At 36.5% G+C, this 144,179-nt stretch overlaps 5 protein-coding genes and 1 pseudogene across 7 annotated transcripts; 1 reads left to right on the forward strand and 5 right to left on the reverse strand.

Moving 5' to 3' along the window:
• Window positions 1-2,905: 2,905 nt before the first annotated feature.
• On the reverse strand, window positions 2,906-3,974 carry LOC129365478 (cytochrome P450 1B1-like; annotated as a pseudogene).
• A 536-nt stretch (window positions 3,975-4,510) lies between these two features.
• LOC129365479 (cytochrome P450 1B1-like) lies at window positions 4,511-7,837 on the reverse strand. Its single transcript, XM_055038699.1, has one exon. The coding sequence runs from the start codon at window positions 7,673-7,675 to the stop codon at window positions 6,098-6,100; it is 1,578 nt and encodes a 525-aa protein (XP_054894674.1). The 5' UTR covers window positions 7,676-7,837; the 3' UTR covers window positions 4,511-6,097.
• Window positions 7,838-29,021: 21,184 nt separating this feature from the next.
• On the reverse strand, window positions 29,022-51,245 carry LOC129365368 (mucin-2-like). The gene is given in 82 exon segments (XM_055038535.1): window positions 29,022-29,235; window positions 29,323-29,603; window positions 29,686-29,776; window positions 29,864-30,129; window positions 30,217-30,338; window positions 30,420-30,520; window positions 31,043-31,094; window positions 31,178-31,288; window positions 31,390-31,518; window positions 31,600-31,756; window positions 31,888-32,045; window positions 32,113-32,166; window positions 34,609-34,722; window positions 34,986-35,099; window positions 35,184-35,294; window positions 35,391-35,498; window positions 35,763-35,876; window positions 35,957-36,049; window positions 36,134-36,238; window positions 36,318-36,422; window positions 36,508-36,624; window positions 36,707-36,823; window positions 36,908-37,018; window positions 37,104-37,217; window positions 37,296-37,406; window positions 37,491-37,595; window positions 37,673-37,777; window positions 37,863-37,979; window positions 38,262-38,375; window positions 38,454-38,564; window positions 38,649-38,753; window positions 38,833-38,937; window positions 39,023-39,139; window positions 39,224-39,334; window positions 39,420-39,533; window positions 39,612-39,722; window positions 39,807-39,911; window positions 39,991-40,095; window positions 40,180-40,296; window positions 40,577-40,690; window positions 40,769-40,879; window positions 40,964-41,068; window positions 41,148-41,252; window positions 41,338-41,454; window positions 41,536-41,652; window positions 41,737-41,847; window positions 41,933-42,046; window positions 42,125-42,235; window positions 42,319-42,423; window positions 42,501-42,605; window positions 42,691-42,807; window positions 42,892-43,001; window positions 43,083-43,200; window positions 43,279-43,389; window positions 43,474-43,578; window positions 43,658-43,762; window positions 43,847-43,960; window positions 44,041-44,154; window positions 44,237-44,350; window positions 44,434-44,544; window positions 44,630-44,743; window positions 44,822-44,932; window positions 45,017-45,121; window positions 45,201-45,305; window positions 45,390-45,506; window positions 45,589-45,699; window positions 45,785-45,896; window positions 45,970-46,085; window positions 46,170-46,274; window positions 46,354-46,458; window positions 46,543-46,656; window positions 46,751-46,864; window positions 46,955-47,062; window positions 47,262-47,358; window positions 47,737-47,867; window positions 48,933-49,024; window positions 49,115-49,174; window positions 49,946-49,981; window positions 50,125-50,292; window positions 50,691-50,753; window positions 50,854-50,934; window positions 51,049-51,245. Coding segments are annotated over 82 exon segments (9,216 nt in total). The 5' UTR covers window positions 51,149-51,245; the 3' UTR covers window positions 29,022-29,116.
• Window positions 51,246-53,722: 2,477 nt separating this feature from the next.
• Window positions 53,723-64,297, reverse strand: LOC129365643 (uncharacterized). Its single transcript, XM_055038978.1, has 29 exons — window positions 64,102-64,297; window positions 63,947-64,027; window positions 63,746-63,814; window positions 63,485-63,655; window positions 63,340-63,375; window positions 63,191-63,262; window positions 62,941-63,091; window positions 62,654-62,816; window positions 62,431-62,562; window positions 62,233-62,343; window positions 62,089-62,128; window positions 61,190-61,290; window positions 61,003-61,100; window positions 60,700-60,847; window positions 60,484-60,615; window positions 60,197-60,298; window positions 59,986-60,034; window positions 58,923-59,008; window positions 58,741-58,832; window positions 58,457-58,613; window positions 58,244-58,369; window positions 58,044-58,154; window positions 57,902-57,950; window positions 56,854-56,954; window positions 56,261-56,379; window positions 55,909-56,174; window positions 55,746-55,836; window positions 55,386-55,663; window positions 53,723-55,305 (listed from the first exon to the last, which is right to left on the reverse strand). Exons 1-29 carry the CDS (start codon window positions 64,199-64,201, stop codon window positions 55,190-55,192), a joined length of 3,348 nt encoding a protein of 1,115 aa, XP_054894953.1. The 5' UTR covers window positions 64,202-64,297; the 3' UTR covers window positions 53,723-55,189.
• Window positions 64,298-68,628: 4,331 nt separating this feature from the next.
• On the reverse strand, window positions 68,629-73,029 carry LOC129365346 (adhesion G-protein coupled receptor G2-like). The gene is made up of 17 exons (XM_055038509.1): window positions 72,861-73,029; window positions 72,702-72,779; window positions 72,530-72,598; window positions 72,277-72,444; window positions 72,119-72,154; window positions 71,970-72,044; window positions 71,744-71,879; window positions 71,476-71,632; window positions 71,271-71,399; window positions 71,084-71,194; window positions 70,951-70,999; window positions 70,432-70,532; window positions 70,196-70,344; window positions 69,846-70,111; window positions 69,659-69,749; window positions 69,293-69,576; window positions 68,629-69,205 (listed from the first exon to the last, which is right to left on the reverse strand). The coding sequence occupies exons 1-17, from the start codon at window positions 72,958-72,960 to the stop codon at window positions 69,087-69,089; spliced, it is 2,118 nt and encodes a 705-aa protein (XP_054894484.1). The 5' UTR covers window positions 72,961-73,029; the 3' UTR covers window positions 68,629-69,086.
• Window positions 73,030-94,384: 21,355 nt separating this feature from the next.
• Window positions 94,385-107,258, forward strand: LOC129365561 (bcl-2-modifying factor-like). 3 transcript variants are annotated; one of them, XM_055038831.1, is made up of 4 exons: window positions 94,385-94,524; window positions 96,779-96,976; window positions 97,499-97,692; window positions 102,887-107,258. In XM_055038831.1, the coding sequence occupies exons 2-4, from the start codon at window positions 96,805-96,807 to the stop codon at window positions 103,001-103,003; spliced, it is 483 nt and encodes a 160-aa protein (XP_054894806.1). In that variant the 5' UTR covers window positions 94,385-94,524; window positions 96,779-96,804; the 3' UTR covers window positions 103,004-107,258. The 3 variants fall into 3 exon arrangements, with proteins under 3 accessions (XP_054894806.1, XP_054894808.1, XP_054894807.1); XM_055038833.1 differs by having other exon boundaries at window positions 97,529-97,692; XM_055038832.1 differs by lacking the exon at window positions 102,887-107,258 and adding an exon at window positions 98,252-98,523.
• The last annotated feature ends 36,921 nt before the right edge of the window (window positions 107,259-144,179 follow it).

Below are 144,179 nucleotides of genomic sequence, written 5' to 3' on the forward strand. Positions count from 1 at the left end.
TACATATTTTAGAAGGATTTGACAGGGCATAATTTTAAAGTTGAAATGAAATGACAAAGGGTTTTCAAAGATTTTTTTTAGAATATTCTTCATTGTATTGCATTTTTATTCATTCCTTCACTCTGATGTCCCTGAAACGGATTGTTCTGGCCTTCAGAAGTCACCTAATCAGTACACGGAGTTAATCTCAAATAATTTAAGATAATTACAGTAGTGAGAAGACCTAAAGAAAATATATTGGTAGAAAATATTAATAAAGCCTGACCCCCAAAAATAACTTCATAAAAACTAAGGAAAACCTCTGAATATCTTAAAAAGCATTGTTTAGTCATCATCAAAAATGGAAGGGTTTTTGCCCAGCTGCAAACCCATCAGGACATGGCCGTCCGCCTAACATACCACTGCAACACTAAAACACTAAAACATGGTGTTTGCAGCATCATGCCAGGAAGATACTTTTTTCACGATAGTCGAGGAGAAGATGGATGGAGAAAAATGCAATGGGATCCTGAAAGAAAACCTGTAAGCCTTCACTGAGAGCTACAGTGGAAAGGTTTAGATGAGTTAGAATAGCCCAGTCAAAGATCAAATTTCTGTTCGATCAAAACTTTGTGGAAAAATTTAGAAATTTTGGAAAGAGAGGGCACAGAATAGATTCAAGTGGGCTGAAAGCAAGAACAATTCAGATTTTATTAATAAAATATATATATATATATATATATATATATATATATATATATATTATATATATATATATATATAAATTATGCTTCCTAATCCTTCCACTAACAATTATTCCCTTTTAAATAAAATCCAAAGTGTAGGGTTTCTTTTCCAAGGCACTGTTGACTCAACCAGTGCTTAAACAGGCGCGTACGTGCAAAATGTGAATATGTTCAGAGCCGAAAAATTGTTGGACAGCCACTTTTTTGTTTTCCTTTCAGTAGTAAAACTCCTCAGGTCAAGCAGTGTAAGTGAGTTGGGGGTAAAATGGGGGTCTTTTAGTTGGAGACATTTCATGGACTTTTTGGGAAGCATTTCTGGAAACAGGGGAGGTCAGGAAGCTCAACCCATCCTCTAGGGTCTGTGCGTCAGAGCCAGTAAAAGTACTGAATGTCTTCACTCTGCTCAGTTTTAAGCCAAGTAAATGTTAAGACTTGCAGCATTGCTCCTGTGAGAATACAACACAGGTATACCCAAGCTACTCATAGCAGGAATGGTCCCCCAGGAAATGGAGTAGGAGGATTTACACTTTATAACACTTTAACCATAGCTTTGCACGTTCCATGCACATGTAAAACCTTCCCATTTTGGGTGCCTAATATGTATTTATTAGCTGTGCTTGTAGAACACCATGGTTCAGGTTTTCTTAATAAAGGAACAAATAAGATTAAACAAATAAGTTAAGGTGATCCAGCTTATTTGAATGCCAGATAATGAACCTTTTAGCTGCTGTGATGTTTGTAGTGGACGGCTATTTAAACAGAAAGTATTTATTATTTACATAAGAAATAAATGCAGGATGTGGTACACCACCAGTGATATTCTAGTGTGAACCATAGCTTTGCACGTTCCATGCACATGTAAAACCTTCCCATTTTGGGTGCCTAATATAACGTAAACTGACGTGAAAATAAAAAATAAAAATGTGTCAGCAGTTTAAGTGACCAATATTTTAGAAATGCTTTGTACCATTTTACTTTTACATAGGGTAGTAACTTTGACCAGAAATGCTGAGCCTATGTTTCACACAGGAATACTATTTTCCACTTCCATTCCTCATGTGAAATATAAATAGCTTTCCTAGAAAAGAAAACTCTCCAAAACAAATAGGATGATGCTTTAAAGGCTCATAAAGAAACTTTTGCATAAACTGCTACCATTGTTTCTATATTAGAGTTGTTTTGAAATGGTAAAAGTCCACTTTGTTCTTGACCCCTCTCAGTCCATCGGCTTCAGCCTCTGGCACCAACTAACCTTTATTTACATTAAATGACTATAGCAAGAAAGTTATCTGTAGCAGTGATTATATTAACTTCTTATAATCTTTTAACCAAACCACACTTCAAAAACCCTGAGCATCTCTTTAGAATCCTGTTTTAGGTGACCAAAACTATAAATCTAGATGATTTATGTCTAAATAAATGGCAGAAAAAAGCTATTCAGGCTAGAAAGATTGCCTTTCATTCAGTTTTTAATCTTAATTTTGCAGAAAATGAGGTTCACTTCCTGACCAGTCAGAACAGACAATGTTAATTAAAAAAGCTCAAATTAAGAATATTGAAAATACATATGTATTTGTGGGTTTTAATAAACACAATAGTCACTGTGCTAGTAAAAAGGTTTATTAGAATTTTCACTGAAATGTGGACCAAATTTTGTAAAAAGGAAAATTAAGAAATTTGCAGAATTGTTGATTTTTACTGCGCTCTTTACATACGATAATTTACTTCAGACTGTTTCTAGAGAAAAAAGGTGGATACATGTTCTACAAGAAGAGAGAATGCATTCTTTCTCTGAGGGATTGCAAGAACAAAACAGAAATGTTTCTACTTTTGAAACTCTGGTTTGCTGAAGAGGAAGAGACATGTCGGTACTTCCAACAAGTTCTGCACTCCAGTTCTGATGAAGTCTGAAATGTCCTGGCCAACAAAAACTTTGGTCTTGTTCTTCCTACCTTTCATAAAAGAATAAAGTCCTTTGTTCTTCCAGTATTCTTTAAAGGCCCAAGACATAAAAAAATTCAAACTATTTACATTGTTAGATTTATTGAAGGAAAAAAAAAGAAAGTAACTGAGTACACAGAGTTTATTTGTTTAAAAACAATTACAAAAACATATTAAATTAGTCACTGCTGCTGAAAAAAGATGATAATGAACAATGAATCATGTTTATCACAGCACATTTAAGTTTTCTCACTCTATTTTGTGGGTTTTATTACAAATATTTAATAGCTCAAATGACCAGTTATTTGTTCAATATGAATTGTTAAAATGGAAGAGTTGAAGAATGCACTAACTAGAGGCTTTTTCGCAAGTTACATAAATTAAATTGGGAAAACATGAGATTTTAGACATTTTCTCATAGATGAAGACATCCAGGTAAGGCATGTGTACTCTGTCCTCAACAGATGGCAGTCTGCCTCATCCCATCACCTGATCAATGATCTCAGGGAGTTTGGTATGAATGTCAGGGTGCTTAGCCAGCAAGAGAACAATCTAGTCGAGGGCGGTAGAGACAAGGTCCATCCCTGCGCCAATCAAATCTGCTAACGTTGCCCTCATGTAGCCTTTGGTGAGCTCTGTGTCGCCATTAAACTCATCAATGACTTCTATAATGGCATCACTCATGTCCCTTATGTGCTGTGGATCAAAGGTCTGTCTGTGTTCCTCCCCTTTGCTGCTGACAAAGTTGAAGAACTCTTCATTCCACCATTTAAAAGTCTTGTATGCTCTTCAGACTGGATTGGGGAAAGACTGAAGCCACGGCATGACATCAACCAAACTCCCAGCCCCCACTGTCTGCCCAAACTGATCTACGTGATGCAACAAGGATCTAAACTCCATGTCATCAAATTAGCAGCAGCTACAGTCAGCTCATGCCCAGGGATGAAATGCTTGTCCTGACTGCTGAGTTTGAGGAAAATCTCTACAAGTTCTGCAGCCTCAATTACAATTTGATGCTCAAAAGCTTTTTTGGTACGACTGTTGGAAGATGTGCATCTTCCACTGTTTGCTGTAATTAGTGAAAGTCAGACTCCTCCGCCCTGATACAGCCTGAAAGGACACAAAGTTTGGCCTCCCTGCAAACTCTGTAATGTGTTGTATCAGGGCCTCTCGGATCACGTAGGCTCTGTTCAGGACTACGATATTGCTGTAGCCCAGGCAGATCTTATACATACCTCATCCAGGGAGCAAGCTTGGTATGGGGCATCAGGCAAAAGGTCTTGGCAGTCTCCTCTTGAGTTTAAGGTTCCTGACCCAGAGACAGGCTTCCAGACGGAAAAGAAAAACAACTGAGGCGATGAGAGCAGGCTGGACGTGTCCGCTCCTGATGATGCCGTCAAACTCTGCATTATGCTTAGTAAAGTAAAAATATACTCTTTAGATTATTAAAATATATTAATTCAATAATATATCAAATTAGAATGCTACAAAAAAAAGCTCTCCAAGCAGTGCTCAAAGTTCTCCTACCATTTCTCCTCAGAAACTGGCAAAGAAGAACCAGTTTCTTAAAAAGATTGCAGTATTGCAGCTTTTGTCTTCACCTCCTTACTGGAACATTTATTCAACACTTAACACCTCACTTATATGCATCAGTTTGATGGGAGTGTTTAGGGACTCTTTCTCTTTCTGCCCACTCCTATTTTGACCTTTGCCTGCCGACCTTAGTCCCTCTTGAAGTGTTTGTAAAGCGTGAGAAAAGGAAAGCAGAGGAGGGAGTTAAATTACTCATTGTGTCACAAAATAACAAATGTAGAGCTCCAGAGTCAATAAAAATTAATATAGCATGTGATATATGAAAAATATTTATTACAAAATCGCAAGGGATAACTTTATTCTTAGTACTGAGTACAAATAAGATTTATTTAAAATGTATCATACACAATGAAAAAAGAGCAAATAACTGCACTGCAAGATTCCAACACAATTTAGTAATTATTCATGTCATTTTTATTAAATATTACAAACACAATAAATACACTGAAGTTTGTAATTATGTGACAAAATATGAAAACACTTTTGTTAAGTTTGTAATGCAAAACTTGTCCATTTGTTTTTAACAATTGATATCAGTATCTAAACTCTAAGAAAAAAGATTATTTGCTCCTTTAACTGGATAAATGAAATGTTCCTGCAGAAAAATCCCATCTCAGACTCACTTCTACAGCTTTAATTTAGATTCAGCAAAATTTAGGAAATATTTGTGACTGATTAATATGCTTGTGTGACATAAAAATGCATGTTTTATTCAAATAATCCATTAATCTCATTTATCTGAAACTTTAAACACGCTTTATTTTTTTTTTTTGTTTGTTTTATGTTGCAGTCAGGGAAACCCTTTCTTTTGCCAAGTTTCATACTGAGATGCTTTCTTCCATCCTTCCATTTAAAGTCAAATAAGTCAGGCACACCTACAATTTATAATTCACATGATTTATTTTAAATACAGCTTATTTTTTCCAATATATAAAGGCTCAGTAGGCCTCAAAAGTCAGAGCATCTACTCCAGATTGGAAGCTTCAACATGTGAGGCCGACTGGTGTTAATTTTTTACCGTGACACAGACAGAAAATGTCCATCGGGCATTACGACGTCAGATCTTGAACACAAAAGGCTTAAAGGGAGCACACTGACATCCGTGAAGCTTTGAAAAACTGAATCATAAACAAACATGGTTTTAAGAATGCCTCACAAGTGAGAGAAATGTCTTGCACATGTGTTTTGTTGTACTGGGGGAAAAAATGATGCTTGGCATAGTTGTAGCTGCAGTGCTTGTACAGTGAAAGTGTAGCTTTGATTCAGAAAGTCTGTTGTTGCTCGCGGTCCCCAGTGATGTCTCGTCCATCTCCTCGTAAAAGGAGGAGATTCCTTTCTCACATCTGATTTCTCAGACAAGCTTATTGCTCTTTTATGTTTCGCTTTTATGCTTTAAATACAGTAGATAGTGATTACATTTAAACAATTTTTGCATTAAATGTGGCAAAGTTACAATACATTTTTGCATTCAACAGTTGAGAACTGTGGGCCTTCAAGTGTTATAACATTCACAAGTATTTAATATACATCTGTACTTTAAATGTCACTTCTGCACACATATTAATGCTCCATAGATGACAAATAAGCACATATTTCTAAGATAAATCTTAAGTAGCAGAAGCAGATATTTCATTTATCTTAACAATTCTTGAATTTGTTTCATTTGCTCCAGACATCTACGAAATTACCATTTTGGTTAGGCACTAACAAGAAATCTAATACATGAATTAAATATTCTTGTTATATATCAAAACAATTTTGTGCAAGTATAATTACACTCACTAATAAATGTCACTGGTGATAAAGTGTTTAACAGTCACAGCCTCATGACATTGTTTTTATGCTGGAGAAACCACACCAATCAACTTTCCCCTGAGCTTCGCTCTCACATTAAAGTGAAGGGGCTTCAGTGTGAGGCCGTAAGCGCAGTCCATAGTAGGAGGCATGGATGAGTCGCTCTCAAAGCTGAGCTGATGCAGCAGGACTGCTGTAAACAGAAACACCTGCACTTTGGCAACTTGAGAGCCGATGCAGCGTCTCTTACCTGTTGAGAAAATCATCACGCTACTGGTTCTGTCTCTGTTGAGGGCTCCATTCTCGTCTATGAAACGCTTGGGGTCAAACACATGGGGGTCCTTCCATTTCTGGGGGTCATGGTTAACAGACCACTGATTAATGAAGACAACCGTGTCCTTGGGGATGTGGAGGCTTTCGATGGTGACATCTGCTGTAGTCGAGTGCGGGATTGTGAAGGGGACAAAGCTGGTGAAGCGCATGGTCTCATAGATGAAAGCGTCCAGGAGAGCCAGATTGCTTCTGTCCTCGACTGACGGCAGCCGGTCTTGGCCTACCACTTTGTCAATGAGCTGCTGCAGGTTAGCTTGGTAGTCTGGGTATTTGACCAGCAGCAGAAGAATCCATTGCATGACTGTTGACATAGTATCTTGACCTGCTCCAATCAGATCAGTGACAGTTGCTTCAACAAACTCCCTTTCCAACGTGCTCTCCTCTCCATGCTCAATCGCTTTAATGATGGCATCACTCATGTCCCTGGTCACCTCAGGGTTGAAGGACTCTCTGTGCTGCACTACTTTACCTCTAACATAAGAAAAAAACTCACTGTTTATGACTTTAAAAGTTTCATAGACATTTCTGACTGGATTAGGGAAGGACTGCAGCCAGGGCATGACATCTACCAAGCTACCTGCCCCAACTGTCTCCCCAAACTTGTCCACTCTGTGCAACAAGGTCCTGAACTCTTGGTCATCATGTCCATATCTCTTTCCAAAGCAAAGAGCACACATTATGTTAGCAGCAGCTACTGTAAACTCATAAGCTGGATGAAAATACTGTCCATTAGTGCTCTGATGTAAAAATGTCTGCACCAGTTCTGTGGCCTCTGCCAGCACATGCTGCTCAAAGGCTTTTTTGGTCTGACTGTTTGCAGAAGAAAACGCTCTGAGAGTCGACTGGGCAACTTTCCTGTGTGCTTTCCACTGTTTGCTGTAATTAGTGAACGTCAAGCTCCTGCCTCCAGAGATCATCTGGAAAGAAACAAAGTTTGGTCTGCCTGCAAACTCTGTGCTGTGTTGAATCAGTGCCTGATGTATCGCCTGGTCTCCGTTGAGGACCACCACGTCGCTGCAGCCCAGTCTTATCTGGTACACATTGCCGTACTTCTTGGCGAGCTTGGCCAGAGTGATGTGAGGCATCTGACCCAGCTGCATGGCGTTGCCCACCACAGGCCAGGCGAAGGGTCCTGGCAGTCTTCTCTTGAGCCTGAGGTTTCTGACCCACAGGCAGGCTTCCAGGAAGAAGAGGAAAACGAAAGAGGCAACCAGGGCAGGGTGGACCTGTCCGCTCCATTCCTTGATGATGCTGCTGCTCTTCACACCAAACTCACTGTCAATTGCCATTGTTTCAAGGTATCAGCGGTCTCTTTTCCTTTTAACAAAGTCTTTTTTTTTATGTTTGTGAAGAAAAAGCACCCTATGGATCCATATAAAGTATGAAACTACTAATCAAAGTCCAGTAAAGCTAACACCACGGTTTTTTTCCCCCTAATCAGATAGTCTGTCATAAAGATTTAAGGCTTAAGTGGCCGTTTTGCTGCTCTCCAGCTTCTTAAATGCTTTACAGTAAGTGGGCAGGGCTCGGGATAACTTTCACACTCCTCCCATTGTGGTAGCAGTGTAGACACCGCTGCAGCGCATTATCTCTCTGCTGTTGGTCGCTCTGAGAGGCGCGCAGCACGGAGCGTCGGGGGACTCTGTGAGCGAGGAGCGTGACCGACCGCCGTCAGCGCTGCACAGAGAGGGAGAAAAAAAAAACTCTCAGGGGCTGAGATGCAGTCCTGTCGGGCGAATTTATCCACGTAAACGGAGGATTAGCAGAATCTGAACATTTAAAATCCGTCTAAAATGATTGATTTCCTGGCTACAGAAGACGCAGCGGCCGTCTTTTACCACAGAATAAATACATTTCTGTCTATTTGGAAAAGGTTTGAGTCACTCTCAGGAGACTTTAGTAAGATATGTTTTATGCTTTTTCCCCCCAAAAAATAAATACACTTTAATGGATTGTAATTTAAGTTACTTTAAATATGAGGATGACAAGATGTTTCAGTCTGATATACATAGAAAGAAAATCCAGCTTTGCGTTGCAGTATATAATGGTTGTAATAATTTGCAGCAAGGTTAGAATAGAATTTTCCATACAGAAGAGAATACATTATTTGTATGTGTTTTTTTTCTAGGGAAAAAAAAAAAAAAATATATATATATATATATATATATATATATATATATATATATATATATATATTATATATATATATATATATATATATATATGCGCATTTTTTATTATTTCAAAATATATAGTTATTTTACTTTCTCCTCAGAAAATGTTTTGGGTTTAAGGCAAATAATTTCAAATTTGCCATATGTGCTCAATAGGCCACAATTCTCTTTTTTTCTCTTTATATGGGTCAGAGGCTAAAAGATTTGGGATCAACTGCAATAAATTATTGAAATGCTTTGGGTTCTCGGGGGCTGTTGGTGGTTCCCACTTATAATGGGCTTGGCCAGATCAAGGTTCATTGATACTTTGGAGTTGCACAGCAAAACTAAACTAAACTAATGCAGGAACAGAGTTTCGGGATGATTTTTTTGATTGTGTTATCACGTTTGTGGATACATTGGCCTTTGACCAGGTTTGTGATGGATATTTAAAAGTTTAATGTACTTCCAAGCTGTGTACTTTATATAAATAAATAAATGAATAAATATTTATATTGGCAACCCTATGAATGCATACACTAAATCATTTTGTATGATTTTATTTTCTCCCCAACATAATTCATATATTAAAATAATAATAATAATAATAATAATAATAATAATAATAATAATAATAATAATAATAATAATAATAATAATAATAATAATAATAATAAAACAAATTTCTTCATAATAATCCGTGCACTGTTATGGATTAACAACCTGTCCAGCATTTCTGGAGACAGTTACCAGTTACTTGGATGAATGAGGTGGGATGGATGGATAATATTCTCTTCCAGGGAACTTTCAGATATATGAATTTATATCTCTTCTTCCATTTTCCTCTTCTTCTTCCACTCAATACCCTTATCCAATTTTCCTAAGAAAAAAAATCCAGACTATGTTGACAGAACGTTTATGTAACAAATACTTCAGAGAAGACAAACCATCAATTATTGAAACTTGTATGTTGTTTTTGCCAGCAAATAAACTGTTGTTCTGCAAGAAGCTCAGCATTGCATCACTGCTCAAAATATACCTTAGGTCCCCCATTTCCAACTCTGATGAGAAAAAAAAAATCTTGCTTCACTTCAATTGTTTTTGTCATACACAAATGCATAGTTCAGATTTTTGTCAGTATGTATTTTTACTGTCCAGATCTACAAAAATCCCATCTATGCAATGACATGTTCCCTGTCGTGCAGCGAATGACAAAAATAGTTCTTGTTTTCCCACCAACTATAAGGTTTATTTTTTCAAGGAGGTAATCACCCTAATTTAAGGCAGTGAGACATTTCCGAAGTTGAAAGTTAGAATTCAGATGGGACAAAAACTTTTGATATGTGGGAAACTTTTGTAGCAGCAGATATTTACAAAGTGATGTGAAACAACTTTTGATCTTAGAATGAAAGCAAAAATGAGAGAAAAAAATAAGGGAAACCTACTGTCAAAAAATGAAAATCATCCAAACTCATACATTTATCTTTAGTCGCATTGATTCCTGCAACAGTGTCCTCACAGGTCTGCCTAACATAAAAGGACTTCCCTGTCGTTACCTCCATCCACATTCTGGTCTGTCCAGCTCTGAAAGGGATCAATGTCCTCCTAAAGGAACATTTCTAATGAAAATATCTTTGTACATTTCAAATTAGACAATTATTTTTTCAGCAAGAGTCTCATTTGCACACAAGTGGATTTTTTTCAACTATTTAAATATATTCTGAACACATTTAGTTGCATTTGACTTTATATCAGAGAAAACAATCTTTATATCAGAGAAAACAATTTTTGTTATATTACTAGACAAAATATATGTATTTGTTTTCAATTTGTGTTGCAATGTCACATAAAATTATGATAAAATGTATTGATGTTGGTGATTGTAGCATGACCAATATGACAAAGACAATGGGTTTGGAATAATAGCATGACACAATATGTGTGCAGACTAGCCCACCACTTCAGTATTTATGCAGCGCATTTATGTCACATTTACCATGTATGGCATTATTTACATAGTTTATTTGAATAGCCAAACAATATCAGAATGCTGTTATATAACCTCAACATGTCGATCCATCGTTTGCCCTCCAATATATCACTTCCTGTTCTCCTTTCAGTGAAGTATCGTGTCCGTTTTGCATTTCTTTTTTTGAGGACCAAACTACAAATCCAGTGTACTTTCCCGTGTGTAGTGCATCATTGTGGCATATCGTGTTCAAATTTCCGATCTATGCATTTCAGCACATGTCAACAATAAGGCAGTTCAAAGTGCTTTACATAATGAAAACACAAAAAAATACGTCATAAAAAACACCATATAGACACCAACCAGAAACAAAAATTATATTTTGATGAGTGCCATTATTAGATCAAATAAACTGTAAGCCACTCACATCCCCTCTGCCAAAAAAAGTTTTAAAATAATAAAAGCACAACTGAATTGCATGTCGTGTGCTTTCCTTTCTTCACAATAGCTCTGAATCTTTTCAAAGCTTCGGCCCCAGAGCTGTTTGTCTTGAGCAATGCGGTGTGGCATAGAACCAAAGCCCCTAGAATGATTTCTTGGTTAACCAGACACATAGTAATGTCTCTGAATGCACTGCCTACACTATGTCTCACTGTTCATTTCTCCCTTGTTTCTTGTTTCTGTAGCAAGCATCATCCCCACCTCTACAGACCTCACCACCAAATCCTCATCATGCACATGTGGCTACTTGCATCCCCATCATGCTAATTAGAGCCAGGTTTGTGGGAAAGGAAGGGGGTACTTGGGTGGCAAGGTGGAAGTGTGTCTGCATGCGTGTGTGTGTGTGTGCATATGGGGTTGATGTAGGGAGCGTTGTGTGTGCAGTTTGCGTGTGGTTGCCGTGTTTGCCTGTGATTACCCCCTGTAACCTGTCTGTAAAAGGTTGGCCCTGACCCTGTGTTGACTTGGGAGGGTAGGGGGCGAAGCGGGGTTGTGGGGGATGTGGGGGGATGAGAGACGAGGCCCTTATGTCATGTGCTGGCGGGTGGGCGAGCTCACTGTGTGGAGACAGGACCAATGGCAGACCAGTCTGCCCCGTCTCTGGAGCTAATCATTGTTTACTAGTCTCATTTCCACTTCTCAGTGAGCTACTGTCACGCACAGCACCAAGAGGGAGGCAGAAAGAGGGAATGGGGGGGTGGATGGAGTTTATGGACGCAAAGTAAAGCAGTGGGAAGAGGAAATAAAATCGAATCGGTTATTGGGAAATGACTGGAACTTAGAAAAAGAAGCGAAGTGGACGTTGTAGAATAAAGAAAGCAAAGGTGATCAGAACCTGAAAAATTCAGCAGCCAAGAACAATTTAGATATACCAGCTAAAACACCAACAAACAGTAACCACCGGACATAGCTAGTTAGAGACGGCGATGTTTCAGAGACAGCATTTTCTCACGCCAGACCACAGGATGAGGAAATAGAGATACTTGAAAATTATCACCATCTGAGTTGATTGATGTTCGCGTGTAAACTGCTTGAGAAAGAAAAACAACAGAGTCAGAATGAATTTCTGTACTGACATGCCAACGGAAGTCCCTGTCAGACATGCGGTTTGAGTGGTTCATGAGTAGCACACAGTACACAGAAGAATAAAATAATTTGCCCGAATGCCTCAAACATATTATCTAATTTGGGGTTGATTATTTCTTTACTCTTTCTTGTTTTTTTTGGTCATTATGGCGTGCCTTACAAGGCACTAAAAATCATGTTCAAAACGTACTTCATGCCACATGAAGTATGTGCTGGCTGTCAGATATGTTTTATATATAATATATGTATTGGGATTTTGCATGCTATATTTACAATATATTGATGGATCAGGAGAAAATAAGTAGCTTTTTTCTGTCTTTTTTTTTTTTTACCGTTTTCAAAGTCTTAATGATAACCTGGACTGAAAGTACAATTTTCTACTGCCGTCATTGAGTTCTCACATGTGGTCAAATGATCTTTAACTGAAGAAATAGAAACATTTTCTGATGGTCCCATTAGGCCTTTGCATACTGAGGTGAGTATATTTCCAGCAGTGAGAACAGAGCCTTTGCACAGTGTAGCAACAGATCAGTTAATATTAAAAGGGTAATTGTTGAGCATTCATGCAGATTTTGCTTTGATAATTATTGTAGATGTGAGAGTTTTTCAAAATTTACTACTTGCCTTTGTAATTTAATGCATCTGTCTCTTTAAGTAGCTGCTACTCTTTGCAACACTTTACGTTCAGTATATTATGACAGTGTTCCTCCATTATGCCATTTACAACCATTGTTAAGATCATTTGACTGATTTACTTTTAAAATTTCCACTGTTTTATATCATTCAATGTGTCCAAATATGGACTTGAATGAGTAATACTTGGATACTGGCTTTCTGGAACATGTTTTAAATAGCTTAGCTTTAGCAGATGACTTTCTAAGGTAATGGTTTTTATTGGATCTCATTTTGAATAGTTTTAAACACATGACTAGTGGCTGATTAAAAATTTATTGAAATTCCTTCCAAAGTGGCACATTAATTTAATTTCCGCGGTAATAATTGTCTAAACATGCCTTAATCAGAATAAATAATCTGCTGAAAGATTATTTACTTAAAATAAGTATAGTTTTAATCGGCAGTGCTCTTTATGTCATTTTTTTGGTGGTGTTTAGTTTTGCATCGTAACTCTTAAAGTAAATTCTGTAAATTAATAAAAAATGTTTAATTTGGAAATTGTATATAATCTCTTTCTTCTTTTAAAGCACTCTATGCTAAATGGATTATCTCTCCGTTCTTTTAGGGTAACCAACAGATCATTACTATATAGTGGCTCCAGAACAAGAGCACTGTAAATTGTACAGCAAAGGGATTTTATTTATAATCCATTAGACTCCGTGTGCAGGAGGGGGAGCAATGTGGTGATGAGCTTGCGTGCCATGCTGGCCTAGCGTGCACGGAGGTTGGTCACTGAACTCTGGCTTCCCTGTTGAGCAGGGACAGGGGGTGGGAGGAGGAGGTGTGAGGCTGCAGGGAGTGATTAAAATGAGACGAGGGGGAACGCACAAGTCCAAATAACTTCCATATGAGCCAGGATTTGTGAGCTTAGCAATGACAGGCTAAAGACATGGTTAAAGACATGGTTAAACATGGTTCGTTGCACATTTCCCACCTCCTTATAAGAACTGCTTTAGCATATTTATCAGCCTGCCTCAAGTGAACCCCTTTTTACGACAACATGATTAATGTTCCTCACTTGGAGGTTTTCCTGTTGCTCATTTCATGTAATTGAAGAACAAAACTCAGGGTAGTAACTTATATATATATATATATATTATATATATATATATATATATATATATATATATATATATATATAATATATATATATATATATATATATATATATATATATATATATATATATATATATATATATATATAATTTACACCACCATTAATTGGACAAAACACATATACACGTAGTTAACAATCCTCCGATGGAATGGAGTTGTTTCAAAATAACTATCAGTATCTAAAAATAGATTTTGACTGGATTAATTTGATGGAAACTGGTAGGACTTTAAAATAATAAATACTAACAGATGGAAAGGTTTTCTGAACTTCCTCTAGTTTTGCAGAAAATTCAGCAAAATGTCAACCCAATAGTTTATTTTTATTTCACAAACACCAGATACACACAACTGCTTTCATAGCTTTGCTCCACAAACAGAAGTGCAGAAAGATTTTAAAGACAATAGGATATTTTAACCTTGTTAATGTCTGGATGTCTTTCTTATACTCAATTTTTATACATTATTTCTAATGTGCAAAGATCAACTTATTGGGTAGTTGAAAATTTTTATGGTTTAAAGTCATGAATTCATATGTTCTCTGTTATCGGCACATGATGAAGATAAAGAATCAGTGTTGGATCTGAGCCTTACCAGAGTAATTCAAATATGTAATGAATTACAACAGTGTGGAGTGAAGCTGAATGTGAACAGCTCAATGAGTAGAACAGGAGTTGTCTAATAAATTGCATATTTTGCATGGTATCTTTAAAAAAAAAAAGTGTTTAGAACTGACAAAGTAAGTTTTCATTCTGAGTCTATTTGAGATGTAGTGGTTATTTTTTACATATTGTTCCAATTATTTAAATGAGTAGGATTTAGCAAAGACATGCACTAATTTGTCTGGGATTATGTACACCACTCTGATTAGTTTAGTTTTCGTCTTTTTCAAATCTTATGTAAGAACACCCACAGCCTCAACAGTTAAAGTTGAACTATATCATTATTATAGTCCAAGACAGCGACCAGCTCACTGAATGTAGTATGGACATTTCTCATTTTGTGAATTTGCAGCACTCTTCTGTGTTTGAGACTTTACTTGGGCTGCCTAATGTATTTTGAGAATCCTGAAAATGAGGCTAAGTGACATATTGTTCCACCACTTGTGCAGAGGAGATTATGCTGGGACCTGTAGGACTTGGAAACTTTTCAGGAAAGAGAAACAATTTTACGTATGCCCATCTTGTTTGCTACCATATACGGTGAAGTGAAAGTAGAACAGGATATACAAGAATGATGAAGATATTTGCAATTGAATTGAAAGTCTGAGCATGCAAAGCTTTGAGGAGTTAATTATGTGATTGTGGGTGGCCCTGTGACCACTCACCCAATTTGTACACCACAGCTCTGTGTATCTGGGGTTGTAAATGGCTGAAGTAATTACTGCCGAGCAGAAACTTCAGCGTGAGCTGTGAATTCACTTGACTTCCTTAAAATTGTGACTGCTGGCATTCCTTTTCTTTTGGGACTACTTTCACAGAAACGTTCTGTTGACATCAAGGCCTCGTCTTTGTACTTTTGGAATGTGGTTTTCATTAACATTAACAAATGCCTCAAAGCTTTAAAATGCTTCTGTTTTCAGATCAAAGGGAACCCTCATTCTTTTCATTTGTTTTCGCAAATCATTTTATAAATTGAATGTGAAGAAAAAAAAAACAAAAAACAATAACATCAATTTTTCAGAAAACTTTGAATAACGAGCCAGTAATCAAAAGTCAGCTCAAATGGTAACATTGACATTTTTCTCTTTTGTGATCTTTTCAACGCCTCGTTGAAGAAAAAGAAAAACTATTCTTTAAATAAAATAAAATAAATCCCCTACGTCTTGTCAAATTCATTAAAAAGTAACATTGCAAACATGTGTAAGAAGCAAATCTGATCAGATGAGGCCAGAACACACAGAACGCCATGTGTGGCCTGAGCACACTGTGTCCTTGGTGAAACATGGTGGTGATGGTATCATGCTGTGGCGATGTTTTTTAAGAAGGAGTGGAAGAGGAGGAAGGTAGATTCAGATAAAAAAGGGGCAATCCTGCAATAAGCCTCTTAGAACTGCTTTCAGTCTTTACTGATCAGCTTGAGCTTTTGTCTGAATTTTATGTGGTTGAAATTTGCAACCAGTGTAGAATCTTTCTTCCAGTTTGTGTTGGAACGTTATCTTAGGATAATGAATGTGCAGTAATTTTATCTTCTCACAAGATATTATTTATTTGTTGTCAAATTATTTTTGTCTTAGCCTTGTTCATCTTGGAGCTGGCTATAGCTGGACTTTTTTGTTTTGACTGATCGTATAATTCTGCTAGTGAAAGACCCACATTGTACCCTGAAGGAGGCAGATCACAATAGAGTTCTCACACTTGCAGATGTTCACCTATTAGTTTCATGAAACAGTTCTGTGTGATTCCTGCTTGTTGACTACACATACTTCTAAACCTAATCTTGCTCTTTTCAAACATATGAATCCACATTGCTTTCACTACTCTGCCCTGTTTTGGTGCCTCTCTTGCAGGCATTTGGAAATCAGTCTAGAGGTAAAGTTGACATCATTGCTACATCCTTGAAGCCTCCACACAGATTTTTTTCTTACCACTTTGTTTAACTCATGAGGAGAAATAAGGACTGACATCTGACTATTAATATTGGATAGAATGAATGCAAGTCCGAGCCAGAGAAGAGAACTGTTCACTCATTAAAAGCTAATCATGCAACATCATTTCTTACAAATTGTCTTTTAGTTTCCAGACTTTATTTCACTTTGGCATATGTGCAGGGCCCAGCTGTTTTGGGTTCAGCCTCATCCTCTCTGTCAGGCTGAACAAATGTGGAAATAACCAAGAACAATCCATCTGTTTGACAAGTCCAACATTCTCATGCATACTGGATCTTTATTTGCAAAGTAAGCAGACACAAGGATGCTTTAAGGCTGTCAATCACAGAAATAACGAGTTCTGTCTGTCTGACTGAGTGGCTTATCATCATGCTTCTCCTCAGTGTACGGTCAGCCAACAAGGAATGTCACGTTAGGAAAATGAATGTGCTGTAATTTTATCTTGGCACTGCTTGAATGCTGCTCTCAGAGGGTTTTGTCTATATAAGGTATGCTCCTTGGGGTGCTATAGCTATTTTGGGAACAAGTTAAACACAAAGTTGTAAGCCAAGCAACAAGAAGGAATGTCTAAACTGACATTATGTCCTCATCCAGTATCTATCATTTATTTTCGTCTTTTAATCCCAGATCACAAAATACTGTCAATCTCTTGCTCTAACATAGCTGTCAATGGGGTAAATGTCATATTCTTTATTAACTCACTTGATTAATTAGGTAAAGATTATGAAATGAATACTGGAGGTTGTAGCCCATCTGCAAATGTCTGTTAGTTGCATAAGAGAATAAAAAGTGGGGTGTGTATGCAAAACGTTCCAGAGTGAAAAGAGCAAGTTTACCCACAAACCCATTAACTTTACACTACAGGTTAGGTGAATAAGATATTAAGATATTTTCATTTAACATGGTAAACCTAATAAAATTATTACTTAGATGTGCTTTAAAGAATATATGATCCATGCAGATTACGTATATGCAATTAAGCATTCAGATTTTAAACTAGAGAAAATTAACAAGAATAAAGTGGCCCTTTAGTTTAGCACCAAACCAGGAGCAGCTAACTGGAAACTAACTTCATTTAATAGCCTAAGTAACTTAATTGTTTTCTTCCAGAGCCTAAGCCAGTGGTTCCCATAGTGTGGGGCGCCATAATCATCCAGTGCCATTGCCTGGGGGAGGAGGTGAGAGTTAGTGGTATAGATGAATGAAAAACAAACAAAGAAAAATAAAACAGTTACACAAAAGTGTTTCATTGTAAAGATGGTTTAGAGTGTGTTTTGTTGCAACCTTAAATGTGACATAAACTTCAATGGAGTTTATGAAAACAAAAGGTTTATGTATAGGTTTATGTCTGGCTGAACGATATGTGTGCCCAGTTGATTTATTGTTTTTTCTTTCTTTTTTGGCCTAAGCTATGCTCAGCATATGATGGCGTCCAATTCATACTGAACTAAAAATAGAGAACTAGAAAATTGATAGAAAAGTAATTTTGGGCACCGCAAAAATGGCACTCTGATTGTAGAGCCATGTTGCAGATATAAGGAACCTCCACAGTTTTCGTGGGCACATTTCCATGTCATTAAGAAATTTACTTAATTTTTGCATCAGCTGATTTAGCTGGCTGAATTTGCAAACAGATCAATCCAACAGTAAAAATGTCAAGAGCAGGGTGAATATGAGCGTTTATGGCTATCAACTGGAAATTCATTTAAATTAATTACATTTTTATTGTTGTATTTACGTTTACGTAGGACTTTTGTGTTTTATTTATTACTGGTTTCATGTCTTTTTAATACTTGACACCAAACATCATCAGAAGCTCTTAGGTTTTTAGACAGCATGAGCTGAAGATTTGGTTACACCTTACAAAGAGCATGATCATCTGTGGCGTACTGAGGTCACCAGTGTTGTGTTAATATGACCCTCTAAAAGGTGACCACCACATTCTTCCTCTTATTTTTATTTTCTCGAAAGACACGCAGGGAAACCCTCCTTTCCTTTCCCCCCCCGGTTTATTACTCCATCAGCCCTAATTGGGGCTGACGGGGTGGCTGTTGCATGACGAGACACATCTCTGGGCCCCTGCGTGAGAAGGCTGGCCTCGCTCTTGCTGAGCTTGTTTTCTTTGCGTGACCATATCCCTCCCTCTGTCACTTCTGGCACCTCTCGACAAGGCCCCCCCTGACCCCGTTCATGCCCTCGTTTGCTGGCATGTGGCTGGTTTATTTGCTTTGGCCAGCTGCCTGTGTGAAAGGCAAATTTTACTGCACTGCTAAAGAGGCGATCTTCAGATGCAGTAATGGCAAAAGTGCATGGCGGAGTTAGCTGGTGTCTTGAAGTGAAAGAATGGGGACACTTTGAATATGTGGCTGGCATAAAGTGAAGTCAAGCATGCCCAACTGTAATTGCTGCGGATCGGGATCTAAAGATGGGTCATTCAGAGTTTACTGTAGCACAAATCGCACTGGAGCAAGAGGAGCTAAAGGTGCAAGAGGATTGTGGCAGTGTTTGGAGAGGTCACTTGTTCAGACTAATGTTATTCAACAAATTCTCACATAAATGCTGACATCACCACACATTAAGTCAAATTTTTCCAATTGGGATCTGATCTGGTATACAAAAGGTAATGGGAGAAAAAGTGTCAACCGTTTTGAAAAAAATAAATAAATAAAAATAAAAAATGCTTTCACAAAACAGGGTGCAGTCTTTAGATTTTACTGGGCTGTCCAGCACATTCAAAATGTTGTCCATCGTACAGTTATCATCAGTAATGTATGAATATTATTGAAAAGGTAATTTATTTTTCAGACACTAAATTCACTATGTGAAACACAACCAATGTTTAAGTGGTTTCTTTCTGTTTCTTTTTATTTTCTACTTATAGGTAATAACAAGAAGACATTTGAGATAAGACTTTTCAGCAAGACACAGAAGCTGGTTTTAAGTCAATATTTTCCTAACAATGTAAAAACAATGCTAGGTCCATTGATAGATTGTTTAATTTATAATGCAATGTAAAATGTGTTGTTATAAGTGAAATAATCTCCAAATGGAACTAAAACTTTTTCATCAATATTAAGAAATAATTGGCCTAAAAGAAGCTCACATTTCTTGATGAAAAGTTATGTGCAAGTTAGTTTTGTATTACTTCTACAGGAAACTAGAGAAAAAAAAATGTTCAGACTTTGATTTTTGGCACTGGTGCACAGAAATAGAATACATCTTAAATTTGAAGTTTAATTTTAACTCAGAGTCCTATATCTTGAAAGAAAAGAGGGTAACTATTACCATGTGAGAAGCTAAGTCCCAAGTGAGACTGTTTAGTGCATTCACATGCAAGTCTTCTTTCCTCATGATTAGTTACCTGGATCATTTCTAACACGTGCACCAGTTTAAATCCCGGTTGCATATTGAGAAGCATCTGATTCAGCTGCAGCAGCTACAGTGACCAGCAGCAAGATGAGGCCCATAAATCAGACAGAGTGTTAGGAAAGCAGAATAACACAACCCCATATAATCAAAAGTGTGTTCCAGATTAACCTCTGACATGACTTCAGTCAGTACCTCTCCTGACATGGAATCACTTGAAGCAGTTTGGCTCTGGAAGCTGGAAGTCATGCTTTAGATCTTGTAAACAGAAACACTAGTTTCAACAGAGTTACAGAACAAAGTACCACCCCCAACCTGGATTCTGAGCATGAAGAAGTGAATTTTTCATATAATATAAAAATAATTGATTTAATATTGCTTCATGGAATAAAATGCTTCTGAGATAGAATGCAATGACAACGCAAATTTCAAAGAAGCATGTTCCGAAGATTTATTTGCTCTAAATGAACACTCATCAAGCTTTAATCCTGTGGTTTGTCCAATGCATTTTGTAAAAGAGCTGGACCGCATACGGTGACTGTACAAGCACTTTGAAACGCCACATCCTTAAGCGCCGAGATTGCCTTAAATGACAAATAAGAGACATTTAAAAAATTAGTTTTGTAGAGGACGAAAAGAAAAAAAAGAAAATAAACAAAAGTTCCGGGAAACAAACTGTTCCGGTGGTCCCTCACATTAAACTGCCACTAACTTAAATGCAAACACACAAACGCAAACAAGAGCTGATTAGGACTGGCACGAGACTGGATGCTTTCTGTGTTTGTCTTAATTCATTTATTTACAGAATATACTCTCGCCCTGGGTTGTGTGGTGAGAATCACTGTTGGATCATTACAGGGTCCAAGTTGAATAAAGACAGAGGGAATGTAATATGTTTGCGTAAAAGAATAGCTAACATGAAATGAAACCTCTGAGGGCTTAGGTTTTGACTTAAAAACATTATGGACATATTGCCAGGAGACAAAAAACATACAAATAATTCTTACATCATGAATGTATTATTTTCTGCTCATGTGAAAAATTAAAGATACTTTTTTTTACCTGGGAGAATGTTAAGAGTAATATGTATGAATAGGGTAAATTATGAAATAATATCTCAACATAGCAAAAGTCAAGAACTGTCCTATGACTTACAGTTGAGAACACTTCTTTGTTAAATGAAGAATTTAGCATTTACTTGTTTTAAACAGTGTAGCAACAGTAATGCTAAAGTAAACTTGGAAGCAAGTGGAACGTCTTAATACTGAGCCTTTCTTGCAAGTGGATCAAAAATGCGCTCATGTCACATCCTTTCAGCAAAGGTGCATATAATAGCAAACATTGTTTCCAACAAAACATCATAAACAAAGTTATATAAAGTAGACAGGCTGGATATGCAGTTCTGAACCACTGGGATTATTTGAAGCATTTTTCTGAGGTGAAGCAAGAGAGTGACAGATAAACCGCTGTGCTGTCCTGCTACGCATGCTTTTATCCCAGAAAATACTGCTGCTTGAGACAAGTATTTTGATCCATGGACAGCAAATTATGGCTGTAAGGGAAAATAGCTTAAATAACTTCTTTTTAAAGCATAGGAAAATATTTTACCATTTTGATCAGATTTCAAGCCCTAACCTTAAACCAATTCCTTCTTTGATTATTACTATTTTATGGAGTAAGAAATGACAAGAAAATGTTTTTGATAGTTACATAAAAATAGATTTGATTATAAACGACCCAAATTATTTTAAATGATTGCAAATGACAAAATGATATTTTATCAGGGCCCAGCTTCATAAATATTGCTTTTGTGCACGCTACTTACATAATAAAACAAGTGCCACGATTTTATCGTATTTCGCTTCGTCATGTCAACAAGAAAGAAACTCCTTATCATTGTGGGAAAGTCTGCATCATTTCTGTGAGGAAAATACCTCAGAATCAATGAGTGTGAATTTGAAAGGCTTGAACAGCTCAGTCAAAATAAATGCAAGCAAACAAAGTGCAGTGTGACTGAATCCAGACAGCTTTACATTCTTAGTGTGGGATCCAATTACAAGTTATGAGGTCTGTTTAAACCTCCCATCAAAAAGAAATATTTCTGGCAGCTGCTGCTTAAAACAAAAGATGATTTAATAATAAAAAATAAAAAAAATACTGGAATGCATAAATTTCAATAAATTTCAATTTGTGACAACTCTATTTATTAAGGCTCTTCTTCAAATGCTTTAGAAATCACAAATTACATTATACGCAGCTTTTTAAAAGTTTCAGTTGTGGTTTCATTTTCATAGTGTATAACAATAAACAATATGCTCTGATCTGCCTTCTGTTATTTTTTCTTTTTGTGCCTGTACAAAGAGGGAATGCTATGTTCAGAGCCTCAAGTTGGTGCCACTTCTGGGTTTAAGTGGAAGACTGAAAAGCATTTCATCTAATGCACCAAAGAATATGTTAGAAAGCTGCAAAAGTATCGGACTTGTCAACATCCCCCTCTTGGCGCCAACAGACAGCTGTCTTCTGCTGAAACACAGCAAAACTGCTTAAAGCCAAACAATCATAAGTGTGGCTGCATGTTACTAAAGATTTCAACACTGCAATGTCCAACAAATGTTTAAATAAAGAGACAACTAGCGAGATCACTTATGGTGCTGACAGCAGCTTTTACCACTGGATAGTTGTGGGGAGAAAAAAAATTGAAGGGCTAGAAGCCTGAACATTTCTTATTGTAAATTTATCTTCAAGAGTTTATCGTGATAGATTACCAACATTATCAGTGCTTCCTGACAATTAGAACCTATTAGGTAAAAGTTATTTTGACTGTGGTGTCAAGCGTGAGGTTTTGGAGAATGCTATCGCAAAATCAAGCATTTTGTCATATTACCACAAACTTGTACTTTTTGAGATTTCATGTGATAGGCTAACAGAAATGTGTAGAGAAATAATAAACTCTTTTTCACACAACAAATTTGAAAGAATAGTGTCCCTGTATAAGATAAAACCACTGTAATAATCCACTGCAATAAATTGTCATTTATTGTCATTTCATCACCAAATACTGAACTTTTTACTGCACCATCATGTTTCAGGGATGTTTTTCTTCAGCCAGAACAGAAAAGCTGTTCAGAGTAGAAGGATGGATATAACTAAAGAAAAATCCTGTGAAACAAAACTCTCAAAGCCTAAAAAACACTCAAGATTGGAATGAAAATTTACCTTCCCACAGGACTTCAACACTAAACATTTCATAAGATTTAGATTTGGAATAAATAATAAATAATTTACATATTTTAAACTGAAGTCTACTGGGAAAAGTGGTTAGAAAAGGGGTTAAAAAAGGGGGAAATGCTTATCTACTATTAGATGGTTCTTTTTTTTTTTAAACCATGCGAAAATAACTTAATTACTCATAAGCCAAAAATATGTCATTCCCCAAGACAAACTGTTAATTTATTTGTGAAAGTAGGGGGACCAAATGGATTTGCTTTAGTTCTGGAAGAAGGAAAAGACTAGCCCTTACAAAAAAATGGTAGGGGATAAAAAATAAAAAAAAAATGCTAAAAAGTTTAAAATAACAAAAAAGAATGGAAATGTGAATAAAGTTAGTTAAAATTTAGCAAGAATCAAATACAATTTTAAATTAAATGTTGAATATTTTGTGTTTAAAATTAAATTATGATTTTTTTGAGGCAGTTTAATGTTACATAGAAGCCCGTTATTGAAGGTTGCTGGTTTTGGAACATTCTTAATGGCAACATGTGTTATTTTAAATCTTGTTGGCCTATTACTGGCATTCCTTTTTAGGGAAAACTTAAGGGGATTTTAGTTTTATGAGCTGATCCAACCAGACAATGTCTGTGTTCCAGGATGTTCTGATTTACTCATCAAGGTCTGCATAGGAACATACATAAAATGGAACAAACAGATCAGCAGTAGGATAAATTTCCTAAAGAGTAGAAAAAAGGAAGGCACAAAATTCAAAGGAAAAAAGGTAGTTTCAGAAGCAGCTGCAAGAAGTGATGAAAGCTGTTCAGCATGGAAAAACCTTAAGATTTTCTTGTGCTAGCTAAAAAATGAATGATCTTACAAAACTGAATCCCGAAATAAAAAAATCAGAATTTGTAACTCTGAATGTCATCATAGAGTGACTATTTTACAGTTAATTGCTGCGTTTGATAGGCAGCGGGGACTGTGTGAGAGATCCTCTGGATTCCCTCCTCATTATGTATCAGAGCTTATGCTTAACAAGGTGGTGAGTGATTGATGGGGCTGATGAAGAGCAGCTGAGGCCGCAGGGTGGGAGGGATGAGGAGAAGCCCATATCGTGACAGTGAAGAGGGTATGATCCTTCCTGCTGTTGCACATGACGTGCAAAGAACAGACAGGAAACTGCAGGAAGAGAAAGGTTAAAACCCAGAGGTCAATTTATCTGCCTGAATATTTTCACCCAGTCACCCCCTCACTTCGTCTTCTACTCCCCTTTCATGACCCATCCGCTTTCAACGTCCTCCACGTCTCCTAAATTGATGAAAGATGTTGATGAACTGCAACAAAGGAGGTCAAAACCAGATTCGAGGTCTCACGCAAGACAGTTCATCACAGTCAAGTGCTTTTCAGGCATCCACAACAAAAAAATCAGTGCGCCGTTTCTCCAGATTAACACCATAACCCGAAGGCACCTTTACATTTCTTTCTCAGCTCTGAAGTTCACGAGCCTCATTTAGTCCTTCTTGCAAAAGTAGCACAGGTTCTCCGATATGCTGAAGCCACCCCTCATAAATCTGCACACTTAAACATGGGCCCTCAAACCTAACAGCCTGAGAGCTTTAAATGTTGGGGCCACATCATAACATGCATGTAGGTGGAGGGGGAAGCTCACAGGTGCCCCTTGGCTGAGGCTCGCAGCCGCCTGCTTCCCCGCTCTGCAGTCACGCAAACGCTGCCCCTCTCCAGGCCCTGCATCTGATTTTACTGCAGCTTGTGGGGGAAACCAGACACTACAAAGCCCACATTAATTTCTCAAACAGGGTTACAAAGACATAAATCATTTTGAAACTTAGCAAGAAGGAGGAGGTCACAGTTAGAGTAATGCCTTGACTCACTGATTATATAGAAATAGGAAAACATAGGAAGAAAAAAGTCCAGTTTTAAATTGTATTGAATTCCTATATATTTGCTGACAAGAAATTTTTGTTTGTTTTATAGATGTCAGTTTTTGAGTATAATTGAAAATAGCTGTCAAGATATGCTCGCTGTATTGAACTAATCATATTTTCTCTTGACACGCAAGCTTCCAGGAACAGAGTAACAAGCTTTATAGGTCATTTGAGATTTACAAGTTTGTTTTACGCTCCAGGATTCAGTCTCAGACTTTGTTTAATAAAACACACACACACTCACTCACACAAGGTCTTTTTCTGTCCAAACTCTAAGCTGTGACTTGACGTGATCTTATTTCATGTTCCTTTTAAAACTAATTGTCTCTCGTTACAGGAAAACTAGAACAGATTCCATGTAGATTTATTGACGTTGTCTGGAAATTAACAGCTCTCTCTACTGAAGTCTTGTATAGTGTACAGTAATTGCCTCATGATCTTGTCACCTCTAGCACCTTTGCTTCCCTCGTCTTTACAGTGACTTACAAAAGTTTTCATGCAAATGTATCTTTTTTGCGTGTAGTCACATTACAACCATCGAATTGAATGTCTTTTTGAGATATATGTGATAGTTCAAACTGTTTTAAGTAGAAAGCAAAGGATGTGTGCTGTTAATTTTCAGAATAAATAATCAGAACTTTCTGAGTTGCACATCTAGAGACTCAAATTTCTACCAATTTATCGTTGCAATAGTTGAAGTTTAGTCAAGCTGCTCGGAGAGGATCTGTGAATAAAGATCTTTGAGCCTTGCCGTTAAAATTTGGTCTGGACTTTGAACCATGTCACGTGTAAGTACATTTTGACCAAAGCCATTTTATTGTGATTCTACCTATATGTTTGTGTTGTTGTCCAACTGGAAGGTGATTCTCCATCTCAATCTCAAGTGTTTTTTGCCAATAACTGGGTTTTGTATTTATTGCCATCTGTCTTCCCATCATCGCTGACCAGCTTCTTTTTCTCTGCTAAGAAAAAATTTCACCACAGCATGATGCTGCCACCATCATGTCACAGTCAGAAAGTATATTTAAGGGTGCAGTGCTAGTTTTCCTCCACATTTCTCATCAACAAGGCCAAAAGGGTTTTTTTTACGATCTGAACTGCAGATTGAGCACCTTCCACACTGAACACAGAACCCGCTGTTATTTTGTTATTTTAACACCTTGACTTTTTTTTTTAATCTAAATTGGTGAAGATAAACGATCATCTCAACAGATTCTCCCACCTGAGCTGCAGTTCCTCCAGAGTCACCAAATCTTTGAGGATCACATACAAATGAACTCTATTTAGGCAACAGATGTTTATTTGTATAATACATTTAATAATAAGACAATTCATACTGCCTTATATTAATGAAAGCATAAAACTATGAAATGCAATGTCATAATAAAGGAGAGGAGGGGGAGATTTTTTTTTTTGCATGAAAAGCCTCATTTAATTAATTTTACTAAGGGATATTTTGTTAAAAGGGGGAAAACATAAATGTAGATCACATGTTTTAAACTTTTATTTGGAACAACTAATGTGTGGAATAATTTCCTTTCCATTTCATAATTGTGCAGTTTTATATTTCTCTATCACACACAATTCTTATGAAATATGTGAGGTATCAGTAGTTTTACAACAGTTCTTTTACCGTGTGTGCCTTTCTTGGCGTGTCATAAATTCTGGAGATGCATACAAGTTTTCTCGAAACTACGTCTGTGGTTTGGGACTTAGAGTAATTATAAATGTTTGCTCAGTTTCGCTCCACTAAAGGAAACTCATCTACACATGCTAAAACTTCATTCTTGCAGCCACATTTTCACTCTTGTAAAACTTTTATGGCCTTGCGTGAATATTGTACATTCCTTTCTAGCCTTATTATGAAATCATCTAAACTGACGTTCCCAGATGCGGGCGCCCTTTCAGATTTTTCTTAGAGATGAATTGATCTGAAAAAACCCCAATAAAACCACATTCCAAATGTGTGTGAGAACTTTGACTGATTTCTAGGCTGAGTGAAAAGCAGTTGTTCAGTTCTTTTTTGCCACGTCAACCTTCTGCTTCTTCTGATATTGATGCATTGGTTGACATATGTGTTTTACCACAGGGCTTTGATTTGTAATCGAAGCTTGCACGGCAACCTCGGTTTACAGCCGGGGTCTCGATGTATGGACACATGTAGGTAGACCACAGTCGCTTGCTGTGCTCTGCATGAAAAGCCTCATTTAGAGCAGCACAAATCACATGTGCATGGCAGTAATTACCCTAGTTTTTCTCTGACACGCCATGGTCATTTACAAGATTAACCAGTCATAGATAAATAAATCTTCCATGAATGTCTTTCCTACACATTGAATACAATTTAAAAGTGCAGTTTTCTACTGAAGGAAATCACACTTTATTACATGACATTTATTCTGCATTGTGTGTGTTTATAAAATATTTGACATAAATGTAAGATACATTAAATCTGAAACTTTGTCCTATGAAAAAGGAAGAAAATCTAATCAATTTTTTACAAAAAGCATGTCTTTACAACTGAGAACAAAAAGGACATTAAGTCAAAATATATATTACAACTGCATGTATACTTAATTAATGTGAAAACAAAGAAGATAGTTGGACAATAAAGCATCCTAAATGCGGTCCTTGAATAGCTGAATCACTGAGTCTTAAAAAAGTAAAAATCATTGTAACTTAATAATGACAATATAGCATCCAACAATTATAGCATCAGAAAAATCATATAAATACAAGTAAGTTGTCACACAAAGTGAAATATAATATATTAACATTGAAGCTTTACTTGACTCCTATTTCCACTTTTGACATTTTTGGCCCATAACCCACTATAGTTGATTTTTGGATGTGCATATTCTTGTTTTGAAGCTGTTTTGAATCTCTTGAAGAAAAGTGCAAATCATGCATTACCTGCTGAAATACAAAAAGGTTTTGCTGAAGAATATATTACATAAATTTAGCTATTGTTACACTGACAGAAAAAAAAATTAAACAAAGATGAGATAAATAACCTGATGTTCTGTTTTTCTTTTTTTGATTTTTGTTGCCATTTAATGGAAATGTTCTGTTTTAAAAGTATCCAGTTTCAGTATTCAAATATTGCTTAAAGATGGATTCACCTAACAGAGTTAAATTTTGGCAAATGGTTTCAAGTGAATAATGTCCTCTAAGTGATGTTGTTCCTGCAGGTAACGATGAGGTCATTTCTTGTCAGCCAGTGGAAGCTGCTCTGTCGGCTCAAGGTAATTATCTGCAGGCACGCAACAGACTAACCACTTTGAGGTTGGCCCCCGACTCTGTGCAGACCCCTCCAGCTTCCCCACCCTGACCCCCCAACCTCGTGTTTTACCATCTTCCTCTCATTTGACATGCTCACCAGTTGTAAAAGGATCATATTTATTTTACTAATCATTCTCACTTTGCATTCCACTGAAGCTTTGGGGTTCATATAGAAAGTAAGGGAGGACTTTCATTGAAACATGGAATCATCCAGACTAATGACTTGCAGAAGAGTTCTCCGTCTCTTCATCTGAGGGAAGATAAACCAGATCACCAGCAGCAGAGGATAGAAGATTTTTTATGTTACATGCAAAGAAGAGAAAGTTCTCTCAACAGTAAAATGCTACCCTCTAGTGTCCAAATAATCTGATAAAAATATCTTTGAAAGTGCACTGGGACATTTTCCTGGAACCAGGATAGTTTTCCAGAGCAGTTATTTGCCCCACTTTGTTTCTGCCACAGGTAAAAGGCTACTCACTTCCAACATGTGGCTTTGAAAAATAAAAATCAATTTGGAAGACAAGTAATCATGGTGCTGGTATTAGCGTAACTGAAGATCTGTGTACAAAATATAGCATATTTAGTGATAATGTCCTTGTGATATATTTAAGTTCCCAGAGAATTAAAATATCCTTTATGTTTACAGAAAAGTTCTATGGATTTAAAAATAATTGTATCAGCAGAAAATAAAAATATATTCAACCAGATCAGATCTCAAAACATCTTGAATTGGAGTACTTTTGGTATTGGATTTCAGTTTTGCCATAACACATTTTCATTTCCACATTGGTGAGAGAAACAAAACATTGAAGAATTAGCTTATGCATAAGGAGATGAGATGTACACATTCTCTGTAGCGCGGGTGCTGCTCTCGGATACTTTTCTGTCCTCTGGCTGAATTCTGCTGGAGAAGTAGTAGTAAACGAACAAGAAGAATCCTACAAGCACATAATGTATTGGTTATTTTTTTCTTTTCAGACATTTAGTCTGAAATTGAAGAGGTTCACTTTCAGTTCTAGGCTTACCTTGAAAGGAGTTGATGATGGTAAAGATGTAGAAGGAGGGAAGGAGCAGAGGGCCATAGCTGAAAAAGGCAAATCCCCAGCTGATTCCCAAAAGGCAGAAAAGACCCAGAAGAGAGAAAAACCTTTTCTTGGTAGAGATTGTGTCCTTCTTGTCTGCTTTCGATGCAAATTTAGTGATCTGCACTACAGTTACAATGAATATGGTAAAAGTGAAGATGAACACGATTCCATAGTAACCAATGTTCACTCCTAAGTGTAATGTAGAGTCAGGGATCCAACACCTGGAAATCATGAGAGAGATTTGATTATTTTATAATCTGAAGCATAAATATGTAACTTAAATTATCTTCAAAAGATCCTTACATTTTTACTGAAGTCCCATTATTATCAGAAATTTCCACAGTACCATAGTTACTAGAGGCAAGAAGTCCAATCACAAGCAGAGCGGGAATGACTAAACAGAGAATACACATTTTCCTTTAGTGATTATGATCTGCAGACAAACAAATCACAGTCAATTTGAACTATTTTGAGCTCTCACCCCATCCTGCACTGCAAATCTTGCACATATAGTACTTGATGTCTGTGGAGATCTGGTGTAGATTGAAGTACAGGTGCAAGGCCTGTATGAAGAACCATGTGAATGTGGCCAGCATGCTGTAGTGCAGAGCCGCTGCCATCGCCACACAAGCTGCTGAGACCTTCAGATTAGCAATCGTCTCATTTACCAAGAAGCAAAGGTTCAGGAGGAACAAGGCGACGAAGAGATTCATGAGGATCTTTACAGCCTCACTGGCTTTATTTTTCCTGTGAAGCAAATTGGTTTGTGTTAACAAAACCCTTCGCTAAGTAGAATTTAAATAAAAAGCAGACCTTTTTTTTTTTTTTTTTTACCTCACGAGAAAATGCATGAAGAGAGCCACACCCAGGAAGAACAAGGATATGCCACAGCCAGCTTTTGTGATTTGGGTCAGGGTTTTCAAGTCAGAAGAACTAATATTTTTATTCCCTGATGACTGATTTAAACAACAATATTTGCTTAGTAAACATGAAAAAATATATGCGGTGTTCTTAAAAGCTGCATAAAAATGACTCACCATAAGAATAGCAAAGAAGGTAAGGTGAGAACATTGGCATGTGACGCTGCTGTTGACTTTAATTGTTTTGCAGCCATCTGTGATCCAGTTGTGTGCGCCTCCTGGTGGCCAGTAGGGACAATGACACGTCAAATGTTTTGACATGATTGAAATCCATAAACCTGCTCTAATTTGTTTCTCTTTGGAAAATAACTTATTACAAAATGTAAATAAAAGCTAGAAAACATTTTACAACATAATGATATTTTTTTTTTACCCAAGGATTAAAACTGTGACTTTATTTTCAGAGATGGATGAGGATACTACTGTAAACACTCTTCATCTGAATTTTTCAAATTTAAAAAAAGAACAGTGTTGGTTGATGAAGAAGGAAGCCAACTAACAGACTTATGTTTCTTTAATATCACCTGCTCTTTTACATTAAAACATCTGACAAAAAAATTATTCCAAAGAAAGGGCAAGGTCTCATTAAAATTTCAAATTTGATTTCCTGAACACCTTTATCCCTGTGACAAGCATATTTGGATGGATGGATAAACACCATAATGGTGAGCCAAATAAGCTAAAATCTAAAAACTGCATTTATGAACCTCTTAGAAATTCAATAAGACTCTTGAACCAACCTGGCTGGTTACTTCTCCCATCCCATGATACGCAAGAAACACTCAATCCAGTCTGTAGTGGGACAGAAGAAGAAACATCTGAACTCTCATTGGGTCCAACAAAAGGTTATTCTGAAAGTTTTTAGCGTTTCTTACCATATTCACATTATGGAACTGAATATTGATGGTCTCTGAAAGGTTTGATATGTTCACTCCCATCTCAATCCCCAGGATTTGATTATTAAAAAAAGAACTTGTTGCGTTGATCTGTTAAGTGTAAAAGACTGTTATAAATGGACTGATGAATTAACTTCTGGTTCTGATGGAACCAGCAGCTCAGCAATTTTATTTAAATAGATTTGTTGTACCTTGGGAATTTCAGGAAAAAGCAAGATTCCAATATAGGAGCCATTTTTCTTTACGGCCATTTCACTGGCTTCTTTAGGAAGATGAACTGATAGAGTGTATTCTGTTGCCAAATTGTTGCTTTCTGAAATCTATTGCAAATAGATCATTACAAATACATGTGTGATGTATCGTGTTTTTGTTTTTTTTATTGTATGATTAAAGCTGTGTACCTTTACATCTCCAGTTGATGTGAAGACAAAGTTCTTGTTTGTCTGATTTTGTTGTGTCAGTTTAGCAAACACTCCTTTACTTTTACCAATTACGATGCTGGCTGTGGTCCTATTGCCCATTAACCCTACAATGATATTACTTTCTCTCATGATATTTCTGTAACATAAAAAGAGATTTTCATCAAAACATAATTATATGTCTCGACAATTTAACACTCCTTGTAATGCAGCTTATACTACTAATTATAATATTCTTAGATCATTAGATTTATTGACAGATATACTTACGCTGCATTCTCAGTGTTGTCAGTTTGATTCTGTTTTACAGAATTTAACTTTGGGTTATTATCTAACACCATGGGTGGAATTGTTGAAGAAGTGGTAGTGCTTGATGCAGCAGTAGTTGGGCTTGATGTTGTAGTCCCCAATGTTGCAGGTTGAGAGGTCTAGTTTGAAACAAATGTGCAATATGTCAATTATTTCTTTGAAAAGAAATGACAGAAATCAACTTACCAAAGTAGAAGTTGGGCTTGATGTTGTAGTCCTTGATGTTGCAGGTTGAGAGGTCTAGTTTGAAACAAAGAAATTACAGTAGTCAGCATACCAAACAACTTGTTTGAGAAAGAGTGTTGAGGTTCTGAAAGTTGTGGTTGTAACAGTATTTTCTGGCTCTCTAGTCCCTGAGAAAGTCTGATCAATTGTAGGTTTGGAAGTCTAATTCATGAGATATATCATGAATTTTTGACTTGTGAAATATTCTATGTCTTTCCAAAATAAAATTTGCAGAGGTCAATTTTCAAAATAACTTGTTTGAGAAAAAAGAATAGTTTGAATTGCTGAAAACTGCTTGGATCCCAGGTTCTTGAGTTGTTTTGTTGTTTGCTTTGATTGTATTTTCATTATAATTTTGTGTTAGTTTTTCATTTTGATTAGGTGAGCCTCGTAATTGCTTTTTTGTTCAGACCTTTCATACTGATTTGAGTTTATATTTATTCTTGTGTTTAGTTATTTTTAGTTACTCTAGTTTTATTGTGTTTAGTTTGCTTTAGTGTTCGATTTATTTCCTCGTCCCCTGTATGCTTTCCCTCACCCCCTGTACCACTTCTTCTCTCTTTCTCCCTCTCCTTAGTTGACCTTGTACTTCCTCCACTCACATTTTAAATAAAATAAAGGTAGATTCTATGATTAACAGAAATATTACTATTGGATATCAACATCAGCTCAAATTTTATAATTTTGGCATCCCTGTAATTACTTTTCAATAGTTTAGAAAGGTAACCAATAACAATAACAGCAAAATTTTTAAGTTAACAGGGACAAAAATTTTACAAAAATCAGAAATTATATTAGATTAAAAAAAGGCAGGGTCACAAAGACACTTCTAAAAGTGTCTATACTCCAGTTTTTAGTTCATGTCTTCATCTTCAGTCAATTTAAAAGGTACACTCTCACTTTCCACAGCTATTTATAGCTTTTGTGTCCATGTCAACGACATGTGTCCAACATCCATTGGACATGTGTCCAAAAACAAAGGAGTTTCTGTGACTCCTTTGTCCTACACAGAAACACATCTACCCGCTATGTGCCGCTGTTCTATCAGATTATCATATGTTGTCAGAAAAGCATACTTGCAGTTAATACGCATGTCTGCGCATGCTCAATAAGAAGTCCGACCATAAGAGGAGGTGTCAGATCAGCATATGCGACAAGTTGTAATGAAAATAAGTCATTAAATTGTTTTCAATGATAACTAGATAGATATAGATGCATTGTTGTGGTTTCAATGCAGCGTCAAACTGCAGCTGCAGTCAACTACAACAAATGCCTAAAACTTGTTAGCCTAAGTAACCGCTAAGTCAGGATGTCATACAGCTGTTAATAGCAAAGTGTATGACGATCTGTGTCATGATTCTATGTTGCTGATTAAATAAAATCATATGGTAATGACAGTGCATACTTGTCTGATAGTTATAGCCGTCAGTCTGACAGTCTGACAGCATATACTATACTGATAGAACACCAATAACGGTGCGCTAAGCCACAAATTTTTTGTGACCAGGATGATATGAAATTTATTTTCTGATTTGTCCATAAAGCATTAATCACTGTGCAGAACCACTGTGTTCAGTCTATCCACTAGCCTGTACAAATAAACCTGCTATGCTCTTCTATGCCATTCGCTCTGAATGGGCTTTTTGCACGTCAGCTTCCGTATTCTGGGATAAGCGGCTCGGTCACTTCCAGTCTATTGAAAATGGCATTTCACACTAGGTGCTTGCAGGGCTTGCTCAAGGTAATAATTAATGATGCACATCGATCCAAAGCTCCAAGTTAGCTGGAGAAAGCTTATTTGGAGATGTACTCCAGACATTGCGCCAGTCATTTTAAGTCTGCCTGTTAATCCACCACAAAACGATAAAAACCCAAACATTATCATTGATTAATGAAATTCCCTTGGGGAGAACTTCAAAATTGAACACTTAGCTTTCGTCAACAACTCATAGGCGGAAATGAGAGCGCTGCACAACGCAAATAATCACCCGTCCGGAACTCCGTGCGCTGAATAATAAAACATCGTTTGATGAAGATTTCTCAAGAACTTTTAATAATTGAGGTACTCGAATCATTTGAGAAATTGACACAAGCTCTAATGTGATTTATAATATGTTTTTATGATGTAAAGCACTTTAAACTGCCATGTTGCTCAAATGTGCAATACCAATAAACTTAACTGACGGCTAAAACACTAGTACATAAATGATTGTGTTAATTTTTCACATGTGAAAATTGTTTTTCAAATAAAAAAATATAGAGATCATCTTTACCAAAATAACTCATTTTTGAAACAGAAATGCCTAATAACTGAAAATTAAGGGTGAAAAACTGTTGGTTTGTAGTCCAGGATGAAGTGCTTTTATTTGTACTCTGAAAGTCGAGGTGAAAAAAGATTGTATTCATTTTTATCTATTGAATATCTATTAGAATTAGAAATGAAAGAAATTAACTTACTGCAAAACTTGTTTGAGAAGCAATATTGCTTGAGCTGCTGAAAGATGGGGCTGTAAAAGGAATTTTTGGCTGTGCAGATCCAGATGAAGAGCTGTCGATTGTACGTTTGGAAGTCTAATTCATAAAAGACTGTATTAATGTTTGATGTGTTAAACATCTCATGTCTTTCAAAAATAAAAAGGACAGAAATATGAGAGATCACATGATCAAATAGCTTGAGCTACTGGAAGTGAGGCTTGTAAACAAACAATTTTGGTCTGTAGAACCCGATAAAATTATGTTAAGTTTGTTTTTTGAAGACTAGCTAATAAAGTATTGTATTTATTTTTGATGTATTAATTGCATTTCAATAATTAAAGTAGCAAAGGGCAACTTACCACATTACTTGTTTTAGAAAAAGAACTGGTTAAGTTACTAATACTCAGTGGTGTTGTTGAACTTAATGACTGTGCAGGCCCTGACGAAGTGCTGTTGTTCGTAGGTGTCGATTTCTATTAAATAAGAAATTTCATTTATTTTTTAACGTCAGAAATATTTGTTTCTTTAGAAAACTAAAATGACTGAAATTAGTTTACCACAATACTTGTTTGAGAAACAGAACTGCCTGAATTGCTGAAAGTTGAGTGTGTAGATGCAACCTTTTCCTCCTTAGTCCCTGAAGAAGTGTTGTTTGTACTTTGGGAGGCCTAGTTCATCAAAATTGTGTTCATTTTTGATTTGTGGAGTATTAGTAGTCTTCCAAAAATAAATAAATAAATAAATAAATACCAGGATTAACTTACCAGATTGATTGTTTGAGAAACCAAACTGCTTGAGGTGTTGAAATTATGGGCTGCACTTTCAGACTGTGCAGTATCTGATGAAGTGCTGTTGTTTGTTGGTGACAATGTCTGGTGCATAAAAGATTGTATGTATTATTAAATTACTTAAGCATAAGTTGTCCACTAAAATTGAAAGGTATTGAGATTGTCTTACCAAATAACCAAAATGAGAAATGAAACGGCGTGAGCTACTGAATTTCAAAATAATCTTTTTGGTCTAATGAGGTGCTGTCGTTGGCACTTTTTAATGTCAAGTTTGTAAAATATTATATTAATTTTCAAAATAAATATTATTGGAATTTCAAAAAATATAATGGAAATAAATCAACTTACCAAATAACTTGTTTGAGGAGAGTAACTACTGGAGCTGTTGAAAGTTGAGCTTGTAGACAAAACACTTTGGTCTATATTCCCTGATAAATTGATGCTCTTTGTACTTTCTGAAGCCTAGTTCACACAAGATTGTATTTTCAAGCTTATGAAATACTAATTGTGTATCAAAGAAGAAAATATCAAAACTACTTTACCAAATAACTTGTTTGAGAAGCAGAACTACTGGAGTTGTTGAAAGTTGGGCTTGTAGACAAACCACTTTGGTCTGTATTTGAAGGTGGTGACGTCTAGGTCATAATAGTTTGAAGTAAGTTTTCATGTGTTAAACAATAATTGCATTTGGAGAAAAACAATTATAGATATCATCTTACCAAATAACTTTCCTGAGAAGCAGAACTGTTTGAGTTTGAAGTTGTAAACAAAGTATATTGATTTGCAGTGCCCGATGATCTGGTATCATTTGTACCATTGTAAACCTTGTTTAGAGAAGAGCAACTTTAGTTTGATGTGTGAATTATTGTCTCTCAGAAATAAAAATCACAGAGGTCAATTTACCTTATTACTTGTTGGAGAAACGGATTTGTTGGAGGTGCTGATATTTTGGCTTGTATAACCATCTTGTTGTGTTGCACTTGTTGAAGTGCTTCCAGTTGGCAACTTCTAGTTCATGATAGATTTATGTAAATTTTTCATGCATGGAACATTACTCATCTACCAAACATGAAAAGTACAAAAAACACTTTACCAAATAACTTGTTTGAGAAGCAGAACTACTGGAGTTGTTGAAAGTTGGGCTTGTAGACAAACCACTTTCTTGGTTTGCTGCACCTGATGAACTGCTTTCATTTGTAGGGTGTGACGTCTATTTAAGAAAAAGGTTCTTTAAACTTTAATTAGACAGTTTAGTTGTCTTGCAAACATAAAATGTACAAAAACCAATTTACCAAATAACTTGTTTGAGAAGCAGAACTACTGGAGTTGTTGAAAGTTGGGCTTGTAGACAAACCACTTTCTTGGTTTGCTGCACCTGATGAACTGCTTTCATTTGTAGGGTGTGACGTCTATTTCAGAAAAAAGATTATTTAAATCTTTAATGAGACAATTTAGTTGTCTTGAAAACATAAAAAGTACAGATATGCTCTTACCAAGAATCCTATTTGAGAAACTGAGCTGCTTGATGAGTTTAAATTTGAGTTTAGCAAACTTTCATTGTCAGTTGGTCTTGGAAAAGTGATGTTGTCTGTATTTTTGGGAGGCTAGTTCATCAAATATCATATTTATTATTAAGTACTTGAAATATTGATTGGCTTTTGAAAATAACAATTACAGAAGTCAACTTACCAAGAGACTAGTTGGAGCAAAAGAAGTGCTAACGTTGCTGATATTGGAGTTTGGTGTTTGACTTTCTGACTGTGCAGCCCCCAATGAAATGCTGTTATTTGTAGTTGATGATGTCTAGGGTTTAAAAGAAGCTATCAGTTTTGATATGTTTAATATTTGTTAGTTTTCAACATAAAATACAAATCACCTTACCAAATATTTTTGTGACACAGAACTTCTTGAGTCACTGAAATTGGAGGTTGTAAACAAATGATCTGCATTTGTTGTTCCTGATGAAGTGTTTTCATTTGAAGGTGATGATGTCTAGGTCATAATAGATTGAAGTAAGTTTTCATGTGTGAAACAATAATTGCATTTGGAGAAAAACAATTATAGATATCATCTTACCAAATAACTTTCCTGAGAAGCAGAACTGTTTGAGTTTGAAGTTGTAAACAAAGTATATTGACTTGCAGTGCCTGATGAAGTGGTGTCATTTGTACGATTGTAAACCTTGTTTAGAGAAGAGCAACTTTAGTTTGATGTGTGAATTATTGTCTCAGAAATAAAAATCACAGAGGTCAATTTACCTTATTACTTGTTGGAGAAACGGATTTGTTGGAGGTGCTGATATTTTGGCTTGTATAACCATCTTGTTGTGTTGCACTTGTTGAAGTGCTTCCAGTTGGCAACGTCTAGTTCATAATAGATTTTTGTAAATTTTTCATGCATGAAACATTACTCATCTACCAAACATAAAAAGTACAAAAAACACTTTACCAAATAACTTGTTTGAGAAGCAGAACTACTGGAGTTGTTGAAAGTTGGGCTTGTAGACAAACCACTTTCTTGATTTGCTGCACTTGATGAACTGCTTTCATTTGTAGGGTGTGACGTCTATTTCAGAAAAAAGATTATTTAAATCTTTAATGAGACAGTTTAGTTGTCTTGCAAACATGAAAAGTACAGATATGCTCTCACCAAGTAACCTGTTTGAGAAACTGAGCTGCTTGATGAGTTTAAATTTGAGTTTAGCAAACTTTCATTGTCAGTTGGTCTTGGAAAAGTGATGTTGTCTGTATTTTTGGGAGGCTAGTTCATCAAATATCATATTTTATTATTCAGTATGTGAAATGTTGATTGGCTTTAAAAAAATAACAATTACAGAGGTCAACTTACCAAGAGACTTGTTGGAGCAAAAGAAGTGCTAACGTTGCTGATATTGGAGTTTGGTGTTTGACTTTCTGACTGTGCAGCCCCCAATGAAATGCTGTTATTTGTAGTTGATGATGTCTAGGGTTTAAAAGAAGCTATCAGTTTTGATATGTTTAATATTTGTTAGTTTTCAACATAAAATGCAAATCACCTTACCAAATATTTTTGTGACACAGAACTTCTTGAGTCACTGAAATTGGAGGTTGTAAACAAATGATCTGCATTTGTTGTTCCTGATGAAGTGTTTTCATTTGAAGGTGATGACGTCTAGGTCATAATAGATTGAAGTAAGTTTTCATGTGTGAAACATTAATTGCATTTGGAGAAAAACAATTATAGATATCATCTTACCAAATAACTTTCCTGAGAAGCAGAACTGTTTGAGTTTGAAGTTGTAAACAAAGTATATTGATTTGCAGTGCCTGATGAAGTGGTATCATTTGTACCATTGTAAACCTTGTTTAGAAAAGAGCAACTTTAGTTTGATGTGTGAATTATTGTCTCTCAGAAATAAAAATCACAGAGGTCAATTTACCTTATTACTTGTTGGAGAAACGGATTTGTTGGAGGTGCTGATATTTTGGCTTGTATAACCATCTTGTTGTGTTGCACTTGTTGAAGTGCTTCCAGTTGGCAACTTCTAGTTCATGATAGATTTTTGTAAATTTTTCATGCATGGAACATTACTCATCTACCAAACATGAAAAGTACAAAAAACACTTTACCAAATAACTTGTTTGAGAAGCAGAACTACTGGAGTTGTTGAAAGTTGGGCTTGTAGACAAACCACTTTCTTGATTTGCTGCACCTGATGAACTGCTTTCATTTGTAGGGTGTGACGTCTATTTCAGAAAAAAGATTATTTAAATCTTTAATGAGACAATTTAGTTGTCTTGAAAACATAAAAAGTACAGATATGCTCTTACCAAGAATCCTATTTGAGAAACTGAGCTGCTTGATGAGTTTAAATTTGAGTTTAGCAAACTTTCATTGTCTGTTGGTCTTGGAAAAGTGCTGTTGCCTGTACTTTTGGGAGGCTAGTTCATCAAAGATCATATTTATTATTAAGTACTTGAAATATTGATTGGCTTTTGAAAATAACAATTACAGAAGTCAACTTACCAAGAGACTTGTTGGAGCAAAAGAAGTGCTAAAGTTGCTGATATTGGAGTTTGGTGTTTGACTTTCTGACTGTGCAGCCCCCAATGAAATGCTGTTATTTGTAGGTGATGATGTCTAGAGTTTAAAAGAAGCTATCAGTTTTGATATGTTTAATATTTGTTAGTTTTCAACATAAAATACAAATCACCTTACCAAATATTTTTGTGACACAGAACTTCTTGAGTCACTGAAATTGGAGGTTGTAAACAAATGATCTGCATTTGTTGTTCCTGATGAAGTGTTTTCATTTGAAGGTGGTGACGTCTAGGTCATAATAGATTGAAGTAAGTTTTCATGTGTGAAACAATAATTGCATTTGGAGAAAAACAATTATAGATATCATCTTACCAAATAACTTTCCTGAGAAGCAGAACTGTTTGAGTTTGAAGTTGTAAACAAAGTATATTGACTTGCAGTGCCTGATGAAGTGGTGTCATTTGTAGGATTGTAAACCTTGTTTAGAAAAGAGCAACTTTAGTTTGATGTGTGAATTATTGTCTCTCAGAAGTAAAAATCACAGAGGTCAATTTACCTTATTACTTGTTGGAGAAATGGATTTGTTGGAGGTGCTGATATTTTGGCTTGTATAACCATCTTGTTGTGTTGCACTTGTTGAAGTGCTTCCAGGTGGCAACGTCTAGTTCATAATAGATTATTTAAATTTTTCATGCATGAAACATTACTCATCTACCAAACATAAAAAGTACAAAAAACACTTTACCAAATAACTTGTTTGAGAAGCAGAACTACTGGAGTTGTTGAAAGTTGGGCTTGTAGACAAACCACTTTCTTGATTTGCTGCACCTGATGAACTGCTTTCATTTGTAGGGTGTGACGTCTATTTCAGAAAAAAGATTATTTAAATCTTTAATGAGACAGTTTAGTTGTCTTGCAAACATGAAAAGTACAGATATGCTCTTACCAAGAAACCTGTTGAGAAACTGAGCTGCTTGATGAGTTTAAATTTGAGTTTAGCAAACTTTCATTGTCTGTTGGTCTTGGAAAAGTGCTGTTGCCTGTACTTTTGGGAGGCTAGTTCATCAAAGATCATATTTATTATTCAGTATGTGAAATGTTGATTGGCTTTAAAAAAATAACAATTACAGAGGTCAACTTACCAAGAGACTTGTTGGAGCAAAAGAAGTGCTAACGTTGCTGATATTGGAGTTTGGTGTTTGACTTTCTGACTGTGCAGCCCCCAATGAAATGCTGTTATTTGTAGGTGATGATGTCTAGAGTTTAAAAGAAGCTATCAGTTTTGATATGTTTAATATTTGTTAGTTTTCAACATAAAATACAAATCACCTTACCAAATATTTTTGTGACACAGAACTTCTTGAGTCACTGAAATTGGAGGTTGTAAACAAATGATCTGCATTTGTTGTTCCTGATGAAGTGTTTTCATTTGAAGGTGATGATGTCTAGGTCATAATAGATTGAAGTAAGTTTTCATGTGTGAAACAATAATTGCATTTGGAGAAAAACAATTATAGATATCATCTTACCAAATAACTTTCCTGAGAAGCAGAACTGTTTGAGTTTGAAGTTGTAAACAAAGTATATTGATTTGCAGTGCCTGATGAAGTGGTATCATTTGTACCATTGTAAACCTTGTTTAGAAAAGAGCAACTTTAGTTTGATGTGTGAATTATTGTCTCTCAGAAATAAAAATCACAGAGGTCAATTTACCTTATTACTTGTTGGAGAAACGGATTTGTTGGAGGTGCTGATATTTTGGCTTGTATAACCATCTTGTTGTGTTGCACTTGTTGAAGTGCTTCCAGTTGGCAACTTCTAGTTCATGATAGATTTTTGTAAATTTTTCATGCATGGAACATTACTCATCTACCAAACATAAAAAGTACAAAAAACACTTTACCAAATAACTTGTTTGAGAAGCAGAACTACTGGAGTTGTTGAAAGTTGGGCTTGTAGACAAACCACTTTCTTGGTTTGCTGCACCTGATGAACTGCTTTCATTTGTAGGGTGTGACGTCTATTTAAGAAAAAGGTTCTTTAAACTTTAATTAGACAGTTTAGTTGTCTTGCAAACATAAAATGTAAAAAACCAATTTACCAAATAACTTGTTTGAGAAGCAGAACTACTGGAGTTGTTGAAAGTTGGGCTTGTAGACAAAACACTTTCTTGATTTGCTGCACCTGATGAACTGCTTTCATTTGTAGGGTGTGACGTCTATTTCAGAAAAAAGATTATTTAAATCTTTAATGAGACAATTTAGTTGTCTTGCAAACATGAAAAGTACAGATATGCTCTTACCAAGTAACCTATGTGAGAAACTGAGCTGCTTGATGAGTTTAAATTTGAGTTTAGCAAACTTTCATTGTCTGTTGGTCTTGGAAAAGTGCTGTTGCCTGTACTTTTGGGAGGCTAGTTCATCAAAGATCATATTTATTATTCAGTTTGTGAAATATTGATTGGCTTTTGAAAATAACAATTACAGAGGTCAACTTACCAAGAGACTTGTTGGAGCAAAAGAAGTGCTAACGTTGCTGATATTGGAGTTTGGTGTTTGACTTTCTGACTGTGCAGCCCCAAATGAAATGCTGTTATTTGTAGGTGATGATGTCTAGAGTTTAAAAGAAGCTATCAGTTTTGATATGTGTAATATTTGTTAGTTTTCAACATAAAATGCAAATCACCTTACCAAATATTTTTGTGACACAGAACTTTGTGAGTCACTGAAATTGGAGGTTGTAAACAAATGATCTGCATTTGTTGTTCCTGATGAAGTGTTTTCATTTGAAGGTGGTGACGTCTAGGTCATAATAGATTGAAGTAAGTTTTCATGTGTGAAACAATAATTGCATCTGGAAAAAACAATTATAGATATCATCTTACCAAATAACTTTCCTGAGATGCAGAACTGTTTGAGTGTGAAGTTGTAAACAAAGTATATTGACTTGCAGTGCCTGATGAAGTGGTGTCATTTGTAGGATTGTAAACCTTGTTTAGAAAAGAGCAACTTTAGTTTGATGTGTGAATTATTGTCTCAGAAATAAAAATCACAGAGGTCAATTTACCTTATTACTTGTTGGAGAAACGGATTTGTTGGAGGTGCTGATATTTTGGCTTGTATAACCATCTTGTTGTGTTGCACTTGTTGAAGTGCTTCCAGTTGGCAACTTCTAGTTCATGATAGATTTTTGTAAATTTTTCATGCATGGAACATTACTCATCTACCAAACATGAAAAGTACAAAAAACACTTTACCAAATAACTTGTTTGAGAAGCAGAACTACTGGAGTTGTTGAAAGTTGGGCTTGTAGACAAACCACTTTCTTGGTTTGCTGCACCTGATGAACTGCTTTCATTTGTAGGGTGTGACGTCTATTTCAGAAAAAAGATTATTTAAATCTTTAATGAGACAGTTTAGTTGTCTTGAAAACATAAAAAGTACAGATATGCTCTTACCAAGAATCCTATTTGAGAAACTGAGCTGCTTGATGAGTTTAAATTTGAGTTTAGCAAACTTTCATTGTCTGTTGGTCTTGGAAAATGATGTTGTCTGTATTTTTGGGAGGCTAGTTCATCAAAGATCATATTTATTATTAAGTACTTGAAATATTGATTGGCTTTTGAAAATAACAATTACAGAAGTCAACTTACCAAGAGACTTGTTGGAGCAAAAGAAGTGCTAAAGTTGCTGATATTGGAGTTTGGTGTTTGACTTTCTGACTGTGCAGCCCCCAATGAAATGCTGTTATTTGTAGGTGATGATGTCTAGAGTTTAAAAGAAGCTATCAGTTTTGATATGTTTAATATTTGTTAGTTTTCAACATAAAATACAAATCACCTTACCAAATATTTTTGTGACACAGAACTTCTTGAGTCACTGAAATTGGAGGTTGTAAACAAATGATCTGCATTTGTTGTTCCTGATGAAGTGTTTTCAATTGAAGGTGGTGACGTCTAGGTCATAATAGATTGAAGTAAGTTTTCATTTTTGAAACAATAATTGAATTTGGAGAAAAACAATTATAGATATCATCTTACCAAATAACTTTCCTGAGAAGCAGAACTGTTTGAGTTTGAAGTTGTAAACAAAGTATATTGACTTGCACTGCCTGATGAAGTGGTATCATTTGTACCATTGTAAACCTTGTTTAGAAAAGAGCAACTTTAGTTTGATGTGTGAATTATTGTCTCTCAGAAATAAAAATCACAGAGGTCAATTTACCTTATTACTTGTTGGAGAAACGGATTTGTTGGAGGTGCTGATATTTTGGCTTGTATAACCATCTTGTTGTGTTGCACTTGTTGAAGTGCTTCCAGGTGGCAACGTCTAGTTCATAATAGATTATTTAAATTTTTCATGCATGAAACATTACTCATCTACCAAACATGAAAAGTACAAAAACTACTTTACCAAATAACTTGTTTGAGAAGCAGAACTACTGGAGTTGTTGAAAGTTGGGCTTGTAGACAAAACACTTTGGTCTGTATTCCCTGATGAATTGATGGTCTTTGTACTTTCTGAAGCCTAGTTCACACAAGATTGCATTTTTAAGCTTATGAAATACTAATTGTGTATCACACAAGAAAATATGGAAATCGACCTACCAAATAAACAGTTTGAAGACCAGAACTGCTCGAGCTACTGACAGTCTGGCTTGTAGACAAATTATTGTGGTGTGAAGTCTCTGATGAAGTCATGTTTTTTGATGTTCTTGAACTCTGGTTCATAAAAAAATATGTTTATATCTGATTTGTGAAGCATTAATAGTTTTTCAAATAACAGATACAAATATTAATATACCTCATTTCTTGTTTGAGAATCGGACCTGCTGTCATTGGTAAAATTTGGGGTTGTAAACAAAGTTTCTTGGTTTGCTGCACCTGATGAACTGCTTTCATTTGTAGGGTGTGACGTCTATTTCAGAAAAAAGGTTCTTTAAACTTTAATGAGACAGCTTAGTTGTCTTGAAAACATAAAAAGTACAGATATGCTCTTACCAAGAATCCTATTTGAGAAACTGAGCTGCTTGATGAGTTTAAATTTGAGTTTAGCAAACTTTCATTGTCTGTTGGTCTTGGAAAAGTGATGTTGTCTGTATTTTTGGGAGGCTAGTTCATCAAATATCATATTTATTATTCAGTATGTGAAATATTGATTGGCTTTCAAAAATAACAATTACAGAGGTCAACTTACCAAGAGACTTGTTGGAGCAAAAGAAGTGCTAAAGTTGCTGATATTGGAGTTTGGTGTTTGACTTTCTGACTGTGCAGCCCCCAATGAAATGCTGTTATTTGTAGGTGATGATGTCTAGAGTTTAAAAGAAGCTATCAGTTTTGATATGTTTAATATTTGTTAGTTTTCAACATAAAATGCAAATCACCTTACCAAATATTTTTGTGACACAGAACTTCTTGAGTCAATGAAATTGGAGGTTGTAAACAAATGATCTGCATTTGTTGTTCCTGATGAAGTGTTTTTATTTGAAGTTGGTGACGTCTAGGTCATAACAGATTGAAGTAAGTTTTCATGTTTGAAACAATAATTGAATTTGGACAAAAACAATTATAGATATAATCTTACCAAATAACTTTCCTGAGAAGCAGAACTGTTTGAGTTTGAAGTTGTAAACAAAGTATATTGACTTGCAGTGCCTGATGAAGTGGTGTCATTTGTACCATTGTAAACCTTGTTTAGAAAAGAGCAACTTTAGTTTGATGTGTGAATTATTGTCTCTCAGAAATAAAAATCACAGAGGTCAATTTACCTTATTACTTGTTGGAGAAACGGATTTGTTGGAGGTGCTGATATTTTGGCTTGTATAACCATCTTGTTGTGTTGCACTTGTTGAAGTGCTTCCAGTTGGCAACGTCTAGTTCATAATAGATTATTTACATTTTTCATGCATGAAACATTACTCATCTACCAAACATGAAAAGTACAAAAACTACTTTACCAAATAACTTGTTTGAGAAGCAGAACTACTGGAGTTGTTGAAAGTTGGGCTTGTAGACAAACCACTTTCTTGATTTGCTGCACTTGATGAACTGCTTTCATTTGTAGGGTGTGACGTCTATTTCAGAAAAAGGTTCTTTAAACTTTAATGAGACAGTTTAGTTGTCTTGCAAACATGAAAAGTACAGATATGCTCTCACCAAGTAACCTGTTTGAGAAACTGAGCTGCTTGATGAGTTTAAATTTGAGTTTAGCAAACTTTCATTGTCTGTTGGTCTTGGAAAAGTGCTGTTGCCTGTACTTTTGGGAGGCTAGTTCATCAAAGATCATATTTATTATTCAGTATGTGAAATGTTGATTGGCTTTTGAAAATAACAATTACAGAGGTCAACTTACCAAGAGACTTGTTGGAGCAAAAGAAGTGCTAACGTTGCTGATATTGGAGTTTGGTGTTTGACTTTCTGACTGTGCAGCCCCCAATGAAATGCTGTTATTTGTGTGATGATGTCTAGAGTTTAAAAGAAGCTATCAGTTTTGATATGTGTAATATTTCTTAGTTTTCAACATAAAATACAAATCACCTTACCAAATATTTTTGTGACACAGAACTTCTTGAGTCACTGAAATTGGAGGTTGTAAACAAATGATCTGCATTTGTTGTTCCTGATGAAGTGTTTTCATTTGAAGGTGGTGACGTCTAGGTCATAATAGATTGAAGTAAGTTTTCATGTGTGAAACAATAATTGCATCTGGAGAAAAACAATTATAGAAATCATCTTACCAAATAATTTTCCTGAGAAGCAGAACTGTTTGAGTTTGAAGTTGTAAACAAAGTATATTGACTTGCAGTGCCTGATGAAGTGGTGTCATTTGTACCATTGTAAACCTTGTTTAGAGAAGAGCAACTTTAGTTTGATGTGTGAATTATTGTCTCTCAGAAATAAAAATCACAGAGGTCAATTTACCTTATTACTTGTTGGAGAAACGGATTTGTTGGAGGTGCTGATATTTTGGCTTGTATAACCATCTTGTTGTGTTGCACTTGTTGAAGTGCTTCCAGTTGGCAAAGTCTAGTTCATGATAGATTATTTAAATTTTTCATGCATGAAACATTACTCATCTACCAAACATGAAAAGTACAAATAACACTTTACCAAATAACTTGTTTGAGAAGCAGAACTACTGGAGCTGTTGAAAGTTGGGCTTGTTGAGAAACCATTTTGGTCTGAAGTCCCTAGTGAAGTACTGTACTTTGTATTTTTTGAAGTCTAGTTCATAAAAGATTTTGATTATTTATTATTTGTTATTATTGTTGTGAAATAAGCCATATTTTAAAATTATAAAATAAAGAAACCACCGTACCAAATAATTTGTTTGAGTAGCAGAACTCCTTTAGCCGCTTAAATTTGGGCTTGTCGCCAAACCATTTTTGTCAGTATTCCCCACTGATGTGCTGTTTTTAGTCATTTTTGAGTCCTAGTTTATAAAATATTGTATTTATTTCTGTTTTTTAAAGTATTAGTGTTCTTTTAAAAATAACAATTATAGTGATTAACTTATCAAAACACTTGTTTGAGGAGCGGAATTGATTGCAGGGCTGAAATTAGGGGTTGTAAACAATGAATCTTGGTCTGTTGCACCTGATGAAGTGCTTTTCTTTGTAGTTTGTGACATCTGGTTCATAAAAAAATTTTCAACTTTTTAAATGTTAGTAGTCCACCAAACATGAAAAGTACAAAGATGATCTTACCAAATAACTTGTTTTTAGAAACTGATGTGTTTAAATTTGAGTTCATCAAGGAATTATTTATTATTCAGTTTGTGAAATGTTAATGATCTTTCAAACAATAAGATTTACAGAATTACAACGTACCAAATTACTTTTTTGAGCAAAATAACTGCTTAAGTGGCTGAAATTGGGGCTTGTTTTTTAGACTTTCTGACAGTGTAGTCCTTGATGAAGTGCTTTTGTTTTTAGGTGGCAATGTCTAACAAATAAAATGTATACATTTTTGTTATGTGAAATATTTCATTTTCAACATAAAACATAAATCACCTTACCAAATATTTTTGAGACACAGAACTTCTGGAGTCTCTGAAATTTGAGGTTGTAAACAAACTATTTCTGTTTTGTCTTTGAAAACATGAAAATTCCTGACATCATCTTACCAAATAATTTTTTTGAGAAACAAAACAAAATTGAGTTGCTGAAATTTGAAGTTGTAAACAAATTTGTATGGGGTTGAACTCCCCGATGAAGTTGTGTTGTTTGTACGATTGAAACCTTAGTTCATAAAATATTGTTTTTATTTTTAAGGTGTGAAGTAAAGTCTTTCAAAAATAAAAATGACATAGGCCAACTTACCAAATTTCTTGTTGGAAAAACAGATCTGTTTGAAGTACTGAAATTTAGTGTTGTTTGTGGTCTTTCTGTCTGTACAGTCCCTGTTGAAGTGCTTTTGCCTTTAGGTGGCAATGTCTAGTGCATAAAAGATCATATTCATTTTTTTATTTGTTAATCATTACCTGTATCTTCCAAACTTAACTATTTCAGAGATCAACCTAAATAAATTACTTGTTGGAGAAAAATAACTGCTCAAGTGATTGAAAGCTGTTCTCGCAAATGAACTGTCTGTCTCCGCATTCCCTGATGCGAAGCTCTCATTTGTAGTTTCAGAAGCCTCATTCATAATAATTGCATTCATACTTACTTTGTGAAATTTTAGTTTTTTTCTCAAGATAAAAATGACACAGGTCGATGCACCAAATAACTTCCTTGTGAAACAGAACCGCTTAAGTTGCTGAAAGTCGAGGTTGTAAACAATCTATTGTGTCCTGTAGTTTCTGATGAAATGCAGTTGTCATAGATGATTGGTTATAAAAGTTTGTAGGGATGCACCAAAATAAAAATTTGAGCCAATATCCGATACAACTATTGCTGGTATGGCTGATGACTAATAATTATTGATATTAGATATATTATGTATATTTTTGTCTCATTTTGACACCTTGAAAACACGACCACGATATTTACCTCACCATTGTTCTCTACTTCAACTTAACTTTCCACAATTCTGCGCTCCATCGCTATCACATGAGCAAAGAATTACCACATGACTAAACACCTCCATTCCAGAAACATATGGAAACAAGTTGGAAAAGAAAATCAGTTGTTGATATTGTTCCAGTTTTACACCACTATGTTAAAAAATAACTAATGTCAATTGATGCTGATGTTAATACAGTTATACCATACATGCCTATCATATTTTTTGTTTTTGATCTGTGAAATCTTAGTTCTTTCAAAAATAAAAATGATCAAAATCTTACCATATCACTTGTTTGAGAAACTGAACTGCTTGAGGTGTTGAAATGTGAGGTTGTGTTAGCACTTTCTGGTTGTGCAATCCCTGATGAAGTACTATTGTTTGTAGGTGGTAATGTCTAGAGTATAAACATTGTTTTAATACTTATTTATAAAAACATTTTTACATGTGAAATACCTGTTGTCTTCCAGAAATAAAAATGACCAAGGTCATCTTACCACATTAGTTGTTAGAGAAGCCAAACTGCTTAGGGTGCTCCACGATGCAGTAGTAGTTTCCTTGTTGTTTTGACAAGAATTGATCCATGAATCTATTTATATGAAAACATGGATAAAAGTCTCTAGTGAACATTTATCAAATGCTTACTTGAAAATTCTTCAATGGCACTGATAAAAAATACCTCCACATAATGTTGAATTTCCAAACAGATGACCCTGGCTAAGTCTGATGGTCGGTCCACCTTAAAAATGCAAGAAAAAATAAAGTTATAAACTTTACAATATATATGTAAAGTAACTTTGCATGCAAATGTAAATGAAGAGAAAGTGTTTTGCATGTAAGTCTTCATACCCCTTGAAAATTCTCTCTTCAGACCTAAATGTAGTTTACTGGGTTGTTAAAGTGGACAAAAATGATGTGTTGTTTATAAATTTGATAAATAATGAAATCGAAAAATGCTGTTTGTGCATGCATCCCCCTTCACTATAATATTCTCAAATAAAGTCCTGTACAATTCAAATGCCTTTACCTAATTTGTAAAAAGAGTTCACCCGTGTATCTCAGCATAAATCCAATTGTTCTGTGAAGATCTCAGAGAAACAGAAATGCTGATGGACAAACTTCTTCTCAAAGACCATGGAACAAAGCAGATGGACAGGTCAAAGTAAAAGTAGCAGAGAAGTTTAAAAGGTTCACCTTTCAGCAGAACAACAGCCCTAAACATGGAATCAAGGTCGGATCATATTCAAAATCCAGAAGGTTTTTTTTTTTCACTAGAATTGCAGTCAAAGCAGACTTTTTAAAATTTTCTTTAAAAAATTGAAAATCACATCACTTTATTTCAACAGTTGTATACTTCCTGTGGCCTACCACACCAAATCCCAGTAAAATACAATTTCAGTTTGCAACTTAGTAAAATAGAAAAGATTTCTGGTGGTAACATTTTTTGGTAGTTCAAGGGGTATGGATACTTCAGGCATTGTTTGTGCCAAATATGTGTCCATCACTTTACCCATTTTTAAGCAGTTGTGAATGTTCAGCATTAAACCTGAAACAAAGTATAAGAAAGACCCGTTGCATAAAGAGAGAACATTGACATTGAAAACAGCAAAGACATGTAACTATTTTCACCAACTGGAGACACTTTCCCAGCTTTCGGCTTTAGCTCAAAAAGAACTTCATCAGCAGTACCTTGTGACTTGTAGAACGTTGATGGCATACATGAAAAATTATATGTTGGGTTCTGTAGCACAATAACATCTTGGTTGCATAATGCTGTTTCAGTCAGTGTTAGATTGTAACAGTTATCAGCCAAACTTATTTTGGGACTGCAGTCGAAATCTTCACTTGAACAACAACCTGAAAATACAATAACATATCTATCAGCAATGCTGCAAATTGTTGACCTGAAACTGAATTAGGTTTATCCGGTTAAAATGGATTAGCTCAGTTGATATCTCACCACCACAGCATTCTGGTATGTACAAATACATATCTATTGCTTCTCAACTTGTATTATTGTACTGTATTAAAGCCAGGCTGATGACACTAGAGTTTAGTTTAATGGAAGGGGACAAGCAATCTCCCATTTCTAAATTCAAAGTTGGCATGGTAAAAAGAGCATCAACCAGTTCTCAAAAAACATTATCTCAATTAATGAACATATTCAGTAACACGGACAGTCACAAACATTTGTTTAAGAAGACGGATACATTCATAATCATATTGAAGAAAATAATAATATTCAACTTCTGAACCTGTTTTATTTTCCTGGAGGTTGAAACACAGCCTTTTTCCACTTTTATTTATATAGACAGCATCTGCAATATAGAAAAAAAAACATGTTCAAAACATTTAATTTGTTTTTTTCACTCTAACTGTTCTTGTTAAACACTGTTGTCACTGCAAATCCAAGCTCACCTGTTGGGAAAGTAGTACTGACGGAAAGATTTTGAGGAGAAATAAACAGTATGTTTTTTATCCTGGTTCCTGTATTGATGCCTGTAAAGAAACAACACTTAAAAACAGTATCAAAACTAAATTAGATGTACTTGTTAAAAAAAAAAATGTAAATGTAAAAAATTATATGATCTCAATACAACTTTTAGTACTTACATGAAGCTTCACAAAAGTGGTCCTGGAGCAAAACTGCATACAGCAGAGAAAGTTTCACAACAGCAAAAATCCATCGAGTGTTTACAGCCAATTCTGTCATAATTCAAAGTAAGTAGGCAAGATTACATGAGCAAAAAACTTGACTACAGCTTGACTTTATATATTCACTCAAGAGTGTAGCTGCTTCTGCGATATTACTTAGATCAAATATGAATTGCCTGGCGTTATCATAACAGAAACCTGTTGCGGCATCATTACTATTCAGTCTGTTTTAATTTGCAAATTTAAGCATGACTACAGAGTGTATGTTGTCTGCTTTTTTTGGTCTCTCGCGAATGCCAGGAGTTCAATGCAAATGTTTTTGATCCACCTCTAACAAATCCAGTTTTTCTTTTGCACATAGTTGTTTGTAGTGCTGCTTATGTTTCTTATCTGTTTCTTGTCATAGTAAAATAAAAGAAGTAGATTTCCACGGTAGACAGGTCTATACTCTATGTAAATTTTCACTGGGGTTGTGATGGAGCATTAATAAATCTAGGAGAAAATGATGTTGCTTTGATGGTTGCACAATGGTCACTTAAATTGTTTTTATTGCATTGTACCAATCTGCATATATCTTAAAGCCAACCATGCCATGAATTCTAAGGAAGCTGTCATACCGCAAGAAAAGTTTGCGTAAGCTCTGTTTTTCTACCACCAACATGTACATTTTATGGAGGTGGTCTCTAAATTGATCAAGCTTGAATTACTCCTCCAATCTTTCTATCCTTGGGCTTTAATAGGTGCCCTTATTTTTATATTAGGATAAATGCATTGTTCACATCCTTACACTGGCAATAAATATAATTCTGAAGGAAATTGCATTACCTGTTCTTCATTTATTCTGCTGATCTAAGAATCTAACAGAACCCCCATTTCTGTAGGCCACAAACATATTTTAAGATTTGAATATAAAGGTTCGACTGCCAAAATATGCTGTTTTCAAAAAATGATGTGATGAGTAATACAACTCACACATGTATTTTCTATCACATGGATGGGATTTTTTGCTTCATTTATATGACAAATATAGACCTTACACATTATCTTAAAAGTAATGGATCTCTAACAAACCCACTTGTTAGAGATCCATTTAACCCACTGCAGGTGATCTGAATTTGCCAACTTTCACTGACGGAATAAATCTACAAAGCTCATGCCATGCCACAGCTTGAGCTTTGTGTGATCAAATTTTCAGTTTCCTTAAAAGTGGTGCAATTCAAAGGAAGTAAGCAAATTTCTGCCAAAGTTTGAGAGTACCTGTTTGCATTTTGGATCTCGGTGAAGAGAAAGGCTTTATTCATAACTGAACAAGAGGACAGTTGTGTTTGGAGTAACATGAATTACAGTCGAATCAATTATGAAAACAGCAATGTTCCTCCCCAATATCCTGACCTGCTAAACAGCATGGTAAATGCATTAACGGTATGTTCACTCATGACATACGTATAATTCACAGTGTCATAGTTATTTGCCCATTTTTTTAAAACGATGTCACATTTAAATGTTTCAAATCATGAAACATTTTTTTACATCAGAAAAAGATACTCTGAGTAAATTCTGGCTGCATTTATTAAGGCGATAAATCTTTCCAGTCCATTCTGGCACTAAGTGGAAAAAGTAAGTGGGCCACAAACCTGGTTGTGCCATTGTAGGCAGGGACAACTGCCTACAATGGTTGTGATAACTGGCAATCAGTCAGTACTATTGCACTAGATAAATTTTGTACCTCTCTCTTTTGAAAAATGTTTTTATTCAACCACATTTTAGTTTTTTTTTTTCATGCAGTGTTTTTAAGGATTATCAGTAGCATCTCAATGGACTTACGTTTGGGCATTCACTGAACAACAAAGCTTTCTTTTTTTTTTTTTTCTTTTCTGAGCCATTTAAAGGTGGACTTGCTGGTAAGTCTTAGATTATTGTTCTGCCATAGAACCGAGTTCACTTGAGCTTTGGGTTATGAGCTGGTGGCTGGACATTTGGTCAAGTTGTCCATGTCTTAAAGCAGTAAAGCAGACATAAAGCATCACACTAGATATGTTCACCACTTTTGTGTTTATTTATTGTTTGTTTTGGGGTTAATGGCTCTATCTGTACCTTAAAATAATTATAACCCTTCCCTGCCTAAGAGATACTGGAATTGATCCCAGATTAAACTAAATAATTTAAATTTTTGTAATAATTTAATTCATAATAAATTATTGATTACAATTATTAATAATTATAATTCCATGAGATCTGATTCCCAATTATTTTTATGCCAACATGTGCGTTACTTCAGCAGTTTTGGTTTCCATAATTCTGACTCCTGACAACAGCTGTAGTTGAATGTTTGTGGAAAGTTTCTGCAGTTTTTTTCTTTTTTTGGGGGGGAAGTACATGACACGGGAGGGAACAAAAGGCCCAACCAATATGTGGCCACTTAATTTACATCTGCTCTCTGAAGGCAAACTTCATGTAATCCTAAACTTTCTGGTCTAACTGGACTACCACTAACTTTTGACACTATTCTTCGCTTTTTAGAGAACAGTTGTCCTGTGGTTTTTGTCTCTTCTTGAGTTACTGTTGAGTAACTTATAACTTTATATAACCTTAAAGCTACAAGCTACATACCGTTGAACAATGATGCCTCCATTTTGCAGTCTGAAGCACTGGTATCCAACTGACTACACAAAACCTATGTGCCCTGATCAAATGAATGCTATAAGACTTAACTCATATTACCAGCCGATGGTCTGCTGAGATTTTTCTCTTCACAAGTTTGACTTTCGTCTTTATTTATACATATGTATGATAACACCTATATCCAATCAGTAGCTGAGAGCAGGAATGTTATTTTTATCCATTTAGTTGCTTAGACAGGGTGAAACTGAAAACACAGATACAGACAAAATGCAGCCCATTAATTTACATTGTCTTCTGTCAAACATTACATTCACACTACTGGTCTATACAAATAGTGTGTAATAAAAATTGAAATTCAAATCTACAAATCCATACAGGCAACAAAACATAGGAAGTAAACAGGTGGGCTAAAATGTATGCAAGTGGTCATGCACCAACCCAAACTCTCCTATCGTATATCCCTTCGTCATTTCACATTGTGCAAGTTCATCCGCTCCACTGAGATCCTGAGCCTTGGGAGCTTTCAGAGCAGATATCTGGAATTACGGAACCAAAAGAGTGTGGCTTACAACTTCCAGCGATCCTGATCGATCGCTGGATTGGACAGCATCTCTTAGCCGTTATAGCTAGTTACGCAACCCCCACACACATTAGTATGTCTTAAGTCATGTCAAGAAAACCATATTGTTCCGTTGTAGGATGACCAGGCATCTCTCACAAAAATGGTCATGGCACCTTTTTTTTCCCCTGTCTGGTGGTTCCTGAAACCACCAAAAAACAAAACAAAAAAACTTAAGGGGCATGAGTGTGTTGTAAAAGCACACAGGGAGTTAATGCTACAGAGTAAAAAAGCTTGTGGGTCCAGAGGATTCTGTGTCAAGTTAATTATTTGCAGTCATGCAACAAACTGATTTGAGGTTGGTCAATGACACTGTGCACTCACCTTAAACTTGATTCCCTTTTTGCACCCTAGCATCTTTAAGCCAGTTGTAAAAAGGTCACATTTAACTTACTAATCAGTCACACTTTACATTCTACTGAAGCTTTGAGGTTTCACGTACAATGTAAGACAGGGCTCCAAACTGACAAGTTCCAGGAGTGTATCCCAAGAAAGAAAACCCTAATTTCATCTCAGAAGCAACTAAGAACTGCCTTACAGGAAACAGTCGCTATTTTTACACTGTGTAAAGAGTCCAACAGAGAGCGGAAACTGTTTAGACCAGTTTAGCAACCTCAGAAATGAAATGCTGTCCTCTGGTGTCCATACAGCTTCCAAACATGGTGTCTCTTATATCAGACATTGAAATGGTGCCTTGATAACAAAGCTCCACAAGCAAAGACTTAGAAGATCATTTGGGAATATGATTAAATACATGTACTGTCCAAGTTGTCAACACACTATAATTATTGAACATAGGTAAATTAAAGTTATTTTTGGTGAAACCAAATAGGGGAAAGGGAGGAAATAACGAGTGCCTTATCGATAAGGAGATGTGTGCACATTCTGTGTGGCAAGGTTTGTGCTCTTGGATTGCGTGCTGTCCTCTGGAAGGATCCTGCTGGAGAAGTAGTAGTAAACAAACAGGAAGAAACCTACAAAAACACAGAATGTATTGGTTATTTTTTCTGTTCCTTCTTAGGCATTTAGTCTGAAATGTCACTTTTAGGCTTACCTTGAAAGGAGTTAAGGATGGTGAAGATGTAGAAGGAGGGAAGGAGCAGAGGGCCATAGCTAAAAAAAGCGAATCCCCAGGTGATGCCCAAAAGGCAGAAAAGACCCAGAAGAGAGAAAAACCTTTTCTTGGTAGGTTTCTGGGCTTTTGCTTCTTTAGATGCAAAGTGTTTGATCTGCACTACAATTACCACAAATATGGTTAAAGTGAAGATGAACACAATGCCATAATAACCAGTGTTTACACCTAAGGAGATTGTAGAATCAGGAATCCAGCACCTGGAAGTCATAAAAGAAAAGAAATTATTTTGTCACACAATAATCAGACATGAAATCTAATGTATTTTAAATATTTTCTTACATAGTTACTGATGTTCCATTATCATCAGAAATGTCAATGTAACCATATTTGCTTGAAGCAAGAAGTCCGACAACCACCACAACTGGAATAACTGAACCACATTTCTTTTAGTTATAATAATCTACAAACAAATCAATTCAAGTTTTAAGTGTATTTCTCTTACCCCATCCTGTGATGCAAATCTTGTACATGTAATATTTGGTGTCTGTAGGGATTTTGAACATGGAGAAGTACAAATGCAAAGCCTGCATGAAAAACCATGTGAATGTGGCCAGCAAACTGTAGTGCAGAACTGATGCCATCGCCACACAAGCTGCTAAGATCTTCAGTTTAGCAATTGACTCATTTACCAAGAAGCAAAGGTTCAGGAGAAAAAGGGCTATGAAAAGATTCATGAGGATCTTTACAACTTGGCTGGCTTTAGTTTTCCTGTAAGACATATTGGTTTGAGGTAAAACACACACTCATCATAGGGGAAGTATTCAAATCAAAAGGAAACCTCTTTATATTTTTACCTTATCAGAAAATGCATGAAGAGAGCCACACCCAGGAAGAACAAGGAGATACCACAGCCAGCTTTTGTGATTTGGGTCAGGGTTTTTAAGTCAGAGGAGCTGATCTCCTCAGCACCTGACTGGTTTCAAACAGGAAAACATAATTACTCAACAGGAAAACAAGTGAAAACATATCTTAAAAACTGCATAGAAATTTGTGTTTTTAAATTAGAATAGCTTATTTTGTCAGTATCACCACTGGTGTCTGATAATTGGTTTCGAACAGGAGGTAAAGTCCAGCCCAAAAGTATTACATTAATTTGTGTTCACACAAGCAGATTTTGATTTAATATATAGATACTCAGAATTTATTAATTTGACAGACTTGTTTCTTCTGGCATGAAGTAATCTAATATTTGGAGTGCCTTGCCAAAGACTCAACTTAAATCCAGTCGAGATTGTATGGAGGAACCTAAATACTATGACAAGAAGGCCTTCCAATCTCCAAGCTAAAATCTACTAGATGTATGAATGATTTTGAGCTGTACTTCACAAGTACAAAAAACCCAAATATATAAAATTGCTTTGAATAAGTTGCATATTCATTATTTTACCATGAGAATGGCAAAAAATGTAAGATGAGAGCACTGGCACGTGATGCTGCCATTTGCCTCATTTGTTAGGCAGCCATCTGTGATCCACTTGGCTTTATCACCTAATAAACAAGAAAAAAACAAAGCGACAACATGAGACTAGACTTAGTTACACACAAATGACACATATGGTAAAACACATTTTAGAAAGTAGTTTTAAACAGATATTTTGATGCTTACATTGTGCTTACTGGTTTGTATTCAACGGAAGACTTAAAGTTTAACCATAAAGCTCCAATTTATGAATGCTCCATTTACACAGAGCCACTCTTCAGTTAAACCGTAATAGTTTTTGTTTGTAAAAAAAACAAACATACTTGTTGGCTTACTGTCACTTGTTGGCACTAGTCATCAGTGACTGGAGTCTCTCATACTGGCAATTTTTGAAACCAGATCGCAGAGTGAAACATTTCTGTACCACCCCACGCAGAGGTATGGAGTATTCTACTCTGCATATGCGCATGAAGCGAACATATGCAGAATGCCTGTCTGTTGTGATTATTCTATCTATGCACAGCCAATTAACAACAAAAAAAAACAGTATAGTGGTTTTTTATGCTGGTTAGCATAATTTCTGATGAGTAATATATTACATGAGCACTTTGATTATGGCAGATGGACATGGATTACTGTTTACAACGAGGTGTAAGTTGGTGAAGTGAAAGCTAAGGGTCAAAAGTACATGGGCGTGCCCTGGCATGTTAGTTGCAGTTAACTCTAAGTTGTCTTTTTTGCCAATCAACATCTGAAAATAATGTCCGTTTTCTTGTGTAAATGTAACTTAAATTTCAAAACAGCAAGTTGGTTGCTGTTCAGTTAAAGGAGTTTAGGTTTTCCAGGAAGGTACAGGTCATTAATTTCTATTTCACTTTAATCATTTTAAGACTTTGTTCCAACAAAATGACAATATGTTATTGAAATGTTGAACTTGATTTCTGGACACCATCTTGCTGAGTCAGATTAGAAATGCATTTATAAAATAAACTTAATTTAAGCTCAATTAACATACCATCTTTACTTCTCCCATCCCATGATACGCAAGAAACATTGAATCCAGTCTGCATCAAGACAGAAAAACAGAAAAATCTGAACATTTATTCTATCCAACTATAGATAATTATGAAGCCACCTTTCTTTTTTTTTTTTTTTACCGTGTTCACATTACTGAAGTGAATGTCAATGGATTCAGAGAGGTTAGATATGTTTACTCCCATTTCAATCCCCATCATTTCATTGTTGAAAAAGTAACTCGTTCTATTAAGCTGTTGAAAGATAAAACAGTGTGATTAATAATATATATATTAAAATAATAACTATATTTTACAATAATAAGACAAACTTTTGAATTCACCTCAGGAATATCTGGAAAAAGCAGCACTCCAGAAAATGTTCCATTTCTATTTACAGCCATTTCACTGGCTTCTTTTGGAAAGTGAACTGTCCGAGCAAAACCAATGTTATTGCTTTCCTCGAGAATCTGTCACAAACAAGTGTTATGAGAAAACAAAGTCATTTGTAGCTTTTACAAGTCTGTTATCATCGGTCTTGCATGAAAGCCGTGTACCTTTACATCACCAGCTGATGTGAAGCCAAAGTCCATGTTTGTCTGGTTTTGTTGTGGCAGTTTAGAAATGACCCCAGCAATGTTGCCCATTTGAATGGCTGCTGTGCTGGCATTGCCCATCTGTTCCAGGTAGGCGTTCAGATTCCTCATGAAATTTCTTAGGAGGAAACACACATAATTTAGGTAAACTGTAAAAAACTACCCATGTTAAAATGACATGAACTGGTATCTGTGGATGTTTGTCTCATTTTTGCATCAATGGCATTAATAATTTAAATATTTACGCTGCTTGATCTGAGTTCAGTGGATTGGCTGGAGCTGGAAAGGATAGGATTTTTTCAGGTGTTTTTCCTGATGCTGTTTTTGAAGAACGTAGCTGATTTTGAGAAAATGCAACATTTTTAGTCAAAAGTGTGAAATGTCACATTTACTCATAAAAAAACAGATACTACATGAATTATCTTACCATCCGATAGGTATAGAATGTGAGATGACTGCATTCACATGTGATTCCACCAGCGATCTTTATTTCACAACCAACAGTGATCCAGTCTATATGGTTCCCGGGTTGACAGAAGGAACACAAAGGTTTACATTCACACTTAATAACATTTGTAACATTTAAATCTATAGTAAAAGTTTCAGCTCTAAGTAATAGCTCTGTTTTAACAAATTGGAGTGCCCATCCAATGACAAAAATTAGTTTTTAAGATTATCAAATGTAATTTTAGCCTGTAGACATGACATATAGCATCATTGCATCCAATAAACAACAAACTGGCACAGCATGGATTTCTTGAAAGATGCAATCTACTGCTTTCTCCTGTATCATATAATACCTCAAATATGACTTTTCTTGTACAACTGCATTACATAATATCACCTTAAAGTGTCCCTTTTTAGAATAGTCAAAACAATGTCATACCCCAAAAGTTTCAGCTTACTTAGTGAAGATATAAATTTTCATTGCTTGTTCACAAAGCTCCTTTTTTCTAGTATCGATCTAGTAGAATTAGTGATCAGTTCTTGTATTTCTTTTTAGTTTATTGCTAAAATCTAAGACGTTAATGGCACAACATTCTCGATTCCCAAAATGCATGAAGAGGATAAAAAATTTACTTCTTTTTTTTCACAAAAACTGTCTGGTGTTTTGAAATTACAGTTATAAAGGCCGGAGGCCCAACTACATTGGTCTTATAATAAAAATGTTCCTTAGAACTTTAACTGCTCCAGGAATCTCCACCTTTAGTATACTTTATTATAAAATAAATTTTATTTCCAAGAAACATATGGCATGTAATCATTTCTTTAAATCTTTAGCTAAATATAATTGATTGGAAAGTGATTCATTCTTCAATTATGAGACGTGGCAAAAGATAATCATTTATGCACCTAATAAATCCTAAACAGTTCCCATTAAAATATGCAAAAGCAAAAAGCACACAGTCCAAAAAAATGGCCAAGGTTTTGAAATCTGTAGAAAAATTCTCTAAAAGGTTTAGGATGAGTCAAACAGAAAAGTTTTTAACCTGTTTCATTGGTACCATTCCATGATACACAAACAGCTTCAGATCCACCCTTTTGGATTAAAAAAATAATAATAATCAAACATTTAAAATATATTATTGTCAAAGTATTAATAGTAGTAGTTAATAGTTAATGTCATCATTTCAGCAACAGTTTCACAACATCAACAAAATCCTGAACAGTTGGAGCTCAGAAAAATGTTTCTCGATTTACCTTTTCACTGTACTTGATCTTGACGGGTTGTTTCAGGCCAATTATGTTCTCTCCCATTTCAATTCCAATCACTTCATTATTATAAACTCCATTTGTGTTATTCTGTTAAGAGAAAAATACTCTTGTTTTATATATATAGATAAATGTCTGTCTGTCTGTCTGTCTGTCTGTCTGTCTGCCTGTGTGCGGGGGTCCGTGTGTGTGGGTGTGTGTGTGTGTGCGCGGGGGTGCTTGTGTGTGGGTGTGTGTGTGTGTGTAAGAGAGAGAGAGATGAAATCTGGTCTCACCATAGGCATTTCTGGAAAACGGAGAACTCCAACATATTTTCTTTCGTTTTTAATTGCCATTGCAATGGCTTCTGCAGGAATGCGAATTGTTGTCGTAAAGCCATTTTCTGTCTTGTTTCTTTCACCAGCAGTCTATATCAAATAAACATTATCAGAGAAACTCAAGTGACATGTAATTCTTGGATATTTTCTAAATCTGAAAGTGTGAAAATTTACATCTCCCTTTGACGTGAAACCAAAATTCATTTCAGTTGAATTATCTTCTAGCTTAGCAATTACTCCGGTAATGTTGCCTATTTGTATTTTTGCCGTCTTGGATTCATTCATTTTTGCAAAATATGTGTCTAAGGTCTTCATTATTGTCCTGTAACGGAAACAAAAGTAGTTTCAATTGCCTACATTTCCACTTAATGACAATATCACAGATCCAGTTATATAGTATAATTCCTAAAATATACTACATGGATAATATATTTTCTAAACTATACAATATCATAATTTTAATAACAAGATATTTACGCTGCTTGCGCTGGGTCCAAAGGACTGCTTAAGTTGCCATGAAGGCTTATCTCTGGTATGATCCATGGAAAAGTATCCGTCTTATTAAGTGGAACTGTCTGATTTACAAAGAAAGAGATTATATTAATCCTATTGCACCAAATGCCAGCAGTAGCTTCAATAAATGGAAATTAGAGATAAACCTTACCATGCCAATTGCAAAAAATGTCTTATGGGTGCATCGGCAGGTGATGCTGCCATTAACCTGATTTGTTCTGCAGTTATTTGTGCTCCAGATTTGATCACCCCCTGGTGTGCAGCAATAGAACAGCAAGAGAGGAAAAAAGTAGACTGTGCTGTGCAAAAGTTATCAATCCGTGTCATTCATACTGAATGTAATCTTCACTATGACTTTTTCACAAGACACTTAGACTTTAAAACTTCCATATTTTCATCCCAGGTTCTGGGACATACAATGTTTCCAGCTATTAAAAATGTATTTACCAAAGCTTGTGGGTTGATAAAGACATTGGTCATACCCAGAAAAAGCTTTGATTTCACAGTGAACAGCCCACACAAAAGGACTTATTTTGGCAGGGTACTAGTTAGATTTTTGAAGACACATACATGACCATAAAATTAGAAAAAAGATAAAATTTAAAACTATAAAATTAATATAACAGCTTAGACTCCACAGAGTCCACATATTAGATTAAGCCCTAAATTAGCTTAATAAAAGGTAAAACTATGTTTTTCATCAAATCAGTTAGCCTGCATATAAACCAGCTACATGACATGCAATGACGTGCAATACAACATAACATGAGGGTACACCAGCACCAACAAGCATTATTTGACTTGCACTGCTCTATCCACCTAATTATATTATTATATGGCATGTGTAGCACTTTATCATGTCCAGAGAACCCCAAAGCACTTCACACTACATCCAGTCATTCACTCATTCACACACACATTCTCTGAGCTACTGGTTTGTAGCTTACCACAATCCAGGACGTGCTGGAAAGGACAAAACTTTACTTTTTTGTTCTCTCACTAGACACAACTGATGTGAAATTCTAAATAAATTCTAAACAATGTTCTTACATTTACCATCCCATGACATGCAAGACATGTTTGTGCCACTCTGGAAAGGACAAAACATGAAGGGAGATGAGAAAACATAAAGACAAGTTAGGATCTTTTTTTGGTGAGAATAAAGTTCATTATTAATATCAAATAAATATTTACCAGGTTTGCATTGTTGAAGTGAATGTTGATGCTTGGCAAATATTTGTATATATTTGCTCCCACTTCAATTCCCAGCACTTTTTTATTGAAAAGGTATCCATCATGGTCAGCCTGTTACAAGACAAATATAGTAAATATTTAAAATGTATATTTTCATTCAAGTAAATGGTTAAATACTCAGAACCAATTTGCTCTTACATTGGTCATTCCTGGAAAAAGTAGAACTCCAATGTACGTGCTCTTTTTATTTACTGTCATTTCACCGGCATTATTAGAGAATTGAATCTGTACATCAAGGTCCATATCCATATTGTTCCTTTCCTTCAGAATCTTGGACAAAGGGACATTGGAATTAACTAGGACTCTTATAAACTCTTGTTTTTTTTCTCTTTCTGTACTTGAATCAACAGAAGCTGCATACTTTGACATCCCCACTTGCTGTGAAGCCAAAGTTGAATGCAGATTGGCATTGATCTTGTGGTTCCAGTTTAGTGATTGCCCCAGTGACATTGCCTATTTTGATGAAAGCTGTATTGAAAGCTCCCATCTGATCCTGGTAGAAACTGAAATTATTCATAATAGTTCTGTAATAAAAAACAAAGTTGATTAGTGACCTCTCACATTATCAACTATCTTGCACTTATGTAAAGCAGCTCCATTAGTGTGCGTGCCATCCTTGGATTTTTCCCATTGATAAGAGATATTTACGCTGCTTCCTGTAGAGTCATGTCATTGTTTGAGTACGGAAAAGTTAGATTCAGCGGCTGCTGAATCCCAGCTGAGTCTGACGTTTCACAAGATACGATTTTTACAGTGGGTGTTATTTCAGATCCAAACTTGATCATGTACTTAACACTATCTGTAAATTGAAGCACATACACAAAAACAAACACAAGTGACAACATTTTGTGAACAAAATGTTTACCGAAATATTATTGGAATTTAAAATTGAGAATACCTTCACAAGTCTGCGTGTCATTACAATGATTTTGGCAGAGATGATCCAGAGTGATTCTAATATTCCTGCCACCTGAGATCAGAATAAAATTTGTTATTAAGAGGTAATCTACTACAAAGTTTAGAGATGCAGCAACAGGATGTAGTTACCTGGCTTCAAGCAATTATGAAGATCGAGAATGAACTCTAAGTGGTAAAACATTCAAACAAAATAGATAAGAAGCTGATGCATTCAGTGCATGTAGGTTTTTATCACTTGGAGATTTAGTTTTGATATTGAGGCCATCGTTTGTACCTGTTGAGTTGTGGAGCTGTGAGAACATGCATGAAAAATTGCTCATTGGCTTCAGTAACACAACAATGTCGTGCTTGAGCAGAATCTCTCTTCTGACATTCAGGCTGTAAGTGTTGTTACTGAGACGAACTATATTGGTGCAACAGATGAAATCTTCAATGCCACAACAATCTGAAGAAAAGAAAAAAAGTCATCATCATTTACTGGTGAAAATGGAAAACTGACTTGCAGGAAGCAGATGATAGGATAAGATAACTGTACCCGCATTAGACTGGTTTGCCTGAATGTTAAAACAAAGGTGAGTTCCGTTTTCCTCTTTGAAGACAACATCTAAAAAACAGAAAAAAGAACGGACAAATAAAAAAACTAAGATAGAAAAACATTAGCGAAATAAGATGTACAATTTTTTTCCTTGGAAATTGCTATGTTTGGAGTCCTTTTTCACATAGAGTCCAATCTCACCTGATGGAAAATGAGGATCAACTGCAATTTCTTCCACACTGAGAAAAAGTATGTTTTTGATACTGTGATTTTTCTTAGTGCCTGTAAATAAATAAATAAATAACAAATCAAACACATCAATACGGACAGAATAATCTTTAAAACCTGTTACTTACCAGAAACTTTACAAAAGTGGTTCTGAAGCAAAATAACAGAGAAAATAGCAAAAGTCTTCAAAACAAGCATCCAGCGATGATTTACAGCCGATAGTGACATTTTTAAAAAATGACCAGGAGCATGAAGATAGACCACAAATTGAAAATATATGTAATTTTTAAATGCACCTCAGTTTGCGGTTACTTCTGTTGTATGACTCAGATGGAGTCTGAATAGTTCATCACTACCACAACACATCTTCTGTGGCATCATTACCCTTCTGTCTTATTTAACATGCAAATAAAGCACGATGACAGAGTGGACACCTTTTAATAGAGGACCTGTTTTGCTACAGACTGGATAAACCATTGTATTTTCACACAATTGTTGAAAAATTTTCATTACACATTTTTATTAAAATTTTTATGTTATTAAACAGTTTCAAAAGGAAATTATTATCATAACAGTCACTGACTTTTTATAACTTTTCCACAGTAAATTTCTGTTTCTGCTGCTTTTACAACAATTTTATTTCAAAAGGCTTCTCTGTCTGTAGATATGGCTGGTTGTGTTCACCATGAGAATAACTTGTTATATATACTGTACATGACTAAATACACTGAACTGATGCCATTTCATGAGATAATCTGCTGTTTGTTCATGCAAACAGCAGTGGTAGCTATAATGTGGTAGATAAGTCTATTTTTGGGGGTTAATAAAAACAAGGACATGTAAACCTGATATAGCTATAAAAGTTGTTTTTTTTTCTCACATTTTCAAAACCTTTAAAACTGCCTGCAAGTTTACATAGTTTAGTGAAACTAAGGGACGATGCAAACATTGAGGTGAATATGTTTTAAACCTGACATGCAAATTAGGTATGATCCACAGTTTTCATTTCCTTCCATCTTGACTGTTGAGTGTTTCATGTCTGTCATGTACAAACCTGTGCAATCTGGAAGCTTAAAAAGTAATTGTTTAATTTCATTAACAACCACTAATAATTTATGTTGTTTAAATGCCTGAACTTACAACGGAAACATACAATTAATCCATCTCATTTGCTCATTTGGTCAAGCATTAACTATTACCTAGTTGACGCAGTGGATTAACATTTATTTGCATTTTGATCTTGTTGAGTGGGAAGACTTTATTTAAAACTGTATGCGGAAACAGTTCTTGTAACACAAAACATGTTTGTATTTTGTGTTACAAGAGGACTGCTGTTGAATACTCCAAAAATGACTGAACTATAGTACGAGGAAGTTAAACTATGCTGCCCACGTGATGCGTTGTTCTTATCAAGATAGACAGCAAGCCAACATTAGAAAATAATCCAATCCTTCATGGTTTTTCTTGGTATTACTTTGCAACTCTTTCCAATAAGTTGATATCAAAACACAAACACAACTGTTGCCAGGTAGAGTTATGAATAAAGTCTTTCTGCTCAGCAAGATCCAAATGCAAATAGTTTGAAAAATTATATCAAATTCAAAACATCAACCACAGATAAAATACAGAAACAACCAGACCCCTGCAAACAAATGGCTCCCAATTAGTACTAATTAGTTAACTATGTAGCTTAGCTTAGAAGTTTAGTTGTAAACAGAAAGAACCTTTCCTGATAAAGTATTAAACAGTACTGAAATAATAAAATGAATTTACAAACCAATAATGTCCAAGGGACAAACATGTCTGAAGGACAGCCAATGACACCACGTGCACAGCCCGTCCGCTTCTGCTTGACTGACCAAATTAAACACAACGTCCATTATGACATAGGCATTTAGCAAATTTAAATAATTTTGGTAATTCCAACTGATCTAAATCAAGATTTAACTTCAGATAGTGAGGAAAAAAATACCGGTAACACTTTATTTGATGGGCTGTGAATAAGACTGACATGACACTGTCATTAATATGACATAACACCTGTCACAAACATGAGTAAGTCTTCATGAATGTTTATAACTGTTGTCTTAAAGTGTCATTTGGTAAATCATGGCACTTTTAATTCAAAGTTGCCATTATTCAAAATGTCTTTGTTATGACAACTTGACATTAACCAAAAAATCATGCTCTGACATAAATTTGCCATAAAAGTATCACTGATTAAACTTTAAAAAAATATGTAGCTTTATTTTATTAAAGCTAAAGTTTAATCAGTAACACATTAACTTGTGTGATCTGTTGAGTATTTACAGATCATGTAAATCTACTTACATGCAGTGAATGTTCACATGAGCCTACTGTCTCTGTTGACTTTAGGCTTGAGTTATGTGTACATATGTGTGATGTATAACTAATATGCTAAACAGTTATTTCTGCCGAACAGAAACTAGACTATATTACAGGACTGAAAAAAATATATACTTTTATCTTGCTTGTCCTATTTTGTCAAAGTTCAAGAACTTTGATCAATAACATTTCTATTTCATTGATTCACTTTTCACTTGACTTCAGAAAGCTCTCCTGAATACACCTTAAATTTTATTTTCATTTTAAGATCGGGACTTTTATGGACTAAACATAAGCACGTCACAATGATATTATGACTTTAATTAAAGAGGCTCCAAATGTTTTACACAGTCCCTCCCCTCTTGAATTGTGTTTATTTGCAAATATCTTGTTCATTTCAAGCTATACTTTTAAATAAACTTAGAATTCAGACAACAATCATCAACATTATTCTACTCTCAGACATTTTTTGTTAAGTCTAAATTCTAAGTGTCCCTGCTTTAATAGGGCTTTTTTTATAATAGTTGTTTTGAAACAACTAATTTAACCCCCTATTGTTTAAAAAAGCCAAAACAAATTGAATGCTACAAGGATAATGAAGGCTGAGTTCAGATTCACCATTTCAATTAATACAATTCTGGGATAGTTTGTGTCCCACAATTTAGGTCAAAAACCTTTAGAAAGTACAAAAATGCTTAATAAGAAAATCAATACGCCCAATGTAACTGCAACAAAACATATGTAATTATTATCCTGTCCTTTATTGGTTAAGACAAATCTCATTCAGTTTCGTTTCAATAGTCCTTCATTCACCCTCTTAGTAAATAATAAGTAAACTTATTGCAATGACGTTTTTTTTCCACACAAACCGTATTTTTTTTACTTTTTACGGTTGGGCCATGAGTTGATTTTGGGCGTATCTGGTACCGTGTGTTCCTGGCCCGACTGGTTTTATGATCGGGAATTCCTCATAAAGGTAGTGGCACGCTATCTGATAAAAACACACTATCTGATAATGGTAATGTTTTCCATTCCAGGTGAGACTAAATTTAGTCAGGTGTTCCTGATAAACCAGCACTGAATTTCTGCTTAGATGTCATGTATTGCAGTCCTGAAAACAAGCTACTTTTGGAGTCTCGCTTGCTTGTCCTGTTTTGTCATAGTTCAATAACTTTGAAATAGATCAATAGTAGTATGTTGTGTTTTTAAATTTGCTTCTTATATCATCAGTATTAGTATCATTGGTAATGTTTGCTGAACTTTTCTGTTCACATGTCACTGTACTATTTTGTCGTCCCAGTCCACAGCAACCATAAGCTTACTGACAGGTGTTTACATGCATAAAGGATCACTGATCAGTCTTGATAGAAGTGTGAAATGTGTTTTATACCTCCAGGCCTCTGACATACAAGCAGAAATATAAACAGCACATTGAGGGGTGGGTTACATAAAATAAACTTTCTAGGAACATGTAATGTGGAAAAATGTCCTAATTTTTTTTACAGCTGGTATGTGTAATGAAAAATTTATCATGGCTAGGTTTGGAAATTATATAGGCTACTGTTGTCAGGTTGTGTCTAGTCTGAAGTGTTTGGACAGCTATCCGATTCTAGAAAGAACAAATACCCACATAAACTACGTGGAGATATGATTAAATGCACATCAACTGTCCGCAAATATGACAAATGGCATAGACTTCAATTTAACGAGAGCTCCTTCACTGAACTTCATAGGTTGATAATGTTTGTTAAGTAACACACAAGCAGCAATTGACATAAGACCTGATAATTTAAAAAGCAATTGTGAAATTAAAGGTAAATTCTTACATTGTCTTTCTACAATAACAAAAATGAGTCCTTCTTAGTTGCTTATGATTAACATAATGTATTCCTAGGAGTTGTTTTGCAGTTCAGATTTGAAAGGATTCCTTTATGAACATTCAAATAGATATATTTTGGGGAACAGTTTTATCTTAGTTATTTATTCTTAGGCCTGTGTATATTCTCAATCATCTGAGCCATTTCTCATCTTAGGTGCACTTTTCCTACAGGAAATGGTGAGGCCACTTCTTGTCAGCTGCTCTTCTGGCTGAAAATAATTATCAGCAGGCAAGCAACACATCAGATTGGCTGAGGTTGTTCCCAAGAGCTGTGCTTCAGCTTGCACATTCTGCCATTTTCCTTCAAAAAGCTTGCAAATTGTAAGTGGGTCATGTTTACACAATCAAAATCCTAAGACATCACATGCTAGCAGATCATAGTTAACCTCCAAAATATTAAAATAGAAATAGGAGCCACAAACAAAACAAATATAGTAAGCAGTTTATTGAAAATGACATTTAGATTCCAACAATCTGTAACTCAGTGAATACATTTTCAAGACCATAATTTGTCTCCCATACCACTCTTGTTGATTACTTAAACAAATATTAGGCATAATTAATTTTTCTATTTTGGTGTCTTCAGAGGTTCCATATAAACAACCTTTTCACAACTTGTACAACTCACTTGAAAGACAAGATAAGATTCTTTACAAAGAAATATTCTGAGTCTTTAAGGTCTAAATTTATTGGGACACCTTGACCTGGAAATATGTGTTCACTCTTCAAAGTTCATCAGAAAATGTTTTGAAGTTTTATTTCTAGAACTGTGATTAAAACCCAATTAACTCAACAAGTTTTCTTTAACTTTTCAAATGACAATTTCAGTTTTCTATATACAATAAATCACTACTAGTAAGAGAAACCAAGGATGCGGGAATGAGTAACTTATCCATGGGTAGATGACGTGCTCACATTTTCGGTGGTCCCACTGCTGCTTTTGGATTGTTTTGTGTTGTCTATAAGCACCCTGCTTGAAAAGTAGTAGTAGACGAACAGGAAAAATCCTGCAAACACAGAATGAGTTGTTTTGCTCATTTTCCAGTTTTATTTACTGTGAAATTCAAAATGTTAATGGTCACGCTTCATCCTACCTTGAAAGGAGTTAAGGATGGTGAAGATGTAGTAGGAGGGAAGGAGCAGAGGGCCATAGCTGAAAAAAGCAAATCCCCAGGTGATGCCCAAGAGGCAGAAAAGACCCAGAAGAGAGAAAATTCTTTTCTTGGTGGAGATGTTGTCTTGGTTTTTTGCTTTCTTGGACGAAAAGTGTTTGATCTGCACAACAGTTACTATAAAAACTGTTAAGGTGAAGATGAACACAATGCTATAGTAACCAATGTTCACTCCACTGTGGATTGTAGAATCAGGGATCCAGCACCTGAAAGTCATGACAGAAATGCAATTATTCTACAGAAAGACAATCAAATGTTAAATCCAGTACATATTTATTGTTTCCTTACATAGATACAGAGGTTCCATTGTCACCAAAAACTTCGATTAAATCATATTTGCTCGAAGCGAGAAGTCCAACAACGAACACAGCTGGAACAACTGAACAGACAAATATTATCTATTATTGAAAAATACAAAAAAAAATTTCTTCTTGATTTTTTTGGGCATATGATGTTTTAGCCTTAGATCTCTTACCCCATCCTGTGCTGCAAATCTTACACATGTAATATCTGATGTCTGTGGAGATCTGGTGTAGATTGAAGTACAGGTGCAAGGCCTGTATGAAGAACCATGTGAATGTGGCCAGCATGCTGTAGTGCAGAGCCGCTGCCATCGCCACACAAGCTGCTGAGACCTTCAGTTTAGCAATTGACTCATTTACCAAGAAGCAAAGGTTCAGGAGGAACAAGGCGACGAAGAGATTCATGAGGATCTTTACAGCCTCACTGGCTTTATTTTTCCTGTGAAGCAAATTGGTTTGTGTTGACAACCTGGTTCAGAGAAGTATAATTAATATAAAAAAGCAGGCTTTTTGATATTTTTACCTGACCAGAAAATGCATGAAGAGAGCCACGCCCAAGAAGAACAAGGATATACCACAGCCAGCCTTTGTGATTTTGGTCAGGGTTTTCAAATCAGATGAACTTATAATTCCAGTAGAATTATTACCATCTTTGCCAACAGGCAATGATGACTGGTTCAAAATAAAGAAGTGTATTTAATAAATTACAAAAATGTCACATATATTTGACATTTAAAATATTGTATACAATCTTCTTACCATGAGAATAGCAAAAAATGTAAGATGAGAGCAACTGCATTTAATACTGCCATTGACTTCTAATGTCAGACAGCCCTCTGTGGTCCAGTTTGCTTCAGTCCCTGAAGGACAATAGGAACACAAAGAAAAGACATTATTGAATTTATAGGCGAGAACAATATGGGATAAAACAGTGACCTGAAATTTTATTTCGTCTGCCGTTACATTTGCATGCATGTGAGTAGTCAATGACAAAACATTATGAAACTTTGGATTAAGTAAAAAGGTAAGATTTCTTTCATTCAAATTGAAAAAGATAGCTCAGACTATAATGAAGAGGTCACAGGACTGATTTTCTTTTTCACTTAAATCAACTAGTAAAACTAAAAACTACAGTATCAGCAGTACACATGTGAATGTTTTCAGACACTAAAATGAAGTGTAGTTAAATCAACTGATATCTTTCAGTACCATTCCTGAGCCAGCATTTAGAAACTTCATAGGATACTTTTTAAATTTGCATAAATTGAATCAACCTACCATTATCAGTTTTTCCACCCCATGATATACAAGTGGCATTAAATCCAGTCTGTTTCAGGGTAAAAGAAGAAAAAATAGATTAGCCTTAATCTGTTTCACTAAAAGTTAGTATGGAACTTGTTAACATATTTACCGTGTTCACATTAGTGAACTGAATGTCGATGGTTTGTGAGAGATTAAATATGCTTGCTCCCATTTCCACCCCCAGCATTTCGTTTTTGAAAAAGGAATGATTCTGGTCAATCTGTTGAATGAAATGCAGTTGATATTAAATTAGTATGTCTGAGTTTTAGCAAAACAAGATCATCTTTGGGTTTTACCTGAGGAATATCTGGAAAAAGCAAAACTCCAGCAAATGATCCGTTGTTTTCAACTGCCATTTCACTGGCTTCCTCAGGAAGGTAAACACTTTTAGAGAAGTCCATCACCACATCATTTTTCTGAAGAATCTGTTACAGGCAGAGCTTGTTTAGAAGAACTCAGATGATGGATACCATATATATTTGCAATTACTTCTCTACTTACATTTACATTCCGACCTGATGTGAAACCAAAGCTCATGCTTGTGTGATTCTTTTTTGGCAGTTTAGCAATCACCCCAGTGACATTTCCCATTTTGATCTCTGCTGTGCTTGCATTGCCCATCAAACTCAGTTTTGAGGAAAGATCTTTCATGATATCCCTGAAAATAATAATTTAACATTAGTCAACAGTAATATTCCTGATGTAGTGACACATAGAGCCTGTAGTTTGCTTGTCATCCTTGCATTACTGAGATAAAAAATTTACTTACGCTGCTTTCGCTGGATTTATAGGTGTGTCTGAAGCATTTAAGGTCATGGTTGTCTCTGCCGGCTTCCCTGGGAGGTCACACTTTACACGTCTTGTGCATTGTTTTATTTGAACAATATATTCAGTCTTTTTTGAACCTGCAGGCACACACACACACACACATGCACAGTTTGTTAATAATATGTGCTACAATTTTCTTTAAATTCACTTATAAATGCAAAAATTACCGTGACATTGTTGTTCTTCCGAGATCAGATTTTGTCCACATAGACCCTCTTTACTCAGTCTGATATTCTTCCCACCTTAAAACAAAACATAAGACCTTGTTAGGAGGAATATTGTTGCTAACAAACCTTATGCTGATGGACAAAGTTACCTGGTTTTAAGCACCTGTGAAGATTTAGGATAAAACCTGAAGGTGAAATGAATATGCCTTATTTGAAAATGAATTCATGTAATGATGAAATAAGATATATACACTTTATCACCAGTAGGGGGCAACCTTGCCCTGCTGTTCATAAACAAATGACTTGCCTGTTGAAATGTAGAACATTGACGGCAAACATGAGAAATTGTAAGACGGGTTCAGCAGCAATACAACATCATGGTTTTGTAGAGACATTTCAGATAGATGCAGATTGTAAAGTGTGCTGGTGTTCCAAATTGTTGTTGTGCTGCAGTTGAAATTATTCCTGCAACAGTCTGAAAATACATTCAACCAGAAACATTTAGATGCCAAGATGTAAACTTTCATGGTTATTTCGAAAATGGACCTGGAAAACTGTACCTGCGGATGTTTTGTTTGCCTGGATGTTAAAACACAGCTTAGTTTTATTCTCCTCTTGAAAGATGACCTCTAAAAAGCACACACACACACACAAAACCACAGTGTCTTTGCTTGTGTTTGTAATATTTACTTTAAGAAGGACAGAATTTCATATTTGTAAAGCCAAACTTACCTGATGGGAAACGCGCAGTGTTTGTCTGATCTGGAGTATCAGGTCTGATAAACAGAATGTCTTTGATCCAACTCCCATCTGTAAGAAACACCAGCTGAATCAATGAACCAATAACATTAAACAATACATATCCATCAGCAGCGCCCTTTAATTACTTACTTGTAGCATCACAAAAGAAGTTCTGGAACACAAACCCCACAAAGAAGATAAATATCTTCAAAACCAACATCCAGCGATGATGCGCAACAAGTGGTGACATTTTCAGAGCATCTAAGTTTCAGTCCTGCTTTAATGAACAGGTGTGTCTGTTACATGACTCAGAAGAAATGTGCATTGCCTTTTGCTACCAAGTGTAGATGCCAATGTGGTGTCATAAAATCACTATTTCACTTGCAAATAATGCGTCAGTGTTCTGCAATAGTATTTTTTTTTTGGTGCCTATTTTCCTAAAGTGTAGATGAAAGGCAGCCCTGTTTGTTTGACCTATCAGTTATCTGTTTTCCAACGAATATTATAGCCACCAAGCTTTTAATTTTGCATTGTGTTGCCCATGTAGCAGGGCTAAATATTGCTTACCAGAATTAATAACAAATTTATTTGGAATTAAGGATTTTTTTCTTATTTGTTTCTCTTTATAGTAAATGAATCTTTTTTTCTTTTTTTAGAATATGTTTACACTATAGAAAGACATTTCTGTGTGCCATGGCCATGTTAGTTCAGCTGAATAACAATAATTTGTCCCAAACATTTGCTATTAAGATTATTTAACTTTATGACCTAATTCCCCATCTGTTTGAACTCCCTTCTTGACACACACACACACATGCACGCACATCCCTACACACACATATATAATATGACAATGAAAAAGGTTGATTGGAATGGCGCTGGAGTTCAAGCTTTTTACAAGAGGCATGCTTAAAAAAAACCTGTGTCCTTTAATGCTTCAGGACTTGGAAGACATAGCATAATTTCAGGAATCAGCTGTTCATGCTCCAAAGACCGTCAGATGACTGAAATGTAACTGCTTCTCACTTATTGTCTACTAAGTTTAAATTTTCTCTCCCAATAGTCATTTGAAAGCTCCTTGTTTTAAATTTCTTTGTGGTTTCGTTTTATGTTCTGAGACATATACGTGACAAAAAAAAAAAAAAAAAACAACCACAAGAAATCTTGAGAAATCTATATTGTGATTTTGCAGACATCAATTTTTTTTCAAAGTTTAAACTAGTATTGATGTACATCTGGCTATTTTGTGAAAGATTTAGCAACCAGTAATTAAATGCAATGCTGTTGTACTGCATTGCATTTAATTACTATTGTATGAAACAATATGTTTCTAACTGATATCGTCACTCTTCTCTGCAATCAACCGAAATGTACGCACTTGTTTTTGTAACAGAAATATAAAAAGTATGTACACTCTGCCAGATAGTCTTACATGATCAAACATTCCCCGGATCTCTGTAAGCAATATGATGCAAATGAAGTAAACAAATAGCTGCCAAAGTTCCACAGTCTTTTTGAAAGGCTTGATTCATAGCTGAACATGGTGACATTTGTGCTCCTAATAAATGAGGAGTGCATTGGAAATGATTAAAAAAGCCACAGAAATTTCCAATATTTCTAAAAAAACAAACAAAAAAAAGGTTGTTTTTTTAAAAACCTGGTTGTGTAAATAATCTATTTTGTATAATATACAGTGCATTTATTTTCATCTAATTGCATGCCCTGTTAAAAAGACTTAATTTTAGGTCAGCATAATTATTAGATTACTTATTAATTCTAAAAGCCAAAGTGTTGTCCAAACGCTGTCCTTCTAAAACCCATGTCATCTATATTATAGATGGAGCCTTATCTTTTAAGTCTTTCTCTGTGGAATATTTTGGGCTTGGTTGCAAAGGATTTTGATGTCAAAGTCCTTTGCATGAGAAGTTATATTTACTTTTCCTAGGTGATATGCTGATGTGTTGTTAGGGTGTTTCAGCCCATCTGTGTCGCAGTTGTCCTGCTCTTTAGTCACCACAGCACATATGAGTGAACAGTTTGTGAGGCTTAAGGCTTGTCCACATTAGAACCAGAGGAAATCTCCTCCCACTATTCACTCTATACATCTCAGCCTTCTAGTCTCCATTACCAGATAGAGTTCTGTTATCTGAAGACTTATTTAGATGAGCAAATCCTTTGCATGGAGAGATGGTGGAACACTTTGTGACATGGTGTCAGAACATTCAATCTTAAATATTGACAAAGCACAGCAGATATCTATAAATATCATGAGAAACTTCATATTTCAAAGTGGAGAGGATAGAGGAGTATCGATGCCTCGAGCTTCACCTAAACACCGGACTGTAATGGGGATGGAATCATGATGCTACATATAAGTAAGCACAGCTCAGACTGTCCTTGAAGAAATGATGGTATTTTAATACTCACACCCAGGTGCTACATATCATTGATGTTCACAAGTGTTTTTTTTCCAAATGAGAACTGAACCAGACATACGCCGGTTCGTGAGATTTGCCATTGGTGAAGCAGCTTTATTTGACTCCTTAGTGGCAGTTACTACATCCTCAGCATGTTATACAAAGGGGCTGGACGAGCCATCATTTGATTCAGGTGTGTTAAATCAGGGAGAAAACTAAAACATCCAAAGTACAGTAATAAGAAACTAAGAAGTACTGAAAACAAACCCAAAAGTAAATGAAAACACAGACATCTGTGATTCATGACATATTGATGTTGTCTTTTTTATATGGCTACAGTTGACATTAACTGATTTATATGAGTCAATAGTAGCCCATAATTTACTAATACCACTGGCTAGTATTAAGCACATTTACGTGGCACACAGTAGCAGTCTGTTGCTCACGGACTGGAATAATAAGATTAACAAAACGTAAGTCTCAGGCAAATCATGTCCCAAGACTTTTGAGCACAAGTCTAAGTCAAGTCTGACGTATTTTATTTTTTCATGTTTTATTTTTTCATGTTTCAAGTGAAACCTTTGAAACCTCAAATCTCTGCTACATATCTTTTAAAAAGTCTGCTAAACTTCTTTTGTGGAGAGCACAAGCAGCCTCAGAGTCACTGACTCCAAAAAGATCCAACAAGCTGACAAAGAAGGCCGGCTCTGTTCCGGGAATTGGTCTGGAGCCTCTAGAGATGATTGTTCCAAAATGAATGTTTCCTAACACGAAGAACACAATGGAGAACACTGACTATGTCTTAATGAGACTGTATTTCATCAGTGGTGTATCTTTAATCAGAGGCTTTTTCATATGTGAAATAACAGAAAAATGCAGGATATACTTCTTGCTTGCCCACAACCACCATTTACATTGATTCTTTAAAGAAGCTGGTATGAGTTATTCATTTCCCTTCTGAGATTAATAAAGTAATGCACTGAACATTAAAATAACTATATCAGATGTTAATTTGCAATTCTATAAATTTCAGAGAAAAAATGTTTTATAACTTTAAAACAATATGTAATCTGTTTATAGGAAACAGATTACAGACCATGATTGACTGCTGAAGAGATAGAGATACTTTATTAAAATGATGACATATACTTACTAAATAGATAAATTACTTATTAATTTACTGGACTGTGGCCCTTTTGCCCTTCATGCTATAATTTTGCTTTTATAGCAATGGCTTTGACTATTGGTGAAACCGTGATAATACATTAGCACAGGTGTTTCTAATAAATCTATGCTGTACATTTGAGACTTATATTCATGTGGTGAATCACTGGTTAAATTTATTGTTTTAAGTTGTTGAAAAAAAGGCTTGTATGTATTATTTACAAGGTTTGTAATAATAAAAAGACTTTTATATCTTGAAATTAAGAATTGTGTATTTTATAACATTTCTCTCTTAAAATTTCAGGATACTATTTCATTTTCTTAAATATCATTAGGTCCCCAGCCAACAGTGACCATATTAGCTTATTGGCAGGTGTTTGTGTATATGAAGTATCACTGACCAGTTTTGACAGAAGTGTGAAATGGGTTTTATACCTCAAGGCCATTCGATAAACATGCAGAAAGGGTCGGCACAGGGAGAGGTGGATTACAGAAGATGAACTTCCTATGAACCTGCAGTGTGAAAAATGTGCTAATGCTGCCTCCTGGTGAAGATTTGACAGCCGGTGCTACCAGTACAGATGATGAAATATTTAACACAGCATAGGCTTAAATACTACAAAGGCTATTGTTGGTCTGACAAATTTGCATCTAAGAAATTATAAATGTTTCAATATTTAGTAGAAATTGGAAATCTGATGAAGTATAGATAAACTCACTGCGTCTGATCATTTAAAACAACACAATCTTTTTGTTGATGTGAACAAGTTGATAATGTCTTAAGATTGAGCCTGGAGGCTGCAAAGCCAATTAGCAGCCGGAAAAAAAATATATTTTAAGATATGATCATGGTCTGAGTTGTCCAGGTTTAATTAATTGATGGAGTTTGTATTGATAGTTTGGAGTCAGTGAGCCATGTGGTGATGTCATCATTAGCTTCTCACAATGAGTTTAATATTGACAGGTTAATGTGGACGCAAGAAAAAAAAAAAAAAGATTTCGGACCATTAAGCAGTTATTTTTATCATTAAAGAGTCAAAATATTCAATGAATTATGCCGAGAATAAAGACTATGATTGTTATTGTGAGTCATTTGAGTAATATGTGTATTTTTGCTGCTAAATAAAAAAATGCTCATTTGTTTCCAAGTGTTATGTCAGGCACACCCAAAGATATTTTATTTTTTTCAAGCTTTTTTGTTGTTTTATGCAGAAGCTACAAAGCGCTGCGGATAGAAAGCCACAAGCTCTGTGCCGTATGATAGATGAATATCTGATGGATCTTCTTCTGTCAAGCTGGAGCACTGGAGAGCTGTCTAGTCGGCATTTGTTTTGGAAAACTTCCCCGATTAATTTTGTTGTCTGGTGGAGCGGCTTTGCAGCTGCTGCTGTTCCAGCCATGGAGATTCCCAAGAAGACAACTGGTGGAAATTCTGGCACTTCATGGTAGAACACAATAGTTCTGTGTGCACACAAACTTTAAAACCGAGCTCCCTAACCCTTTCCTTGAACTTGTAATTTCTAAGGTCAATTGATCACCCAGTACAGGCCTTGGCTACATACTCACCAAAAAAATAAGCTAGATATTTCTATATTTATGTGAACTAGGTATGAATGTCATGTCTAATCCTGTTGAAAAGATTACCATCTCAGCACACGAGAGATTAGACCTTGCTAGTCTTTCCAATTAAAAAAGTGACATTGAGGCATCGCAGTTACACATTCGCTGGATGACCTCATCCTCCATACGGCACAATCTATAACTATCTAGCAAAGATGTCACTTAGAGTAATGTTTCACTCTTGGCCGGGCAAAGTAAAATGATCTTGTAATCAAAGTGTTTGGGAGTCTTAAGAGTTTCAGATGAAGAATATGAAGAGAAGAAGGAGGAGCAGGTTTAGCCCCGTGCTGGAATGTGGGACCTCCAATGGTGTCTTCTTGTCCAAAGCACCTGTTTTTATTGAATATGAACATGTTTCAGCGTGTAACCCCAACAGTCCCATTCTTTGCATTCATTTGGTTTGGAATTTTGTGTTTAAAGAGACAATAAAAATCTGGATACTCTTCAAATAATAGTTTATTTACCATAAATCAAGATTGTCTTAATCACTAATCAGCCAAGAGGTTGACTTTAGAGTTTTCCAGCCCGATTACATTAAAAGTGAAGATCTTTGCTACTTTTGTTTAAAATTTCTTTGTTAAGATATTCATTATAAAAGCCAATTACCTCATATTTTTCTAGATTTCATCACATTGATTACCATGTCACTGTCATTCATGTATCTCTGAATGCATTCCCATCCCCATTTCAATCTGTCACTCATCCATCACGTATTCAAGCATGCTATGATATCACCAGCGTGCAACCCATCCCTGAGGCATCCTGCCATGACATCAGCGCCTGCTGCCAGGTGGGGGGTGTCTCCCTTGTTCCTGTGACCCATTAACTCAGTCCTTCTTATGGGTCACTGACCTCAGAACAGAAACCTTATCCTGGATCTTGAAACAGATGCAAGCTGAGTAGACACAGTAAAGCAAAGTGAGAGAAGGGAAGTGGTGTAGAGCAAAGTATGTGGTAATGGTCAGTCATTCTGCTTTTAGATGGGGAAACAGAGTCACACGGTGGTGTGAAGAGTCTGGGTGGGAATCAGAGGACCATACAGATTATACACCATGGCTCTATGTGACAATGAAGGCCTAACTGTGAAGATGAGTCACACTACTGTGAGAAAAGGTGGGAAAATAAAAGGAAGAGTTGATGGAAGTTAAGCAAAACAGCTAATAAGGGATCATAGTGTACTCCTTTGCAATTAGGAAAGTGAGATGTAAAAAAAAAATAATTTCAGACAGCTTACATTCTTGAATACTCCTCAAAGGATGTTGGAAAAAACTACAAATTTAGTCTTAAATGGATGGTGAAGATGAAGATAAAAAAAATAAATGGAAGAAATAAGTTATTCTTTACTCCTTTTTCAAAGTTGTATTGGCTATAATAAAGTTATTTACAGAAACCACTCCATTATTAACAACAGATGAAAGCTGACTGTATAACTAAAATTGCAAAAGATGATCAATGACTGTGAGGCCTGTACATGACATATTGAGCTGCAGTTTCTGGCAAAGTATTTGTACGTTTTGAAACATTTTACATTTCATCACAACCACATACTTCAAAGTAGTTAGTGTTACAGATTTACAGTGAATTATGGATATTTAAAATGAAAGGAAATTTGTGCATAGTTTTTCTTGCGTTATTACGAATAAAATCTGCAAATGTGACAAAAGTTCAAGAGATTGTGACGGTGCGGTACGAGTTTGGAGGAGTTAGCAGTGGTGGTTAGCCACGCTAACCCAAAACAGCAGGACACACTGTTGAAATATTCCACACTTTTCAATTTATTTCTCCCCGTGCTAACATTATGATCTCATACATGAGAAACATAACGAGAGGCAACCGCCCCGCACCTCGCCATCACCGATCATCCACAACAACATGGGAGAGAGGAGTTCTTACTCTGTACAACAGCACAACAGAAAGGGAATAGGCGCCCCCTTGTAGTGACACCCACTAAGCAATATAATGACTTGTTACAAGATGCAAGGACTTTTGTCCTGCAATGTACTTTAAACTAAATCTACATACACAATTTACTATGAATAACAACTCAAAGCTTAGTTGAAGAAATAATCTGTACTTCAACTGAAGTATACTTGAATTTGTCATCAATATACTTCTCATTTGAAGGGCAAAACTAACACTATATATCCAACGCTAAAACCAAGATTCCTAAATTTATATTTGGGAATAAACTAAAACCAAATAAGCTAACGCACTATTTTAGTAGCAAGTAGACTCATCTTATGAATGTTTGAACCCAAAATAGAGCTACATTTAACATAAAAAGATGCAATAACATTGAGATAAACATAACAAGACATTAGGAATATTTTTTGCAACATTTTATGACACAAAATATAACTTTATATATCTTGTGGGAGGACAAGGCAAAGCTCAACCTTTTAGGGAGTAAAAGTGCTTTGCAAGGCAATGGAACGATTCTAATTTAGGAATCTTAACCACACTGTTTTCACACAGACTTTGTGTTACTGGTGGTATCATGGTGTGGGCCTGTTTTTTGTCACTGTGAATCAGGGAGGCTCCAGTTACATTTAGCTTTTGGAATTACAATGACTTTCAAAATTAAAGTCTTTCACTTCCTTTCTAATAAAATGAGAGAGGAAGCCATTCCATCAAAGGGTTGTTTAAGAAGGCTAAAGTTAAATTAAAAGCAAGGGTAAAGTTCAAATCCTAAATGCAATGATGGAGGAGTCCTTTCAGCAAGCTTTTCTTGTGTAAGTCGCTCTTTACAGAAAATGCCTGAACTTCTCCAACAGGATTTACAGGACTGATGAGCAACTAGTGGAAAATTACAAGTTCAGTTTCTTTTTTGCTTTCAAAAAAGAAACTGTCTGGCTTGACACCTGAAAAAAGGAGTCAGGCCAGACACAGAAAAAAATATTTTTACAAATTTTGATGATTTTGCTTTTAGATTGTTTTACTATTTTTTTAGGACTCGGTGGGAATCTTACATGCTCTCTTTTTTCTCTCTTTGTTCCAGCTATAATGTATTTTTAGTTTAATAATGTAAATTTTGATCTACTCAGCCGCATCAAAGCAAAGAAAATTTTCTCTGTATTTGGTAAAAATGAAGCAGATAAATATGGCATTTGTGAAAAGGTGTACTTCTATTTAAATGTAGTAGGGATGATGGCTTGATTGCAATGCAAACTTATAGTGTGTGTCATTCCTTTGCTGTTTTCCTGTTTTTAGGGGGGACCCACATTGGCATCCCAGCTTGACTTGTAGAGGTCTGTTTGTTAAACATGGTGTTTTCACTCTTGGCCATCTTTGCTCTGCAGGAGGCCAGGAGCTTCCTGCTGAGCACTGGAGTATCCTGAGTCACCACATTAGCCCAACAAAAGAAGCAGATAAGGCGAAAGCTGGAAAAGGTAAAAATGCGTGGTACCCTACTGAGTTACTGCCTCCCCTCGTCAAACCGGTTTGCGAGTGTAAATCCCTTGCATTCAAATCGCTAATAGCTTACCTGCGTATATCATACATATAATAACTTGATTCAATATTTTGAGTAAAAACCTCAGTAAAGTTAAAGATTGTCAAAAAAGTATTTTAAGCAATAGAATTCAAAGCATGACACTTATATAGATTCATTACAAATGAACAAATAAACACAGTAATGTATGCCAAGTGTATTTCAGCAAACTTTTGTCTTAAAGTTAATATGACGAGTGAACAATCAATTACTCTAAAAATGTAAATATAATTTAAAAACCAATTAAAATATTTTTAAAAGAAAAATATTAAAAGGATTCCTCAAACATGCTTCACCAAATCAAAAACAAAGCAAGATTCTACATATATTTGGAAAGAGAGAATATCATTGTACCATAATATAAAGCTCAAAAAAGTTGTACATAATATTCCCCTTAAAAGACTGTCTCTAACACCAGCCCCGGGTATGGACCTGAAGCAGTTTGTGAAAATGTCCGATGTGTCATGGTTGCTTGGCTGGAACAACAGCACAGGCAGACCAAACGCAGAAATGGAATACAAAAGGTTTAATGAAGAACAGGTTGACAGAAATGGCACAAAGGGAACAGGACATACAACTGGGTGAGAATAACAGAAGAATCCATTAAAAAAACAGGGATATTAAATACAGAAGTGCGATTAGTAATATGAAAATCAGGTGAGTCTAATCAGGGGAATGATGAAGAGCTAAGGGAGAGTACAAAGCAGGGGGACTGAAGGAAGGACACTAATTAGCATAGATAACACAGAGAAGGCTGAACTTAGACATAAAAGAATCCACATATCAAAAGAGAAATAAGTCAAATACTAAAATAATAGAACAAAGCAAAATGCACAGAGGAAAGAAGCCCAAAGAAGTAAGAAGTTAAACACAAAGGAATGAACCTACATAGTAATACTCTAACAGTAATGCGCAACAGACGGATTAAGTGAATATGGCAAGATCTCACTAAGAAAAATAAACCCAGAAGTAACCAGAAAATAAAAACATCTGTGGAACATGACACTAAGCCTGTTAAATTAACCAAAAACACTTGGAAGCTAGTTCGCTGAGAAATGAATCTTTATTATACAAGTTTTCATTTATTTAATTAATCTATTATTTAGATGCACATGCACCTCAATATGGAACGTAGGTTATAAGACCATTTCAATGAATGAACTTTCAGACTAATAAAGCGCTCAATTATGGATGCAGGATTTATAAACTCCTCGGGAGACTGAAATAAATATTCAAAGAACAAAAGGAAGCCTTTTATAAAGCAATCTTCACTGAAGGGATTTCTTTTTATTTTTTTTGATCAAGCAGATGTAAGCAAACAAACCAGACCCCTCATTGAGCTCAAATTTTATCCAGCAGAGATAAGAAGAATAAGAGTTGAGGTGGGAACAGATTGAAAACTTCACAATATATTTGTCTGGAGTGCAAAATCAATAATTCTGCTTTCATGTGAACTTCATGGGAAGAAACAACTCAGAAACACTCACTTGTTCATTAGTGATTATACTTGTTCGATCACTACAAAAGGGAAGAGAAAACACCCTGATGCCTGGGGGTGAAATGAGAGGAAAAACAGACAGTAAAGATGTTTTTATTGAAGGATCCTGGTGCTTTACAGTATGTTTCTGATGTGCATTCTCTAAAAACTATAGTTATCAGAGACATGCTAATTAATAAATCATAGTGTCAGATGTGTTGCTGCATCAAAAGGTATAAAATCTGTAGTCAGCTGGGCTGGAGCCAAACCGAACGAGAAGAAAGAAATACGCTGGCGTCTGAATCAAAACATGAAACAACAAAGCTACTCTTGGGAGAAAAGTATTGATTGAAAGCCATGGTGAGGTGTGAAGAGTTCAGGTGCGTTTGAATATGGATCTGTGAATCTGTACTTTGCTGGGACAGATGTGCAGGTTATTTAGAGGTGAAGGGTTATAGGTTCAGACTAACAGCAGCTGCAAAAAGTTGTCTGAAGGTTACAGGAAGGCTACATCTTTGATTTTTTTTTCTTTTTTTGATGTCAAAATTGACTTTTTTTAGGTGAAGCTGCATTGTCTACATGCAATTAAATGTCCTTTTATGAAGAATTTGAATGCCTTGAGGAAAGCATCTGAGGACGTTACATTCTGTTTGAATTTCATTATCTAAATTCCCTTCCACTTGAAAGGGGACCCTTCCCCTCTATTAATAATTGACATTTTATTACTGATCCTTCTCATTGTGGCAAGCGTGTGCTTTGATGTGAGCCGTGTTGTTTTATCAGTCCAGTACTGTGTATTGATTGCTTGACAGATAGAAGGACTATCAAAGGAATTCCTCGTGGGGCAGTCAACACTGGGTCACCTCATACTCCTGGAATGTGGTTTCTCCAGCTCCCTCTCACTGTCGCATCTCTCTTCACATCCCATTTACCACTGATTATATTTGGTTCATCCTGCTTGCACACTGCCTGTTTCGGTTAAATATTCACAAGAATAACAAAGCTGTTCAAATGACATCATCTCAAGTGGAGGGACGAGATGTAAACAAGACTGGAGGAGGGCAAGCTGGCAAATGGGATGGAGGTTGGCTGGTATTGCTTGATGGACTGTCTTTTCTTCATTTTCTGCTTAGTCTCATCTTCTGGGGAAGATTACAGTGGAGGATGACCACATAATGCACAATACAGCGATGTCTGTGGATGAAATACAGTACATACAAAATACTGTGAATGGAAATCACGAGGAGTGGGAAATCCCTTTTAGAAGCTTAGCCATAAGTGAAACTGCATTAGTCACACACAAAAAATGAGGAAAAGGCTTAGTTTTTTTAATCCTTTTATAATGACAGGGATTATATAATTCTCAGACTTCCACATGAGCTGCTGACCATCTTCTACACTGCCATCATACCGTCTGTCATATGTTTGTCATTTCTGTGTGGTTTGGCTCATTAACAAAACAGGACAAGTCCAAACTGCAATCAACAATTATGTTTCCACAGAGGACCATCAGGATGCACATTCTCTCTGTTCATGACCTGTACAAGTCTATGTTCACCCAAAGCAACCTAGGCTTGTACACATCCCAACACATCCCAGTCAGAAGTTATTTACAACTTTACCCTCAGGTCGGCGCTGCACAGTACTAATGTCAAAAACTTGCCAACACAGAGACAGTTTCTATCTTCATGCCGTCTCTTTGCTGAACTTAATGAATACTTCACAGCCAGAATAGTTAGATACTCATCTTCACCAAGGGTGTGGCTTTAACTGGTTCTTCTCCTGTGAGTACCATCCAGATTTGTCCCCATTTTCAGATGTGAAAATTTTCAGATTCTCCGCTGTCTTTTGAAACCACCGCGGGTCCATGGATTCACATCACTAGATGAGCAAAGGCAAAATCTAAATCACCATTTTCAATTCATAATATGACTGTTGTTGCTGAGATGCCAAAAGACTTAATAATGGAAAAGGAACTTGCATGTAATCCAGGTAAATCTTGGGTGACATTTATCTGACACTCTGTCTGTGTCAATTCTTTTAAGATTCATCTAAATCTAAATTCATTTAATTATTTAATGAAGTTTCAGTCCCTACAGGTATATTGGTTGAGTGGTATATTGATGTCTGACACATTCACTACATCACACCAGGTGACACTACAGGAAGTAAAGAGCATCCCTGGCGGTGTGAATGTGTGAAACATTTCAGTGGTGTATGTCATTCCAGATGTCTTTGTTCATGAAGGTTTATTCTCTTGAGTTTACTGTGTATTGCTTAATGTGTAAATTATGTATTCTGAATACATAATGAGCAGGTTCTATACATCCAAACAGAAACATAGTTTTTATAAGTGAGCACTTAGAGATAATTAGTTTCAGTATTTTCAAACTCAGTTATCATCAAGATATCAAAGGTGAATCCCAGCATAAAAACCCAGCCTGGTGGCTGTGCTGCTGCTGTTCTTGATGATTTGCTAAGTCTGACTGACAGCACCTTTGTTTTCGTGGATTAGCCAATCTGACTTCATCAAGGTCCATAAGGGGGTTCACGTATCACTGACTGGAGGTCACCCCTTTACACACACCTTTGTCCACAGGCCATCCAAGAGATGGGCCATGAAGCACTGCTGACTGAGACCACCACCACTCTGCCCTTAATTGAATCACACAAACATCTCCGCACAACACACAAACATATATGAGCACATGCATGACACAATCTCAGACCAGAGTGTAAATTTTTAATGAAATATACATTAAGGTCTGTTCATGAACTGATATGTTTTCCAACAGCTAATATTTCAACAAAGTCCATAAGATCCAAACGCAACAATTGATTTTCCAAAAGCACTGCTTTCCTTGAATGAATAATTAAGAGTAACAGCTCGTGAGACCTTCTCTAACTCATATTACATGTTACATCACAAGGTTTCACATGATTTTTTAAAAACATAATAGCAGAATAGTAAAAATTCAAAAAGTTAAAGGCTTGGATTTAATAACTTACGCGTCAGTGGTATTGTGCATAGTTGCAAGTTAAAGGAGCTTATTTGACATTTATTACATTTAATCTGGGAGGTTGTGAGGCATGTGTACGTGCCTCAGATGGCTTTCTCTCGTGGTCTTCTCTCTGATGAGAAATAGGAGACAGCAGTCTCTGAGGTCACACAGTCATTACCTGTCCCCACTTAGGATCAAATTACTTCATTTTATTTCTTGTTTACACTTTTACCAAGTATAGAGACATGAAAATCTCTCAGAACCATCAGAAACTGAACTTTTATTTCAGGATCTAGTTTTAGCATGTTATATAATGCAAGACGAATAAATGATTGAGAAAAACATTTCAAGATTTCATCTTTATTCATAGCTTTTATTAAAAACTACAAGCGCAACATAACACACACAAATAGAACAAAAATACAATAATAAAAAATGCATTTTCATTTATATTTTTCTATAATAAGTAAATTATAGCACTGATACTCGCTCCAATATTTCTTAGATTACCATCTAGAGGTTTCCATCTGTTATGGCCAGTCATCCAGGGAGTGAAGCACCAGACCCAGCTCATCTCACTACCATCACCATGTTGATATGATGTTCTTTTTCTGAAATGTTAATTTTCTTCCAGATGTATCTTGGCATAAAGCCAACAGTGGAATTGCCATAAAATTCTGCCACTGAAGTCATTTTTTCCTAAATCATTCTTTGTTAAAACATGAACACTGACCTGGGCTTCTTGGATAAGTTATTGATGTCATTTAAGAGTAATTTAGGTTGGCTAGCCTCTGCTTTTTGCTTTTTTCATTTATGGAGAAAGCAATCAAAATAGCTTTCTGGTTTATGCCAGTGACTCTGTTATCTATTGTTTAATTTATTTAAATTAGGACATGGTGTGTTTCTTTTTGAGATATTTTAGTCTACTTCTTTAGTCAGACATGTTCCAGTTGAATGATTTCTTGATTGTACACAACAGGCAAGAATTAAGTATGGTTTTGGTTAATTGAAAAAAGTAACTCAATCCCCTGAAAGGGTGTGGTTGCCCATATTTAATGTATAACTTTGCAACAAAGGAATTTACATTTTCACAAAATTCCAGGTAGTTTTGGATAGATTTTTGCCTTTAAGAACAGATATTATCATTTAAATAATGTTCTTCGTTTGTATGTGGGGAACATACATTTTCACAACAACGTTACTCAAAATGGATTGTTATAAAAGCAAAATGCAGTGCTTTTCTATAATACAAAATAATTTTTTACAGTGATCACAAGCATAAAACAATGTCACAAAAAGGGCAAAAGTCCTATATAGAAGCATAAAGGACTTTGAATGTGTAAATCAAGCTGTTATGCTGATTTCACAGCTTGAAGTAACAAAATATCACAATGTTTTATTTTTGTTTTTTAATAGCTCCTGAATTTTTAAGGGGCGTCTCATGTTTCTCTTGGCGGGAGTCCTAGAACTTGACAAACAAGTGCTGGATAATTATCTTCACTCGTGTTAAGTACAAATTGGGCAGTGCATACCCTTGAAAAGACTTGTTGAAGCGGATCAAATACAGGAACTCCACATGGAGCCAATAAATTATATTAACACAAAAGTAACTCTACAAACTTGAAAATAAATTAAAATCAAAAGTAATTTTATTGTTGAGGATTCCAGATGTAAGAATAACATGATTTGTCAGATTTGCTGTCACTGGAATGACAGTTAACAAGGGCAGGTGTCTTGAGCAGCCTAAAGTTATATTTGATGTCCAACACCGGACTACCTGCACCTGAGGAGTGTGACATCATGATGATTCTAAGCTGATCACCCAGCAACAAACCAGCGGTTGTTATGAGGATAAAGGATTAGCTTCTGTTTGCTTCTGCTCGTCTTTGAACCAGAAAATGCTGAAAAAAAAGTGGATCTCATATAAAAGCTCCAACTTGCTGAGAAAGCACAGAAATGAGGCGCTACTTCTCTTCAAAGAGGTTGAGCCACTTCAAGCACTCTCCTCAAACTCCCATTGACAGGGGTTGCTAATATGTCACTGCTGTTTGTCCTCGCAGGTGTCAATGGATGTGTGTGGGAGATGTTTTTTTTTTTCTGTCTGTATGTGACTGCCTGGCATATCAGGTAAGGTCTCTGTCTTCTTTCTGTATTGTTGCTGGATAATGAGGTGTGATTAAATATGAATGCTAAGTGTTTGGTGGCGGCAGCCCAAAGCTGAAACCAGATCCAGGGCCCACAGGCAGCATAATTAGTAGCTGCTGATAGATGCCATTAATGTTGCTTTTGCAGACGCCGCTTGCAGGTCTTTAAGCTAGACCTCCATGCAGCGGCAGGTTGGATTTGATTTATTCTCTTGCAGTTAATTAAGCTTCAAGGGAATAAATCAAGGCACAAATGTAGTGAACCTTCATCGTCATAAAAGCCGAGACACAAATTAAAATCTGGGTTTTTTTTCTAATTGTTTAATGATCAACAGTGGTTAAATATTAAGCCATTTGTTACTTTTATTTGATCTATTATTATTTTTCTAGGGATTTCATGTTGAAAGCATGACGAAAATCCTGTGGAAAACAATATCAGCATTTCAAAGTGTTGAAAGACCAGTGTGATGCCTTTTATGGTGGAGAAAAGCCCTTTGTGCAGTGCCTCAAGGCCTGTGTTTGGTTTTGAGGGCTCTTTGGATTGTCATATCCCTGGTGTGAGATCGACTCATTCATGGTGAGCGGTCTTCATCATCTGCCTCTGTGCTGCGAGGCTGTGGACACCGCTGTGCTGGTGCACTTCAGAGAGTCATGTCCACAGCTGTAAGGACATGTCTGCTTTGAGCTGCTGGGGTTTAATGTGTGCAGCAGATTAAACAGGGGGGCCTTTGTAAAGGCTGGATAACCAGTCTGCTCTCCCACGCAGTTCTACAGTCTTATCTGCAGACTGCATGTTTGTGCATGAGTGTTTCGATAGCTGCTATACATGCGCCCTTATCTTCCTTAGTTAATAAAGCAGCTTCACGCACCAGCCCAGATTTATATTGACACACTGAGATTTTTCAGATAATAGGCACAAACATGTTTTACCTCATTTCAGTATGGAGAAACTGGCGGCCACAAATGGGCTGGCATGTAATCAGAAGAAGCCGTTCAGAAGCCGTTCAGAAGCATTTGTATCTGCACTCTCAGTTTCGAGAGCTAGATCAAATGTTCAGAAGCTGGGCTAAAATGCTTGTTTTATGCCATACTTTAGTCAGATTTTACCTAAATCTCCTAACAACAGATTTAGGTAAAAAAAAAAAAAAAAGATCTGCAGTTTGTTGTTCCTTCAACCATCATGTTTTATTCTGGTGAAAGTATTATAAGACAGACTTCTTTTGAAATATTTTATAATAATTATTATTAAAAAGTGGGCTGTTGTCCTTCAACATCTTTCTCCAAATGCAGATTAAATTAAGCTTCCTAAAGATTCTTAGTCTGCCTAGTCTCAAAGTATTCATACTTCCCAAAGTCGAAGCCCACTCCAATCATTCCCAAAGTACAATGCTGCCTCCACACATCTATGATGTTTTCAGAAAGCGGAGCAGGGTTAGTTTTTCCTTCAGTTACCCCTTTTTTGGGTTTAATTTCTTCACATTTATGCATTACTTTTTGTTACTTCACTCTAAAAACATAAGTAAAAAAATACATTCAAGTTTAACTGCTGAATCCAGAATTTTGTTTTATAGGCTGTTAGTAACAATATTGAACTTTTCTTTCACATTTCATCTTGCTTTCACAACATCTTTTTATAGCATCCTCTGGACGCTGCTGTTGTCTGCCTGTATTTATTCAAGATGAGCATACACAGGTTTTCAACTGCTGCTTTATCAATAAACATGTTGTGTTGCAAATTGGGTTTGGGTGAGGTGAGAAACCTTCAAAGGCACCAAAACAAATTAAGAATTATGGATTTAGTAGTTTCTTTTTTAATGTCGATTGCATGTAAAAGCATAAGGAACCAGTCAGCAATATAAGCAATGCAATCTAGCAAGGGTTTTACTTCATAATGATCAGATGAAACAAAAGTTTTTTTTAGAATAGAGTTTTTGTCCTCCACAGTCATAGTTTGAATTGCAAAACAGTAACCTTCTTCACTCAACTTACATTTCCTGAGAAAGCAGCCCTCTAAAACATGATGACAAAGAGAAAAGAGATGTTAATGTTAGTATTTTTACACATAATACATTTCACGAATGTCCTAATCACCTTCAATAACAGGCTTTATATTTGACTGAGATTGGTCTACAGTCTGCAGCCAGACAGAGATGTATGATTACCAGACAACCCTGACAAAAGGTAGCCATTTGTATCTGCACTCTCAGTTACGAGAGCTAGATCAAATGTCATTGCTTCATAACTAGCCCCTCCTCCGCAATACCTAAAAGAGGCACAAAATCACCCCTCACCACCACCTCACAAATGCTACATTATTCAATGTGTTCTCATCTAACCTATTAGAGGACACACACTAGACAAAGATCATGTTTATTTTCAAATATGGCTTAAAAAACAACTGATGAATGGGTAAAGACGGCTAACGCTTCATGGAATCAGTATATCAGTTTTGTCTGTTAACTCAAAGAAAGTGAAAAGACTAAAAATTGCTTAAGGTATTTGAAAATTTCCAAATCAGAATCAACAAACATTTTCAGAGTTAAACTCATGTTCAACAGAAATAAGAAATTCTTAAAGTAATCTTCCTTTAGTCAATATGTCGGTGCTCCAGTTTGATTCCAGCCATGCAGGCTCCACTAACTGTTTAACTACAAGGACACAGTTGCCATGGAACAGGTCCAGTTGGAGCAAATGAAATCCCCCCTTTCCAGTTTCCAGGCAGGGTTTCCACACAGAGAGCGCTCCGGTGTTCAGACAGTATGTGTGTAGTTGAAGGAGATCTGTGTATGACGTGAGCAACTGCATTGAGCAGGAGATATCAAAGGGGAGGATTTGGCTTTTGAGGTTACAGAGCAAGTAGGCCATGTGATTGTGCAGCCGGGTGTGTATGTGAATGCCCGCGCTTGTGTGGAGTGTGCATGTATCAGTCTGCTGCAACAGCTTTCTGATGTAACATTAACCGATGTCTGCCTGCCTCTCCTGGGGCTCTCAGGCATCTTTGGGAATTTGTTTATGACCAGTTGATTACACAGAGTAAACACACATCAATGGTTATAGTTTCAAGCACTAGAGTGACAAAGTGATTCCACTCATTTTCCCTGAAGCTACTTTTTTTTTTCTTTTTTTTTACATTTACATCTACTAAGGCGTTTTTAAAATTTGTCACATTACAACTTAAACATGAGGGAATTTAATGGAGCTTTTGTAGACCTCACCAGATTTTGGAAGTGGAGGAAAAATGACAAATGAATTTCTCACTTTGTTTTACAAATAAAAATATTCAAATGTGTTGCTGGCATTTGTAGTCTAGCCCCCAGAGTCAACACTTTGCATAACCTCTCACTTCAGGCAGTTGAAGGTTTTTAGAGTATTTATCTATCCGAAAATCTTCAACTGTGCATCTAGAGATGAAAATAATGAAAATGCCCATCCTTCTTTGTGAAGTAAAATTTCTAACAGTCTGTTTGAAGAAAGTCCATTTTCTAGAACTGTCATAGAAATTTTGGTCTTGACTTTGACTGGGGATTTTCATCTAAATCCCATTGTAGGTCTGGCTACATGTTGTTGTCTTGATGAAAATTTAAGCTCTCCTCTAGTCTCTGGTCGTTAGTCAAGACTTTCCTATAGAATTACCTTAAATTTATAAAATATCAGTCTTTCTATCACTGTGCATCCCCAGGTCTTTAAAGAGGCTGCAGGTGGGACAAAGCCCAAAGTTAGCTGTCCATCTAATTAACTGGTGAAAGAATAGGGGGGCAGGGAGCTATGTCTTGTCTCACAGCTGAATGGTGGGACATGATCTCCCTGCTCAACCACACGGAGAGAGGAAAGCACAGTTGGGGGCAGGGTTGACGTGTGAAAATGCAAAGAGTCGACAGCCTCTGCTCCAGCTGTTCTGGGGTTTATTGATCAGTACTCCAGCACTGACAGAGGAGAAGATTACCAACATCTGCACTCCATAACAACATGTCTGCTACAATCAAGCCAGGATGGACTATAACTCACATTGGGCTCATTGCAACATAAACTTTCAGAAACAGTTTAGTATTTAAAAAGCATACCAACTGTTAGCAAATACTGCTTGTAAAGTTTAACTTGCACTAAAATGTTTCTCATTGTATGCTAATTTTATCCACAAATTACCCTTAACTTTAAAACTATTGCACAATATCAAACAGGATCCTCATTTAGCAATAAATAACCTGTCTCATCAGTGTGGACAAAGAACATCTGGGCCTGTGTAAGCAGAGGAAACATGAACAGATTCCCTGTTTTCTGACTCTCATACAGTATTGTGATATATTATAAGAGTTAGAAAAAAAAGTTTTGTTTTCCAATAAGTGTTTTGTTTATGTATGTGCAAGCTGAAACTTTATTTCTTGAGCAAACAGTGTAGATGGATGTTGCTGTTGTTGTGACCGGTGTGCAAAAATAAATGATTTGCTTAATGACCAATGATGGCAATAGAGGTTTGCCTTTACAGGAAGGATTTCTCCACAGTGCCTTATGTCAGCAAGATGACAAATGTTTCATTTACCTATCATGGGTTTTAACGGCATTCACAAAAACAGAACCTCAGCATTTACCCTGCCAGTAATGTATTTTTGTAATGCAATACATTAAATGTTTGTTGCAGTGTTTTTGGGATCCAGTCAACTTTTCTGACTTGGTTGTTATAAAACCTCACCATGCTTATAACTCAAACTGTAACTTATATTACCTACATCTGTGTCACAAACCTGTGACAGATATGAGTTCTACTGCAGGTGCCTTGTTATACTGATCAAGATCTAGGTCTGTTCCAGATTAATTTAGGTCATTTTCACCAGCAACAAACAGAAAAGATAATGAATACAGTGTCACGTTACACCACATACTTCAGTGTATTAAATTCCAAATTAATATAACAATGAAACATTGCTTTCATAATGTTTCATGAATTAAAAACCTCAAACCTGGATTTGTGCACAACTACAGATTATCTTGTAAATAGCTTTCTACTCATTAATTGTGGATATTTCCAGAATAGAGGAAGCCACTGCAAATACATTATCACCTCTGGTTTTTAATTTAGATCTCAAAACAGAAATAACATTAAGTTATCTGACCTTTAAATTCTGGAGTGTGGATATGTAAAAGGTTCTGGAGAAAGAATGGGCCAGAGTGAAGACCCCTAAATACAAACAACACAGAAGAGCTGTGGTTATACTGAAATTAGATTACATAAAACACACACACACGCACGCACACAGGCACACACACACCCCCCCCCACACGCACACACACAGAATATTATTTTGAGGTATGAGAGTAAATGGGTCTAAATGCAAATGAACACACTTTTCAGATCTTTCTCTGGAAAACAATTGGAAATTAGATTTTTGTTCCTTTCATCTACTCTCTATTGGTATATCACATAAATTACCAACATATTCACACTGAGGTTTGTGGTCGTAAGGTGATAAAATGTGAAAATGGGGTTTAAATATTTTTGGGAGGAATTTACCTTTAATGTTAGGATGCAATGAAATGTTGATAATTTATTTCAAGGGGTGTGTATAAGACTGACATGACAATGTCATAAACATAACATCTGTCATGAGCATGAATGAGTTTTCATGATTTTTTATGTATGTTCTCATGAAATATCATTCAGTAAATAATGACACTTAATGTTAACACTTTTTGTCAATGTTTATTGCAAATTTCAATGCAACTTTGCATTAAAATGTCATTTTTGATACTTTTAATGCAAGTTCTAATGCAACTTTGAATTTAAAGAGGCATTATTTACCAAATGACACTTCATGACAAGTCATAAACACTTATGAAGACTCAATGATGTTTCTGCCAGGTGTTTTGTCATATTGATGAAAGTGTCATATCAGTCTTATGCACATCCCTTCAAATAAAGTCTTACAGAAATCTTTATTTACAGAATTTTGAAGTCTTGAGTCATTACACTTTTGTTTTAAAGCACATTAAAATTGATCAAGATCGCTGTAACAAAGTTTCATTACTTGGAAGCAAAGTGGTTTGAAACTTTTGCACAGTTCTGAGGGCAATGCATCCACATAACGTTCGCATCTATCAGTGTAAAGCAGGGCTACATACGCTAGGCGTGTGTAAATACACCCTCCAGATGACAGCAGCTCGACAAGGCTCTCTAACCACATGATTTCAGTAGTAGCGTGAAAGCCGTCTTGTGCTCGGGGGAATTTCCCGTCCACGTGTCTGAATACACGACAGAGAAGGCGGGATATAAACAAATGCAACCATTGGCCGAAAACCCCGCGTGCACACCCCGGTGGCGGACCCATATTAAAACTGACGTCAATTGGACTTGTAGCAGTTCTTTCTCGCAGAATGGAAGTAGCCGTGGAAGTGAAACGGATTAAACTCGCTTAATCTTGGCAGGATATTGAACTTTCCTTCACTTTTTTTTAAAGCCCCCTTTGTGTGCCGGTGAGATAGTTATTAAAACGAAGCCTGGCTTTGCGGTAAGTACACGAAAAACAAGTATAAACTGCATAACGCTTTCCGCCAGCTGATCTCCCTGAGAAAGACGCAAACAAACAATCCGCCGTCGTTGTTAAAATAACAGAAACTAACGTGTCTCGAAACATGAAGGATGTTATGACACTTCGGTACGTCTCCGTTAAAAGCAGAACTTTGGACAACGCAGGCTGTCATTGTTTTAGTGATGCTAAATTAAACCGGCTTCTCCCGGCTTTCACACACATGCCGGGCCGGTGAATGAGCTTCACGCCGCAGAAAGCTTCAGCACTCTTCATATGAGGCAACAATAAACATCGGTAAACGTGAAATGGCACATGTTTCTCTTTATATGCCTAACATTGATGCGATTTTTCTCCCGCTTGGTATGTTTAAAATACATTTCCACACATTATTCTATTATTTATGAGTTGTTTTTTTTTAATCAGGGTTATTGAAACTCCGTCATATCAGCCAACTTCCGCTTTAACACCAAACGATAAATTTCAGATTGCGGTTAACACTTTTATAATCTAAACAGCATTTATAGTCAAATAAGCAATTAGATGTTTTAAAAATGGTTTGTATAACTATAAAGTTTTTTTTTTCCTTTCACATCCTGAAGTCTAATGTGCAGTATTACATAAAGTTGAAGTGGGGTGATGTGAGGCTGTGTTGTATAAAAACTGTGGCAATAACAGAGCTGCCTCACTGCTTACGACCACCAGCCAGCCTCCACTTATAGTGTCTGCAGCAGGGGGAGCCACTGCTTGACAGAAACACACGGATCTCTGCCTGGGCAGTGGAGCAAAGCAAAACAATAGAGTTCATCTGGAAGTGTTTTTTAATATTTTTGTTTTTCTTTTACAAAGCCCTTGCAGGCTGTTCTTACTCTGTGTTTGTCAAAACAAAGCATTAAGCTGTGCTCATGCAGCAGACAGGCAGGACTTTCTGCTGCAGAAATCAAACCCCCTCCTTCTTGTGGAGACCAGGTCAGGGAAAGTGGCTCAGGGTTTTCCTCAAGGACTGTCATTACGTTTTTGCTTTGGACCCTAATTTGGAATTGTGGTAGTATCATAACCCTGTATTACAACTTGATTGTGGATTTGGGTTTTGCTCGAGAGGCGGCTTGAATTTGAGACATATTTTGATAACTCTTTCACCCACTTTAAGGTTCAGGGTTGACTTGCAGCATATCATTGCCTTTGGAGATGTTGCCAAGTTTTCTTTGAGACTCTTTCCACACTCTTGTGGTAAAATTGGCTTAATTTCTTTTAGTGAGAGTTTGTTGCTGCATGCTGAAATGACACTTTATATATGCAATGGTGCAAAAAATGCTGAATCTTAGTAAAATTATTTACAGGGCATTTAATTAAGAAACCCGGCACAAGCGAGTGGAAGAAAACACCAAACTCTATTTTGTGTAACCATGCCTCAACTGAATTGGATAACCGCAGTGAACTGTGGTTAGATCAGTGAGTTGAACACAGTCATTTGTTGAATTTAATCCTGAGCCACAAATGATGCCAACTCCTTTGTGGCTCAATTTTCTTCTAGTAGACTGAAGAAAACAGGTTAACAGGTTATTGTTAATAATAAATAATAAGGCAGAATAGTCTGACCTAGGATCAGCCTAAAAAAATATCTATCTATCTATCTATCTATATCTATCTATCTATCTATCTATCTATCTATCTATCTATCTATCTATCTATCTATCTATATCTGTCTATCTGTCTGTCTATCTGTCTATCTGTCTGTCTATCTGTCTGTCTGTCTGTCTATCTATCTATCTATCTATCTATCTATCTATCTATCTATCTATCTATCTATCTATCTGTCTGTCTATCTGTCTGTCTGTCTGTCTATCTATCTATCTATCTATCTATCTATCTATCTATCTATCTATCTATCTGTCTATCTGTCTATCTATCTATCTATCTATCTATCTATCTATCTATCTATCTATCTATCTATCTATCTATCTATCTATCTATCTATCTATCTGTCTATGTCTATCTGTCTGTCATAAATTTGACTCATCAATGTCATAGTAAATACCAATTAATGATCTTTAATCATTGATGAATTGCTGATTGTATGCTGTGTGCAGTTTTGTGAATCAAATCACACTTCTTTACATGACTGATGTCCTAAAGAAGCATATTACAAATGACAATGTTTTTAATGACAATATGGTGCTTACCAAACTTACCAAAAAAGTAGTAATAAATCATGGCTTCTCACAATCTATTCAAGGCTGCTCCTCTGCTAGTGCCCCCCGTATGGAGGATGAGGAGGATGATGTGTTTGAGCCAGATCCCAACTGCTGGCGCACACCCTTCCGGGAGATAAAGTGTGAAGACCGAGGCACGCAGACGCCCGGTCCTGGCCAGGCACTACACAACGGCATGCTGCCCTGTGGTGTTGTGGAGGAGCCCAGACGACTATTCTACGGTAAGTTGGTGACATGCTGTATTTTAAAATAAAAAGGGGAACAGCACCTTGTGTGTGAGAACCAGTGTTATAAAACTGAAACACAAAGTCATCACGTGCAGCTCACTGTGAGAAATGCCTAACCGTGCTGCTGCACTGATCTCACCCCTTGGCGCCTGATAGTCATCATTACACCAGCTTTTATGGTCTGTATGCACTCTACCCAGCTGCTTTGCTATCAAAAAGGCGCCAATATGACTGAAGAGAAGTGGCAGAGATGTTCACCTGTGCTGTTTATACCTCTGATTATCAATGATAGCAAAGTTACACAGGCATCATATACAGCAGTCATTCCAAAGTAGCTCCATAACAACTGACTGACCCTGACATGTGAGTAACTTATAAAACTATTATGTGTCATAAAACTGCAGCTGGAAAAACGTGTTCAGGCTAAATGACACTGATCAGTGCTATGCAAACCTTTGCCTCAGTGACCATGTGGCTGTTTACAAGATAATAAGTATTGGCCTTGACACTCAACAGGTAACGCAGGTTTTCGATTGCACTTCCCAGCGCATTTTGAACTTGTTGGGGATTTTGACGCGAGGCGACAAGAGGAGCAGAACAGGATGGAGCAGTTACCCCTGCACCAGCCGGCTGCACTCAGCTTGGAGGCCTGCATCGGGCAGAAACTTCAGCTGATAGGCGACCAGTTTCACCGGGAACACTTACAGCAGGTGAGAGGGAATGACAGACCATCACTTCTAAGAGTCACTTTATTTTGCATTTTACACCATCATGGTTAAAACACAGAAACTGAGGAGGTGAAAGTAATCCAAAGATTCTAATTGTATTCCATAACCTTTTACAACAATAAAGCATCATCCTATTGCTTTTATACGACAGAAAGGACATCATAAACTACAGATGCACCAATCAGGCTTTTGTTGCCTTATAGAGATTTCCAGTTGTCTTTTCCAAGAAAATGTAACACAAAAAAGAGAAAAATGTATGACATATTTATTGATACAGGCAGTGAAATTGAATCCAGCAGTAAATTATCACTTGTTATGCATTAAGGTGTCTGATCATAATCTAAAGTCCACATATTAGTAACATCACCTAAGTAATTTAAAAAATTTTGAATCTAATCTTACAAGATCCCCTAGTCATGTAACTTGACAGAGTTGCATGTAGAGTCAAAAGTTTGCTCATGTGTATCGTGTTTGCCCCATGTTTGTTTTGGAGAGGCTGTGTTCAGGCACAACTTCAGCCCTGTGCTTCTTGTTCCCTCAGCCCACAGATCCCAGGATGGCCCTTCCCCCACATAGCCCACAGACACCAGTCCCTTACCCTGCCTCCTCTTCCTGTTTATTTCTCTCCTTTCTTTAGGGCATTTCCCCAGTGTGCTGCAGAGGCAAGAGGCATAAGGATCCCTGACTCAAACAATACACCGTGTGCACAAAGTTTGTGTGCTGCTTCTACATGGGGCACATTAAATCTTCATACCTGGACAGTAAACATATAACTTCTGTCAAATGCAAGATGTACAACACATATGCAATTAAACATAAACATATTTTAGTCTGCGCATAAAAAAGCAGAAGTTTCTGAAGTAGGTAAACATGTTGTAACCCATGGGCCTCTGGGCTCAACACATGAGCCCAGACACATGAGCCCAGAGGGGAACAGCTGTAGTTCTGGGGAGTCTTCAGTCACCCCTGTATTCAGCAACAAGCTGAAAACAAAAATTAAACACAGTATGAGTAGGGGGCTAAATCCATGATTATGCATGAAAGGAACTGGGTGGATATTTTGAAATTAAACCACAAAATACAGAGATAACAACCATTTTCATCTCTTTTTGAAAAAGGGCTCCTCCTTGTACTGCTTATCTAATACCTCCAGTTTTTAACCTCACAAAATGAAGTGTGAGACAGTTTCTTATTTTCTCATGAGCTTATCAAGTAGAGGTTATTTATGCTCCCTCTGCAAAGCATGACTCATGTGCACTGGAGAACACACACATAGAACTAGACAGTCAGACGGTAGGTTTGCTGTTAAGCGTAATTGTGGCCGGGGATGTACTGACGCACAACTTAGGCTGGACTGTGTCAGGGGATGAGGAAGTGGCTTTTGCCCCTTCTTACTATTGTAGCAAACAAAAGAGTCAGAGTGAGAACGAACCTTGTGCAGTCACATCCTGCATGCACACATTATACGAATGACTTAATGTGAGAGTCTTTTTTGTGCTTCTGCCATGATGACTGAGTTAACTAAAGTCGGAAAAGAAATGTCTAAACTTTGAAAATAAATTAGAACTATCTTTCACTTATGTTTATTTCTATGTTGTTACAGAGGCATGTTTTTGAGGCTGAAACACACAAATGATGTACAGTCTTGGATGTGTGTGCCTCTGCAGTGGCTATTTTTGGCACTGCTTGTGCAGCTCTTTGTATTGTGTGTATGCACACGGCATGCATGGCTACACCCATGCTTGTTTTTCTGCTGTTTGCCGTCCCTCTCTTCTCACTTTTTCTCTGTGAGAATAGGGACAAAAACTTTCACTGGACAGCAGTTGGTACTTGGATGCATTTCAGCAGTAGAAAACATTTCAAGGAATTAGGGTTGTATTTTGTGTTGTTTTTTTATTTAAATCCTATTGTTTACACTGCAGGGATTGACCTTGGAATAAAGCTGGAGTTTCTGTAGCTGATTATTGCCAGTCTGATTATTACCAATAAGAGTTTGAATTTTTGCCACTTTAGATATTATTTTCCAAATATTGCATCGAAACAGCCCTTTCCGATTTCATTGGTGCCCATTTTAAAATAACAATGGAAATTACAATTTCATATATTTTTCAGCTCTCCTCCTGCAGTAGGAGAGAGCTGCTCACTTAACAGCCTGGTTTTGAAACTTGCAGTAGACACACAACTGACAACTAGGGTGAAGGAAGGTTCTGGGAAATTAAATAAATGTTTCAGGTCCCATTGTACAAACAACTTTTATCTCTGCCCTGTTGCTCTGGACCACAGCCGACTTATTAAGCAATTATTCAGTGCAGACACTTGTCTTGGAGCAATTCAAGTGCTTCTGACTGCCATCACATTGATGGGTTTTCTTAACAGTGTGGCTGCAAGTGTTCTCTATGGGAGCTCCTTGCCCCAGGCGAAACAAGGGATTAGGCAGCGCAGGAGTACTGGTGGATGTTGACAGATAAATTGCTCCTCAGTCACAGAGGGCTAGAGGGGACGCTGAGGTCCCCCGAGGATGGCTGACATTAGTTAGTCTGCCATTTGAGACATGGCAGTAATGACAGTCACAATGGCAGGAAGACGGCTCCAGCCTACGCAGGGCAAGGAGCAGAGTTAGGTTTCATCCCCATGTTTTTTTAAGAGACGACTCTCTGTGCTTTGGATAGGAGGTGTCGAAAGCAGGTTTGAATATCTTCTGTGTCTGTGCATGTGGCTGTGTGTGCGGTGACTGTGTCTGCATGTATGTTGTGTTTGTGGCTTTATCTCTGCACTCTCTCCTTTCAGCACTTATAAAAAATAGGGAAGAGGGTTTGATTAACATAAAAAGTTCTAGTATCTTACTATTAATCTGTAAAGATTTTTCTGTTCTACTAACTTTTGTTGCATGTTTGTATTTTACTTTGGACTCTTTCTCTTTACTGATACAACTAATCCAGAGTTTGTTTACTTAAGCGATAAGACAGTGCTTCTGAGCAGCTGGCCTGATGGACAGCCTGCTCTGGAAACTGATAAAGTATATCAGGGTAGTGTCAGAGTGACGACACAGAGAATCTGGCTAGACTCTTGCGCTCTATCAGCCAGCTAAATTTAGTGGCAGACGCCTTTTGGCAGTTACTGGCGTGACTCATGAGTACGTTGTGACAGGCTGGTGCACACCTCTTGTTGTCACTCTTAGTCTCCTCTGTTTGTGTGCGTGCATGCTACTTAAATTGGTAGAAGTGAGTGCAAAAGGTCACAAGAACATTTTGTTTTTGAGATGAAAGATTAATTGCTCTTCTTGCAGTTTAGAGTGAAACATGATAAATTCCTAACATGACACATTGGCATTGCTGCATTTGCTAACAAATTCAACAAAATCAATATTTGCCAACCAAATAAATCTAATTTACCAGTGTAATATAATTAACTTTAAATAAAAAGTCTGGAGATCTACCTCATGGTTTTCAAGTTTAAGCTTTTAGCTTGTGTTGAGATAATTACTCTGTTACTTTTATTCCACTATCATAATATCCACAGGCAAGATTTAGATACATTGTGTAACAGAGACCTTCCCAAGTGCTGTTCCATAGTTTTGTACCCTTTTTATTATTTTCTATTTCTTTCTTTGGAGCACAAGTAAGAGTATTGGAGTGGAAAAGCTAGATTCTCTCATGCTAACAGGAACATGGCAAAGCTTACGCAACACCATGCAATGTTCAACACAGATTGATAAGAGAATGAAAAAACCCAGCAGTCTTATCACAGTGGGAGCTCCTGTCTTTCGACTGTTTAAAGGTCTGGACATCATGATGAGTGCCTTCCAAAAGTAATCATGCAAAAAAAAAAACACTTTGTAATTTAAATTAGAAGCATATGCAACAAGATCGCTAAACCAAGTTTGTCTGCCATTGTTTTCAGTAGAGTAGCATGGGGAAACTTCTGATGTAGATTTTATGTGTTGCATTGATGTGGTGTGACACCTCCTATTCATCCACCCCAACAACTTTATTTTAAAAAATAACAGCCTTGCAATGTATTTACTTCACTTGTGAATTATAAATGCCCAGAAGGAAGTGTAAGGCATGTCATCTTCAGGACAATGTTTCAATCTCCAGATGTGCAAAGCTGGTTGAGGCATATCTCAAAAGACTTAAGACTTGCGGGGTGCTGTGGTGGGTTAAGCACAACCCACATATGGAGGCCTTAGTATTTTAAGCGGCTGTTGCAGGTCTGATTCCCGGCCTTGATGACCTTTTTCTGCATGTCTTCCTCCTTCTCTCATTACCCACTTTCCTGTTAATTCACTATCAAATAAATGCCAATAGAGCCAATGGCACATTAAAAAAAAAAAAAAAAAACTAAACTTACATTTAGCATAAAAGATTTTTATAAAAAATGTTTACTCAATGGGGCTGAAATAAGTCTTTTTAGACTTATTTAAAAGTATATGTAACTGACCCTCCACAACTACACAGTTGGACCCTCCAACTGTGTCCAACTACACAGTGTTGGTCTGCACATAAAATTAGTCATAGTTTAAGCCTTATTAGCTAAAGTAAATTTAGCTTTATTAATGGACTGAAGATACTACTATGGACTGAAGATAGTCTCATCATTATAAGCCATAAAAGAGTCTGTCTTTCAATAGCAGGTGAGCTGTAGGACTACTGTAGCTGTCATGTAGATGCATTTTTTTTCAGAGACTCTGGCCCTCATCAGGAGCCCCCTAATCCCATTTAGTGCAATTATCTTATCTCAGCTTCTCAATGAGCGAGATAGCATTATCCCCCCTAATCGTACACAATCCAATTGGCTTGCAGACCTAAGAGTCTTCTCGTCTTTGGTTGCTGGTCTCAGACAGATTACAAAATAACTGTGACTGTATGATGAATGTGTTTATTGCTTGGAATGTTATTTAGGAATCCTGACTTTGTGTGGACCCAACACAGCAATAAAGGTTCAAGTAATAAATGCTGTTGGGGACAGAAGCAGACTGTTGTGGAAATATCATAGCTGTTCCAGTGTCTGGTTCTGTCTTCCAAGTTGACCTACTTCACTGTGCCTCTTGTCATTTGCATCATTTCACAGCCAAACGTAAACTAAATGCAAAAGTAAAGACCCGATCTTTGTGTTGCTTTTGGAGTTTGTAGACTGTACTGATGGTTAAATGCTTTATTTCTGTTTGATTTTTCAGTATCAACAAAACCAAAGGAATCAGGGGCCGCTGTGGTGGCGCATGACTGCAGCTCTTCTCAGCCTCCTTTTTGATAGGGGGTTTATTGCTGGAGGGGGTGGAGCAGGACGGAGGTGAGGGGGAACTTCCTCTTATATCCTTTGTCTTCATCTCTGTTGTGACAAACTGGACTCTTGAAGGCACTGTCCAATCTAACACGGGTCTGTTTGAGGAAGGAGAGAAAGGAGGAAAAATAGTCACCGCAGGACGGCGACAACCAAATTTTATACAAGGGCGTGTGTTTTTTTTCTTTAAAAGAAGATGCCATGATGCTCCGGGATTCATCTAAAGGACAATGTTTATATTTAGGCCTACATGTCATGTAGTCGTCTTGTACAGTACATTGTTTGTTTTTTTGTTTTTTTTTTCTGTGCACTTCAATATGTGTCCTTCTTAAAAGACCTGACCTCCACAGTCCTTGGGAATGCCTTAGTCAGTGTCTTCTGCCAGAAGGAGAATTGAGTGTTTTTTTGACAAGCAAGATGAGATGGTTAAGGAAATGAAAGGAAATGTGGTGTGACGGTTTCTTTTCTGAAGTCCCCCAGGAGACCAGTCAAGTTAATTTACTCACTTCCAAAGAGGCCACTTCCCAGAACAAAGAATTTTGCACCTCACCTCAACGGAACATTTATCTATTTATCTTTTCTATGTATTTTTCTCTTTTTTTTCTATGCTTTGGTGTCAATTTTAACCCATCATATCTTTTAGGATTTCAGGAATAAGGTGAACATTCTGTACATAAAAAAGTTGGCACACTGTGAAATGTTATCCAAGTTTAGTTGTGTGCTACATGTCAAACATTTGGAACTTTTTCAACTATATAAGAGGTGAAATTTGCTGTTCTGAACAACACTACCTGGTTAAACGGGCCTGGTTGGTGCCAGCAGACCTGATAAACATCAAAAAAGTCTTTAGATAAATATCAGACCTTATGCAGATGACTCCACTTTTATGACTAAAGAACTGACAAGATAATTTAGCTTTAAATACAGTTCAGTAGATGTATTTTAGGATCCTGTTTTGCTGTCGCCCTGGTCAAGTCGCTCTTCTGTTACACTTGTCCCAATTTCCGTGATGAACGTTATTCTAACAAATGTCTCAGAATTGTTAAAGGTTACTTATTAAAAAAAAAGTTTCCCATTGACTGGATATTTAGTTACACAATTGAAAATTTGTTTGGTTACAACTGACATAACGGGTACTGATGATGCCCACCAGGCTTTGCCCACTCTAGACGAAGAGCAGGATGGCCCAAATGAAAAAACTGCCATTTGATATGAAAATCAATGACTAGTCGGTCATCTGTCTGGTTAGTTGAAATGTTATATCTTGTAGCTGTTCTAACAGCTAAGGGATGTCTGAGATGTAGCACACTGAGTAGATATTTACATTAAAATCATAGGCTGTTGACTTTTACATGTATATAAAAAACTATTAAGGTCTTGCACCATGCACTAAATTAGAGCAAAGGAATCAAGCACACTGTCACACTGTTTAAAAGTTTACTTTTTAAAGTTTCATTTCACCAAATATACATTTTTTTAGCATAGCCTTATTCCTAGGATTTTCCCTTCATTTTATGTGTTCTTTTTATGTGATTGTTTTCAGACCTCCATGCCCTTCAAGTGGAGCTGTGGATCCACTGTTTTTGCACTAGACTTCCACCCGTTTAAGAGTTCAGATTGTTTCCGAGCTAACCTCTTTCTCGTATGAAGGTTTTTCAGTCCCAGCTTGTTTCTTTGCCATCACATTTCAGATGTATTCACTTATATGGCCAAGACAAATAATCAGTATTGAGTCCCGACTGACTGAGCACAATGTGCATTTAGCATCAGTTCTGGAAATTTCACTCACCAGTGTTTCAGGATTTCAGTTGAGTGAGAGCAACTTTTTCGCAGAAGACCAGCTTTGAACACCAAGTTAACATGGCATAAACAGTCTGTGAAACAGAATCACGTCCTCTCAGGATACCCTTGTGCAGTTTCACGTCATTTGATATTCTGTCGGGTGACCTTACATTGTCTGTGGTACTCGGATTTAGATTTGGGACGTGGGTACACACATAACCACCACTGGCTCACCAGACAAACTGACTCTGAAAAGAAACAAAAGTGAAAAAGGCTGTAATTACTGTTGAAATATGAATACATATAAAGACACTGTTAAATATATTGTTTATGTTTTTATGTTTTTTTTTTATTATTATTTTTTATGCTGAATCTTTTGGACCCAAGGAGCAGTACATATCAGGGGTCTATAATTACTTGCTCCTTACAATGTAACAAGTTGATCACTGCATAATTACTGTCTCGTTTTCTCTTTAAGATGTCTCAGGGACAGACTTTTTGGGCTACTGGTAACCTTGAGAATCTGTTACATGTTTCAGAGAAAAAGAGTGTTGTCACCCATTTATTTATGTTAGAACCTCTTTAGGTGTTTTCAAGTCTTCTGTATTTTCATTTCATTTAGATTTCCTGTAGTCTAATTTCCAGCACACACACATAGGTACAGTTTGAGGAATCTGGGCTGGCATGCTGGCAGTGGTGGTGACAGGGGCTCATGAGTTTGCAGTCAGAGGAGAGAGAGGTGCACTAAGTGTGGCTGTGGTAATAGTTTCCTGCAGATCCTGAACACTGAGCCAGTCCCTGTAGCACCTCGTCGCCCGATCAGCTCTTGATTTCCTCCTCATGCTGCTCCTGCATGGCATGGTTTTTTTCAGTGGTTCATTTAATTTGTAATTTATTTTTTCTTCCTTTTTAATTTATTTTGGTATGTTTTACCAATTTCTACTGTATACACTTGTGTGTGCAATCACCTCTTCCTCTTTCTGCTTTGATCTTGGACTCATAAATGGTTCAGCTTAAAAATAATTGTGCCTGATTTTTTGGGGGGATTTTTATTGTATCACTCATTTCTCACAGCCTGTAAAAAACAGCACTCTGAGTTTGTAATGGAACAGAGTGCACATGGTCTTCTACTTTTTACTTATAGCCAGAACAGAAGTTCATATGCATTGTATGTTGTTGCCAATATGAAGAGAAAAACTACAAACCACCTTTTAAGCCTGTATGAATGTGTGACACTTAAAAGATGAATATGGTTATTGGTGAAGTAAACTCAAAATTTTCAATTTGTTTAAAACGTTTATGATTTTTTGGGGGGGTTCCAGAAATGCAGTAGGTTCAATGCAGTTCAAATGATCTCCTGTGTAATTAGTCAACATAAATTGTGCCCATTGCTAATGATACCCAGGATACTGAGAAAGCATAGAAATGAAAAGGTTTCCTATTTACACAAATCACAGAATGTTTGTTCCTTAATCCCAATCATTGTGTTGTAATCAGTATGCACTGGAAAGTACTTTGTTTCTGTAAATCCCAGAAGTATTTTAATGTATAGTATAAACTCTGGATTGTTCTCATAGGCTAATCTGGCCATGTGTCAGCTGTATCTCTGTGCATTATTTGGACAAGAAGGTTCAGGTTTAATAGCCTGTTGATTTATTGAAAAGGGAAACAAGCCACCATGGTGTCCTTATATTTTTTAAGTGGAAGTTTCCTAAATTGTGCTCACAGCATTTTGTGATTGCTGAGGTCCAGGACTTGGACAGGTACTTTTTGGAAACCGTCAGTGTCTTGAATTTTGTTTTTCACTTTTACTTTTATATTGGAATTTGTGTTTTGGGAAGAAGATTTAGCCTGTTTTGTACCATAACATTTATTCTTTAAGGTCTTTCTTAACTTTTAAAATTGTATTTTCTTAAGAAAAATTTGTCTCTTTTTGTAAGGACAGTTCATTCTTGTAAGACTTTTTTAAGACAAGCAAGATCATTTTAAAGTCAATGAGCTCGAAATCATTTGTTTTGAATAAAAATGAACTCTGAACATTCCTTGCACATCTTACTATAGCATATTGAACTTGGGCCAACCATTATACAGTTTGATTGACTTAACTCATGAGCTTGTTGCTATAAAATGTTTGCCCTTCTTTACGGAACAGATAGCTGACCATGTATTTCTAAAAACCCTGGAATATGCCTTTAACTGCTCAATTTCAATGAAGTCTTGATTATCACACACTCTCTGTATACCAAGAAATGAGACCCAGCGAAAATGTAGCATTTTTGTAAACATTGACTGTGTGTTTTCGAGACTCTACTGTGCACTCTTTTTATCTTGTGTTTATATGTATTTTTTTCTGGTTGTTAATATTCATATGGAAGTAAAGACAATTTGCTATGTAGTGCAATATGCTGTATATACAGAGTTTTGCTCTACAAATGTTTTTTCTGGATTTCTTGTTGTTTATTGGTACTTTTTTCAATAAAATATTATGGAAGTTATCAAACTGAGTTAAGTTTTTGCTATGGTGATCAAGATAACATACCGTTCCTTTCAAGAATATTTACTCCACCTAAGATTTTTCCATTTTTGACACATTATAAACATGAACTTCATTGTGTTTTGTTTTAGAATTAGAGGACAGATCAAAGCAACTAAGTGCATAATAGCTGTGTTCAGCTCCACTTAGTTCATAATTTGTTGAACAACTTTTCCCTCCTATTATAACAAATGTTTAGGGTCAGCTTTTACAAGAATTGTAGATCTAGACAAGAATTCCCCCCCCTTCTTTTTTGGAAAATAGCTTAAGCTATGTCCAGTTAAATGGAGATCATATGTGAATATCATTATATGATGTGATATAATATGACATAATTTGAAGTGCCATATAATCTCACTGAAACTTGATTCTTAACAATGTCTGGCTCAATCTAACACATGGCTATGCTTTGAACTAGACTATTCCACTGCAGCTTTGTTTTAGGGTCATTGCCTTGCATGCTGGAAGGTGAACCTCTGCCACAGTTTCAAATCTAGTCTAAAATATGTCAGATGAGGCCAAAGCTTGGTATGCTGTTTGATAACATAATCCAGCGTTAAACTTCTCCATGTTTATCTTGAACTTATCTATGTTTTTTTTTTTGTCTTCATGATGTTTTTCACTCATGTTCTCCAACAAACCACTATAATTTAGGTGGTTTCTTAAGATAGTTCTTTAGATTGAATTTCATTTAGAGATATCAAAGTACGGCATTCAGATGTATGATACAATCTTCCAATCTTTATCTATAATTACATTTAAAAACCATATGTGATTTTCTTCAAATGTCACATGCTCCAATTTGTGTTGGTCTATTTTATAAAATCACAAAGTCTGAATATGACAAAGTTTGATAAAAAAAGTGAAAGAAGTGTTAAAATGTTTCCAAGGCACTGTAAAGCATTTCAGCTAAATTCAGATAAATGTGAAAACTTGGAAAAAATTATTTTTCTCTTGACTATAAAACCAATCCATGTCATCTAACCATAGACAATTTAAAAAAATAAATTAATAAAAAGTTGCGGCCCAAAAATGTCTTTCTCTTTTGTCTTGCTTCTAATCCTTTGTGCTGTAACTCTATTTGCAGGAGTTTTGTATTGAGCATGTAAGTCATTGGCTGATTAGCAAATGTCTGAGTCCAGCTGCGTCTTTGAAGCCAACCAGGCAAATCACAAAAACTTTTTTCATCATTTTTATCTACAGTTTAGTAATTAGTTTGGTGGAAGCAGCGGGACTTCCTGAAATCTCTAATATTTGCTGTCCGAACAATGCACACATGCAGATACTGTGTGCTCGCACTGCATGACAAGAGAATCGGTCCGTGTGTATATTGAATAAGAAGAGGTACTGTCACATCTTCAAAGGTTAAGGCCGACCTGCTGAGCCTGCAGATTAGTTACGCTGCACCCTCAGTGCCTGAAGGCTCTGGAGGAGATTGATTACTCCTGACACACGTAAACGTAAAGCATTTGTTCAGTCTTTTTGCTATGTTTGTGATGTATTATTTGCAAAATGTACAAGCTTTCTATTCATTCTTCTGTAGGCACTGTACCGACACCACTGAAAGATTAAGGTGCAAGCACTTGTAATAACACTACAGAGAATGATGCTATTTCTTTCTGCATAGCAGACATCCTACCATCTCTTTCCTTGGGGCTGACGCGTGGCACTCTTATTGTTGTACATGCCAGGTAGGGTTTCATGCTTAAACAACACCTGTTTCACCTGTTTGGCAGCCTACAGCAGAAGAACCCTCTTGCACTTTGACATAAACAAATACACATCAATGAGCAACTGCTATTCCAGCCACAGTTGACTTAGGGTGCAAAACTACAGTGTCTCTCCCCACCTAAGCTCGGGTTTTAAATGTGTCAAATATATGGTTGTTAAGTTCGAATGGAAGATAATTGGAAAAATTATTTTTTTAGACGTCTTTCGAATTGTGTATTCATCATGTGACCTTGGGCTTCAGTGTCTTTAAATAATATATCAAATATGAACCTGAAGGCAGGAATAACCCTGTTTAGCTCACATTTTGTGGCTCTCTCCTTTAAGATCAGCACTTAAATGGGGAGAGCATTGGCTTTCCCTGGTTCAAACAATGACTTCTCTGTTCCCCTCACTTGGCTGCCTGCTGAAAGAGACACCCATTAGAGAAGCGTCTATCTCTGAGGTCAGGCTGAGGGGTCACACACAAGTACGGCTCTTGTTTATGTCTGCAAAGCCAATCAAAACACTGCAGCCTCCTACTCGCCCAGCTTTCCAGTTCAGCAGAATGAAGAGTAAATTCTGTCAGAGCTTAAGCAACCGACTGCAACGAGCTCCACCTCAGTTATTGAGCGTCTCCTTTAACCTGAGCAAAAGTGATGTGTCACTTACTTAAGAAGTTGCAGCAACAAACTAGGACTCACGGCACCTGCTCAACACCACAAGCCACAGGTACTTCCCCCAACCCTTCATAATGTTTCGTGAAGTTCCTCGCTCAACAATACACATTTGACACAAGGGAATCATGTGCACTTTTAATTTAGATATAGGGAGAGGGCATGAAAGGAGCAAAGAAAGAAAGACTTTAAGTTCAGAGTCTTGAGCAAACAAAACATTAAATTATTCAACTGTCTGAATCTCTCAGCACATTTTTGTAAACTTTAATGTCTTACCCTTGCCTTGGCATAACCAAGGCTTTCCTTGAAAAATGTATCTAATTTGCAGCAAGGTTGTTCAATTATATATTAATAGCTTAGCTTTCGTTTATGTGTTTATTTGAGGAACAAAACCTGCCAGAGGTTTTGTTCCTCATACAGCCAGATTTATAACATTTACTAAAATGGTTTGCATCAACAAACTGAGAATCTGTGACAAGTATTGAATATTTCTGTTCACACACTAGCTGTTTTAAATATAAGAATGCAAAATAAATAAATAAAATAAATAAATAAATACTGCGAGATTTGCAAAGTTGGTGAAAATTAGCCGTGGAAGACTTGCTGTAATTGCACCAAAACTTGTTTCCAAGCCCCTTTGACTTAGGGAGGCTCAACACAGATTTTGAAAAGAATGGGTTGTTTTTCTACCACTTTATCAATGTGCACTGCTTTGTGTTGGCTGATCAAACAAATCCCCAAAACACATATTACAGTTTGTGGTTTTAATTTGACAAAATGTGAAAAAGTTCAGGGGTATGAATATATTTTTATTGCACTGAATCTTTGCAAGTAAAAGAAGATGAGCTCTATTATGATTAAAATAAACTCATTATGTAGCTTTGAGTTTATAGTTTATAGTTGTTGGTCAAGACACAAATGGCTCGTTGCAAAGAGATTTGCCACTCTTTAAACTTTGCATGTATTTGAACACTTTGCTCTCTTCTTATTCAGTGCTTACACATCTGGTGCTCAGGCTATTATTTGTCATGGGAGTAAGCCAATGCTGTTGCGTGTCACTCTGCATGTGGTGGGGAAATGAGACTGGAGCATGATGTGGGTGCAGCAACCCAACAATGATCCCCTGCCCCCTCTTCTCAGCTGTGACTATACACAGCTGACCGACTCTGGAAAAGAAAAGAAAAGCTCGTCCTCTCGGCAGTTCAGTTCATCCCCCAACAAACAGCTCTACCCCTCAATGAAGCAAACTCTTAACATGCAACACTTAGTTCTTGATGGTCTGCAGAAAGTCTATATTTTTGCTATTGCAGTTTGGTTCCTTTACCTTGCTACAACAAAAATGCAAAATTGTTTGTTGTTTTCAATCTCTTTTGATCTTATTTTCTAGAGAGGCTCTTTTCTGTCTTCTTTTCCTGCAGGAGTAGTTGGGCAACCGACGTACTACACCGTGAGTTCCCTTTGTTTACCAGGAGTAACCCAGCAGAGTGCAAAGCTTTGTTGAGCTGCAGTCACTCCCGGCCATCACAGCTGTGACACACACACACGCACACACGCATACACAGAGAAAGAGCGAGAACAGAAATCTCTGACTCACAAACACTAGCAGTATCCTGTGGTCAAGGGGAGGGATTTAATTCCTCACAGCACTGCTCGTGAACCTGTTGAACTCGTCTTTTCAATCTCTTGCTGGCTATTGTTCTCCCCTCTACCTTTTCTGGCTTTATCATTTTTTTAATCTCCATACTAACCCACTACCATTTGGACCCAATTAAAAGATACACCCCATAAACCTTCACACAGCAGGCAGCACTCTCTCCCCGTGCATGAAAATCCATACACTTGGCATGCACCTCAGAAGGACACAAGCTCTGCCTAATTGTGATGGGGTTGTCACTCGATAGAACATAAACAAGCAGGGTCATTGCTGGGAACTAATTGGCAGGAAGAGGATTCCTGTAGCAAGATAAAAATGAGAAGTCACTGTGGTTTCCACAGGAAGCATCAGGAGTCCTTTGCGCTGGCAAGGCCTATGGTGTGTAGTAATGAGAAAAGAGTTTGCCTCAAGCCCCCTTCCCAGACGCTGTGCCTTCACAAGCACGCAGAACCCATGCAGGGCTGGTGAAAGCCTCGGAGCCAGAGATATGGACAGGTTCAGCGGGGTTTTTTGTACCCAGCAGGTTGGAAGTGGGCCAGGCATATCAGGCAGGCGGCCTGGCTTGTTAGCACGCCTCACCTTGATAACAGGAGTGTGCACTGAAGGATCAGACTGAGGAAGAAAAACAACCTGCACAACTAGGGGTGGGGATAGACAATTGCGTGTGTGTGTATTTGTAGGTTTCAGTGCATGCGTCCACTCACGCAATGGACCTCCTCCAAACAGTAACAACTGCAAAAACATTGGATCGAGTGTTAAACTCCAAGCACTTTTTCCGAGCTTATGTTTCACAACAGAGCACCAGGTCCTCCCTCCTTTTCTTTCACTCCTTCTTTCTCTCCCTTTTTTACACCTCCCATCCCCCATTGCTCTACTACTCTTTCCCTCCATTTTCCAATCTTATGTGAGCCCTGTTCTCATGCTCTCGCTGATTTTCTGCATGTCTATCGCATACACAAACATGCACAAAAGTTTCCCTCTCTTCGTGCACACTCCTTGTCCCCTCCTCCTCCTCTTGCTGGCTGTTGTTGCTGACTGACAGCGCTGATTTACTCCAGATTTGGCAGCTGGCCAGCTCATCTCAAACAATTGCACGAGATCTAGGGTTTGCTGGCTGAGCCAAGTTTGGATGGCAACAAACAAAGTCACCAATTGCTGCTCTTCTCTCTTCTACTTCTCCCTTTGTGAAAAAAAAAATGATTGTAGTGTTATGAATTGCAATTTTTGCAATATGCTTTAATCTATAAAGAAACACCTTAAAGAAATTAAAGCATATAAATTAGTTATATGTTTATTAAAAGAAAGTAGCAATTGAAAGAAACTTATTGGGATGGCAGCAGTTTATTTTTCTTTCTTCATCGTCAAAAGCTATCAAGGTAAATATGATTTTTTTGACAACTTTTCCTTCTCAGTTGTGTTCTGGCTTGTTGCTCACAAATGTGATATTCATTTGTGTGAGCTGAAAATTCCTGAAGAGTAATCATATTACATCTGGAACATTGAACTTTGGTGTATCAGATTTAACATGATGTCCACCCACCGATAGCAAAGTCTCTAGCTTAAAGTCTCAGTTTGAATTTATGAAACAAAAATTTATTCTGTGTCTTTTGTCTTGGAAAATCAATGGGATTTACTGGGTGTTATGGTGATTACTACACTTAGCAATACAAATCAAGAGCAGTGTATTGCTCTCCTTTTCATACGTGTGTGGAATATGTTCACAAGTAAAGCAGTAGAAATATGTTTGCTGGTTATTTAATCTAATGACGTTTGAAGCGCTAAAAAATATGTAATACTTTTAACCTTCACTACATTTGATATAATCATCAGCCATATCGCATACTAAACTCGTAGCTTCTTTGAGACTGCACTTTTTCTACTCGACCTGGTTTTCAGTACAAAGGAAACACACTATTATACTATTCCATGAGTAGAGGTAAATCAGAAGAAAAAAATCTTGAGAGTGGAAAGTTGGTCATTGTCTCTGAAAGATGTATTTTAAAATGACTTTCCCTCATTAAAAATTTACGGAAAGGTTCTGAGGATTTATTTATGTTTAATTCTTTTCCAACTCCAAAATGTTATGAGATTTGCCCATAAATTGCCAAACACAGTGGACAGCTCAGACATTGACAAAGCAGCTCATCCTGTCGTTTAAAACAGAGCTGTCTGAGCCCAGCTCAGTGCTGCCAGCTAACTGTCCCTGTCTGTGTCTGTGCGCAATGATTGGCTAACTTGATTGCCCAGAGGAGCAGAATAAACTCCTGAACCCTTACTTCTTAAACGAGAAAACTTCATACATCTGGATTGAGAACCACCAGGGACTGAAGCTCTAAGAATGAAACATCCTGATCGTCTCTCTTTTGGCTGCTCATTATTAACCTGTAGTCACCTCCATCCTACCATGGGAAGACATAAAAACCGTGTTTAAGATAAAAAAAAAAATCTGCAAATAGGCATGCAGAATCTCATTAATATGTCTGGAAAAATGGGACAGTGGATATTGTGTGAAAGGATTATAATATCCATAATGAAGCCATGATTATATTCCTATTTTGAAACACAGCAAGCTTGTGTTTGTTTTGGCGCAATGGCTCATTTTAAAATTTGTGATTCTGACAGGCTGTCCCAGCAGAAATGCATCAGGGGAATGCTGTAAAACAAAAAAACAAGGGGAGCCATTCCAACAAACAGATTTGCTCATAAATAATTCTCTTCCAAGACAGCTGAATGAATTTCAAATACAGACACAGAAGAAGGTGGGCTGGGAAGCAAAGTCACAGCATAATTTGTAGTCATGTGCAACATTTGTCTTTGTCTGGCCTGACACTAACGCTAGCTTTGGCTACAGCAGTAAAGACAAAAATAGCTCATTGCTTCTAAAGTGCCAACAAAAAGTTTGAATTATCTCACCATAACAATAAATGTTGTACTAATTTCATTCTTTTGGTGACAGATTTGTGCAGTTTTTTCCCCACAATGGAATAATCATGCAATTAATAACTTCAATATTTTATTCAATCAGACTTTGGTATACATGTCTGTGGATTTATTATAATAAGCATATGGTCAAAGTTGCACACACAAGGTGGAACTACACAGGTGTGTGTAAGTGTGCCTTTACATGTGATAAAGAAAATACTTTCATGTCCAGTTTTCAACCATTTGACCCAAGCTAAGAACATAATCACCCATCATAAAATAGAAGATGCTGAAACAGCAGAGGCAATGTTTAAATTCAAGAACGTGTTACATCAGCCTGGACTGAATAGGTAACAACCAAATAAGGGGGTCTTTACCCAAAACGGACACCTTTAAGCTGTAGCTATTCACAAGGACCAGGCAAAGTCATTATAGAGAAAGATTTTATGGTCAGCCATGAAAAAGACTCACAAAAAGAATGTTTAGAGGAGTCAAGTATAACAGACTTGTGCCAAAAGTTTGTAGATGATTAGAAGTTTAGAATTTCTTTAAAGTTTGCTGAGGGACATTTAATCAAATAGCATTGGGCAGTGTAAACATGTATTTAATCCTGTATAGTTTTAACCTTTGATAAATTCTGGAAGATTTGAGAAAAATCCATCTGTGCAACCACTTTTTTGTTTTCATTTCAGGTGTTGCATTACCATTGTAAACTGAAAAAAGAAGGATACAAATACATTGTCGAAGGCATAAGTTTCAAGGAGGTATTTGTGTCCCATAGCAACGTTCTCCATAAATCACCTACTATTGAATTCATAGAGAGTTTTTTTTTTCACCAACAATTCTTTTTACTGTAAGTAGTCTGTTAGAAGACTACTGTAACTTTAATTGGGCAACATTCAACATAATAAAGAAATTACAGTCGTTTCCAGTTCAATATTGTGTGATTGAGTGGATCTTGTTTACTTTTATTTTTCTGTTTCCTTTGAGTGCTCTTTTCATTTTACCAACTTGCATGAGCAAAGATCTCAGAAAGGGCAAGTTAAGATGAAACTCATGAAAGCATACAAAAACATCACAGCGACATCACAGCTGTGTGTACTGTTGTGGGGAGTGTATGCGATGCAACTCTGAAAACTGTGACAGCAGGCGTACACACCGTGCAGCTCTACAGATCTGCCAGGGTTTCATGAGACTGTGGCAGCTTGCTGCTTTGTGGTGTAGGGGAGCTTTGGTGAAGACAGGCCATGCTTACTGAACGGCTGCGTCGCCAGAGAGAGACGGTGGTGAGCCGTGTGGTTGCAGCAGACGAAGCGTGGTCACCAAAACTCACCACACGAAGCAAAAGCAGGCAGGGACCCTCAGCTGCCTGACCACTCTGAAAGCCACCAGCATACCATGTTATTACAGCTTATTGAGTATTACACCATAGCTGATTGTTTGAGTTTAACATGCATGCTGAGGCCAGATAGTGACAACTGCAGGGGAGCAATGTCTCTGGAAACCACAGTTCTCCTATCTTTATCTACTGGCAAATGTTTGTAGGGACCCAAGTTGTTGTGCCGTTGAGTGTGTCTCTTCATGCTGTTTTCAAAGGTTCCTTTGGAAAACAATAAGCCAAAGGAGATAACACAGATGCACGGCATCGTCTCCATTTTCAGTGATAACAAGAGAGCTAACACCATTGTTTTGGGAATTCTTTGACCTATCACAGTTGTCTGCCTCTGACAAGATCACAGTCTGTCCACTAAACACACAGAAGCTGGGACCACTTTTAAAAAAGAAAGTTTTCTCGTATTCTACATCACTTTCTAATGGACTTACACAGAAAATATAGCAGATTATAAGCATTAGGCTTGAATAAATCCATCATGGTGTTCTCTGGGTGGACCAGGGGAAAATAGAATGAGCTAGCTCCTCCCATCTCCACTGGGCTTAAAAGTAACCCTTTAATCTGGTAATTAGCAGAGGGAGTTTGTGGAGTCCAACACATTTACAAATAAGGTAAAAGAAACCAATGCAACTTTGACCACAGTGAAAATTTTTTTTTCTTCGTTTTGTTTCAAAATCCACAGATTAAATAAAATACTTAGTCAAACTGTTTAAATCCACAGATTAAATTAAAGGTTTAATACATCACCTACATTTAGACTTAAAGTTGGAAGGACTCCCTGGGGACTAGTTGTTAGCTACTTCAGATTTATAGAGAACGGAAATGCTACGAGATTTATCTACCGGATGAAACATATTAGCTGTTTATAACCTTTAAACAGGGTGAAAGAGAAAAATTTAAATCTATAGTCTGAACTGAAATCACACTTAAATCACTAAAATAATTACTTCAGACTTCATTTAAGAAAATTCTGTTCTTAACTTGTTTCTACAACCCTTCTTTGAACATGAATGGAAAATTGTATTTTTGAGGTACATATTATACAGTGTTTTATGTTTTGAAAATGATGAATATAATAGATCCTATTACCTAAAATTATAATAATTGAAATTCATAATTATTTAGACAAATTAGACGGCAGGCAGCTGAGTATAATAATTTTGGTAATTAGAGTCTTGACTCAGACTTCGAGCAACAGACAAGAGGCTTGAGTTAGGCTTGGAAAAATGATTATCTATCAGAACATCATCTCAGAAAACCTGAACTATCGCTGCTTTGAAGCATTTAAAATTTTTTTTGCCAAAATGAACTTTTCTAGACCATCTGTTTTAATTGATTCTTTGTTGTCAGGGGACATAATGGGGCTTTTGATAGTATTCCAAAATTTGTCCCATTGAGTATGTGAATTTTTATGTTTGCAAATAGTTATGCTCTGTTTTCATAATGCATGTACACTGTTTTTCGTAATTATGGGGCCCAAACTTTCATAACTTTTAAAAATAGGTATAGTTTACCTGATTCTTCAGCATTGTAAACAATGTAATATAAACAATTAAATGTGACAAATTTTGTATATAGCAAAGTGTCGTTTAAGATATAATAATATGGAGCAATGTTCCACATCCTGGTTGTCCAATTTGTCAACATTGTCACACTGTATCATTACAGGGGCCAATCTGTGACAAGTCATTCAAATGTGCTCTTCCCTCAAAAACAGATTTCTTTTAAAGACCATTGCACCTCAGTAACTAGAGGGTGCCCAGGAATGAATGGTGACTGCTCTCACGGGTCCATAGACAATACTAACTCCTACAATCCCTTTAGCTGGCACACAGATTTCAGTAATTAGACTGTGACTGTTGTTGGCAGAAGGCCAGAGGGAAAAAAGGGAGGGGGGAATGGGAGGTAAAGGCACCATTCTCTGATTGCACGTTGCACACACACATTTGTGCACGCTTGCTCACACACAACCAACGAATGCCCATGTTTGCCCCTTTGAGCTACTATCCCACAACCTCTTCATTCCCCACCCCCTCTATTTTCTTTTGCCATGTTTTTATGGGTCGAAGTAAGGGGTCTCTGGGTTTATTTACAGATGGGTAGTTTGTAAGAAGTTAGAGAGGGCTTTTTAGCAGGGGGTGGGGGATAATTACAATGGTGGGGAAAACAAACAGGATAGGGCAAAATGGGACTTGGCCATGGTCACATGGGAACTATTTATTCATTATTGCTCCAATGGGAGCTGTTGTATTCTCTGGTTCAGGATGTTTAGGTGGAGAGGTGCACACAGCAAATATACTGCAGACCAACAAATCTGCAGAATCATTACTGAGTAATTAAAAAGTGCAGTGTTCTTGAGAAATACGGTGGTGAAAAAATGTCTTGTGATTTTAGCTTGTCACTTCAGTTTCCAGAGAGGTAAGTTAGTTGAATCTGATGGCGGGTGCCTCTTACCTCTGTTTGCTCTTTCGTTTTCAGCAGGCTATGGACATGAACTCAGGCTGAACCAGCTCATACTGTTGTGGTTTTTATGGTGCACGTATCAAGGTCAGTTAAGCCAAACCTGCACTGACTGGCAGTGAGCTGTCAAGTGGTTCACAACACAAGACAAACCAGGGAGATACAATCTTGAACTCTTGAACTTATTACAAATATAGAGTGAGAGAGGTGGCTCTGTCGCTACTCTTATGCCTCTCAAAATATATGTTGTTTTTTATTCATTTTCTCTGGATATACTAATCAACCTTGGGCATGCAGTTAAAAACCACAGGGAGACAATAAATAATCAGGAACCTGTAAATGTGTGTTGTTAAGAAGAATCCTTTGCTGCTTTATATGATGGCTCTTTTTATGTGTTGAAGCGGAGCAAGAGTCTGGACAGTGTCATACTCGTTCCAGCCCAGTCTAACTTGGAGTTTTCCTCAGGCGGGGAGCGAGGGCTGGTGGGGGAAGGGAACTTGGCAATTCCCTGCTCTCACGCACCCTTAGATTAGAGCGTAAGGAATCACAAGCAGGGAACAAGATGCCAAAAAAACTCATATTTTTGAGCAAGGCTCATCTCATAGAGGCAGTCTTTCTGTGCCATTCAGAGGCAGGTAGTTCAATTTCTGAGGAAAGTTATGTAATTGGAGGGAACATTCAGTTAGCCAGAAACACTGCAAACATTGTGCCAGGTTAATTTGACATTGAACATTCATGATGTTAAAAAGAGAATGCTGGCTTAATTTAAAGTGCTAATCTCATGTACTTATTAGGAATAGGCTATCTTACAAATCTAGTCATACTTTTTGAAAAGTTTCACTTTACTATCATAACTGTCAGAGTGTGTTATTGTGATATTGTATGATAATAAATGTCCTTGTTAGTCCAACTGTGTATAATTTAATTTTGACACAAATTTAGCTGCACTGTCAAGGCGTATAAAAAAGCATTAAGCTGCCTCATTAAAACCAAGGTACACCAGATAGGTCAGGGTTAAAGATGTGGAGAAGTTTAAAGCATGGTTAGGTCATAAAACATTATCACAAGCTTTCAACATCTCACAGGTTCTCGATCCATCACTTGAAACAAGAAGGAGTGCAACTGCAAACTTATCAAGACATTGTCATCCACCTAAGTTAATAGGCCAGCCAAGGAGAGCATTATTCAGAGAAACAACCAAAAGGCCAATGATAACAATGAGGCTGGAGAGTTATACACTACTCAAACCCGGCCTTTACAAAATGTCAAAAGTGTTGAAAGAAAGAACATGGCTTTTGAACTGGAATCTTGTGTTTTCATCTGAAGAATTAAGTATTTTAGTGGTATATCTGTTTCCAGGTGGGTGCCCTGAAATACCTGGTTTTTCTGTACAAACCATAATGACACCCATGTCATTCACTGAAGACAAAGACACAACAACCATGGCAGTGAACACAGGCTCAAGGCATACACCATCTTGCTATGACACTCTTCTTCCAAGTTGTGTAACTCCCCTGTTTATATCCGCTTGGTCCCAAGAAAAAGGTCGAAATGGAAATTTTCTATCAACAAAATGCAACTTTCTGAGGCACATGAACCAAGCTTATTCTTTCTGTGGAAATAAGTGAAATGTGTGGCAGCACATCACTTTGAACACTGTAAATTCAAAGTGAAAAATGGCTCCATTATGTGGTGTGGATGCTTTTCTACAACAGGAGCATAAAAGCTGAGCTACACTGATGTGAAGATGGAGCTACATATAGAAAAATTCTTGAAGCCTGGTAGAGGCAGCAATAAACATGAGATTGAAACAGCGGCTCCCCAAAGCACTATCTGCTGAAGAAGTTGCTGAAGAAGTTGAACAATAAAAAGTTGTGACTTCTGGGGTTCTGAGACCAAGAAACAAGATAAATTATCTCTCTTTTCCTGAGATTCTTTGTGTTTTTGTTCCCCAAACAACTTGCCTCACGTGGCTGTAGCGCCCTGAAGCCTCATGCTTTTAATCGCGCCAGTGAGGTTTGAGTAGATAATAATGACTTGCATCGATTCCCTGCAGAGCAAAGTCAAGCTTGTGCATGAGTCAAGGAGGGTTGTGTTTTAATTAATATGACTATCAGCAGGAAACAAATTTTGGATGCCTGATATGCTTTTAAACAAGATGCAGTAAAAGTCATAATTTTCCACAAAGCTGCTTCACAAACATTCAGATATTTAACCTCATCAGTAAGCCTGGCATTATGTGAAGTGTTTTGCTATTTGGCGAACTGTTGGTATCCAATGCCTGAAGCTCTACGCGAGTTATCAATAAAAGGTTAATGACTTGACCTTTTTTCAGAGGTGGGGGGAGGTTGTTCTCTGCTATGACATCCCCTGCAAAGGGTAGTATGTTGTGGAAACCAAACAGATTCTTCCACTTTTCTCATTAACTTTCAGCATCTCCCTTATATTTGTCCAACACACCGCCGTCAGCCTTTCCGTCATTAGAAACACCACCTGTATACAAGCTGGTCCATGAACTGACCCCAATATGTCTGTGCCCAGGGGCCTTTAGGGGGAAGCTATCAAAATTCAATCACATAGTAAAACCCTGCACAGGCTGTTATGATAACCACATTGAGAATAACTATATTTTAAGTCTTTGCATGCTCTAACAACATTTATGCTTTATTTTATTGGAAAATGCATCCAGCATGTCAACCAATTTGGTTAAATGGGCCTCAACACAAGTACCAATCAAATACTGAGACACTGAGTTTATTTATATGGGATTCTGCATCAGTGTTGTGATATGTTTATCGAAATTGGTTCACAAAATACACCTGTCACTGCCAGATAACATTTGAAAATCTTTACAGCAGACTGTTATGGAACTGTGACATATTGATTACAAAATCAATCATAGCCTAAAAAGAGAGGTAAAACTGGGGATTGTCTTGCAGTGTTTGTTTTCTCTTTGATATGTTGACCAACTAAACTGATCCATAAATACATATGGTCTTGATGTTGTAACAAATGATTGCCAACAGTTAAACGCAGCCTCACCAAACTCTCTCCAGATGTTTTGATTGCTCTACAAAAAGCCTCACAAAATATTGTGCTTATCTTCTAGGAACATCTCTGTGTTCTGATTGACACAATTTGTGTTGCTATTACTGATTAATCCATGTGCATTGACCTATTTCCTGCAGCCATTTCTTCTTTGCCTCAATGTTTAATCAAAAAATCTGTGTAGTGGATTTACTATAAAAATCTTCTCTGTTTGCCTTCTGTTATCGTCTGCTCTACTCAAGCCTGATCTGCAGAGTTAAACTAAACAAGCTGATGTCTTCCTGGCCAGCTATTACTGGCTGAAGGAAGCCAGTGGAGGCTACGATTTGAGATAATCACGCCACTGGGATAATTGCACTCTGTAAAACACTAACTGGATGTTTATGTCCAAACCCCTGGGGAAGTCATTAATGCCATCTTAATTAAGAGTAATAAAGCACTTTATTTCTGCCTTTTGGGATGAAATGACCTTGACTTGATCTCTGAAATGACATATGGGTCAATTTGGAGACTTTATCATTCTCCAAGCATGTTTTCACAGCTACACACTGCATTAGGTTTCACCCATGCTGCTGTCTCTTGATCCTGTTACAGAGGATGTAATATGACAGGTTTTGTCCATTGTCTGTAGTAGCTGGGATGCACTCACAGTGACTTGCAAAAATGTAATCTTTCATACTTTGTCATGAGACATCCAGAATTTTCAATGCACTTTATTGTGATAGGCAACATGTGACATGTGGGACACTGTATTATATATATATATATATCTATATATATATATATATATATAGATATATATATATATCTATCTATATATATATATTTATATATATATATATATATATTAGATATATATATCTATCTATCTATCTATCTATAATATATATATATATATATATATATAGATAGATAGATAGATAGATGTGTATATATCTATCTATATATATATATATATATAAAATATATATATATATATATATCTATATATATATATATACATATATATATATAGATAGATAGATATATATATATATATCTATATATATATATATATATATATATCAACTCCAACATTGTAGAGTTGATATTAAGATGGATGGAACTAAATAAAGTAAGATCAATTAGAGGCTGCAAAGTACTTGAGACTTGGAAGAAGATTCAGATACTACCAGGGAAAAGGCCTAAATTATACAACCAGGGCTACAATTGGATAGTTTGTATCAAGACACTATTTATTTGTTAGAATGATTCAAAGTCCAGACTTAAATCCATTTGAAAATTGGTAGCAAACCTTGTTATATCAAAGGGAGAAATTCCTTATTGTTGATGTGCAAAGCAGGTAGAGATATACTCCAAAACAATTGCAGTTTTAAGACCAGTGACAGGTGGTTCTACACAGTATTGACAGAGAAATGCATATGACACGTTTAAGCTTTTTATTTACATTGTGCTTCTTTGGTGGATAAAATTTCTATAGAATATAACGAATCTTCATGTCGTAAATGATGCTACAAATGAATATTTGTGCATGAACCCTACATACATGCATGAGAACTTTCCATACAAATTTTTCTCTATGCTTGCTATTCATTTTTGCACGGAACTCGCATGAACAATTAATTTTACATGTTTGCACTATAAGCATCAAATAAGTTAATATTTAATCAAATGTTTCTCTGAATCTTAAAATATAAATTACTTGAGGAACAATGATGGTAGGAAATGATTAAACTGGACAAGCTTCACTGTGGCAGAATAAACAGCCTGCCAGGGTTCAGCCAACCCAAGTCATACAGCGACTGCAGTGCCGGCTGCTTGGAAAGAAAAACAGAGGGTCAGAGAGAGAGCGAAAGAGTGCATGCTGATATGAGTAATGGCAAACAGCTGCTCGGGTCAGCCGCTAAAAATACACACCCACACACACATACACATGCACACGCACGCACATGTGTGTTGCAGGTGTGTGGGTGTGAGCAACAGACCTCAATAAATTAAAATTTGATGTACACCTAATTTTTCCAAATAAAAAGGTAAATGAAATCAAATATGTAACTGAATTGGGTGATTTATGTGCAAAATGCTACTATACACAATTAGGTGGAGGTATTATGCATACGCATTCCCACTTATTCAGAAAAAAAAAAATAAATAAAAAATAAATAAAAATACATCATTACAAAACAAAAACCCTGTTTTAAAAACCTCACTAAAAATGTGGTTCACACAAAGTAAGCGAATGCTTTTTAAGTGAAGAAATATGTATGCAAATATTTGAAATAGAATAATGTCTACCTTAAACACAGAAAATGTATTTCTGAAGATTAGGCTTTTCGTTTTTCTGAAATTTCCACTCACATTTTATGTACTTACATCTTTTACTTTGAATCGGTGAAACTGTAATTCAATACCACAAACAAGAATGAGGATGAACATATTTGGAAATTATTCTCCTCAACTTTATCTTTGACCTCCCTGCTGTATTTGTTGGTTCTCACAATGTTGATTGTTCACTGAAATTGTCTAAGAAACGTCTCAGATTTTAACAGAACATCTGGATTTATTCTGAAATTTAATTATGTACTGTTCAGAATGGGTTAACCCAAAGCATGCTGCTGTATTAGCATTTTTATTTGTAAAATATTATCAAAGTATCTCCTAACCACTTCCACTGAATTCAAATTTGGAATATTTTCTAATTTATAGCTATTATGCATTCAGATTTTGTTGCAATAGTTAAAAATAATCATTTAGAGTGTAGTTTCATCTCTCACTTTATGTCCAACCCATACCAGGAACCCTGGGGAAAGGCCCAGAGTCTCAGTAACAGGATCTGGAGAGGCAGGGTCTGGACCTGAGGCAGCAAAAACAATCATGTGGCTTCTACTGGGAGTTAGGAGCCGGCCTTCTGCCAATGATAACAACTCCCTGATCGTCCAAGCTAGAGGGAGAGAATGAGAGCGCGGTGAGGGGCAGGAATAGAGTTTATCTCCTGTGCTTGGTGTAGGTGGCTACAAAGTTTCTTTGAAAGGAGGGGCTGCCTCTCAGTTGGGACGTTGAAGGGACTCATGCGCAACCGCAAATGTCAGCCTCACGACCTTTTGTTCTGTCACTCACAAAAACATTCACAAGCTGTCAGACGGCAAAGCAACAACAGGAGATATCAGTGCCACCCACTGCAACCACAAATACACAGTGCATGCAGAAAAAAATAACATGCACTATTTTTTTTTCTCATAAAGATTTAGTCTGCATGCACACAGCTCACACCAGGCGACCACATCTCTTATCTCTCTGGTATATGCAGAGTGATAAGGTCAAAGCATGATGTAGGTAATAAAAAATCTAGATAAAAGTGATGACAGTGTTTGTTTCTGACTTGCCTCCACTGTCTTGAAATTGTTTTGGAAAATCTGAACTGGAAATAAAAAGCAAGCACAACAATGCATACTCAAAAAAACAAACACAGACGTAAGCAAGCAAGCAAACAAAGTTGGTGATATCCTGTTTCTTTTGACTTAGCTTTCCCTCAAATAGAGCTGCTGTTCGAGTGTGTAGGTATGTGTTTGTGTGCTCTCAGTCCAACTAAAAGGATTAAGAAGGCTGGTCCGGGATATTCTATGTGGTTTCCCCTGAGGCCTTCTGGTGAGGACAGATCCCTGCTGGAGACTGATTCTTTGCATGAATCACAGCGTGGGTGTGTGTATATGTGTGATCCTGTGTGTTTATATGTATCAAATCTTGTTTGTGCTCACTCGCTTGGCTCGCCGTCTGTCTTAATTTAATTCAACATATCTCCAGCTTTTCTCTTATCTTTTACACTCGCCTTGGCAACCATCCTCCACTCAGAAAATGTATTTTGCCAGCTTGCAGCTAAAATGTTTGACTGATTTACATTTATTCTCTCATTTCTGGTTCATGGCATGGTAAATTCTGTACTAAAATGGATCATAGTGGATACCTGGGAATATTTAAGTACAATAAACAGGAAAAGTAATGTGATTAATCTTACTTGTGCTAGACTACTATCAACAATTACATTTAAAGCCCACAAAAGACTAGTTTGATTACAAAAAAATCTATGAAGTCAACATGGATGTGTTGACTTCCATCAGCTACCAGCTGATGGATGCAGAATCAGACTGAGCAGGCTTTCAGCAACATATTCGCATGTTGTTCAGTTATGAAACTGACTTAACATGTTAATGTTAACTTGAGTTAACATGTTGTTAACTCCAACATTGTCTTTGAGGAGCCCTGTTTTTTCTCATAACATTAGGGACTTGAGAAAAAAAAAATACTATTATGAACTCACTCTACTGTCAAAGTTGTAAAAGCAATAAAATCTAGTTTTTTCTGTGTTCAAATTTGACTTGGCAAACATTGGACCATAAATCTTCAACAGGGTAGCTTTCCTCAAAAAATTCTATGTAGGTTTAACTCCAACATGTCTATATTTTAATGCAAAATAAGACCCCTACTAGAAAATGTCTATGTAGAGTCAGCTGTCCAACAATGTTCACATAAATAAAAATTAACCCTGTGTTTTTTCTTGGGGTTTTATATGACAAGTCAACACAAAGTATTTTTATGATTTTTGTGTCAAGCGATAAAATTCCTAAAATTGTGAGGTAGATTTATAGATCCACCATTTGTCTAGAGAGTTAGATTTTGATCTTCTTTTATTTGCAAAAGCACTCAAGCTCATTCACTAAACATCATATTTTAGTAATATATGTGAACCTAAACTATTCTGCTGTTGTTCTTTTCCTGCTGAAAGAACTCTTCCAAGTTTTAACTTATGGCTGCATGTTAGTGCCAAAATAAAGACACTTTCACACCCCAGGACGAAAACACAGGAGACTATTCCAAAGTCAGCTACCAATCTGATTAATAATATGCCAGCACCAGTAACTTACCAGCCTGTGGTGGCAAATAAGAAGGAGAGTACGCATTTGCTTTTGCTTTGGAGAGGCTGGCAACTAGCGTGCCTAGGCTGGTCACCCACTGGATTGCCTACTTCCTCTACTGTCCACTAGCATAAATACGCAATCTGGGGTTTGTACTGGATAATTTAGTGTTAGCCCTGGACAGGCCAGCAACTTTCACACTTAGACTGATCCCTGCAACTAGTAATTTTTTCTACAAAAACAATTTTATCAAGAAAAATGGCTTAACACAATATCTGTAAGCAGCAAAATTAAGTGCATTGAATCCAATTAAACATCCAGCATAAACAAACTGCCTCATATACTGCATACCATGGGGCTGAAGTTGACAATCGATGTGGCAATCGGCTGACGCGTGATTCCACCTAATTTTTCATTACCTTGAGCATCTTTAATTTGCTGTAAATTAAAAACTTTAACACTTACACTCTTCAGACATGGATTAGATTATTAAACACTAAAAGAAGAATATGAAAAGCATAGTTTGTGATTTGTGAAAACTTTATTTGATTTGTGGAAGTTCAACAGAGGGCCATGTTTTTGCATTCATAAATTCAGAATAGAAATAGCCTCCTTCCACAAGGAAGTAGTCACCACTGGGTGTGTAACTGACTTAATTTTTATCTGAAGCTCTATTGACCTCTCTGTTTATCCTGACAAAAATCTTTGTTGAAGAAAACATACCTTCAACATGATGCTATGACCACCATGTTTCACTGGAATGGTGTGTTTAGAGTAATGTGCAGAAATAGTTTACTGCAACACAGCAATTTTCATGTAGTCCAGATAATTACATGTTGGTCCCATCTGACCAAAATGACTTGTGGCTTCTTGCCAATGTTACATAAATGCCAGATTTGTGAAGCACAACTAATTATTATCATATGGGCAGATTCTCCTACCTGAGCTTCAACTTCTCCAAGTAGCCTTAGGCCTCATGGATAATTCTCTGATTAATCCTTTTTTTTTTGCCTTGTTTGTTTATCTTAGGTAAACAGTTGCGGTTGTGTTTTACTTTGCAATTCTTTGATAATTGATTTAACAGCATTCTGTGAGTTGATCAAAGCCTAAGATATTACTTTTTAATTTAATCCAACAATCTTCTCTCAACAAAATTCAAGAATTTTGTCGAGTTGTGATGACTAAGGCCTTCATAGAGAGTCTGTATTTATACTGAGATTAAATTACAATCAAACTGATTCCATTTTATTTCTTAACAGACTCTGAGGGCATTTTGTTCAACAACAGTAAAGGAAGTTTCACAAAAGCATACCAGACTTTTAAGAATATATTAAAAAGCATTTATTCCTTCTTCTTCCTCTTCATGTCATCTTTAACTTAAATTCTCTTAAAAAATACTGAACTTTGTCATAAACTCCTAAAATCTAAATAAGGGAGCTGTGAATACGTTCAAAGGCACCAAATACTCTAAAATAATTCTTGCCTTGGCTGTGTTATGAGAAACCAGGTTACTAAAAGTTCAACCATCAGACTCCAGGAGGTTGCACAGGGTGGTTCAGAGAAAAACCTCTGTGGCCACAAGAGCTTAACAGTGTTCCTGAATACGTGCCAACATGAGTACATCCTTTGTGGAGGCAACTGTGACCCAGGTTATTTTGCATCATGTTGTAGCAGACAGTATGATCTATCTCTGCAAGACTTCTGATGAAGCGGGTAAAGTCTGTGGTTACCTTTCATCACATCCCAGCCCTCTGCACTCTTGCTGCTGCTGCTGCTTTGACCTGAAGTTGACTCTCAAGCTTGTCTGGCTAGTGAAATTCACCCATTTCTCAAATCAGCTTGGTCCGATTACCTCTTTCTGAGGTGAAGCACTGGTTTAAAATCAGAATAGATCAGAGCGTTTCATTCTGTACATGCCATTTATTTTATAATATATTTTTGTATACATCTAACAAAAAACAATTGCATGTACGTTGAAAGAATTACTTTGATCATGTACTTTCAGAGCAGACATGGTGCACAGCTGAAATAAAAAAGAAGTTTTAAAACCATTTTTGGATCTTGCTCAGTCTGCTGGGGACATAGAGCGTTCCTTTGTCATTTCGCTTATTTTTTAATTAATACCATATCAGGATGTTCCAGCAAGACCCATGGCTGCTGAAAAGGATTTGTCATCACAGTATAGACACATCATCCAGACTAACTCAGGAACAGTAGGAATGTGTAGTATTTCAAATTTAATGCAGGTGGATGGTGGAATGCAGCATCTTTTGAATGACCAATCCTGCAAAAAATGTTTGGAAAGGAGTCCGTCTTACTTACATTCAGAAATATTTTTAAAACATTCCAAATAATGAGATCTACTCTTGTATTATGTTCAATGCCTTGCACAAGTATTTTTGCATATTACAATTACATCTTCCAATTATTTGGAATATGTGAGATTTATTGAAATTCATGTGACAAAGCATTACAAAATTCTAAAATATTGTGAAGTGCATCAAAAAAAGAAAAAAAAAGAAATGGCTATTATGTGTTAGCATTTCACAGTTTAAAATGCATCTTTAATCAATAGTCAATAATCATCTCAATTCCCTGTTTAGATAATAGTTTCAAAACATTGGGCAAAAATCACACAGTCTTCACAATGTTCAATAAAACAGAATATGTTTTTAACCTGTTTGTAATTTATTTTAGGCATTCAAATAATTCAGACAGAAAAGTCGTAACACATATTTACAGATGACTTTAGACTTTAAGCTAAAGTCATCTGCAAAATGCTCAAGTAATTTTGTAAATGACCTTAACTGAAAGTCATCTGCAAAATGAGAATCATCTGTTGGAGATGGTGTATAGAAATAACCCAAAAAAAGTGGCCAAAGCAGTCCCCTGAGATTATCCTAAATTTTTGATCAGCAGAATCTGTTATAATTCATGAACATGGTGCATTTGGACACTTAGGCCTCTCTTTGAAAAGTAAGACCTCAAATATTCTAAAGCAGTTTGTGAAGTCCCCAACAAGCTATGAAGTCTCTTAATTAACATTCCTTGACTGACAGAGTCAAATATGAAGTTAAACTGGTGTGTATATAATAGATATTTTCCCCAGAATAGGATAAATGTCCCTTATTCTTGATTGTTGCTAGAATGAAAAATAAATGTTTCTATTCCCTTCAATATTAAAGATCAAAAACTGTACATCTGCAACAAGTGAAGCAGATTTTGTTTTCTTCCCTTGCTGTTCTCTTTCTGTCTTTTTCTTTTCTGCAAGCCTGCAGGGTCTGCCCAGGCTGTTTTGATTTAGCAGCGGGTGAGTGGCAGCCTCGACCCCACCTGACCCCAAGCTCCAGATTCTGCTGATGTCAGCATCTTGCCACAGATTGGAGCATGCAGTTTTTAAACAAAGCCCTAGTCTCGGCGCCCCAAGGGGGAATCATCCACTTTATTTTTTAAAGGGGCCATGCATCAAATCAACCAGTGGCTGCTTTGGGATTTCTTAGAATTTCTCTCATTTTCTCACAACTGAGACACCAGTGTAGATACTGTTGATATTCTTGAGGTAACAGATGACAAATAAAGTCAACAAGTGACATCTCATAGCAGTGTTTTGTCATGGTATCCTGTCTTGCTTTCCTCTTATCTGATGTGTTTTGTGTAGAAGCGGAACGGGCAGATTTATGAAACATCCTCATACAGAGCCCTCCTATTATCACTGCCTGGATTCTCTCCCACATACTACCTCCATTTAAGTTTTACATTGCTTATATTTATTTTATTTTGCTTTATTTTATTTTTTATTTATTAACCTGTTACGCTTCAAAATTAAACTTACTTTTCTTTTACAAGACAAACAACCCTTTGTATGCTCTCAGATTTTTTGTATTTTTAATTGAACAAAACCAAACAATGTTCATGTTAAAACACTCAATAGCTTTTTACTTCATCTTAAAGACAAACAACATGAGCAGAATGTAGTAATGAAAAAACCTAAGATGCCTTGACAAACTCCCAGGATTCTTATCATAGAAAAATGTTCACAAATTCAATTAGCATTTTCTATTTATTTCTTCTGAAGTAAAATCTATTACTGAAACAAAATGGTGGTTAAGGTATAAGTCAGCTACATCATGTGTTTTATGCCTCAACCGTACTATGTTTGGTAACTAACACCTTGTGTTTGTGGTCAGAAAACAGTCACATTGACAAAGACTTGTCTACTTACGTCATAGCAGATATTAATGCATCTGATTTAGAAGGCTTAAGAGACACTATGCAAAGGAACAGAGCAAAGTGAGCGCGAACAGGGGGTCAGCATGGAGAAGTAAAGGTAAACATTCAATACAAAACACCCAGAACAATCATGCACACACGAGCTCACACTGCAGCTACAGAGCTGGCATGCTGTCTACACCTGACCTAACTTTATTGCCTCGATATACCCCTGCTGGCTGAATGTGCTATGTGTGGAGATTTTGTGTGAACAGCTGGGTTGGCGATTCCAGGCTACAGGCCCAGATCAGCTAATATCTCCTGGCTGGCCCTGAGGCCCGAGGAAACACCATCCATAAAGAAACTCTTATCTGGCTTGGGCCTCATTACATTGTGCTGCTAATAAAACACCACAGAGACTCTTTGACTTGATTCAAGGCCAGGCCATTTTTTGTAACTGCTAGATGAATCGAGCAAACCATCAGGGGTTTGGCCAACTTAATCTTTTTGTGATTTGTTCAGTTTCTTTAAAAATTAAATTAAATACAGTGGGTGTTTTTTTTTTTTCAACACAACTGGTCTCCAACCCTCGCAACCAAATACACCTTCACTTCTTGGGGATAACATGAGTTTAGTTCAGATCTTTCAAATGTGAATGAAGCACATTGGTCAAATTATCACCTATGACATTTTGCCCTATCAAATTTAATCAGTCACAGAGGATGACTTAAGGATCCTTTGCTGAATTGTAATGGTAGTATTACACAGATGTCTGTGAATCACATAAGGACTCATTATCTAACACTGGCGCCACTGTCTGTTAAAACCACACTGCACTGCTGATCATCTCATCATGAGATTCACATTAGTTTTTTGTTGAAGCACAGTGGATTAGTGCATCAGTATTGAAGTAAGGAAAATAAGATTGTGGTAGAAAATTCACAAGGTGACATCAAACTCTTCTTTGACCATCTTTAAAGTTATGACTTTCAAAGTCCTTCAATCTGTTCTGCCAAATGTGGTTGTACACTGAAACAAGTGTGTATACACTGTGCAAATTTGAAAAGTTCTGCATCATTATGTTGAATCAAAAGGGATAAACATCTTGTGGCCCTCTGAATACTTTCAACTTGTTATTTTTAGCCCTTCCCTAAGGCAAACAGTTTGGACACCACTGTATTAGACAGTGTAATGCATTTAAGTTTTACATTCAAATTCGTAAATTTTTTATCCATTTTTTATGTAAGCCAACCAAGACAGCTGCATCAAATCACTGCTTTGGGTGCTCCCCTTGAGTCTCGGAATCCTTTTTGCAATCAACCTTCCTTACTTTGTGTATACTTTGGCAGGTCTAAATGAGTGGTATTTCTATTTTCTATCCCACAAAGAAACTGATCCAAAACTCTAAAAAACACAATTGTGTTTGATTTCTGATTAATTGGTAAAGGGCATTTTCTTACTCTTTTCTTTCATGGGCTAGGAATCCCAGAAACAGCAAAACCTTTGAGAGAAAAGGTAAAAATACAAGTTGAAGTACAAACTCTAAAAGGTGAACAAAAGGACCTGTGCAGGTTGATGTTGTAGTGCCACAAAATGTGGCCTCTGTCTAAGTGGAGCTGATGTGCCTTCCATTCCTGCAGCTATCGAGTGAAGAGGGTGACACTTGACCTTGAAGTCCTAGATTTGTTTTTCTAGCCCTTAGGCCATGGCTCTGCTATACAACACATAAGCCCTTTCTGTCTTGTCTGCTTTGCTTCCTTCTGGCATCTCTCAAGTGCCTGAAAATTTTTTTACAGTCACAGAAAGATCCCTGTCATCCAAACTTTTTTCAGACAAGCCTATTTTAAATGATGAAGCTACCTGTAAACTATGTACTTCATGTTTTTCCTTTGCGGATTTTTATGTTGGTGTCAAACATTGAATACAACATAAATTCCAGCCGAGTACAATAAAAAGCCAGCTAAAAAGAATTGTTCCTCAGCAATGCTCTCTCCTGTTTGTTTGTACCTCATTTATCATTCACTGTTCCTGAGAGAGGGGCTCGTGCTGACCCCACAAGATGCCGCCCTGGATGGTTGCCCACCTTGCCCATCAGAAACCAACAGTAAAAATTACAAACGAAATGTGTCACATGAGAGTGACTTTTTTCTCAATTTTATTTTATTCTTTTTTTTTCAATTGAACAAAAAAAAAAAAAAAAAAAAAAGAGACAACAGAAATACTGTGATGTATTTACCCTGCCCTGGTAGCCATCCAACTCAGACCTTTTCTCCAAAGCTTTAGGTTAAAAGTTAAAAAAGTAAAAAAAAAAAAAAGAAAAAAAGCTTAAGAATTAAAACTTCCCTTGCCTCAGTTTTGTTAAACTGAGCAGGTAAATCAATGGTATACCCTTACTCACCATTATTTGCCTGGCTACCACCAACTGCCAGGGGTGTTTAAAATGCACATCTTAGAGTAAGTAAGAAAAAAGTAATACTGGAAATGTATTTCATCGATGTATTTATTACATTTCCTAAAATGGTCACTGATGACTTCTGTCTGACTGCAAAGTGTTCTTATACTTTGAATTAATAAAATATTAATGAAATCACCAGAATTTTGTAGAGGAAAAATCGACCTAATAAAATTTGAGCTGTAATAAAAGAAGTGCAGTCAAAAGAATATAGAATTATTTTATTGAAGAGTTTTAGCAGTGTTTCTGTTCTGAATTTTAAGATGTGATGGTTTACTGTTTCAACAGGAAGATTTAAAAACAATCTTTCACAAGTTTAAAAGAATTATCATAAAAAAGTTCAAGTGCTGGGAGTTGTTACTGAAGGGGTTATTAAATATCACAAGTGGTAACCACAGTGTGACTCAGCAGAGGCATATGCATACAAACACAAGCACACACACACACACATACACACGAACACGAACACACACGCACACACACGCACACCCCCGCACATGAGAGTGATTAAACCTCTCGGTGCACTGTCTCATGGTTAGATTTGTGTCCCGACATGTACCCTGACCTGAAAAGAGAGTGAAACAGCCCAAGGCAGGGATCATGTTCTATAAAACTGGAACTCTGACAGACTGCATCGACTCTCTGGCAGTAATCGTTAGAGTGTAACTGTAGAAAGAAACAAAACAAAATCTCATTTTGAATAGGGAACCACTTGTAATACTGTTATAATAAGAACTGGTACAGAGGTTTCTGTTTGACTGACACATGCTGATTTATTTTATTTTTTTTAATTTATTTATTTTTTTATGTGTTTTTGTTTTAGACTTTTGTGTTGCCCCCTCTCTTTTGGTTCTGGCACAATGTGCAACATAAAAGCCGGCCACTTCAGAGAGCTTGTTGAGCTTTCAACTTCAACATGCGCCTTCTGAGACCTCCACTCACTGTCAGAGCACTCAGAATGAAGCACACCATCCACTCGGCAGCCGCTAGAAACATTAGGCCACAATGTGTGTTTTTGTGTGTGTATGCGTGTGTGAGAGATAGCAGGGCAGATATGCTGCATTAATGGATTGAGAGCTTTTCATTGCTGCTTTTTATGCTTGTTTGGTTTATTACTTGACTGGCATTGATTTGGTTTGCTGCATTAATGTTTAAATGGCATTATACACAGCTTGTTAGACCAACTACATTAAATTTAAATCTTATCCTGGCATGAACTCCATGTTGATGGGTATGCACTTCATTGAAATAAAAAGCTAAAACACTGTCAAACAAACTTTCTAATCAGTCATTTTGTAGTTTGCTGTTTTAAACTTGTCTAGTCTCACTCTTTTTTATGAAAACAGAACATTCTGGCAACAAAATGGTATATTACAATGTTGTATCATCATATCTTTAGTTGTAACCATTTTTTAATAGCTATTATTATTAACTAAGGAAATGTAAGTGTATTGTGAGTTAATTTGTAGAATAAAGGTAATTTTCTTAAATCTACACAGCCAAAGAGGATTCAATAATTTAAAATAATGTGGGGTGATAAAATGTAAAAGATTTCAAGGGGTGTGAATACTTTAGCTCAGGACAGGCTTTGAGTTCATCTAGCCTAATTTGTCTCTTTTTCTTTCATGTTACCCTTGGCTTGGATGCAAACACATCTTCAAAGGCAGTATTTGACCTCTGTCACACACACACACACTCACACACTCTGTACCTCTTGCCAACACACTGTTTTTTCAAACCTCCTTAAAGATAGACACATCAAAGACATCTATTGGCAAGAATGACCTGGTCTGACTAGAGCCACTATGACTAGAGCCGAGCTTCTTTAAACAAGCAGTGCTCTGAGCTGTGATTCTGCAGGTCACCTCCTTAACCACAGCCTGGGGGAAGAAAGGATCAGATGAAAAAAGAAAGGGGGCTGTTGGTCTGTTTCTTCACCACCTTTTCACACCTGCCATGATGAAATTTCCTTTGCAATGCTCATGTTCCTGTTCCCCTGTCTTTTTTTACACCCTTTTCTCACTATCCCCCCCACCCTCCTTCTTCTTCTCTACAGTCTTCTCTCTTTGCCTCATCTGGGCAGCATTAGTGGGGCCGCTGACACGCACAATTCTGACAGGCAATCAGCAGCGTGGAGACGTGCAAAATGTGCCAATGGAAAATTCTCCTCACAGCTGTAAAGAGCAAGAGCCCACAGCAGGCCCAGTGGTGTCTGGACCTTGGAACAGATGCCTCTGAAGAATGATAAAGAAAGTTATAGAGGAGCAAAAGGTACAAAACTTTCTCCAAACACAGAGCACAGCCAGTGCTGGGGTGAGCTGACAAGAGGTGGGTCCTGACCCTTCACTCAGACTGATGCATTAATCTGCTGACAAGCCCAGCTGCTCCCACAGCTCAAGCTTTCCCAGAGAGGCTCCACTCTGAGCAAATTGGCCATCCTCTCCCGTCAGACCAGTTTGACTCAGATCTGTGGACTTAACTGTTACCTGAGGCAAGTCAGGTCAAAAAGGCCCAGCCAGCTCTGCTAAATTATAGCCTTGCTTGCTTTATAGTGCCTGAGGCCATGTGTCTATACGAATGTAGTGGCTAACCAGCTGCTTCACCCATAAACACCAACGAAGGAAGTAACACACACAGAAAACACATTAAGATAGCCAGGGCCCCATTTTTGTGCACTTATCTAAAACTCCTAACCCAGAACAGGTTGTTCCAGATTAGCAGTTTCAGCAGCCTTGGACGTCCTCCCAGCAGACAAAACTTTATGCTGTAATTATGCTGTAATATAGCTGCAAGAGGGACTTGATAGTCTGCAAAGGATTCCTAAAAAAATCTAAAATCTAGTTATAACATTGTGACTCCAAGGCAGTGAATTGAGGTAACTGTGTCTCTGTATGGATAACCAACGCTTTTTAGAATTTCCAAGCATAGCATATCAAACAGACACACACCTCACACACGCACACGCACACGCGCACACACATGCGTTTATATAAACATATAAATTGTGCTTTGGCATGTCTCAATGTTTGATCTTTATAAACTTCAGTCTTTAGCTCAGTCAACATGCCAGACTTACTTAATCACAAGATCAGGTATAGTCACTGGTTCATCGGTAATCACTTTTGTCATTTAGATGAGATATCTTGTCACTTGTACAATGTTGTATATTGTGAAAGAAACAAATGTAGCCTGAAGCCTGGATCCAAGTGCATTTAGTAAAGATTTATAAGGTGGTTTTTCCAGTGAGGGTAATTTGGAGAAATGTTATTTAAACACCCAACAGAGTGCTATCTGTGGAGAGCACACTCTGTCTACAATTCCCGACTCTGGCAATTGACCACTTGTGGTAAAAACTGTTTCAAAACACAAAAATTTTGGCAGTGCTTAGAAAGATGTTGATATTTCTCTCCAGAACTGTTCACAGGGATTCATCAGTACCTTTCTCCCAATAACATTAACATCTGGACATCCAACCTAATAGTGAGGAGCCAGTTATGCGAGTGTCACTTTTCTCCATATAAATAATGTTTGAGGATTTAATAAATGAGGGTCTAATTGCACCACAGTAATGTGCACAATAATTAATTCCTAAATAACTTCAAGTTAGTGCTAAACCTGTGTTGTGAGGAAGAAAAGGGAAGGCTGACATAGAAAAAGACTGCAGCTGCCTCAGACATAACTGTTAGATTTCAAAGTAATATTCATAGCCAAACATTTAATATGGGTCTTTGGAGATTTGTGATATTGATTTAATGTGTGTATAACTACCAAAAAATAATAAACACCTAAAAGAAAAAACCCATTTGTTAATCTGATAAACTTTATGCTCACAACACTGATGGTCACCTCTTTCATGGCCAAGTTTGGCAGGCGGATTCCTCTCTGCAAGCAACATTATTCAATTTTCTCCAGAAGTCTACATCAATGAGAGCTGATTTCAGCACTTTGGATGGAGTATGTTAAAGCCCACAGTGTCTTGCCTGGAGTACTCTAGATAATCTTCATAATGTGCTAAATTTATCCTCTTTCTCTGTCACCACTATGCTACTTATGAGCCATACTATCATTAAAAATGTCCATCAGATGCAAAATCATCAATGTGCGTTGCTGATATTTTCTCATTAAATATGAACACTGTGCCAAAATGTATGTCACATATTTCTGCCACCTGTGATAGATGACATAATTACGTTCTGTAAAGGAAGATGGTGAGTGATTCAAGCATAACTTAGCCTGGGATGTTCCAGCAGTAATCATGCTACAGCCTTTTTACACCTAAGTGTGACCTGACTGCAGCATGTCTACACACTTTGATGTCCCCCTGCAAGCACATTATGGGTCTCGAAAGTCTTGTTGTTTTCTGGATGTCAAATATCACTTCAAAGTCAAGATTTTCTGATGCATATAAATATGTGTATATGCTTGGATAGTAGGACTTTTTTGACATTCAGGTAAGAGTTTTGCCTAAAGCATTTTCTTAAACCTATTTTAAAAAGGAAAACTTGTATTGTGCTTATTATTGTAGCAATACATTGGGTAGTCTTGATGTTTGGAATTACCTAATCAAAGGCACCTTTCTGAAGCAGTGAAAGTAGTTTTGACCTAAAGTAAACAAAAAACATATCCAGTAGTTCATCTCACTTCCAGTCTTTCTCCCTTTCACAGATTGCTACTAATACTAAGGACAGTTTTCACTGTAGGCTTTCCAATTAAGTACCAAATCCTCTAATTGTATCTGTACATGACAGCAAGAGAAAGATTGTGGGGAATGAATGTATAACATTGGGCTCTAAATGAAACAGATAAAAGGAGAAAGATGTCACAGAAAGAGACAGAAAGAGTGTGTGTGTCAGGGTTTTGGAGGTCTGGTGTCTTTGATGTCGACTGAGCAGTGCCCACATGTCCAGCCCCTCTCTGCCAGGAAATTACAACTCCGTCCCCCCGGAGCCCCGCTGACTGCTGGGAGAAACACTCCGTTTGATGTTCTAAAGAGGGATCTCAAATGCAATTTGGCCTTTCATCTCTTCTCTTCTTCTTTGTCTGCAATTCATCCAGACTTTGACAAAGTTAGCAACATCTTCACAAGTTAAAAATAATATTGCACTGCTTTGTAAAAAGTGACGAAGTACAATAAATTAAATGGAACAAAACATTAAGGCTGTGAATTGCTTCTCTGTTAGAGTAATTACTCCTTCTGGTGTAAGTTAAAGTTGTTAATGATGAAATATAATATAATAAAGTATTGCATGACATATTGTTTTAAATCTTTTATGTTTTGCAGCATTTAAGGTTTTGTCAAAACTCTTCAAACTTACAAAAAATCTACATGTGTACATGCATGCAACTGCTTTTACAAAACAAATATAGCCATACATTTTAAAAAGTGAAAAGTGGACAGTTACCTACTGCGACAGTTTAATTAAAGATAGATCTGTCATTTCAGATTTTAATTCTTTTGAGAACACATAGATTTTATATATGACTAACTTTAAGAGGCAGTATTCTTTTGTAAGCTAAAAAGTAGGTCAGGGATTGTAAGGCTTTTTTTTTTTTTTTTCGAAATGGCATCCAGCAAGCATTTTGTCAAATTCAAAACTTATCACTGAGCTGTCACGATGGTCTAACATGCACGGCGTGGCATGTTGATGTTTGTTCCATTTTTTCATTTAATTTGAAATCAAAGTAAAAGTTGAGAGGTGGATGTAGATTGGGGATAAAGATTATGTTTTTTTTTTTTTTTTTTTTGGCATAGTGCTCAGAAGGATTATGCATACTGGTTGTTTCAATAAGCAACATTTACTCTTATTTTCAACAAAACCAGTATCAATTTCTTAGAATTAACTTTGACTTTTAGGCTCATTGAGACTCATTAAAAAGTGTTTTAGAGGATACAATCTTGGAGTTTGAATTTGGCTGTAATGGCTCAGTTTCACTAGTATTGACTGTGATACACCTATTGACTTCCAGACAGTCAATAGGTTAAAGCACCACAATGATGCTCTCCTACAACTTGATGCTCTCATACAAATTATTATCTGCTTGAAGTCTCATCTGACAATCGCATTGTTTATCTGACAGTGTGCAAATTCAGCCTCCAACATCTGTCATACTTATATTGTTATCATTATGTTTATTTTATGTTGAATTTAAAACTCAAAACAAAATCGATCTTTCTTAATTCAGATTAGTGGACTCAGGCAGGCACCAACAGCTGTTTTGTGTTGCCCTCCACTTGCTCTAAGCTTTATTAATAAGCTCTCGGTTCACCCTGATGATTTATGATACAGTAACACCCTTGAGCAGGGGAGGGAAAGACATAGACTACAGCCACAGCTGGGGGTGTTTGCCTTTGCACAGAGTTAGATTAATGTTCAACAGGCTGTTGTTTGGCTAAAGGAGAACATTGCTTTTCAGATGAAGCGCTTATCCCCATGCCACTCTTTACTGTCACATCTCTCGACTCACTTCTCTGTAACCAGTGTTTACTACATTTATGAGGTTGCAAGGGAGGGACAGGTGATAAAACCAACATTCACTGTTAAAACAAACCAACTTTTCGGGTTTGGGTTATTTCTTCTGATTTGGCCGAGCAGAGAAAATAAATGTGACCAAAGGAGATGATCTGCTTGTTTGGAAAAGAAGGAGAACCTTTCATGTCATCACCACAATGAAACCACCATTGTTGACAATGTTTTATTCTGAGACGAGAGTTTTTTGTAATCCCCATCGGACCTCATGAGAGTTAAGTGAGTAACACGCTGACTTTGGTTGACCCTTTCAAGCCTGAGACCCATCCCGTGTGACTTTTCACACAGTGGCCTTAGTAGAAACTATTGTATCACTGTGGTGATACAGGATTATGCAGTGTTTTACAAAAGTATTTCAACTTTTTAACATTTTATCACACTAAAACACCAAACTTTCAATTTTTTGTTGAAATTTGATGTGATAGACTAAAACAATGCAGTATGTACAGTGGCTTTGTTCTCATCACTCTTCCATAAAGATAAGATTTGAGGAGTGAATAACTAATAGTTGTCCTTTCAACTGATTCTTATACTAGAATGTGGATCTATGCGGTTCTTCCCGGGTCACTGTGGGCCTCTTCATGGCTTTCCCAGTTAATTTTTTTCCCTGCCTGACCAGTCTTTTTTTCTAAGTGTTGTTTTTCCACAATAAAACAACAGATTTACCATTGCAGTGTGAGAATATGTTGAGCCTGTTATATCATTTTATAAGCAAATCCTGTTTCACATAACTGTGCTTCTGAACTGTTTTCATCTTCTGACTGTTCAGTTTTCATCTGAACAGTTCTTTCATCTTCACAATGCTGTTTGTTCATTAATGTTCTCTAGCAAACATCTGAGGCCTTCACAAACCCGCCTTATTCATACTGAGACTACATTACACACAGTCGGAATCCATTTAGTAAATATAGCTTCTAAACTAAATCAGTTCCCTTGGGTTTTATTAGGAGTATTAAAGTGAAGGGAGCAAGCACACCACACTTTTCAGAGTTTTTGATTTGTAAAAAGGTGGACAAGTATGTATCATTTTCTTTCTATTGTAGTTAACAAGGCGCCCTTTCATGTTGGTTTTCTGAATAAATTGCAACAGAAAACATTAAAATTTGAGATGGCATCGTCACAAAATGTAAAGACGTTATGTGTGAATACTTTTGCAGGGCACTGTGTCTCAGATCAATAACTCTTCTGAATTATTGTTGAAATTCACAAAAATTAATTAACTATAAGCATCTACTGCTTATAGTTAATTAAGCAGTAGATGCTTAATTAACTATAAACAACTCCAACTAATTAACTATAAACAACTAATTAACTATAAACAAAGTTTTGTATTAGAAATACAGTTTTGTATTTGAAAAGTTGTTAAAAAGTAACACAATTTACAAGAAAAAATAGATTTAGAGTCCTGATATGTAATTGTCAGACTGCAAATGTTTGACACCATGTCATCTATACCTATAAATGACACCACTCCATTCCTAAGTAAGGTGTTCTTCTCCTAATTAAATATGACAGGACTGAGCAGCCAGAAAAAAAATTTTGAGTTAGCCTCAACCTGAAACATATGGGACTCTACCATTACTTGGTTCGTCCATGGGGTAAGTGCCTGACCTCTTCCCGTGGCTCTTTTGTTCTCAGATGGGCCGGGAGGTATCAGGGGATTGCTTATCACTCTGACACAGGAGGCCAGCAGGACTTCATGGTTCAAGAGGGGAAATGACAGTGTGGCACTTATTTGTTTTCATAAGGAATACCGTGATATTGTCACCTCATGCACCGCAAAAAAAACAAAACAAAACAAAAAAAAACAGGAACAGATACAGCAAAGCACTCCTTAAATATTCTCAGATGTGATTCACAAGCTCACAATTGAAAAAGTAAGCAACTCTGCTAAAGCTTTACGTATCTTTTTTTATCTTTAATTACATGCAATGCTAAAGTCATGAGCAATGAATTAGAATATACTGTCATTTTATGGTGTTGGGTGCCTGTGCCCAGTGAAGGAAGGAGTTGTGGTTCTCAGGTTAGACTGAGACACTCAGACATGAGGAGGTGATAATCTTGCTCTGTCACAGGTGCATTTCCCTTGAGTATATGTGGTTTTACACTTGGCTCACACAGCTGTGTGTGTTTGTGTTACCTCAGCAACAAAAAGACAACAGCTGCTGGAGTCTTACTACGAAGCCCTGGTGAGCTTACAGTGGTCAAAATGATTTCTGCAATTGATGAGAAACAGAGAGAGAATTGAGAGAAAAAGACCTTAGCTGCATGCAGCATTTTTCAAATTCTTTGTTTTGCATTTTGTCAGCCATAAATTTTAATGTATTTTTTGATCATTTTATGAGACGGAATAGACCACCAAATAATGGCGCCTCATTGTCCAGGAGAAAAAAACATGTTGTAAGTTTTCAAAATGTCTTACTTATAAAAATCTAAAAAGTGTGGCATGTATCTGTATTCAACCCCTCTTTACTCTGACACCCGGTTGATGTCATGAAAGCACTGAATGACTTTTATCTGTGATCGATGCTGCATAAACAAAGGTTGATTGATTGCTATGTTGTTGAAGTCTAGCTGTAACATGGCACATATGATGTAACAGTTTATTTTACAATGCACTTACCCAACTAATGGATAATTACGGTGACTTCTTGGGAATATGGGGAAATGTGTTTCTTTGCATTACCTCATAAAGTATTGCATTTCCTTACAATACTTTTGAGTTTCCTCTCCAATAGGTTTTAAGTTCCCTTGCATTGATCCTTTTATAATCAGCTTATGCAGCATATTGAGTACTAAAAGTCTTTCTGCAGTAATTACTAATTGATATTCACTGGAAATATAGATGATTTTGTTTCTGCAGGTTTACATGTGAACTTTATCCTTTTATTCATTTGTTTACTGATCGAAATAAAACAATTAAATTTGGACAGGTCTTGTGAACACTTGCACAATTTTCTTTTTCTTATTTTATCTCCCTTAACCAAAGTATTTTTTTAAACATTCTGTTTTTGTTTCATTAAAAACCATTTCTCTGTCAAGCACTCCACAATTTGCAGAAAACTGAAGTCAAAAAGGGTCAGGATCTTACCAAAAACACTTTAACTGTATGACTTCATCTTTGGCCACCAGACACCCTTAATATAACTTTGCTGCAGAGTTGCTCCTTTTTATTTATTGCTATCTCACATTATGAGTGAACTTGCACTAACTACAACTACAGTCAGAGTAACCATGACTTTATGAAGTGCACTGAAACACCTCTTATAGTATACACTCTTATCAGTCATTCAATTTAAATGCAATCCTGTTCAATAAAGTCAAAATGTGGAGTGTTGTGAGCCGTGGGAGCGTTTACTTTGACTTATATATGTCAATATTGATGACAATGGCATTGCTGTTTTATCAGGAATTAATACTGAAACAGAAACAGTTGTTTGTTTGTTTTTTTATGCATATTGATTATGAAAAGGTCGATTTGATAAGCTGGACACCTTGCTCTGCCCAGACTGACTCATCTACCTTATTTCTGGCTGTGGTGCTACTGCAGAAATGATTATGTTTGTGGAAAATAGACTCTGGTGCAAGCAACAATTACAGACACTCTGAAATTGTAGGTAAATGGTTTATTTGAAACAGGATAATGAATGGTCTGGAGATCAGCAGCTGTGAGAAGAAGTTTGAGCCAGTTTGGGTTTCTATGGAATTTCACTTTTAAGTAACAGGCTCGCAGTCAAGCTCAAATTTATTATTTTCTGTTTGATAATCACACATGTATGGACCCTTCCTTTTGGATATCTTTGTTATATCTTGAAATGTTCAAGCTGCTGTGTTGCTTGCTGCTTCACCTTTAATTAAATGGCTTTAACTGGCAGTTTTTAAGGATGAACAATTAATGCATTTAGTTGATTACTTTCCTTGTGTTCCTAACAGAAGCAAGATGAATGAGGTTGAATATTCTAAATTTAAGCCCTGGAAAGTCCTGAAAAGGTTATCTGTTTTTTTGTAAACAAAAGTCTAGTGAGGGTGACCAATCACCCAAAAAAAAAGCCCAATTTTGAGAAGTGCCAATGCCTTATAGAAATGACATATAATACTCTGGTAGTGCATCACATCCCTGTTTTTCAACCTGTATCAGAAATGTAATACACAACTAATGTGTTCTCAGTTATTTAAAGCACAGAAGTGATCTAAGAGCACATAAAACACCAAATTGAATTGTACTTTACCTCTCTTCTTGTCTATAGTAAAGAAGTTTATGAGGTAGATAAATACGTAAGTGCATGCAATCACAGCCAATTTCTTTGTATAACCCACAATCTTTGAAGGAAGAAGGCACTGACAATTATACTTTGGACACCCGTATTTGTTCTACTAGAGAGATTTTTTTTTTTTAACTTTAACATACAAGATTAAATGTTGTGAACAGAAATTCACGTAATGTATCACATGATCTAGGAATCACAGTTTAGATTTATAGCCCTTCCCAAGCAAGCAGTCTAAACTCTACCAGGAATAAGATGCACATCCAAAATATCTTCTTCATATGAAAAGGAACACTACGAACAAACCACATCATTTATGTAGTGAGACTGCCCTCGAAAAACAGGACATCTTCAGTGAGTGAGGGGTTTCTTCAGAACCGTCGTAATTCAGACTGCTCCAGGAGTTTATTCCTGTCAACAACAACCAGCATCTAAAACAAATCTTTGAGTAAACTTGCATGAAATGAGTCACAGCTTCATTTAATCATTTATATATAAAAGCATAATGAAATACTTGTCTATAATGGTTTCTGGTTTTGGTGCACTGCACTCAAATTAAGGTGAGTGTGTGTGTGTGTGTGTTTGAAGGACATGTAACAGAATTAGGTTAAATGCATACAATAGAAAGCATAAAACTGGCGATTGACCAA

The sequence above is a fragment of the Poeciliopsis prolifica genome, unplaced genomic scaffold (genome assembly GCF_027474105.1).
Source record: "Poeciliopsis prolifica strain line A6 unplaced genomic scaffold, Auburn_PproV2 SCAFFOLD013, whole genome shotgun sequence".
NCBI lineage: Eukaryota > Metazoa > Chordata > Actinopteri > Cyprinodontiformes > Poeciliidae > Poeciliopsis > Poeciliopsis prolifica.

Bases quoted from the DNA above. Each gene is read 5' to 3' on its own strand.
- LOC129365479 (XM_055038699.1), bottom strand. From the start codon at position 7,675: ATGGCAATTGACAGTGAGTTTGGTGTGAAGAGCAGCAGCATCATCAAG.
- LOC129365643 (XM_055038978.1), bottom strand. From the start codon at position 64,201: ATGTCACTATCGGCTGTAAATCATCGCTGGATGCTTGTTTTGAAGACT. The intron at 62,344-62,430 runs GTAAGAGCAAAT...GTCTTGTAACAG, and splicing joins TTTTTCCAGGAATGACCAAT to GCTGACCATGATGGATACCT. The intron at 60,848-61,002 runs GTAAATATCTTG...TTTCCGTTACAG, and splicing joins TTGGACCCAGCGCAAGCAGC to GACAATAATGAAGACCTTAG.
- LOC129365346 (XM_055038509.1), bottom strand. From the start codon at position 72,960: ATGTCACCACTTGTTGCGCATCATCGCTGGATGTTGGTTTTGAAGATA. The intron at 72,445-72,529 runs GTACAGTTTTCC...ATGTATTTTCAG, and splicing joins GGCAAACAAAACATCCGCAG to ACTGTTGCAGGAATAATTTC. The intron at 71,880-71,969 runs GTAATTTTTGCA...GTGTGCCTGCAG, and splicing joins GGAAGAACAACAATGTCACG to GTTCAAAAAAGACTGAATAT.
- LOC129365561 (XM_055038831.1), top strand. From the start codon at position 96,805: ATGGAGGATGAGGAGGATGATGTGTTTGAGCCAGATCCCAACTGCTGG. The intron at 96,977-97,498 runs GTAAGTTGGTGA...GACACTCAACAG, and splicing joins GCCCAGACGACTATTCTACG to GTAACGCAGGTTTTCGATTG. The intron at 97,693-102,886 runs GTGAGAGGGAAT...TTGATTTTTCAG, and splicing joins ACCGGGAACACTTACAGCAG to TATCAACAAAACCAAAGGAA.